This window comes from Scyliorhinus torazame, chromosome 22 (genome assembly GCF_047496885.1).
Source record: "Scyliorhinus torazame isolate Kashiwa2021f chromosome 22, sScyTor2.1, whole genome shotgun sequence".
In the NCBI taxonomy this organism is placed as follows: Eukaryota; Metazoa; Chordata; class Chondrichthyes; order Carcharhiniformes; family Scyliorhinidae; genus Scyliorhinus; species Scyliorhinus torazame.
Window position 1 is genome coordinate 111406513 of NC_092728.1, and position 144179 is coordinate 111550691.

Sequence of the window (144179 nt, forward strand, 5' to 3'; positions counted from 1 at the left end):
TGTGTGGGGACGAGTGTGTGTGTGGGGGGGAGTGTGTGTGTGGGGAGGAGTGTGTGTGTGGGGGGGAGTGTATGTGTGTTGGGGTTTGGGGAGTGTGTGTGTGGGGGGACGAGTGTGTGTGTGGGGGGGAGTGTGTGTGTGGGGAGGAGTGTGTGTGTGGGAGGGAGTGTGTGTGTGTGTGGGGGGAGTGTGTGTGTTTGGGGGGGGGTGTGTGTGTGTTGAGGGAATGTGTGGGGGGGAGTGTGTGTGTGTGTTGGGGGGGAGTGTGTTTGATTGTGTGTGGGGGGGAGTGTGTGTGTGGGGGGAGGAGTGTGTGTGTGGGGGGGAGTGTGTGTGTGAGGGGGAGTGTATGTGTGTTGGGGGTTGGGGAGTGTGTGTGTGGGGGGGGAGTGTGTGTGTGGGGGGGGAGTGTGTGTGTGGGGGGGGGCGTGTGTGTGTGTGGGGAGGAGTGTGTGTGTGGGAGGGAGTGTGTGTGTGTGTGGGGGGGAGTGTGTGTGTGTTTGGGGGGGGGAGTGTGTGTGTGTTGAGGGAATGTGTGGGGGGGAGTGTGTGTGTGGGGGGGAGGAGTGTGTGTGAGGGGGAGTGTGTGTGTTGGGGGGTGGGGAGTGTGTGTGCGTGGGGGGGAGTGTGTGTGTTGGGGGGAAGTGTGTGTGTTGAGGGAGTGTGTGTGTGGGGGGGGAGTGTGTCTGTGCTGGGGGGTAGTGTGTGTGTGTGTTGGGGGGAGTGTGTGTGTGTGGGGGTGGAGTGTGTGTGTGAGGGGGGGAGTGTGTGTGTTGGGGGGAGTGTGTGTGTGTGTGTGAGGGGGAGTGTGTGTGTGTGTGTTGGGGGGGAGTGTGTGTGTGTGGGGGGAGTGTGTGTTTGTGGGGGGGGAGTGTGTGTGTGTGTTGGGCGGGAGTGTGTATGTGTTGGGGGAGTGTGTGTGTGGGGGGGTGTTGGCGGGGGGAGTGTGTGTGTGTTGGGGGGAGTGTGTGTGTGTGGGGGGGGGAGTCTGTGTGTGTTGGGGGGGAGTGTCTGTGTGTTGGGGAGGGGAGTGTGTGTGTTGGGGGGGTGAACGTGTGTGTGTTGGGGGGTAGAACATAGAACAATACAGCGCAGTACAGGCCCTTCGGCCCACGATGTTGAACCAAAACAAAAGCCATCTAACCTACACTATGCCATTATCATCCATGTGCTTATCCAATAAACTTTTAAATGCCCTCAATGTTGGCGAGTTCACCACTGTAGCAGGTAGGGCATTCCACGGCCTCACTACTCTTTGCGTAAAGAACCTACCTCTGACCTCTGTCCTATATCTATTACCCCTCAGTTTAAAGCTATGTCCCCTCGTGCCAGCCATATCCATCCGCGGGAGAAGGCTCTCACTGTCCACCCTATCCAACCCCCTGATCATTTTGTATGCCTCTATTAAGTCTCCTCTTAACCTTCTTCTCTCCAACGAAAACAACCTCAAGTCCATCAGCCTTTCCTCATAAGATTTTCCCTCCATACCAGGCAACATCCTGGTAAATCTCCTCTGCACCCGCTCCAAAGCCTCCACGTCCTTCCTATAATGCGGTGACCAGAACTGTACGCAATACTCCAAATGCGGCCGTACCAGAGTTCTGTACAGCTGCAACATGACCTCCCGACTCCGGAACTCAATCCCTCTACCAATAAAGGCCAACACTCCATAGGCCTTCTTCACAACCCTATCAACCTGGGTGGCAACTTTCAGGGATCTATGTACATGGACACCTAGATCCCTCTGCTCATCCACACTTCCAAGTGTGTGTGTTGGGGGGGAGTGTGAGTGTGTGGGGGGGGGGGGGAGTGTGTGTGTGTGTGTGGGTGTGTGTGTGTGTGTGTGTGTTTGGGGGAGGAGCGTGTGTGTGTTTGGGGGGGAGTGTGTGTGTGTGGGGGTGTGTGTGTGTGTTGGGGGGGAGAGTGTGTGTTGGGGGAGTGTGTGTGTGTGTGTGGGGGGGAGTGTGTGTGTTGGGGGGGAGTGTGTGTGTGGGGGGGGGAGTGTGTGTGTGGGGTGAGTGTGTGTGTGGGGGGTAGTATGTGTGTGTTAGAGGGGGGGAGTGTGTGTGTTGGGGGGGTGGGGAGTGTGTGTGTGTGGGGGGGGAGTGTGTGTGTTGGGGGGGAGTGTGTGTGTTGGGGGAGTCTGTGTGTGTGTTGGGGGGAGTGTGTGTGTGTTGGGGGGGAGTGTGTGTGTGTGGGGGGGAGTGTGTGTGTGTGTTAGGGGGGGGTGTTCGTGTGTGTTGGGGGAGTGTGTGTGTATGTGGGGGGGAGTGTGTATGTGTTGGGGGGAGTGTGTGTGTTGGGGGGGAGTGTGTGTGTGTTGGGGGAGGGTGTGTGTTGGGGGGGAGTGTACGTGTGTGGGGGGGGAGTGTGTGTGTGTTGGGGGGGGACTGTGTGTTGGGGGGAGTGTGTGTGTTGGGGGAGTGTGTGTGTGGGGGGGGAGTGTGTGTGTGTGGGGGGGAGTGTGTGTGTGTGTGTCGGGGGGGAGTGTGTGTGAGTTGGGGGAGTGTGTGTGTTGGGGGGTGAGTGTGTGTGTGTAGGGGGAGCGTGTGTGTTGGGGGAATGTGTGTGTGTTGGGGGAGCGTGTGTGTGTGTGTCTGTTGGGGGGGGAGTGTGTGTGTGGGGGGGAGTGTGTGTGTGTGGGGGGAGTGTGTGTGTCGGGGCAAGTGTGTGTGTGTTGGGGGGGCGTGTGTGTGTGTCTGTTGGGGGGGGAGTGTGTGTGTGTGGGGGCGGGGATTGTGTGTGTTGGGGGGGAGTGTGTGTGTGTTGGGGGGGGAGTGTGTGTGGGGGGGAGTGTGTGTGGGGGGGGAGTGTGTGTGTGTGGGGGGAGTGTGTGTGTTGGGGGGGAGTGTGTGAGTGTTAGGGGGGAGTGTGTGTTGGGGCAAGTGCGTGTGTGTGTTGGGAGGGAGTGTGTGTGGGGGGGATTGTGTGTGTGTGGGGGGGAGTGTATGTGTGGGGGGGGAGTGTGTGTGTTGGGGGTGTGTGTGTGTTGGGGGGGACTGTGTGTGTGTTGGGGGGGAGTGTGTGTGTGTTGGGGGGGAGTGTGTGTGTGTTGGGGTGTGGAGTGTCTGTGTGTTGGGGGGGAGTGTGTGTGTGTGTTGGGGGGAGTGTGTGTGTGTGTTGGGGGGAGTGTGTGTGTGTGGGGGAAGCGTGTGTGTGTGTTGGGGGGGAGTGTGTGTGTGGGAGGGGAGTGTATGTGTGTGGGGGGGAGTGTGTGTGTTGGGGGAGTGTGTGTGGTGGGGGGGAGTGTATGTGTGTGGGGGGGGGGTTGCGGGGAGTGTGTGCGTGTGTTGGGGGGGAGTGTGTGTGTGTTGGGGGAGTGTGTGTGTGTTGGGGGGAGTGTGTGTGTGTTGGGGGGAGTGTGTGTGTGTTGGGGGGGAGTGTGTGTGTGTTGGGGGAGTGCGTGTGTGTGTGGGGGGAGTGTGTGTGTGGGGGGAGTGTGTGTGTTGGGGGGGGAGTGTGTGTGTGTTGGGGGGGGAGTGTGTGTGTTGGGGGGGGGAGTGTGTGTGTGTTGGGGGGGAGTGTGTGTGTTGGGGGGGGAGTGTGTGTGTGGGGGGGGAGTGTGAGTGTGTGGGGCGGGATTGTGTGTGTGTGTTGGGGGGAGTGTGTGTGTGTTGGGGGGGAGTGTGAGTGTGTGGGGCGGGATTGTGTGTGTGTGTTGGGGGGAGTGTGTGTGTGTTGGGGGGTGAGTGTGTGTGTGTTGGGGGAGCGTGTGTGTTGGGGGAGTGTGTGTGTGTTGGGGGAGCGTGTGTGTGTGTGTCTGTTGGGGGGGGAGTGTGTGTGTGGGGGGGAGTGTGTGTGTGTGGGGGGAGTGTGTGTGTCGGGGCAAGTGTGTGTGTGTTGGGGGGGGCGTGTGTGTGTGTCTGTTGGGGGGGGAGTGTGTGTGTGTGGGGGCGGGGATTGTGTGTGTTGGGGGGGAGTGTGTGTGTGTTGGGGGGGGAGTGTGTGTGGGGGGGAGTGTGTGTGGGGGGGGAGTGTGTGTGTGTGGGGGGAGTGTGTGTGTTGGGGGGGAGTGTGTGAGTGTTAGGGGGGAGTGTGTGTTGGGGCAAGTGCGTGTGTGTGTTGGGAGGGAGTGTGTGTGGGGGGGAGTGTGTGTGTGTGGGGGGGAGTGTATGTGTGGGGGGGGAGTGTGTGTGTTGGGGGTGTGTGTGTGTTGGGGGGGACTGTGTGTGTGTTGGGGGGGAGTGTGTGTGTGTTGGGGGGGAGTGTGTGTGTGTTGGGGTGTGGAGTGTCTGTGTGTTGGGGGGGAGTGTGTGTGTGTGTTGGGGGGAGTGTGTGTGTGTGGGGGAAGCGTGTGTGTGTGTTGGGGGGGGAGTGTGTGTGTGGGAGGGGAGTGTATGTGTGTGGGGGGGAGTGTGTGTGTTGGGGGAGTGTGTGTGGTGGGGGGAGTGTATGTGTGTGGGGGGGGTTGCGGGGAGTGTGTGTGCGTGTTGGGGGGGAGTGTGTGTGTGTTGGGGGAGTGTGTGTGTGTTGGGGGAGTGTATCTGTGTGGGGGGAGTGTGTGTGTTGGGGGGGAGTGTATGTGTGTTGGGGGGGAGTGTGTGTGTGTTGGGGGGAGTGTGTGTGTGTTGGGGGGAGTGTGTGTGTGTTGGGGGGGAGTGTGTGTGTGTTGGGGGAGTGCGTGTGTGTGTGGGGGGAGTGTGTGTGTGGGGGGAGTGTGTGTGTTGGGGGGGGAGTGTGTGTGTGTTGGGGGGGGAGTGTGTGTGTTGGGGGGGGAGTGTGTGTGTGTTGGGGGGGAGTGTGTGTGTGTGGGGGGAGTGTATGTGTTGGGGGGGGAGTGTGTGTGTGTTGGGGGGGAGTGTGTGTGTTGGGGGGGGAGTGTGTGTGTGTTGGGGGGGAGTGTGTGTGTTGGGGGGGAGTGTGTGTGTGGGGGGGGGAGTGTGAGTGTGTGGGGCGGGATTGTGTGTGTGTGTTGGGGGGAGTGTGTGTGTGTTGGGGGGGAGTGTGTGTGTGTTGGGGGGGAGTGTGTGTGTGTTGGGGGGAGTGTGTGTGTGTTGGGGGGAGTGTGTGTGTGTTGGGGGGAGTGTGTGTGTGTTGGGGGGGGGAGTGTGTGTGTGTTGGGGGGAGTGTGTGTGTGTTGGGGGGGAGTGTGTGTGTGTGGGGGGGGAGTGTGTGTGTGTGGGGCGGGATTGTGTGTGTGTGTTGGGGGGAGTGTGTGTGTGTTGGGGGGAGTGTGTGTGTGTTGGGGGGAGTGTGTGTGTGTGGGGGGGGGGAGTGTGTGTGTGTGGGGCGGGATTGTGTGTGTGTGTTGGGGGGAGTGTGTGTGTGTTGGGGGGAGTGTGTGTGTGTTGGGGGGGGAGTGTGTGTGTGGGGGCGGGATTGTGTGTGTGTGTTGGGGGGAGTGTGTGTGTGTTGGGGGGGGAGTGTGTGTGTGGGGGGGAGTGTGTGTGTGTTGGGGGGAGTGTGTGTGTGTGGGGGGGGAGTGTGTGTGTGTGGGGCGGGATTGTGTGTGTGTGTTGGGGGGAGTGTGTGTGTGTTGGGGGGGGGGAGTGTGTGTGTTGGGGGGGGAGTGTGTGTGTGTTGGGGGAGTGCGTGTGTGTTGGGGGGGAGTGTATGTGTGTGGGGGAGATGTGTGTGTTGGGGGGAGTGTGTGTGTGTTGGAGGGGAGTGTGTGTGTGGGGGGGGGGGGGAGTGTGTGTGTGGGGGGGGAGTGTGTGTGTTGGGGGGGGGAGTGTGTGTGTGGGGGGGGGAGTGTGTGTTGGGGGAGTGTGTGTGTGTTGGGGGGGAGTGTGTGTGTGTGGGGGGGGAGTGTGTGTGTTGGGGGGGGGAGTGTGAGTGTGTGGGGGGGGTTGCGGGGAGTGTGTGTGTGTTGGAGGGGAGTGTGTGTGTGTTGGAGGGGAGTGTGTGTGTGTTGGGGGGAGTGTGTGTGTGTGGGGGGAGTGTGTGTGTGTGGGGGGAGTGTGTGTGTGGGGGGGGGAGTGTGTGTGTGTTGGGGGGGAGTGTGTGTGTGTTGGGGGGGAGTGTGTGTGTGTTGGGGGGGGAGTGTGTGTGTTGGGGGGGGGAGTGTGAGTGTGTGGGGGGGGAGTGTGTGTGTTGGGGGAGTGTGTGTGTGTGGGGGGAGTGTGTGTGTGGGGGGAGTGTGTGTGTGGGGGGGGGGAGTGTGAGTGTGTGTTGGGGGGAGTGTGTGTTGGGGGGAGTGTGTGTGTGTTGGGGGGAGTGTGTGTGTGTTGGGGGGGAGTGTGTGTGTGTGGGGGGAGTGTGTGTGTGTGGGGGGGAGTGTGTGTGTGGGGGGGAGTGTGTGTGTTGGGGGGGGGAGTGTGTGTGTTGGGGGGGAGTGTGTGTGTGGGGGGGGAGTGTGTGTGTTGGGGGGGGAGTGTGAGTGTGTTGGGGGGGAGTGTGAGTGTGTGGGGGGGGAGTGTGTGTGGGGGGGGGAGTGTGTGTGTTGGGGGGGGAGTGTGTGTGTTGGGGGGGGAGTGTGTGTGTGTGGGGGGGGAGTGTGTGTGGGGGGGGAGTGTGTGTGTGTGGGGGGGGAGTGTGTGTGTTGGGGGGGGAGTGTGAGTGTGTGGGGGGGGTTGCGGGAGTGTGTGTGTGTTGGAGGGGAGTGTGTGTGTGTTGGAGGGGAGTGTGTGTGTGTTGGAGGGGAGTGTATGTGTGGGGGGGGGAGTGTGTGTGTGGGGGGGGGGGAGTGTGTGTGTTGGGGGGGGAGTGTGTGTGTGGGGGGGGAGTGTGAGTGTGTGGGGGGGAGTGTCTGTGTTGGGGGAGTGTGTGTGTGTGGGGGGAATGTGTGTGTGGGGGGAGTGTGTGTGTTGGGGGGGGTGTGTGAGTGTGTGTTGGAGGGAGTGTGTGTTGGGGGGAGTGTGTGTGTGTTGGGGGGAGTGTGTGTGTGTTGGGGGGAGTGTGTGTTGGGGGGAGTGTGTGTGTGTTGGGGGGAGTGTGTGTGTGTTGGGGGGAGTGTGTGTTGGGGGAGTGTGTGTGTGTTGGGGGGGAGTGTGTGTGTGTGGGGGGAGTGTGTGTGTGGGGGGAGTGTGTGTGTTGGGGGGGGAGTGTGTGTATTGGGGGGGGAGTGTGTGTGTGTGTTGGGGGGAGTGTGTGTGTGTTGGGGGGGGAGTGTGTGTGTGGGGGGGGAGTGTGTGTATATTGGGGGGAGTGTGTGTGTGTGGGGGGGGAGTGTGTGTGTGTGGGGCGGGATTGTGTGTGTGTGTTGGGGGGAGTGTGTGTGTGTTGGGGGGGGAGTGTGTGTGTTGGGGGGGGAGTGTGTGTGTTGGGGGGGGAGTGTGTGTGTTGGGGGGAGTGTGTGTGTGTTGGGGGGAGTGTGTGTGTGTTGGGGGGGGAGTGTGTGTGTGTTGGGGGAGTGCGTGTGTGTTGGGGGGAGTGTATGTGTGTGGGGGGAGTGTGTGTGTTGGGGGGGAGTGTGTGTGTGTTGGAGGGGAGTGTGTGTGTGGGGGGGGGAGTGTGTGTGTGGGGGTGGGGAGTGTGTGTGTTGGGGGGGGAGTGTGTGTGTGGGGGGGGGAGTGTGTGTGTTGGGGGAGTGTGTGTGTGTTGGGGGGGGAGTGTGTGTGTGGGTGGGAGTGTGTGTGTTGGGGGGGGAGTGTGAGTGTGTGGGGGGGGGTTGCGGGGAGTGTGTGTGTGTCGGAGGGGAGTGTGTGTGTGTTGGAGGGGAGTGTGTGTGTGTTGGGGGGGGAGTGTGTGTGGGGGGGAGTGTGTGTGGGGGGGGAGTGTGTGTGTGTGGGGGGAGTGTGTGTGTTGGGGGGGAGTGTGTGAGTGTTAGGGGGGAGTGTGTGTTGGGGCAAGTGCGTGTGTGTGTTGGGAGGGAGTGTGTGTGGGGGGGAGTGTGTGTGTGTGGGGGGGAGTGTATGTGTGGGGGGGGAGTGTGTGTGTTGGGGGTGTGTGTGTGTTGGGGGGGACTGTGTGTGTGTTGGGGGGGAGTGTGTGTGTGTTGGGGGGGAGTGTGTGTGTGTTGGGGTGTGGAGTGTCTGTGTGTTGGGGGGGAGTGTGTGTGTGTGTTGGGGGGAGTGTGTGTGTGTGGGGGAAGCGTGTGTGTGTGTTGGGGGGGGAGTGTGTGTGTGGGAGGGGAGTGTATGTGTGTGGGGGGGAGTGTGTGTGTTGGGGGAGTGTGTGTGGTGGGGGGAGTGTATGTGTGTGGGGGGGGTTGCGGGGAGTGTGTGTGCGTGTTGGGGGGGAGTGTGTGTGTGTTGGGGGAGTGTGTGTGTGTTGGGGGAGTGTATCTGTGTGGGGGGAGTGTGTGTGTTGGGGGGGAGTGTATGTGTGTTGGGGGGGAGTGTGTGTGTGTTGGGGGGAGTGTGTGTGTGTTGGGGGGAGTGTGTGTGTGTTGGGGGGGAGTGTGTGTGTGTTGGGGGAGTGCGTGTGTGTGTGGGGGGAGTGTGTGTGTGGGGGGAGTGTGTGTGTTGGGGGGGGAGTGTGTGTGTGTTGGGGGGGGAGTGTGTGTGTTGGGGGGGGAGTGTGTGTGTGTTGGGGGGGAGTGTGTGTGTGTGGGGGGAGTGTATGTGTTGGGGGGGGAGTGTGTGTGTGTTGGGGGGGAGTGTGTGTGTTGGGGGGGGAGTGTGTGTGTGTTGGGGGGGAGTGTGTGTGTTGGGGGGGAGTGTGTGTGTGGGGGGGGGAGTGTGAGTGTGTGGGGCGGGATTGTGTGTGTGTGTTGGGGGGAGTGTGTGTGTGTTGGGGGGGAGTGTGTGTGTGTTGGGGGGGAGTGTGTGTGTGTTGGGGGGAGTGTGTGTGTGTTGGGGGGAGTGTGTGTGTGTTGGGGGGAGTGTGTGTGTGTTGGGGGGGGGAGTGTGTGTGTGTTGGGGGGAGTGTGTGTGTGTTGGGGGGGAGTGTGTGTGTGTGGGGGGGGAGTGTGTGTGTGTGGGGCGGGATTGTGTGTGTGTGTTGGGGGGAGTGTGTGTGTGTTGGGGGGAGTGTGTGTGTGTTGGGGGGAGTGTGTGTGTGTGGGGGGGGGGAGTGTGTGTGTGTGGGGCGGGATTGTGTGTGTGTGTTGGGGGGAGTGTGTGTGTGTTGGGGGGAGTGTGTGTGTGTTGGGGGGGGAGTGTGTGTGTGGGGGCGGGATTGTGTGTGTGTGTTGGGGGGAGTGTGTGTGTGTTGGGGGGGGAGTGTGTGTGTGGGGGGGGAGTGTGTGTGTGTTGGGGGGAGTGTGTGTGTGTGGGGGGGGAGTGTGTGTGTGTGGGGCGGGATTGTGTGTGTGTGTTGGGGGGAGTGTGTGTGTGTTGGGGGGGGGGAGTGTGTGTGTTGGGGGGGGAGTGTGTGTGTGTTGGGGGAGTGCGTGTGTGTTGGGGGGGAGTGTATGTGTGTGGGGGGAGTGTGTGTGTTGGGGGGAGTGTGTGTGTGTTGGAGGGGAGTGTGTGTGTGGGGGGGGGGGGAGTGTGTGTGTGGGGGGGGAGTGTGTGTGTTGGGGGGGGAGTGTGTGTGTGGGGGGGGGAGTGTGTGTTGGGGGAGTGTGTGTGTGTTGGGGGGGAGTGTGTGTGTGTGGGGGGGGGAGTGTGTGTGTTGGGGGGGGGAGTGTGAGTGTGTGGGGGGGGTTGCGGGGAGTGTGTGTGTGTTGGAGGGGAGTGTGTGTGTGTTGGAGGGGAGTGTGTGTGTGTTGGGGGGAGTGTGTGTGTGTGGGGGGAGTGTGTGTGTGTGGGGGGAGTGTGTGTGTGGGGGGGGGAGTGTGTGTGTGTTGGGGGGGAGTGTGTGTGTGTTGGGGGGGAGTGTGTGTGTGTTGGGGGGGAGTGTGTGTGTTGGGGGGGGGAGTGTGAGTGTGTGGGGGGGAGTGTGTGTGTTGGGGGAGTGTGTGTGTGTGGGGGGAGTGTGTGTGTGGGGGGAGTGTGTGTGTGGGGGGGGGAGTGTGAGTGTGTGTTGGGGGGAGTGTGTGTTGGGGGGAGTGTGTGTGTGTTGGGGGGAGTGTGTGTGTGTTGGGGGGAGTGTGTGTGTGTGGGGGGAGTGTGTGTGTGTGGGGGGAGTGTGTGTGTGGGGGGAGTGTGTGTGTTGGGGGGGGGAGTGTGTGTGTTGGGGGGGAGTGTGTGTGTGGGGGGGGAGTGTGTGTGTTGGGGGGGGAGTGTGAGTGTGTTGGGGGGGAGTGTGAGTGTGTGGGGGGGGAGTGTGTGTGGGGGGGGGAGTGTGTGTGTTGGGGGGGGAGTGTGTGTGTTGGGGGGGGAGTGTGTGTGTGTGGGGGGGGAGTGTGTGTGGGGGGGGAGTGTGTGTGTGTGGGGGGGGAGTGTGTGTGTTGGGGGGGGAGTGTGAGTGTGTGGGGGGGGTTGCGGGAGTGTGTGTGTGTTGGAGGGGAGTGTGTGTGTGTTGGAGGGGAGTGTGTGTGTGTTGGAGGGGAGTGTATGTGTGGGGGGGGGAGTGTGTGTGTGGGGGGGGGGAGTGTGTGTGTTGGGGGGGGAGTGTGTGTGTGGGGGGGGGAGTGTGAGTGTGTGGGGGGGAGTGTCTGTGTTGGGGGAGTGTGTGTGTGTGGGGGGAATGTGTGTGTGGGGGGAGTGTGTGTGTTGGGGGGGGTGTGTGAGTGTGTGTTGGAGGGAGTGTGTGTTGGGGGGAGTGTGTGTGTGTTGGGGGGAGTGTGTGTGTGTTGGGGGGAGTGTGTGTTGGGGGGAGTGTGTGTGTGTTGGGGGGAGTGTGTGTGTGTTGGGGGGAGTGTGTGTTGGGGGAGTGTGTGTGTGTTGGGGGGGAGTGTGTGTGTGTGGGGGGAGTGTGTGTGTGGGGGGAGTGTGTGTGTTGGGGGGGGAGTGTGTGTATTGGGGGGGGAGTGTGTGTGTGTGTTGGGGGGAGTGTGTGTGTGTTGGGGGGGGAGTGTGTGTGTGGGGGGGAGTGTGTGTATATTGGGGGGAGTGTGTGTGTGTGGGGGGGGGAGTGTGTGTGTGTGGGGCGGGATTGTGTGTGTGTGTTGGGGGGAGTGTGTGTGTGTTGGGGGGGGAGTGTGTGTGTTGGGGGGGGAGTGTGTGTGTTGGGGGGGGAGTGTGTGTGTTGGGGGGAGTGTGTGTGTGTTGGGGGGAGTGTGTGTGTGTTGGGGGGGGAGTGTGTGTGTGTTGGGGGAGTGCGTGTGTGTTGGGGGGAGTGTATGTGTGTGGGGGGAGTGTGTGTGTTGGGGGGGAGTGTGTGTGTGTTGGAGGGGAGTGTGTGTGTGGGGGGGGGAGTGTGTGTGTGGGGGTGGGGAGTGTGTGTGTTGGGGGGGGAGTGTGTGTGTGGGGGGGGGAGTGTGTGTGTTGGGGGAGTGTGTGTGTGTTGGGGGGGGAGTGTGTGTGTGGGTGGGAGTGTGTGTGTTGGGGGGGGAGTGTGAGTGTGTGGGGGGGGGTTGCGGGGAGTGTGTGTGTGTCGGAGGGGAGTGTGTGTGTGTTGGAGGGGAGTGTGTGTGTGTTGGGGGGAGTGTGTGTGTGTGGGGGGAGTGTGTGTGTGTGGGGGGAGTGTGTGTGTGGGGGGGGAGTGTGTGTGTGTTGGGGGGGGAGTGTGTGTGTGTTGGGGGGGAGTGCGTGTGTGTTGGGGGGGGAGTGTGTGTGTTGGGGGGGGGAGTGTGAGTGTGTGGGGGGGAGTGTGTGTGTTGGGGGAGTGTGTGTGTGTGGGGGGAGTGTGTGTGTGGGGGGAGTGTGTGTGTGGGGGGGGGAGTGTGAGTGTGTGTTGGGGGGAGTGTGTGTTGGGGGGAGTGTGTGTGTGTTGGGGGGAGTGTGTGTGTGTTGGGGGGAGTGTGTGTGTGTGGGGGGAGTGTGTGTGTGTGGGGGGAGTGTGTGTGTGGGGGGAGTGTGTGTGTTGGGGGGGAGTGTGTGTGTGTTGGAGGGGAGTGTGTGTGTGGGGGGGGGGGGAGTGTGTGTGTGGGGGGGGAGTGTGTGTGTTGGGGGGGAGTGTGTGTGTGGGGGGGAGTGTGTGTGTTGGGGGAGTGTGTGTGTGTTGGGGGGGGAGTGTGTGTGTGTGGGGGGGGAGTGTGTGTGTTGGGGGGGAGTGTGAGTGTGTGGGGGGGGGTTGCGGGGAGTGTGTGTGTGTTGGAGGGGAGTGTGTGTGTGTTGGAGGGGAGTGTGTGTGTGTTGGGGGGAGTGTGTGTGTTGGGGGGGAGTGTGTGTGTGGGGGGGAGTGTGTGTGTTGGGGGGGGAGTGTGAGTGTGTTGGGGGGGGAGTGTGAGTGTGTGGGGGGGGAGTGTGTGTGGGGGGGGGAGTGTGTGTGTTGGGGGGGGAGTGTGTGTGTTGGGGGGGGAGTGTGTGTGTGTGGGGGGGGAGTGTGTGTGTGGGGGGGGAGTGTGTGTGTGTGGGGGGGAGTGTGTGTGTTGGGGGGGAGTGTGAGTGTGTGGGGGGGGGTTGCGGGAGTGTGTGTGTGTTGGAGGGGAGTGTGTGTGTGTTGGAGGGGAGTGTGTGTGTGTTGGAGGGGAGTGTGTGTGTGTTGGAGGGGAGTGTGTGTGTGGGGGGGGGGAGTGTGTGTGTGGGGAGGGGAGTGTGTGTGTTGGGGGGGGGAGTGTGTGTGTGGGGGGGGAGTGTGAGTGTGTGGGGGGGAGTGTCTGTGTTGGGGGAGTGTGTGTGTGTGGGGGGAGTGTGTGTGTGGGGGGAGTGTGTGTGTTGGGGGGGGAGTGTGAGTGTGTGTTGGAGGGAGTGTGTGTTGGGGGGAGTGTGTGTGTGTTGGGGGGAGTGTGTGTGTGTTGGGGGGAGTGTGTGTTGGGGGGAGTGTGTGTGTGTTGGGGGGAGTGTGTGTGTGTTGGGGGGAGTGTGTGTTGGGGGGAGTGTGTGTGTGTTGGGGGGGGAGTGTGTGTGTGTGGGGGGAGTGTGTGTGTGGGGGGAGTGTGTGTGTTGGGGGGGGAGTGTGTGTGTTGGGGGGGGAGTGTGTGTGTGGGGGGGAGTGTGTGTGTGGGGGGGAGTGTGTGTGTTGGGGGACCACACCCCCTGTCCAGACCACACACCCTGTCCAGACCACACCCCTGTCCAGACCACACCCCCTGCCCAGACCACACCACTGCCCAGACCACACCCCCTGTCCAGACTACACACCCTGCCCAGACCACACCCCTTGCCCACACCACACATCCTGCCCGGACCACGTATGCCGCCCGGATTATTCGTCATGTCCAGACAACCTCCCTCCACTTTATTTTGTTGCTGTGGCCCCCCCACCTGTCAAAGGGGCCATTGAGGTCCAGTGAGCACAGTTAGAAGCGGAGCCAGGCCAGGCTTAAATTCCAGCCCAATAGCCACCCCCCACTCCCCCCAACTGTGAGCCCCCACCCCCGCCCCTGTTATAACCTGCCTGCTTACCATTGGCGGGGGACTAATGACAATCCCACAATCCTGTGGGAGTATGAGCTTCCCCAATGAGGGGGGCGGAGAAACCACGAGTAAACTCCTAGTATAAATAAAGCTGGCCAGTTTAGGAACCAGCAGGAAGGAGTGTGCAGCAAGGGAAGTTGCTGCTGCTGTTATATATATATATATATATATATATGTTATTGTAAATAAATGTTATTACTTTGTATCCTTAAAACTCGTGCTGGATTCTTCGTGGCCCTCACCAAACTGGCGACGAGGGTTAAAGTGAATAGCCGTCTACACTGCTGAAGCCACCTCCCTGGATTTTTGTTGGATACAGGTTGGAAGTTGTTTTCTATTACACCATGCCTCTGTACGGACGTTTGGATGTTTTTGATGCTGCGCTGGAAAGCTGGAACCAGTACACGCAACGGATGCGTTACTATTTCCGGGCAAACAATATCACTGAAAACGAGCGCCAGGTGGTCATATTGCTCACCGCCTGCGGCCTGCATACGTTTGGGGTGATTAGGAGCCTTACGTACCCAGCTGCGCCGGACACCAAAACGTTTGATGAACTTGATGAACTATAGTGGGGCAACACTTTAACCCAGCCCCATCCACGATAGTCCAGCGTTACCGGTTTAATACCGCTGAGAGGACCCCTGGCGAATCCCTTGCCGATTTTCTATCCAGGCTACGCGGGATTGCGGAGTACTGTGACTATGGTGAGACCTTGTCACAAATGTTACGCGACCGTTTGGTTTGCGGTATTAACAATGCGGCCACCCAGAGAAAGTTGTCAGCTGAGCCAACATTGACTTTTCAACAGGCCATTCAAATAGTACTGTCCCGAGAGAGCGCAGAACGAGGAGTGCAGGAGCTACAGGGTAAGGTGACAGTACGGGTCAATGGCCACCCGCTTGAGATGGAGTTGGACACTGGCGCAGCGGTCTCCGTGATCGCCCAGAGGACATTCGACCGCATCAAGCAGGGTATACAGACCCTTACATTAACTGACTCACAGGCCAGGTTGGCCACCTACACGGGGGAACCACTGGACATTGCAGGAACTACAATGACCCCTGTTGTTTATGGACACCAGGAGGGGTGTTTCCCACTTATCGTGGTGCGCGGCCATGGGCCCAGCCTGTTGGGTCGGGACTGGTTGCGCCATTTGCGGTTGCAATGGCAGCACATCCTCCAAACAGTTTCTGAAGTGTTGACTGAGGTGCTAGGACGATACCCAGATGTATTCCAGCCCGGTTTGGGGAAAATAAAAGGGGCCGTAGCCCGTATCCAAGTCGAACCAGGAGCCACGCCACGCTACTTCCGGGTGCGCCCGGTGCCTTACGCCTTGCTCGAGAAGGTAGAAGGGGAGCTCACTCGTTTGGAGAGTTTGGGTATTATCAGGCCCGTCCGTTTTGCTGACTGGGCAGCACCAATTGTACCTGTAATGAAGCCAGATGCCACAGTTCGCTTGTGTGGCGACTATAAACTTACAGTGAATACGGCTTCCCGACTCGACCGATATCCAATGCCTCGCATAGAGGATCTCTACGCGAAGCTTGCAGGTGGACTCTTGTTCACGAAATTAGATATGAGTCACGCCTACCTGCAGTTGGAGCTGGACCCTGCCTCCCGACCATATGTACCGATTAATACACACCGGGGCCTGTATGAATATACACGGTTGCCCTTTGGAGTATCCTCTGCCTGCACAATTTTTCAACGGGTTATGGAGGGCATTTTGAGAGGTTTACCGCGTGTCGCTGTCTACCTAGATGACGTTTTGATTACAGGGACGTCGGAGCAGGAACATTTGGAAAATCTGGAGGCTGTCCTTAGGCGCTTTTCGGAGGCTGGAGTCCGCTTACGTCGCACAAAGTGCGTATTTCAGGCAAAGGAAGTAGTTTACCTAGGTTATCGGGTGGACCGCGAAGGTTTGCACCCCGTCGCAGAGAAGGTGCGCGCGATTCAACAGGCCCCCGCCCCGACTGACACTTTGCATCTTCGTTCTTTTCTCGGTCTCGTAAACTATTACGGGAAGTTCCTCCCCAATCTGGCAACTACGCTGGTCCCCTTGCACCTTCTGCTAAAGAAAAATCACACCTGGGTTTGGGGTCAGCCGCAAGAAACCGCTTTCCGATGGGTAAAGCAACAATTGTCGTCGTCTGGGTTACTAACCCACTATGATCCTGGAAAGTCTTTGCTCGTCACATGTGATGCATCCCCGTATGGTATTGGGGCTGTCCTGTCCCACAAGATGGAGAACGGGGCCGAGCGACCGATAGCTTTCGCCGCCCGCACATTGACTGCAGCGGAGAAAAAGTACGCGCAGATTGAGAAGGAGGGCCTGGCAGTGGTTTTTGAGATGAAACGTTTCCACCAGTACGTGTACGGCCGCCATTTCACTATCGTGACTGATCATAAGCCTCTGCTGGGACTTTTCAGAGAGGATAAGCCAATACCGCCCATTGCTTCTGCACGGATCCAGCGCTGGGCTTTGTTGCTTGCTGCATACGAGTATTCTCTGGAGCACAAACCAGGAACACAGATAGCGAATGCCGACACACTGAGCCGATTGCCTTTATCGACCGGCCCCATGTCGACCCCCACGACCGGTGAGGTGGTTGCAACCCTAAATTTTATGGACACCTTGCCTGTCACGGCATCACAGATCCGTGAGTGGACCCAGACGGAGCCAGTCCTGTCAAAGGTTCGGCACATAGTCCTGTATGGTGGGCAGCATAGACAGCTCCCAGGCGAGTTGCGGGCATTTTCCTCCAAGCTGTCAGAATTCAGCGTGGAAGACGGCATCCTCTTGTGGGGGACGCGTGTGATTGTCCCGGAAAAAGGACTGGAGCTGATTCTAACAGACTTGCACAATGGGCATCCCGGTGTGACCAAAATGAAAATGTTGGCCCGGAGTTATGTCTGGTGGCCAGGCCTCGACACCGACATTGAGAAGGTGGCCCAAAACTGCTCCATTTGCCAGGAGCATCAGAAGCTTCCGCCGGCCGCGCCCCTACATCACTGGGAATGGCCAGGGCGGCCTTGGGCACGCTTGCATGCAGATTTCGCAGGCCCTTTTCAAGGATCCATGTTCCTTTTATTAATCGACGCCCAGTCTAAATGGCTGGAGGTGCATAAGATGCAGGGGACAACATCCTGCGCAACAATTGAGAAGATGCGTTTATCGTTTAGTACGCATGGCCTCCCCGAGGTGCTGGTCACGGATAACGGCACTCCATTCACCAGTGAGGAGTTTGCGAGGTTCATGAAGATGAACGGCATACGCCATATCCGCACTGCCCCTTATGTGGTGATACACTACTGTACTTCCCTAGCATTGTACATAGTTATATAATAGTTGTGTGTAACGTGGCCCTGCAATCCTGTGTATTGTACTGTGTATTGTACTGTGTATTGTACTGTAGCTCTGTAGAGGTTCGGTCACCTGCATGTAACCTGGCCACGGAGAGCTCCGCCTTGGCCACTCCCCCGGGAGTTAGGATAAGACCCAGCTTCTGAGACCGGACCCATTTTGTCTGGGGTTGTCTGTGTCGGGTAAGCTTCCTATGTAGTGTATTAAAGCCTTGGTTAAAGTGTCACATGTCTTTGTGGTTCTTGACGCTTAGCGCATCAATTTAATACACTACAGTTATAATGGAGGCTGCTCTGAAACCCGACAAGCTCTCGCTCGACCCCCACGCTCCACGCGCGGATCACCTTTTCACCTGCTGGCTCCGGTGTTTCGAGGCCTACCTGGAAGCATCCTCCGCCTTCGCCAAAACGACCGACTCAACCTCCTGTGCTCACGGCTCAACTACGGGCTTTTCGACCTCATCACGGGAACAATGACCTACGCCGACGCCATCGTGAAGCTCAAAAGCCGGTATGCACGAACTGTTAATTCTATTTACGCCCGCCACCGCCTCGCCTCCCGGCACCAGCAGCCGGGTGAACCCCTATCCGTGTTCGTTCGGGGCCTCCGTGCCCTCGCGCTCACCTGCAACGCGCCAGCAGTCTCCGCTGAGCAGAACACTGAGGCCCTGGCACTCGATGCCTTTGTAGCCGGCATCGCTTCCACCCCAATTCGCCAACTCCTACTGGCACGAACTACCCTGACTCTGGACAGGGCAATCACTATGGCAGAGGCCCAACAGGCAGCCTACGACAATAATGTGTCCTACACGCCTGCACAAACTTTCTATGCGCCTGCCCACGTTCCCTACGTGGCTGCTACCTCCCAGCAACAATCCCTGCAAGTCACGGCCCACCCAGCCACGCCAGCAGTAAAAATAAGGCCTGGGCCCCAGTGTTACTTTTGTGGCCAGGCAAAACACCCCAGGAAACGCTGCCCTGCTAGAGATGCTACCTGTTCAGCCTGTGGCAAGAAAGGCCATTTTGCAAACGTCTGCCGCTCCACCGCTGCCTCGGGGTCCAACGCCGCGGTCTGCTACTCCTGGGTGCCGCCATCCTCTGTTCCCGGCTCGCTATTCGACACGTGCGACGCAGGGGCGCCGCCATCTTTGATTATCCCCGGCCCGGCTCCCTTCACTTCCGGTCCGCCGCATGTCACTTCCGGTCCTCCGCATGTCACTTCCGGTCCGCTGCCGATCGTCGCTTCCGGGTCTGCCCCGCCGCCGATCGTCACTTCCGGACCTGCGCACTCGACCGAAATGCTGCAAACAACTGAGATGCAGCCAGCAACAGCAACCTGGCCTCCAACAGCAGCCTACGACGCCTGGGCGCCGCCACCTTCTTCCGCAGGCCGCTCTCCGGATCCGGCACCCTTCTCCAACAGCTCCACCATCGCATCCATCGTCCTCGACCAGGACCGACCGCATCAGCTCGCCAGATCCACCATGGAGGTTCAGGTAAATTGTTTCACTGTTACCTGCCTCTTCGACAGCGGCAGCACGGAGAGCTTCCTCCACCCGCACACCGTGTGCCGCTGCTCCCTCAAGGTACTACCCACGCGCAGGCATATTTCCATGGCCTCCAACTCCCAGTCGGCCGAGGTTTCGGGCTACTGCGTCGTCTCCCTCTCAGTGAACGGCGCGGTGTTCCAGGATTTCAAATTCATGGTCCTCCCTCACCTCTGCGCCGCCGCGATCCTCGGCCTGGACTTCCAATGCCATCTGCGCAGCCTCACCTTGCATTTTAACGGCCCACTCCCCCCCTCACGGTCTCCAACCCCCAGTTCTTCCCTGATCCCCCCCCCCCCCCCGGGTCCCACCTGTAGTCTCTCCACGCTCAGGATTCCCCCCCCCCTTCACTGTTTGCTAATCTCACCCCTGACTGCAAGCCCGTGGCTAGTAAAAGTCGGCGTTACAGTTTCGGGGACCGCCAATTCATTCGAGCGGAGATTAAGCGCCTTCTCTCGGAAAAGATCATTGCTCCCAGCACCAGCCCCTGGCGAGCCCAAGTGGTGGTAGTCAAGTCTGGTGAGAAACACCGCATGGTCATTGACTACAGTCAGACCATCAACCGGTACACGCTGCTTGATGCGTATCCCCTCCCCCGCATATCTGACATGGTCAACCGGATTGCACAGTACCGGGTGTTCTCCACCATAGACTTGAAATCCGCCTACCACCAGCTCCCTATCCGCCCGGAGGACCGTATCTTCACGGCCTTCGAGGCAGACGGCCGCCTCTACCATTTCCTTAGGGTACCCTTTGGCGTCACCAATGGAGTCTCGGTCTTCCAACGGGAGATGGACCGAATGGTGGACCAGAACAGACTGCGGGCTACCTTCCCGTATCTGGACAACGTCACCATCTGCGGCCACAACCAGCAGGACCATGACGTCAACCTCACTAAATTCCTCCAAACTGCCAAACGCCTCAACCTCACGTACAACGAGGCAAAATGTGTTTTCGGCACCACCCGCCTCGCCATACTCGGCTTACGTGGTGGAGAACGGTGTCCTCGGCCCCGATCCCGACCGTCTGCGCCCCCTTCTCGAACTCCCCATTCCCACCTGCCCCAAAGAACTGAGGCGATGCCTCGGGTTCTTTGCCTACTATGCCCAGTGGGTGCCCGAGTACGCTGACAAGGCCCGCCCCTCCTCCGTTCCCCCTCATTCCCCCCTCCCGCCCGAGCCTGCCAGGCCTTCCACCTCCTAAAAACCGCTATCGCCAAAGCCGCCATGCATGCGGTAGACGAGTCTGCACCATTCCAAGTCGAGAGCGATGCCTCCGACTTTGCCCTGGGTGCCACCCTCAACCAGGCGGGCAGGCCCATCGCCTTCTTTTCCCGCACACTCCAAGGCCCCGAGATCCGCCACGCCTCTGTTGAGAAGGAGGCACAGGCCATAGTGGAAGCCGTCCTGCACTGGAGGCACTACCTGGCCGGAAAACCATTTACCCTCGTTACTGACCAACGATCAGTTGCGTTCATGTTCGACAACAAACAACGAGGTAAAATCAAAAATGATAAGATATTACGGTGGAGGATCGAACTCTCCACCTACAATTATACTATCTTATACCGGCCAGGTAAGCTCAATGATCCTCCTGATGCCCTGTCCCGTAGTACTTGTGCCAACGCACAGGATGACCGGCTGCGGGCACTACATAATGACCTCTGTCACCCGGGGCGTCAGGCGGCTCTACCACTACACCAAGGGCCACAACCTGCCCTTCTCAGTCGAGGAGGTCAAGGCCATGACTAGGGACTGCCAAGTCTGTGCGGCGTGCAAGCCGCAATTCTACAAGCCAGACAAGGCGCACCTAATCAAGGCTACCCGCCCCTTTGAACGTCTCAGCATCGACTTCAAAGGGCCCCTCCCCACCCACAACCGCAACCCGTACTTCCTCAATGTCATCGACGAGTACTCGCGGTTCCCCTTCGCCATTCCCTGCCCCGATACGACCTCCGCCACCGTCATCAAAGCGCTGCACGACCTCTTCATGCTGTTCGGTTACCCCAATTACGTTCACAGTGACCGGGGCTCCTGCTTCATGAGTGAGGAGCTGCGTCGGTACCTGCTCGCCAGGGGCGTTGTCTCGAGCAGGACGACCAGTTACAACCCCCGGGGGAATGGACAGGTGGAGAGGGAGAACAGTTTGGAAGGCCGTGCTGCTAGCCCTCAAGTCCAAAGGCCTACCAGTCTCCCGTTGGCAGGAGGCCGCACTGCACTCCATCCGGACCCTTTTGTTGTACTGCAACGAATGCTACCCCTCCAGGAGATCGGCATCCGTGACATCGCTTCCGTCCTGGCTCCTGTCCCCGGGAGACGTCCTGCTCCGCAAGCACATGCGGACCTCTAAGGCGGAGCCCCTGGTGGAGAGAGACCGTCTCCTCCACGCCAACCCACAGTACGCGTACATAGCGTACCCCGACGGGCGTGAGGAGACCGTCTCCATCAAGGACCTGGCCCCCTCTGGGGCCCCCTGCTGCCCCCGCCCCGCAACCTCCACCCCACTCCCTCTCTGCTCCCGTCGATCCCTCGGCCTGTTACTACTCTGTGCCAGCCACTGTCATCCCGCAGTTTCGGCTCGAGCCAGCCGAAGCGGTGGGGGAAGTCATGCCGCCTCGCGACCCAGCACCAGCGACCGCACGGATACCGCGGGACACTACCTCAGCGCCGCAGCTCCGACGTTCAAAGAGATCGACCAAACCCATCGTTCGTCTCGACCTCTGATGACACGGAACCTCCTGATGGACTCTGTTCGTTACTCCCTGTTTGTTCACTGTGTTTGCTACTCCATATTTTCACCCCGGACTTCCTTCTAAACAAGGGGTGAATGTGGTGATACACTACTGTACTTCCCTAGCATTGTACATAGTTATATAATAGCTGTGTGTAACGTGGCCCTGTAATCCTGTGTATTGTACTGTGTATTGTACTGTAGCTCTGTAGAGGTTCGGTCACCTGTATGTAACCTGACCTGGCCACGGAGAGCTCCGCCTTGGCCACTCCCCCAGGAGTTAAGTATAAGACCCAGCTTCTGAGACCGGACCCATTTTGTCTGGGGTCGTCTGTGTCGGGTAAGCTTCCTATGTAGTGTATTAAAGCCTTGGTTAAAGTCTCACATGTCTTTGTGGTTCTTGACGCTTAGTGCATCACCTTACCACCCGGCTTCAAATGGGTTGGCAGAGCACGCAGTGCACACATTCAAAAGAGGCCTAAAGAAGCAGTCTTCCGGATCAATGGGCACGAGACTGGCTCGCTTTTTGTTTACGTATAGGACCACCCCCCATGCGGTGACTGGGGTAGCTCCCGCAGAACTCCTAATGGGCCGGAGACTTCGCACCCGCCTTAGTATGGTCTTCCCGGACATTGGCGCAAAAGTACGCCGCACACAAGAACGGCAGGGACAGGGATTGTCTCGGCATCGGCCGATTCGGCAGTTTGCGCCCGGTGACCCAGTGTTCGTTCGGAATTTTGCTGGTGGTGCCCAATGGGTTCCTGGTGTAATCTTTCACCAAACGGGCCCCTATATCTTACCAGGTGCAAGCCCAGGGTCGTCTCCAGCGCAAACATGTAGACCACGTTCGGTCCAGAAGACCATCCCCTCAAAAGATTCCCCGCCCCCGGAGCTCATTTCAACAGCCGCAGAGACAAGGGAAGGTAGTCCTCACAATCTTCCACTGGTGCCTCACTCGAAGCCTGCGCAGGTCATTACGGGACCGAATGGAGATAGAGACGCTGACATGACGGAGGCAGCAGACTCTGACTCCGAGATGGAGACACAGGATGCATCAGGAGGGGAATCCTCGGGTCCACGGGCCGTGGATGTACAACCGCGCCGTTCATCACGGAAGCGCCGGTCTCCGTCTCGTTACACGCCGCCCGATCCAGCGCCGCGTGCAAATGGTGTCCGGCCTGCGGCAAAACGAGTCCGACGCCCTCCTTCGCCAGGGTCTTCGGTGGATTCCTTGGACTTTGGGGGGGGAGGGATGTTATAACCTGCCTACTGACGATTGGCTGGGGACTAATGATTATCCCACAATCCTGTGGGAGTATGAACTTCCCCAATGAGGGGGGCGGAAAAACCATTAGTAAACTCCTAGTATAAATAAAGCTGGCCAGTTTAGGAACCAGCAGGAAGGAGTGAGCAGCAAGGGAAGTTGCTGCTGCTGTTATATATATATGTTATTGTAAATAAATGTTATTACTTTGTATCCTTAAAACTCGTGCTGGATTCTTTGTGGCCCTCACAAAAGGCCCCCACTCCCACCAACTGTGAGCCCCCACCACCGCCCCCCCCACTCCCCCAGCTGTGAGCCCCCATCCCCACCCCCCCACTCCCCCCAACTGTGAGCCCCCACCCCCGCCCCCTCCCAGAAACGCAAGCCTGACTTGGAAAATATACCGGCGAGCCCTCACTGTCGCAAATGAACTCTAACTGACCATTTGTGAGTGAGGCTCGGGAACACGTTAATATTCTAAATTGAGGCAAAAATGAAAGTCAGGATGTGGGAATTGTGAAAAGGATAAATGAGGTTTTAATGAGGGTCTGTTTACAGGAGCCATCCCCCCCCAACCCCCCCACCCCCCCCGCCCCCACCCCCCACTGACCCCACCCCTCCCACACTGCCCCCCTCCCACCCCCACCCCCCAACACCCCCACCGCCCCCCGCACCCCCACCGCCTTCCACCCCACCCTGACCCCCACCCACCCCACCCCCGACCCCCACCCACCCCCACCGCCCTCCCCCCCCACCGCCCCCCCAGCCCCCACCGCCGCCCACTTCCCCCCACCCCCCCACCCCCCACCCGACCCCCACCCCTCCCCCACTGCCCCCACCCCTCCCCCACTGCCCCCACCCCTCCTCCACTGCCCCCACCCCTCCCTCACTGCCCCCACCCCTCCCCCTTTGCCCCCCCACCGACCCCCACCGCCCCCGGGAAAAGCTGGAATTGTGGAGGAGCCGAGAGTGATTCAAATTCAGAAATCCCTAAAAACTACTGGACAAAAAATAATTTCACCGAAAGATGTGACCTCAACCCCGACCCGCTGCTCATTTTAATAACAATCTCGACTCCTGATGTTTGCATTGATTTCAGAGTAGATGTACGAGGCAAGTTTTTTACGCAGAGGGTAGTGGGTGCCTGGAACTCGATACCGGAGGAGGTGGTGGAAGCAGGGACGATAGTGACGTTTAAGGGGCATCTTGACAAATACATGAATAGGATGGGAATAGAGGGATACGGACCCAGGAAGTGTAGAAGATTGTAGTTTAGTCGGGCAGCATGGTCGGCACGGGCTTGGAGGGCCGAAGGGCCTGTTCCTGTGCTGTACATTTCTTTGGTCTAATTCTTTGTTCTTTGTTCATTTCATCGCCTCAGCAACATTAGACTCTGCAGATCACTGGGTAACAGTCTCTTTCATCAGAACCCCCCGGACAGGGCCTATAGGAGCCGGACCCTCAACCCACAGGCATCACCTCGTCAGGGTCTCAGCTGTATTTGTGAGCCTCGTCCTCCCGTGTTAATCGCCCTCTCAGACTGTCAGACTCCAGCAATGGACGTGATTCCTCAGCTGACTCCAGCTTTTGATGGCAGCGCATCACAATCACCGTGAGCAGGTAGAGCAGGGACCCTGAAAACAGGAGACAACAACTGAAACCAGGACAGACAGCTGGAAGGCACAATAACAGCAACTTGCATTCATATAGCACCTTAAACATTTTTAAAACAACTCAAAATGTTTCACAGGAGCGATTATAGAACAACATTTAGTCCGGAGTCACCTAAGTAGATAGTTTCTAAAAAATTTAAATTTAGAGTACCCAATTCATTTAGCGTGGCCAATCCACCTACCCTGCACATCTTTGGGTTGTGGGGGTGAAACCCACGCAAACACGGGGAGAATGTGCAAACTCCACACAGACAGTGACCCAGGGCCGGGATCGAACCTGGGACCTCGGCGCCGTGAGGCAGCAGTGCTAACCCACTGCGCCACCGTGCTGCCCCACCTGAGTAGATATTAGGGACAAGGTGACCAGGACCTCAATCAGACAGGCTGGTTTGAAGGAGCATTTTAGAGGTGGAGAGGGTTAGGGAGCTTTGGGCACAGGTCTTGGGGCTCAAGGCATGGGACACAGGGCACTGGGTGTGGGGTGCGGGGCATGGGGCTCAGGGCTCAGGGCACAGGGCACAGGGCACGCAAGGGGAAGTGCTCCCAGCTGCAGTATCTGGAGCTCTGGTTTCGGAGCCCGAGTAGCTGCTGGAGGCTCTGTGGTGCCTTCGTGAGGCGGAGTGTGACGTGGATAGCACGCTGAGAGGTGGTCACATCACAGCTCAAAGGACAAGAATGGAAAGGAAATGGATGACCACCAGATAGTCCAGGAAGAACAGGCAGGAAGTGCAGGAGTCTCCTGGGGTCCCGCTCAGTGTTCCAGTTTGGAAGTTGATAAGGGTGCTGGTACCTCAGGGCAGTTCCGTCAGAGCCAAGCCTCTGGCACCACCAGTGGTTTGACTGTGCAGGGGGGAGGAAGAAGGGCAATAGTAATGGAGGATTCACTAGTCAGGCAGCAGACAGACGTTTCTGCGGCCAAAGACATGACCCTTGGATGGTGTGTTGCCTCCCTGGTGCCAGGGTCAGGGATGTCACTGAACGGCTGCAGGATACCCTGAAGGGGAAAGGTGAAAAGTCAGAGGTCGTGGTCCAGGTTGGTACCAATGACAGAGGTAGAAAGAGGGATGAGGTTTTGCATTAAGAATTCAGAGAACAAGGCAGTAGATTAAAAAGCGGGACCTCTCGGTTTGTAATCTGTGGATGCCACGTGCTAGCGAGTATAGAATTGGGGAATAGAGCAGATGAATGGGTGGCTTAGGAGTTGGTGCAGGAGGGAGGGTTTTAGATTGCTGGGCCATTGGGACTGTTTCTGGGGAAAGTGGGATGTGTACAAGAGAGACGGTCTACATCTGACCAGCAGGTTGGTTTGCGAGTGCTGTTGGGAGGAGAATAAACAAGTTTGACGGGAGGGACACCGAGTAATCGTAAAATGGAGACACATCATTTTAAAGAAAAGGAAGCCACTCAGAGTGAGTTCAGCTGTGTCAAATGTCAAGAGAGTAAGACAAGGGTGGATGGCCTTTACTTTAATGCTAGGAGTGCAATAGGTGAGACTGATGAGTTAAGGGTGTGGATTTGACGAATGTGATATAAAATAGTTACTTTAGAGATATTAGTTACTGTAATGTAGAGATAGGCCAGTCTCATTCTGGTGAGTTCACAGACAAAGGATTTCAGACCGCATGGAAAAGCAAGGAGGAGGAGTGTCCACCATAGGAGGAGAAAAGGATGCTGGGTAATAGGGGCCAGAGGAAGGGATTGGAAGTGAGCCAATCAGAATGTCTGACCAGGTCAGGAGGGGTATAGGATGACCTATGGGAATCGTGTATGTGAAACTTGATACCATTTGAATTGATTTGCAGAGATCCCTTTGTCTCCTTGTTCATTCGCTTTCCGGGGTGTAGGAGACTGGATGTGTCCTATGGTTCTGTGAAATGAATCATGCTTCCAAGCTAAATAAAATAACTAATGCTGTACCTGCAAATCCATCTCGACTTTTATTGAGGCCAGACAGACAGGTAAAGAAATTTGTATTTTGTCAGATTGACACATGGAATTGGGACATTGTTGCCGTCACAGAAACATGGTGAAGGGAGGGACAGGACTGGAACTCAACATTCTGAGGTATAGGGGGCTGGATTCTCCCATTCTGAGGCGAGGTGCGGAGGATCTGTGACGTATTGCGTGGAAAGAACCGGCGCTGCCCCCTCACCGATCCTGCGGCCAGCTCGCAGCCAACCGCGCCACGTACAACCCCCGGCCTCCACAAAACAAACAGGCAGAGACTGTCCGGGTCCATGGGTGCACATGGGCACGATGACGACCTGCAGCGGCCGCATCGTAACCAGCGGTCGCGGACCCGACCTGCCAGATAGTGTCCCCCTGGCCACTCCCCCACCAGTCCCCCCAGCCCTCGCGGACGCTGCACCTCGGTCAGCGGCACGACTCCCGCCCGACTGTAGCGGCGCTGGACACAGTCCGCGGCCGGCAGGCTTTTCCCCGCACGGCTGGGACCATGAGTGAATCGCGCGGTCGTGAACTCGGTCCACCGGGGGCGGAGCATCGGGGGAGGGCCTTCAGGTGACATCCGGAGTCCGCCCTGAGGGGGTGCGGCGTACTCCCCGATGATGCCGATTCAGAGGGGGCGGAGCATCCGAAACCTGCATCAAACAGGCTCCGCCCCCAATTTCCGCGTCAAAAAGAATTGTCCACACGATCGGCCATTCTGAAATCGGCCTCGGGGAATGGGGAATGCTGCCTATGCTCTCCCGACGGACCTGAATTGCACTCGTTTTCCCATCCCCAATTCCTTGTCATGTAAATTCATGCATGGTGTGGAATATGAGGCTTTCCTGGGGAATCCTGACATCAGGCTGCCATCTCCAGTGGGCAGCTCGCTAGCGGAGTCCCATGGCAGCAGCCCCCCCGCAACGCAAACCGCCACGGCCCCCCCGCAACGCAAACCGCCACGGCCCCCCCGCAATGCAAATCGCCACGACCCCCCTGCAACGCAAATCGCCACGAAACCCCCCGCAACGCAACAGCCACAAACCCCACTGCAACGCAAATCGCCACGAACCCCCCTGCAACGCAAACTGCCACAACCCCCCCCCCGCAACGCAAACAGCCACGACCCCCCGGCAACGCAAATCGCCACGAACCTCCGCGCAACGCAAATCGCCACGACCCCCCCGGACGCAAATCGCCACGAACACCCCTGCAACGCAAATCGCCAGGACCCCCCCGCAACGCAAATCGCCACGACCCCCCCTGGACGCAAATCGCCATGAACCACCCTGCAACGCAAACCTCCACGACCACCCCGCAGCGCAAATCGCCACGAACCCCCCTGCAACGCAAATCGCCACGACCCCCCCGCAACGTAAATCGCCACGACCCCGCGCAACGCAAATCGCCACGACTTCCCCGCAATGCAAACTGCCACGACCCCCCGCAACGCAAATCGCCACGACCACCCAGCAACGCAAACCACCACGACCACCCCGCAACGCAAATCGCCACGAACCCCCCTGAAACGCAAATCGCCACGAACCCCCCCGCAACGCAAATCGCCATGAACCCCCCCCCGCAACGCAAATCACCACGAACCCCCCCGCAACGCAAATCGCCACGAACCCCCCTGCAACGCAAATCGGCACGAACCCCCCCGCAACGCAAATCGCCACGACCCCCCGCAACGCAAACCACCACGGTCCCCCGCAACGCAAATCGCTATGAACCCCCCTGCAACGCAAACTGCCACGACCCCCCCGCAACGCAAATCGCCACGACCCCCCGCAACGCAAATCACCACGACCCCCACTGCAATTCAAATCACCACGACCCCCCGCAACACAAATCACCACGACCCCCACCGCAACGCAAATCGCCACTACCCCCCCGCAATGCAAATCGCCACGACCCACCCCCGCAACGCAAATCCCCACAACACACCCCGCAATGCAAATCGCCACTAACCCCCTGCAATGCAAATTGCCACTACCCCCCTGCAACGCAAATCGGCACTACCCCCCCGCAGCACAAATCGCCGCAACCCCTCCGCAACGCAAATCGCCACGAACCCCCCCCTGCAACGCAAACTGCCACGACCCCCCGCAACGCAAACCGCCACGACCACCCACAACGCAAATCGCCACGAACCCCCCGCAACGCAAATCGCCACGAACTCCCGCAGCGCAAACCGCCACGGCCCCCCGCAACGCAAATCGCCACGACCACCCCGCAACACAAACTGCCACGACCACCACACAACGCAAATCGCCACGACCCCCCCCGCAACGCAAACTGCCATGACCCCCCTGCAACGCAAAGCGCCACGAACCCCCCCGCAATGCAAATCGTCATGAACCCCCCCGCAACGCAAATTGCCACGACTCCCCCCTGCAACGCAAATCGCCACGACCCCCCCGCAACGCAAATCGCCACGACCCCCCACTGGACGCAAATCGCCACGAACCCCCGTGCAACGCAAACCTCCACGACCGCCCCGCAGCGCAAATCGCCACGAACCCCCCTGCAACGCAAATCACCACGACAGCCCCGCAACGCAAATCGCCACGACCGCCCCAGCAAAGCAGATCGCCACGACCCCCCGCAACGCAAATCGCCATGACCCCCCGCACGCAAATCACCACTAACCCCTGCAACGCAAATCGCCACGAACCCCCCTGCAACGCAAACCTCCACGACCACCCCGCAGCGTAAATCGCCACGAACCCCCCTGCAACGCAAATCGCCACGACAGCCCCGCAAAGCAGATCGCCACGACCCCCCGCAACGCAAACCTCCACGACCACCCCGCAGCGTAAATCGCCACGAACCCCCCTGCAATGCAAATCGCCACGACAGCCCCGCAAAGCAGATCGCCACGACCCCCCGCAACGCAAACCTCCACGACCACCCCGCAGCGTAAATCGCCACGAACCCCACTGCAACGCAAATCGCCACGACAGCCCCGCAAAGCAGATCGCCACGACCCCCCGCAACACAAATCGCCACGACCCCCCCGCAACGCAAATCACGACAGCCCCGCAACGCAAATCGCCACAACCCCCCGCAACGCAAATCGCCACGACTCCCCGCAAAGCAGATCGCCACGACCCCCCGCAACGCAAATCGCCATGACCCCCCCGCAACACAAATCGCCACGACCCACACCCCGCAACGCAGATCGCCACGAACCCCCCGCAACACAAATCGCCACGACCCCCCCGCAACGCAAATCACGACAGCCCCGCAACGCAAATCGCCACGACTCCCCGCAAAGCAGATCGCCACGACCCCCCGCAACGCAAATCGCCATGACCCCCCCGCAACACAAATCGCCACGACCCACACCCCGCAACGCAAAACGCCACCACCCCCCGCAACGCAAATCGCCACGACCTCCCGCAACTCAAATCGCCACGACCCCCCTCAACACAAATCGCCACGACCCACACCCCGCAACGCAAAACGCCACCACCCCCCGCAACGCAAATCGCCACAACCTCCCGCAACGCAAATCGCCACGACCCCCACCGCAATTCAAATCGCCACGACCCCCCGCAACGCAAATCGCCACTACCCCCCGCAACGCAAATCGGCACTACCCCCCCGCAGCACAAATCGCCACGACCCCTCCGCAACGCAAACTGCCACGACCCCCTGCAACGCAAACTGCCACGACCCCCTGCAACGCAAACCGCCACCACCCCCCCGCAACGCAAATCGCCACGAACCACCCGCAACGCAAATCGCAAATCGCCACGAACCCCCGCAACGCAAATCGTCACGACCACCCCGCAGCACAAACTGCCACGACCACCCCGCAACGCAAATCGCCACGACCACCCCGCAACGCAAACTGCCACGACCCCCCGCAACGCAAATCGCCACGACCACCCCGCAACGCAAACTGCCACGACCACCCCGCAACGCAAATCGCCACGACCACCCCGCAACGCAAACTGCCACGACCCCCCGCAACGCAAATCGCCACGACCCCCCGCAACGCAAATCGCCACGACCACCCCGCAACGCAAACTGCCACGACCCCCCGCAACGCAAATCGCCACGACCCCCCGCAACACAAATCGCCACGACCACCCCGCAACGCAAATCGCCACGACCACCCCGCAACGCAAATCACGACAGCCCCGCAACGCAAATCGCCACAACCCCCCGCAACGCAAATCGCCACGACCCCCCGCAACGCAAATCGCCACGACCCCCACCGCAATTCAAATCGCCACTACCCCCCCGCAACGCAAATCGCCACGACCCACCCCCGCAACGCAAATCCCCACAATCCACCCCGCAATGCAAATCGCCACTAACCCCCCGCAACGCAAATTGCCACTACCCCCCCACAGCACAAATCGCCACGACCCCCACCGCAATTCAAATCGCCACGACCCCCCGCAACGCAAATCGCCACGAACCACATGCAACGCAAATCGCCACTACCCCCCCGCAACGCAAATCTCCACTACCCCCCCGCAACGCAAATCGCCACTACCCCCCCGCAACGCAAATCGCCACTACCCCCCCGCAACGCTAATCGGCACTACCCCCCGCAACGCTAATCGCCACTACCCCCCCCCACAATGCAAATCGCCACTACCCCCCCACAACGCAAATCGCCACTACCCCCCCCGCAACGCAAATCGCCACCACCTCCCGCAACGCAAATCGGCACTACCCCCCCGCAACGCAAATCGCCACCACCCCCCCGCAACGCAAATCTCCACTACCCACCCCCCGCATCGCAAATCAGCAATGGCCCCCCTTCTCCTCCTTACCCCAATTGGCCAGGACCCCCCACCCCCCGGGAAACACGCGGCAGTCCTCCACTGCCAGATTGCCTGGGTGTCCCCCCTACCCCCAAGTACAGGGGTGACCCAACCCGCCCTCCCCTCATGGACCTCTATAATAGGGGTCCCGCCACAATGACCCTTGCAATATGGGGACTCCCACAGGGCCCCCCTGCCCAAACGAACCCCCTCGACAGAAAGCCCAACCACAGGCTCCTTCCCACACACACACGCTCAGACTCCCCCAGAAAGACCCCTCCCCCCAAGGAAAGAGATCCCTGGCTGGAAACTAGAGAGCAGTCCCGGGGCAGTGGGAATCATTACAACCGCAATACTTACCTTGCAGATCCACATTCCCATTCTCCAAGGTCAGCAGCAGCTCTACCTGCCTCTGGCTCCCACAATTCACTGTCTGCAATCCATTCGGGACTTGTGAGGAGTGGTCTGTGATTGACGGCTCGTAAAACCCATCTGCCCCTTTGATCATTCAGCTCCCTTCATGCTTCAGTGGCCTAAGTGATGAAACCCCAATGACCACATCAAGGAGAAGGAATTGCAGTGAAATTACAAGCTTACTTGATTGGAATGCACTTAGTGCAACTTACATCTCTTTGATGTGCGCAATGTTTACAAACATTGGGTATCAGGCACAGGGATAACTTCCAGGAATGGGCACATGGAGCTGCTCGGTAAGTATTCCGGTTACAATGATTCCCACTGTCCAGTCCGGACTGCTCTGTCACTTCCAGACAAGGACTCTTTTCTGGGGGGCATCTTTCTGGGGGGGGGGGGTTTGTATGCATTGGGGGGGGCTTTGTGGAGGGGCTTCTTTTAGGCAGGGAGGTCCCTCTGGGGACCCCCTATTACACGGGTCCGGGGGAGGGGATGGGCCAGGTTACCCGGGGGGGGGGGGCGCCCAGGCAATCAGAGGGCTGGGGACTGCTGTGCGGTGCAGGGGGGGGGAGTTGGGGGCTGCTGTGCATTGCGGGAGTGGAGGGGGGTTGGGGGCTGCTGTGCGGTGTGGGGGGAGGGAGGTTGGGGGCTGTTGTGCGTTGCGGGAGTGGAGGGGGGTTGGGGGCTGCTGTGCGGTGCAAGGGGAGGGGGTTGCTGTGCGGTGCGGGTGGGGGTTGGGGGCTGCTGTGCAGTGCGGGGGGGAGGGGGGTTGGGGGCTGCTGTGCGGTGCGGGGGCAGGGGGGTTGGGGGCTGCTGTGTGGTGCGGGGGGAGGGGGGTTGGGGGCTGCTGTGTGGTGGGGGGAGGGGGGTTGGGGGCTGCTGTGCGGTGGGGGGAGGGGGGTTGGGGGCTGCTGTGCGGTGCGGGGAGGGGGGTTGGGGGCTGCTGTGCGGTGGGGGAGGGGGGTTGGGGGCTGCTGTGCGGTGCGGGGGGAGGGGGGTTGGGGGCTGCTGTGTGGTGCGGGGGGAGGGGGGTTGGGGGCTGCTGTGTGGTGGGGGAGGGGGGTTGGGGGCTGCTGTGTGGTGGGGGGAGGGGGGTTGGGGGCTGCTGTGCGGTGCGGGGAGGGGGGTTGGGGGCTGCTGTGCGGTGGGGGAGGGGGGTTGGGGGCTGCTGTGCGGTGGGGGGAGGGGGGTTGGGGGCTGCTGTGCGGTGGGGGGAGGGGGGTTGGGGGCTGCTGTGCTGTGCGGGGGGAAGAGGGGTTGGGGGCTGCTGTGCGGTGGGGGAGGGGGGTTGGGGGCTGCTGTGCGGTGCAAGGGGAGGGGGTTGCTGTGCGGTGCGGGTGGGGGTTGGGGGCTGCTGTGCAGTGCGGGGGGAAGGGGGTTGGGGGCTGCTGTGCAGTGCGGGGGGAGGGAGGTTGGGGGCTGTTGTGCGTTGCGGGAGTGGAGGGGGGTTGGGGGCTGCTGTGCGGTGGGGGGAGGGGGGTTGGGGGCTGCTGTGCGGTGCGGGGGGGAGGGGGGTTGGGGGCTGCTGTGTGGTGCGGGAGTGGAGGGGGTTTGGGGCTGCTGTGCGGTGCAAGGGGAGGGGGTTGCTGTGCGGTGCGGGTGGGAGGGGGGTTGGGGGCTGCTGTGCGGTGCAAGGGGAGGGGGTTGCTGTGCAGTGCGGGGGGAGGGGGGTTGGGGGCTGCTGTGCGGTGCGGGTGGGGGTTGGGGGCTGCTGTGCAGTGCGGGGGGAGGGGGGTTGGGGGCTGCTGTGCGGTGCGGGTGGGGGTTGGGGGCTGCTGTGCGGCGGGGGGAGGGGGGTTGGGGGCTGCTGTGCGGTGCGGGGGGAGGGGGGTTGGGGGCTGCTGTGTGGTGCGGGGGGAGGGGGGTTGGGGGCTGCTGTGTGGTGGGGGAGGGGGGTTGGGGGCTGCTGTGCGGTGGGGGGAGGGGGGTTGGGGGCTGCTGTGCGGTGCGGGGAGGGGGGTTGGGGGCTGCTGTGCGGTGGGGGAGGGGGGTTGGGGGCTGCTGTGCGGTGGGGGGAGGGGGGTTGGGGGCTGCTGTGCGGTGGGGGGAGGGGGGTTGGGGGCTGCTGTGCGGTGGGGGGAGGGGGGTTGGGGGCTGCTGTGCGGTGGGGGGAGGGGGGTTGGGGGCTGCTGTGCTGTGCGGGGGGAAGAGGGGTTGGGGGCTGCTGTGCGGTGCAAGGGGAGGGGGGTTGGGGGCTGCTGTGCGGTGCGGGGGGAAGAGGGGTTGGGGGCTGCTGTGCAGTGCGGGGGGGAGGGGGGTTGGGGGCTGCTGTGCAGTGCGGGGGGAGGGGGGTTGGGGGCTGCTGTGCGGTGCGGGGGGAGGGGGGTTGGGGGCTGCTGTGTGGTGCGGGGGGAGGGGGGTTGGGGGCTGCTGTGTGGTGGGGGAGGGGGGTTGGGGGCTGCTGTGCGGTGGGGGAGGGGGGTTGGGGGCTGCTGTGCGGTGGGGGGAGGGGGGTTGGGGGCTGCTGTGCGGTGCGGGGGGAGGGGGGTTGGGGGCTGCTGTGTGGTGGGGGGAGGGGGGTTGGGGGCTGCTGTGCGGTGGGGGAGGGGGGTTGGGGGCTGCTGTGCGGTGGGGGAGGGGGGTTGGGGGCTGCTGTGCGGTGCGGGGGGAAGAGGGGTTGGGGGCTGCTGTGCGGTGGGGGAGGGGGGTTGGGGGCTGCTGTGCGGTGGGGGAGGGGGGTTGGGGGCTGCTGTGCGGTGCGGGGGGAGGGGGGTTGGGGGCTGCTGTGCGGTGGGGGGAGGGGGGTTGGGGGCTGCTGTGCGGTGCGGGGGGAGGGGGGTTGGGGGCTGCTGTGTGGTGCGGGGGGAGGGGGGTTGGGGGCTGCTGTGTGGTGGGGGAGGGGGGTTGGGGGCTGCTGTGCGGTGGGGGAGGGGGGTTGGGGGCTGCTGTGCGGTGGGGGGAGGGGGGTTGGGGGCTGCTGTGCGGTGCGGGGGAGGGGGGTTGGGGGCTGCTGTGTGGTGGGGGAGGGGGGTTGGGGGCTGCTGTGCGGTGGGGGAGGGGGGTTGGGGGCTGCTGTGCGGTGGGGGAGGGGGGTTGGGGGCTGCTGTGCGGTGCGGGGGGAAGAGGGGTTGGGGGCTGCTGTGCGGTGGGGAGGGGGGTTGGGGGCTGCTGTGCGGTGGGGGAGGGGGGTTGGGGGCTGCTGTGCGGTGCGGGGGGAGGGGGGTTGGGGGCTGCTGTGCGGTGGGGGGAGGGGGGTTGGGGGCTGCTGTGCGGTGCGGGGGGAGGGGGTTTGGGGGCTGCTGTGCGGTGGGGGAGGGGGGTTGGGGGCTGCTGTGCGGTGGGGGAGGGGGGTTGGGGGCTGCTGTGCGGTGGGGGGAGGGGGGTTGGGGGCTGCTGTGCGGTGGGGGGGAGGGGGGTTGGGGGCTGCTGTGCGGTGCGGGGGGAAGAGGGGTTGGGGGCTGCTGTGCGGGGGGGGAGGGGGGTTGGGGGCTGCTGTGCAGTGTGGGGGGAGGGGGGTTGGGGGCTACTGTGCAGTGTTGGGGGGGGGGTTTGGCTCTGGCGTGGTGGATTTTGCGGAGGGCCAAGCGGGTAATAGTTGTAGAGACCACAAGTGACCTCACCCACGTGATTCCCGGGCGCGCGCACTAGAGAATGGGAGGAGGGCGGAGGACAGGACGCTGGGTCCACTAAATAGATGCAAATAGGTCATCACAACCCATTGCCATTTATTCCCATCCTCCCGCTGTGTGTGGCGTGGTGGAACACGTCCACGCCGCTAACGAGGGGTCAGCAAGCGGTCAGCGAGGGGTCAGCGAGCGGTCAGCGAGGGGTCAGCAAGGGGTCAGCGAGAGGTCAGCGAGGGGTCAGCGATAGGTCAGCGAGGGGTCAGCAAGGGGTCAGGGCCTGCCGTTCAGGTTGGCACCCCCGTTGCCCAATTCTCTGTCCAATCGGGGAACGCATTCTGGGCGATTCAGGGATGGAGATTCCCACCCTGGGTCTGTCAGGGAAGCAGAGCTGGAATGATGGGCTGGATTCTCCGAATGAGAGACAGGTGCTGATGCTGGGACTGAATGACGGGTGTTCGACAGCCCAATAGCGGATTTGATAGAATTGTTTTGATGAAGTGACCGAGTGCGTAGATGAAGGAAGTGCAGTTGATGTAGTTTATATGGATTTTAGCAAAGCCTTTGACAAGGTGCCACATGGGAGACTGATTGAGACGGTTGAAGCACACAGAATTCAAGGAAGCTTGTCGAGATGGATCAGAAACTGGCTGAGTAACAGGACACAGAGGGTGGTGGGAGAGGCTGTTTGTTACACCGGAGGCCGGTGTCCAGCGGTGTACCACAGGGATCAGTGCTCGCTGTCTTAGTGATTGTTATATATATAAATGATATAGATGAGAATGTGGGGAGAATGATAAGTATGTTTGCAGATGATACCAAGATTGGTAGGGTAGTTAGTCAGATGGGCAGAGCAGTGGAAGCTGGTATTTAACCCTGATAAATGCGAGGTGATGCACTTTGGAAGAAGAAACAGGGCGAGGGAGGATGTAATGAACGGCAGGACACTAGGAAGCTGCGAGGAACAGATGGATCTTGGGGAACTTGTTCACAGATCCCTGAAGGCAGCAGAGCGGGTGATTATCACAGTTAAGAAGGGACATGGGACACTTGTCTTTCTCAGTGATGGCGGTTATGATGGAGCTGTACAGAACGTTGGTTAGATCACAGCTGGAGCACTGTGTACAGTTCTGGTCACCTCACTATCGGAAGGAGGTGATTGCACTGGAGGGGGTGCAGAGGAGATTCACCAGGATGTTGCCTGGGATGGAACATCTGAGCTATAAGGAGAGACTGGATAGGCTGGGAATGTTTACAGCAGAGAAGGCTGAGGGGGGGGGGTTCTTTAGAGCAGAGAAGGCTGAGGGGGGGGGTTCTTTAGAGCAGAGAAGGCTGAGGGGGGGGGGTTCTTTAGAGCAGAGAAGGCTGAGGGGGGGGGGGTTCTTTAGAGCAGAGAAGGCTGAGGGGGGGGGGGGTTCTTTAGAGCAGAGAAGGCTGAGGGGGGGGGGTTCTTTAGAGCAGAGAAGGCTGAGGGGGGGGGGGTTCTTTAGAGCAGAGAAGGCTGAGGGGGGGGGGGGTTCTTTAGAGCAGAGAAGGCTGAGGGGGGGGGGGTTCTTTAGAGCAGAGAAGGCTGAGGGGGGGGGGGGGTTCTTTAGAGCAGAGAAGGCTGAGGGGGGGGGGGTTCTTTAGAGCAGAGAAGGCTGAGGGGGGGGGGTTCTTTAGAGCAGAGAAGGCTGAGGGTGGGGGGGGGTTCTTTAGAGCAGAGAAGGCTGAGGGGGGGGGGGTTCTTTAGAGCAGAGAAGGCTGAGGGGGGGGGGGGTTCTTTAGAGCAGAGAAGGCTGAGGGGGGGGTTCTTTAGAGCAGAGAAGGCTGAGGGGGGGGTTCTTTAGAGCAGAGAAGGCTGAGGGGGGGGGTTCTTTAGAGCAGAGAAGGCTGAGGGGGGGGGCTTCTTTAGAGCAGAGAAGGCTGGGGGGGGGTTCTTTAGAGCAGAGAAGGCTGAGGGGGGGGGGGTTCTTTAGAGCAGAGAAGGCTGAGGGGGGGGGGTTCTTTAGAGCAGAGAAGGCTGAGGGGGGGGGGGGGTTCTTTAGAGCAGAGAAGGCTGGGGGGGGGGTTCTTTAGAGCAGAGAAGGCTGAGGGGGGGGGGTTCTTTAGAGCAGAGAAGGCTGAGGGGGGGGGGTTCTTTAGAGCAGAGAAGGCTGAGGGGGGGGGTTCTTTAGAGCAGAGAAGGCTGAGGGGGGGGGATTGAGGGGATTGGACAGGGGAAATAGGAAGCAGCTGTTCCCCTTGGTTGAGGGTCCATCACGAGGGGGATAGTTTGAGGGTGAGGGGCAGGAGGTTCCGAGGGGATTTGAGAATTGTATTTCTCTCAGAGGGTGGTGAGAGTCTGGAATGCACGGCCTGGGAAGGTGGTGGAGGCTGCAAACCTCACGCCCTTTAAAAAGCACTGGGATGAGCATTTGAAACACCCTCACATTCGAGGATATAAATGCTGGTGAGGGGATTAGCCCGAGGTTAGGGCTAGTAATTGTCAGTGCAGACTCGATGGGCCGAAGGGTCTTTTCTGCGCTGTATGGTTCTATGGCACAGCCGCCAATGCTGGAATGATTAAAATTGGAAATAATCAAGGAACTGGAATTGGGGAAGTTGCAGAGATAGGGAGGGTTGTAGGAGGCTGGAGGAGGTTACAGAGATAGGGAGGGTTGTAGGAGGCTGGAGGAGTTTACAGAGATAGGGAAGGTCATGGGACTGGAGGGGGTTACAGAGATAGGGAGGGTTGTAGGGGCTGGAGGAGGTTACAGAGATAGGGAGGGGTGTAGGGGCAGGAGGAGGAGGTTACAGAGATAGAGGGGGTGCAGGGGCAGGAGGAGGAGGTTACAGAGATAGGGAGGGGTGTAGGGGCTGGAGGAGGAGATTACAGATGTAGGGGGGGTGTAGGGGCAGGAGGAGGAGGTTACAGATATAGGGGGGGGTGTAGGGGCTGGAGGAGGAGGTTACAGAGATAGGGAGGGTGTAGGGGCTGGAAGAGGAGGTTACAGAGATAGGGGGGTGTAGGGGCTGGAGGAGGAGGTTACAGATGTAGGGTTAAAGTACAGGTTGTTTACTATAACCGTACATTTTGCCTGGAGAAAGTTTGTCAGTTCAGAGAGTTTAAAACTAAGGATTCAGCTGACATTTAAAAATCAAGTTTCCTTTTGATAAGGGTCTGCTTTGCCAGTTAAAGCCATCGCTCGATGCTCTGCGAGGCCGGTCTGGCGAAGGAGGAAAAGGACAGGGAGAGAGGAGGAGAGGGATATAATTGTCTTTTCCTCCAGCCAGAAACCCTTTCGTTGGAATGTACTAACAATGAAGCCTAATCTGGGGGCCGTTGCTGAGGTGTGAGGTAGGTAACGTACCAGCGATGTACATTCCAGGACATAGCACAAGAAGAGCAACTCGCAGACCCCACACCCTGGTTAGTGGAGTCACCAGCAATGGGGCTACCCCAGCCACATTGGAAATGATGAAGATGTAGATGGCCACAGCTGGAGTGCGAATTGAGGGGGTGACCAGCTCAATGATGATGGTTAAGGTGACCCCAATCCCCATCTCACCTGGGGGGACAAAGAGAGAGGAGGTCATTTGCAGGGTAAAAAACCATCTCACTGCTCATAAAATCACAGTCAGAGAACAGGTAATCAAACCACAGCTCGAATCTCACCACATGGATCACAGTCCACATCACCCTGTCCATGCTCCTCATAATCTTATCGCCCTCAATCAGGTCCCCTCTCAGCCTTCTAAACAACCCGAGTTTATCCAGTCTCTCTTCATAGCCAACATGCTCCATCCCAGACAACATCCTGGTGAATCTTCTCTGCACCCCCTCCAGTGCAATCACCTCCTTCCGATAGTGAGGTGACCAGAACTGTACACAGTACTCCAGCTGTGATCTAACCAATGTTCTGGACAGTTCCGTCATAACCTTCTTGCTCTTATATTCTCTGCCTCGACTGATAAACACAAGTGTCCCATTTGCCTTAACGACCCTATTAACCTGTCTTGACACCTTCAGGGATCTATGTACAGGCACCCCAAGATCCCTCTGTTCCTGGTGTCCTGCCGTTCATTGAGGACTCCCTTGTCATGTTAGTCCTTCCAAAGTGCATCACCTCACACTTTTCAGGGTTAAATTCCATCTGCCACTGATCTGCCCACCTGACCATCCCGTCTCTCTCCTCCTGTAACCGAAGACCCTCACAGTCCACCACTCGGCCAATCTCCATGTCAACTGCAAACTTACTTATCAGCCCCTCCTCACATTTTCTTCTATATTGTTTATATATGTCACAAACAATAAGGGACCCAGCACTGGACACCATCTTCCAATCACACACCTTCTACCACCACCCTTTGTCTCCTATCACTCAGCTCATTGTGGATCCAAATTGCCACGTACCCCTGTATCCAGGTGTTTTTTGCTCCTTCATCAGTATCCTGTGTGGGACCTTGTCAGAGGCTTGGCTGAAATCCACATAAGCGACAGCAACATGCTGCCCTGGCCAATTATTGGCCAGGCCAAGGAAAATCACATTGTGATTGATTCCCCCTCGGGGCCATTCGGGGTATGGAAACATTCCCGACCTCCATCTCCTATTCCCCAGAGGGAAAACCCTCTCCCCGTGTCTGAGACATCTACCCCATCGCCATGCTTCTACGGAAAGTTAATCTTAGTTGTAAACAGGTGGCATGAGTGAATAAAGAGGAAATACTCACCCAGTACATTGGCCGGGATTAACAGCAGGAAACAGCTGGGAGGATTCAGCAAAAGAGCTCCAGCCACAAAGGGGGCAGCCAACACCTGCAGACAGAGACTATTAACCAGACAGGGCAGACATCCACCCACCTTAACATCCCTGAACTCGGAGCTACAGCTTGAAACTCACCAAATAAACATTTGCTTCAAAAAGGTTTCTCTGTGTTGTTGTTGCACTCCCAACAATACAGATTCACACCGAGGAAGGGGTCAGTGGACAGGGGAACAGCGTCAATCAGGGACTTCTCTCCCACCCCAGCACATCCACTCATATCTTTTGTAACAAAAAGGCCAAGACAGCGGAGTCTTGCTCTGCAGACACGGGGGAGGGTCAGGAACAGTCACTCTGGTTCACGGCCTATCCCGTTGTAGCCATCTAAGATGGCCACCTGCAAAGGACTATGGGTATTATGGCCAACCCAGGACTCAGACAGATACAGAGCGTATGTGTATCTGAAACACAGGTAACCAGACCTGATCGAAACCCCCACTCGTTTACATTTTAATGGCCCATTTTCCCAGGACAATAGAACTCCAATCAAGCAACCGGTACAGCCACAGACTGATCGGCGACACTCCCCTTACTCAGAAAGCACAACTGCCAAGGTCAATGACCGCTAAGGACCCGCCCAGCCACCAAGGCACCCACCCCTTTATTGGCCGAAATCGAAGACAGTGATCAGAGCCCTGTCGAACTATTGGGTCCAAGGTTAAGGACCGCCCCAAAGAGCGCAAAATCCCAGAGGGATAAAAGAGAGCACACCCATGTGTTGTGTTTCTTTTGGATCCAGCCTGCGCCAGCCCAATTGCAGCAGGAACAGCCAGCCAAGTTCAGGACCAACGATCGCTACCTGACGGATGAGCCCAGCAGAGACAGAGCCACTTTCTTCGAACCAACCAAGTGAAATCCAGATAAAGGCCTTATCCTTTGCACAGTGCCGGTTGCCCTGAAGTTATGTGTCGGTTATTGTAGCTGATAGGTGTAGTTTAACTCGGAGTAGATATTGTATTTGTATGTCGAGATAACTGTTGTGTGTGTAAATAAACCATCTTTTGAACGAACTGGTTGTGTGGTCATTTGATCGATATAAGGGAAGACTTGTGGTTCACCAACATTATTATAGAGCAACACCGTGTGAGGAACTGTGTGTATCAGCCAGATCGAAGGGATATTGGGTCTGAAGATTAATCATACAATTTACTGTGCAGGAGGAGGCCATTCAGCCCATCGAGTCTGCACCAGCCCTTGGAAAGGGCACTCTACTTAAGACCACGCCTCCACTTTATCCCTGTAACCAAGTAACCCCACCTAATCTTCTGGACACTAAGGGCAATTTAGCATGGCCAATCCACCTAAGCACATCTTTGGACTGTGGGAGGAAACCGGAACACCCGGAGGAAACCCACGCACACACGGGGAGGATGTGCAGACTCCGCACAGACAGTGACCCAAGCCGGAATCAAACCGGGGACCCTGATGCTGTGAAGCCACAGTGCTAACCACTGTGCTACCGTGCTACCAAAAGGGTACAGCACTGAAACTGACTTTTCTCAACTGATGACCTGCAGTTAAAGAAGGTTCCTCTGCAGTCAGTTCAAACTGCAGGAAGATCTAGTCCAGCGCCACCTGCAGGAGGAAGGGGATGTTTAAAAACCTCATGAAAACCTCAGATGGAAGAATTCTAATATTACCTCAGTAGGTCTGAGGATTAGACAGGCAGAGGTCCTACAGATGCAAGTGACTGTCTGGAAGGAATTCTACCGCCTCCATGTTCTAATCCAAGACAACCATTAGGAAAGGCAAACAACGAGAGGTTCCAACCCTCCAATCCCTGGAAGACCATGGACCACAAAATCCACAACCTCAACAGAGGGGATCCTCAAATCTCTCATACCTCTCAATCCTTGTTACTTTTAACCTTTCCTACCCCTTAACCATGTGTCTGTTTTGTGTGCACCTCAATGGAGGGTGGGATGGGGTTTTGGGAATAGGTAAACGAGTAGACCATTGTTCCATGGGAATAGGTAAACGAGTAGACCATTGTCCTGGGGTAAATGTTCCGGTCAGCAGGAGTTGTCGCGGGAAGGATGAGAAATGTGATGGTCCATTTAAAGGTCCTTTGACCTTCGGTAGGCGTGCCTGTAAAATCCCCCAGCAGCGCGGTAGCACAAGTGGCTAGCACTGTGGCTTCACAACGCCAGGGTTCCAGGTTCGACTCCCTGCTGGGTCACTGTCTGTGTGGAGTCTGCACGTTCTCCCCGTGTCTGCGTGGGTTTCCTCCGGGTGCTCCGGTTTCCACCCAGTCCAAAAACGGGCAGGTTAGGTGGATTGGCCATGATAAATTGCCCTTAGTGACCAAAAAGGTTAGGAGGGGTTATTGGGTTATGGGGATAGGGTGGAAGTGAGGGCTGAAGTGGGTCGGTGCAGACTCGATGGGCCAAATGGCCTCCTTCTGCACTGAATGTTCTATATGTTCATCTTTTACACTTGATCTAAATGAATAGCTTGTCAATGTTTTACTTATAAATCTGGTGCCTGTAACTCAAGCACTCAGTCAAGGGTTAAAGATCTCAAGAAAATACACAGATTATTGATAAATTCACTGATGTTCGGACTCTGGGGTGTGTGCGTCTAGAACTGACCGCGCACTCGCCCAGGGGTCAGAACCATTTATGTATACTATAATAACAAGGAGCAGAGACGAAAGGCCTGAGTTAAGATTAGGTAATACTAGTTAATATAATTTGCTACTAAAAGGATAAATTTAATTTAAAGGCTAAGACATGTCTGCAGAGCTCCAGGCCGTGGTCTGCTCTTCTTGCTCCATGTGGGAGACCAGGAATGCTTCAATTTCCCAGGACCAGCACGTTGCAGGAAGTGTCTCCAGCTGCACCTCCTGGAATCATAGAATCCCTTACAGTGCCATTCGGCCCAACACGTTTCCACTGGTCTTCAGAAAGAGCATCCTACCTCAGCCCATTGAGGGCTATTCAGTTTTTATACAGGACAGACAGAAAGGAAAAGATGGTGGAGTTGCATTGTTGATTAAAGAAGGTATTGATACAATATTGAGGAAAGATATTCGTACGGATGATGTGAAACCGGTCTGGCCAAGTTAAGAAATATCAAGGGGCAAAAAGCACTCGTAGGGTTGGTATCCACACACACCGACTCTCACTGGGGTACGGGTCCCACACACACTGACTCTCACTGGGGTACGGGTCCCACACACACTGACTCTCACTGGGGTACGGGTTCCACACACACTGACTCTCACTGGGGTACGGGTCCCACACACACTTACTCTCACTGGGGTACGGGTCCCACACACACTGACTCTCACTGGGGTACGGGTTCCACACACACTGACTCTCACTGGGGTAAGGGTCCAACACACACTGACTCTCACTGGGGTACGGGTTCCACACTCACTGACTCTCACTGGGGTACGGGTCCCACACACACTGACTCTCACTGGGGTACGGGTCCCACACTCACTGACTCTCACTGGGGTACGGGTTCCACACTCACTGACTCTCACTGGGGTACGGGTCCCACACACACTGACTCTCACTGGGGTATGGGTCCCACACACACTGACTCTCACTGGGGTACGGGTCCCACACACACTGACTCTCACTGGGGTATGGGTCCCACACACACTGACTCTCACTGGGGTACGGGTCCCACACACACTGACTCTCACTGGGGTATGGGTCCCACACACACTGACTCTCACTGGGGTACGGGTCCCACACACACTGACTCTCACTGGGGTACGGGTCCCACACACACTGACTCTCACTGGGGTACGGGTCCCACACACACTGACTCACACTGGGGTACGGGTCCCACACACACTGACTCTCACTGGGGTACGGGTCCCACACTCACTGACTCTCACTGGGGTACGGGTCCCACACACACTGACTCTCACTGGGGTACGGGTCCCACACACACTGACTCTCACTGGGGTACGGGTCCCACACTCACTGACTCTCACTGGGGTATGGGCCCCACACTCACTGACTCTCACTGGGGTACGGGTCCCACACACACTGACTCTCACTGGGGTACGGGTCCCACACTCAATGACTCTCACTGGGGTACGGGTCCCACACACACTGACTCTCACTGGGGTACGGGTCCCACACTCACTGACTCTCACTGGGGTACGGGTCCCACACACACTGACTCTCACTGGGGTACGGGTCCCACACACACTGACTCTCACTGGGGTACGGGTCCCACACTCACTGACTCTCACTGGGGTACAGGTCCCACACACAGTGACTCTCACTGGGGTACGGGTCCCACACACACTGACTCTCACTGGGGTACGGGTCCCACACACTGACTCTCACTGGGGTACGGGTTCCACACACACTGACTCTCACTGGGGTACGGGTCCCACACACTGACTCTCACTGGTGTACGGGTCCCACACACACTGACTCTCACTGGGGTACGGGTCCCACACACACTGACTCTCACTGGGGTACGGGTCCCACACTCACTGACTCTCACTGGGGTACGGGTCCCACACACACTGACTCTCACTGGGGTACGGGTCCCACACACACTGACTCTCACTGGGGTACGGGTCCCACACACACTGATTCTCACTGGGGTACGGGTTCCACACACACTGACTCTCACTGGGGTACGGGTCCCACACACTGACTCTCACTGGTGTACGGGTCCCACACACACTGACTCTCACTGGGGTACGGGCCCCACACACACCGACTCTCACTCGGGTACGGGTCCCACACACACGGACTCTCACTGGGGTACAGGTCCCACACACACGGACTCTCACTGGGGTACAGGTCCCACACACACTGACTCTCACTGGGGTACGGGTCCCACACGCACTGACTCTCACTGGGGTACGGGTCCCACACACACTGACTCTCACTGGGATACGGGTCCCACACACACTGACTCTCACTGGGGTACGGGTCCCACACACACTGACTCTCACTGGGGTACGGGTCCCACACACACTGACTCTCACTGGGGTACGGGTCACACACACTGACTCTCACTGGGGTACGGGTCCCACACACACTGACTCTCACTGGGGTACGGGTTCCACACTCACTGACTCACTGGGGTACGGGTCCCACACACACTGACTCTCACTGGGGTACGGGTTCCACACACACTGACTCTCACTGGGGTCCGGGTTCCACACTCACTGACTCTCACTGGGGTACGGGTCCCACACACACTGACTCTCACTGGGGTACGGGTCCCACACACACTGACTCTCACTGGGGTACGGGGCCCACACACACTGACTCTCACTGGGGTACGGGTCCCACACTCACTGACTCTCACTGGGGTACGGGTCCCACACTCACTGACTCTCACTGGGGTACGGGTCCCACACACTGACTCTCACTGGGGTACGGGTCCCACACACACTGACTCTCACTGGGGTAAGGGTCCCACACACACTGACTCTCACTGGGGTACGGGTCCCACACACTGACTCTCACTGGGGTACGGGTCCCACACACACTGACTCTCACTGGAGTACGGGTTCCACACACACTGACTCTCACTGGGGTAAGGGTCCCACACACGCTGACTCTCACTGGGGTACGGGTCCCACACACACTGACTCTCACTGGGGTACGGGTCCCACACACACCGACTCTCACTGGGGTACGGGTCCCACACACACGGACTCTCACTGGGGTACAGGTCCCACACACACGGACTCTCACTGGGGTACAGGTCCCACACACACTGACTCTCACTGGGGTACGGGTCCCACACGCACTGACTCTCACTGGGGTACGGGTCCCACACACACTGACTCTCACTGGGGTACGGGTCCCACACTCACTGACTCTCACTGGGGTACAGGTCCCACACACATTGACTCTCACTGGGGTACGGGTCCCACACACACTGACACTCACTGGGGTACGGGTCACACACACTGACTCTCACTGGGGTACGGGTTCCACACTCACTGACTCACTGGGGTACGGGTCCCACACACACTGACTCTCACTGGGGTACGGGTTCCACACACACTGACTCTCACTGGGGTACGGGTTCCACACTCACTGACTCACTGGGGTACGGGTCCCACACACACTGACTCTCACTGGGGTACGGGTCCCACACACACTGACTCTCACTGGGGTATGGGTCCCACACACACTGACTCTCACTGGGGTACGGGTCCCACACTCCCTGACTCTCACTGGGGTACGGGTCCCACACACATTGACTCTCACTGGGGTACGGGTCCCACACACACTGACTCTCACTGGAGAACGGGTCACACACACTGACTCTCACTGGGGTACGGGTTCCACACTCACTGACTCACTGGGGTACGGGTCCCACACACACTGACTCTCACTGGGGTATGGGTCCCACACACACTGACTCTCACTGGGGTACGGGTCCCACACACACTGACTCTCACTGGGGTACGGGTTACACACACACTGACTCTCACTGGGGTACGGGTCCCACACACACTGACTCTCACTGGGGTACGGGTCCCACACACACTGACTCTCACTGGGGTACGGGTCCCACACACACTGACTCTCACTGGGGTACGGGTCCCACACACACTGACTCTCACTGGGGTACGGGTCCCACACACACTGACTCTGACTGGGGTACGGGTCCCACACACACTGACTCTCACTGGGGTACGGGTCCCACACACACTGACTCTCACTGGGGTACGGGTCCCACTCACACTGACTCTCACTGGGGTACGGGTCCCACACACACTGACTCTCACTGGGGTACGGGTCCCACACACACTGACTCTCACTGGGGTACGGGTCCCACACACACCGACTCTCACTGGGGTACGGGTCCCACACACACTGACTCTCACTGGGGTACGGGTCCCACACACACTGACACTCACTGGGGTAGGGGTCCCACACACACTGACTCTCACTGGGGTACGGGTCCCACACACACTGACTCTCACTGGGGTACGGGATCCACACACACTGACTCTCACTGGGGTACGGGTCCCACACACACTGACTCTCACTGCGGTACGGGTCCCACACACACTGACTCTCACTGGGGTACGGGTCCCACACACACTGACTCTCACTGGGGTACGGGTTCCACACTCACTGACTCTCACTGGGGTACGGGTCTCACACACACTGACTCTCACTGGGGTACGGGTCCCACACACACTGACTCTCACTGGGGTACGGGTCCCACACACACTGACTCTCACTGGGGTACGGGTCCCACACACACTGACTCTCACTGGGGTACGGGTCCCACACACACTGACTCTCACTGGGGTACGGGTCCCACACACACTGACTCTCACTGGGGTACGGGTCTCACACACGCTGACTCACACTGGGGTACGGGTCTCACACACACTGACTCTCACTGGGGTACGGGTTCCACACACACTGACTCTCACTGGGGTACGGGTCCCACACACACTGACTCTCACTGGGGTACGGGTCCCACACACACTGACTCTCACTGGGGTACGGGTTCCACACACACTGACTCTCACTGGGGTACGGGTCCCACACACACTGACTCTCACTGGGGTACGGGTCCCACACACACTGACTCTCACTGGAGTACGGGTCCCACACACACTGACTCTCACTGGGGTACGGGTCCCACACACACTGACTCTCACTGGGGTACGGGTCCCACACACACTGACTCTCACTGGGGTACGGGTCCCACACACTGACTCTCACTGGGGTACGGGTCCCACACACACTGCCTCTCACTGGGGTACGGGTCCCACACACACTGACTCTCACTGGGGTACGGGTTCCACACTCACTGACTCTCACTGGGGTACGGGTCCCACACACACTGACTCTCACTGGGGTACGGGTTCCACACTCACTGACTCTCACTGGGGTACGGGTCTCACACACACTGACTCTCTCTGGGTTACGGGTCCCACACACACTGACTCTCACTGGGGTACGGGTCTCACACTCACTGACTCTCACTGGGGTACGGGTTCCACACTCACTGACTCTAACTGGGGTACGGGTCTCACACACACTGACTCTCACTGGGGTACGGGTTCCACACACACTGACTCTCACTGGGGTACGGGTCTCACACACACTGACTCTCACTGGGGTACGGGTTCCACACACACTGACTCTCACTGGGGTACGGGTCCCACACACACTGACTCTCACTGGGGTACGGGTCCCACACACACTGACTCTCACTGGGGTACGGGTTCCACACACACTGACTCTCACTGGGGTACGGGTTCCACACACACTGACTCTCACTGGGGTACGGGTCCCACACACACTGACTCTCACTGGAGTACGGGTCCCACACACACTGACTCTCACTGGGGTACGGGTCCCACACACACTGACTCTCACTGGGGTACGGTTCCCACACACACTGACTCTCACTGGGGTACGGGTCCCACACACACTGACTCTCACTGGGGTACAGGTCCCACACACACTGACTCTCACTGGGGTACGGGTCCCACACACACTGACTCTCACTGGGGTACGGGTCCCACACACTGACTCTCACTGGGGTACGGGTCCCACACACACTGCCTCTCACTGGGGTACGGGTCCCACACACACTGACTCTCACTGGGGTACGGGTTCCACACTCACTGACTCTCACTGGGGTACGGGTCCCACACACACTGACTCTCACTGGGGTACGGGTTCCACACTCACTGACTCTCACTGGGGTACGGGTCTCACACACACTGACTCTCTCTGGGTTACGGGTCCCACACACACTGACTCTCACTGGGGTACGGGTCTCACACTCACTGACTCTCACTGGGGTACGGGTTCCACACTCACTGACTCTAACTGGGGTACGGGTCTCACACACACTGACTCTCACTGGGGTACGGGTCCCACACACACTGACTCTCACTGGGGTACTGGTCCCACACTCACTGACTCTCACTGGGGTCCGGGTGCCACACACACTGACTCTCACTGGGGTACGGGTCCCACACACACTGACTCTCACTGGGGTACGGGTTCCACACACACTGACTCTCACTGCGGTACGGGTCCCACACACACTGACTCTCACTGGGGTACGGGTCCCACACACACTGACTCTCACTGGGGTACGGGTTCCACACACACTGACTCTCACTGGGGTACGGGTCCCACACACACTGACTCTCACTGGGGTACGGGTCACACACACTGACTCTCACTGGGGTAAGGGTCTCACACACACTGACTCTCACTGGGGTACGGGTTCCACACTCACTGACTCTCACTGGGGTACGGGTTCCACACACACTGACTCTCACTGGGGTACGGGTCCCACACACACTGACTCTCACTGGGGTACGGGTCCCACACACACTGACTCTCACTGGGGTACGGGTTCCACACACACTGACTCTCACTGGGGTACGGGTCCCACACACACTGACTCTCACTGGGGTACGGGTTCCACACACACTGACTCTCACTGGGGTACGGGTCCCACACACTGACTCTCACTGGGGTACGGGTCCCACACACACTGACTCTCACTGGGGTACGGGTCCCACACACACTGACTCTCACTGGGGTACGGGTCCCACACACACTGACTCTCACTGGGGTACGGGTCCCACACACACTGACTCTCACTGGGGTACGGGTCCCACACACACTGACTCTCACTGGGGTACGGGTCCCACACACACTGACTCTCACTGGGGTACGGGTCCCACACACACTGACTCTCACTGGGGTACGGGTCTCACACACGCTGACTCACACTGGGGTACGGGTCTCACACACACTGACTCTCACTGGGGTACGGGTCCCACACACACTGACTCTCACTGGGGTACGGGTCCCACACACACCGACTCTCACTGGGGTACGGGCCCCACACACACTAACTCTCACTGGGGTACGGGTCCCACACACACTGACTCTCACTGGGGTACGGGTCCCACACACACTGACTCTCACTGGGGTACGGGTTCCACACACACTGACTCTCACTGGGGTACGGGTCCCACACACACTGACTCTCACTGGGGTACGGGTCCCACACACACTGACTCTCACTGGGGTACGGGTCCCACACACACTGACTCTCACTGGAGTACGGGTCCCACACACACTGACTCTCACTGGGGTACGGGTCCCACACACACTGACTCTCACTGGGGTACGGGTCCCACACACACTGACTCTCACTGGGGTACGGGTCCCACACACACTGACTCTCACTGGGGTACGGGTTCCACACACACTGACTCTCACTGGGGTACGGGTCCCACACACTGACTCTCACTGGTGTACGGGTCCCACACACACTGACTCTCACTGGGGTACGGGTCCCACACACACTGACTCTCACTGGGTACGGGTCCCACACTCACTGACTCTCACTGGGGTACGGGTCCCACACACACTGACTCTCACTGGGGTACGGGTCCCACACACACTGACTCTCACTGGGGTACGGGTCCCACACACACTGACTCTCACTGGGGTACGGGTTCCACACACACTGACTCTCACTGGGGTACGGGTCCCACACACTGACTCTCACTGGTGTACGGGTCCCACACACACTGACTCTCACTGGGGTACGGGTCCCACACACACTGACTCTCACTGGGGTACGGGTTCCACACACACTGACTCTCACTGGGGTACGGGTCCCACACACACTGACTCTCACTGGGGTACGGGTTCCACACACACTGACTCTCACTGGGGTACGGGTCCCACACACTGACTCTCACTGGGGTACGGGTCCCACACACACTGACTCTCACTGGGGTACGGGTCCCACACACACTGACTCTCACTGGGGTACGGGTCCCACACACACTGACTCTCACTGGGGTACGGGTCCCACACACACTGACTCTCACTGGGGTACGGGTCCCACACACACTGACTCTCACTGGGGTACGGGTCCCACACACACTGACTCTCACTGGGGTACGGGTCCCACACACACTGACTCTCACTGGGGTACGGGTCTCACACACGCTGACTCACACTGGGGTACGGGTCTCACACACACTGACTCTCACTGGGGTACGGGTCCCACACACACTGACTCTCACTGGGGTACGGGTCCCACACACACCGACTCTCACTGGGGTACGGGCCCCACACACACTAACTCTCACTGGGGTACGGGTCCCACACACACTGACTCTCACTGGGGTACGGGTCCCACACACACTGACTCTCACTGGGGTACGGGTTCCACACACACTGACTCTCACTGGGGTACGGGTCCCACACACACTGACTCTCACTGGGGTACGGGTCCCACACACACTGACTCTCACTGGGGTACGGGTTCCACACACACTGACTCTCACTGGGGTACGGGTCCCACACACACTGACTCTCACTGGGGTACGGGTCCCACACACACTGACTCTCACTGGGGTACGGGTCCCACACACACTGACTCTCACTGGAGTACGGGTCCCACACACACTGACTCTCACTGGGGTACGGGTCCCACACACACTGACTCTCACTGGGGTACGGGTCCCACACACACTGACTCTCACTGGGGTACGGGTCCCACACACACTGACTCTCACTGGGGTACGGGTCCCACACACACTGACTCTCACTGGGGTACGGGTCCCACACACACTGACTCTCACTGGGGTACGGGTCCCACACACTGACTCTCACTGGGGTACGGGTCCCACACACACTGCCTCTCACTGGGGAACGGGTCCCACACACACTGACTCTCACTGGGGTGCGGGTTCCACACTCACTGACTCTCACTGGGGTACGGGTCTCACACACACTGACTCTCTCTGGGTTACGGGTCCCACACACACTGACTCTCACTGAGGTACGGGTCTCACACTCACTGACTCTCACTGGGGTACGGGTTCCACACTCACTGACTCTCACTGGGGTACGGGTCTCACACACACTGACTCTCACTGGGGTACGGGTCCCACACACACTGACTCTCACTGGGGTACGGGTTCCACACTCACTGACTCTCACTGGGGTACGGGTCTCACACACACTGACTCTCTCTGGGTTACGGGTCCCACACACACTGACTCTCACTGGGGTACGGGTCTCACACTCACTGACTCTCACTGGGGTACGGGTTCCACACTCACTGACTCTCACTGGGGTACGGGTCTCACACACACTGACTCTCACTGGGGTACGGGTCCCACACACACTGACTCTCACTGGGGTACGGGTCCCACACTCACTGACTCTCACTGGGGTCCGGGTGCCACACACACTGACTCTCACTGGGGTACGGGTCCCACACACACTGACTCTCACTGGGGTACGGGTTCCACACACACTGACTCTCACTGCGGTACGGGTCCCACACACACTGACTCTCACTGGGGTACGGGTCCCACACACACTGACTCTCACTGGGGTACGGGTTCCACACACACTGACTCTCACTGGGGTACGGGTCCCACACACACTGACTCTCACTGGGGTACGGGTCACACACACTGACTCTCACTGGGGTAAGGGTTACACACACACTGACTCTCACTGGGGTACGGGTTCCACACTCACTGACTCTCACTGGGGTACGGGTTCCACACACACTGACTCTCACTGGGGTACGGGTCCCACACACACTGACTCTCACTGGGGTACGGGTCCCACACACACTGACTCTCACTGGGGTATGGGTCCCACACTCACTGACTCTCACTGGGGTACGGGTCCCACACACACTGACTCTCACTGGGGTACGGGTCCCACACACACTGACTCTCACTGGGGTACGGGTCCCACACACTGACTCTCACTGGGGTACGGGTTCCACACACACTGACTCTCACTGGGGTACGGGTCCCACACACTGACTCTCACTGGTGTACGGGTCCCACACACACTGACTCTCACTGGGGTACGGGTCCCACACACACTGACTCTCACTGGGGTACGGGTCCCACACTCACTGACTCTCACTGGGGTACGGGTCCCACACACACTGACTCTCACTGGGGTACGGGTCCCACACACACTGACTCTCACTGGGGTACGGGTCCCACACACACTGACTCTCACTGGGGTACGGGTTCCACACACACTGACTCTCACTGGGGTACGGGTCCCACACACTGACTCTCACTGGTGTACGGGTCCCACACACACTGACTCTCACTGGGGTACGGGTCCCACACACACTGACTCTCACTGGGGTACGGGTTCCACACACACTGACTCTCACTGGGGTACGGGTTCCACACACACTGACTCTCACTGGGGTACGGGTTCCACACACACTGACTCTCACTGGGGTACGGGTCCCACACACACTGACTCTCACTGGGGTACGGGTCCCACACACGCTGACTCTCACTGGGGTACGGGTCCCACACACACTGACTCTCACTGGGGTACGGGTCCCACACACACCGACTCTCACTGGGGTACGGGTCCCACACACACGGACTCTCACTGGGGTACAGGTCCCACACACACGGACTCTCACTGGGGTACAGGTCCCACACACACTGACTCTCACTGGGGTACGGGTCCCACACGCACTGACTCTCACTGGGGTATGGGTCCCACACACACTGACTCTCACTGGGGTACGGGTCCCACACACACTGACTCTCACTGGGATACGGGTCCCACACACATTGACTCTCACTGGGGTACAGGTTCCACACACACTGACTCTCACTGGGGTACGGGTCCCACACACACTGACTCTCACTGGGGTACGGGTCCCACACACACTGACTCTCACTGGGGTACGGGTCCCACACACACTGACTCTCACTGGGCTACGGATCCCACACACACTGACTCTCACTGGGGTACGGGTTCCACACACACTGACTCTCACTGGGGTACGGGTCCCACACACACTGACTCTCACTGGGGTACGGGTTCCACACACACTGACTCTCACTGGGGTCCGGGTTCCACACTCACTGACTCTCACTGGGGTACGGGTCCCACACACACTGACTCTCACCGGGGTACGGGTCCCACACACACTGACTCTCACTGGGGTACGGGGCCCACACACACTGACTCTCACTGGGGTACGGGTCCCACACTCACTGACTCTCACTGGGGTATGGGTCCCACACTCACTGACTCTCACTGGGGTACGGGTCCCACACACACTGACTCTCACTGGTGTACGGGTCCCACACACACTGACTTTCACTGGGGTACGGGTCCCACACACACTGACTCTCACTGGGGTACGGGTTCCACACACACTGACTCTCACTGGGGTACGGGTCCCACACACACTGACTCTCACTGGGGTACGGGTTCCACACACACTGACTCTCACTGGGGTACGGGTCCCACACACTGACTCTCACTGGGGTACGGGTCCCACACACACTGACTCTCACTGGGGTATGGGTTCCACACTCACTGACTCTCACTGGGGTACGGGTTCCACACACACTGACTCTCACTGGGGTACGGGTTCCACACACACTGACTCTCACTGGGGTACGGGTCCCACACACACTTACTCTCACTGGTGTACGGGTCCCACACACGCTGACTCTCACTGGGGTACGGGTCCCACACACACTGACTCTCACTGGGGTACGGGTCCAATACACACAGACTCTCACTGGGGTACGTGTCCCACACGCACTGACTCTCACTGGGGTACGGGTCCCACACACACTGACTCTCACTGGGGTACGGGTCCCACACTCACTGACTCTCACTGGGGTACGGGTCCCACACACATTGACTCTCACTGGGGTACGGGTCCCACACACACTGACTCTCACTGGCGTACGGGTCACACACACTGACTCTCACTGGGGTACGGGTCCCACACACACTGACTCTCACTGGGGTACGGGTTCCACACTCACTGACTCACTGGGGTACGGGTCCCACACACACTGACTCTCACTGGGGTACGTGTTCCACACACACTGACTCTCACTGGGGTACGGGTTCCACACTCACTGACTCACTGGGGTACGGGTCCCACACACACTGACTCTCACTGGGGTACGGGTCCCACACACACTGACTCTCACTGGGGTATGGGTCCCACACACACTGACTCTCACTGGGGTACGGGTCCCACACTCACTGACTCTCACTGGGGTACGGGTCCCACACACATTGACTCTCACTGGGGTACGGGTCCCACACACACTGACTCTCACTGGAGTACGGGTCACACACACTGACTCTCACTGGGGTACGGGTTCCACACTCACTGACTCACTGGGGTACGGGTCCCACACACACTGACTCTCACTGGGGTATGGGTCCCACACACACTGACTCTCACTGGGGTACGGGTCCCACACACACTGACTCTCACTGGGGTACGGGTTACACACACACTGACTCTCACTGGGGTACGGGTCCCACACACACTGACTCTCACTGGGGTACGGGTCCCACACACACTGACTCTCACTGGGGTACGGGTCCCACACACACTGACTCTCACTGGGGTACGGGTCCCACACACACTGACTCTCACTGGGGTACGGGTCCCACACACACTGACTCTCACTGGGGTACGGGTCCCACACACACTGACTCTCACTGGGGTACGGGTCCCACACACACTGACTCTCACTGGGGTACGGGTCCCACACACACTGACTCTCACTGGGGTACGGGTCCCACACACACTGACTCTCACTGGGGTACGGGTCCCACACACACTGACTCTCACTGGGGTACGGGTCCCACAAACACTGACTCTCACTGGGGTACGGGTCCCACACACACTGACTCTCACTGGGGTACGGGTCCCACACACACTGACACTCACTGGGGTACGGGTCCCACACACACTGACTCTCACTGGGGTACGGGTCCCACACACACTGACTCTCACTGGGGTACGGGATCCACACACACTGACTCTCACTGGGGTACGGGTCCCACACATACTGACTCTCACTGCGGTACGGGTCCCACACACACTGACTCTCACTGGGGTACGGGTCCCACACACACTGACTCTCACTGGGGTACGGGTCCCACACACACTGACTCTCACTGGGGTACGGGTCCCACACACACTGACTCTCACTGGGGTACGGGTCCCACACACACTGCCTCTCACTGGGGTACGGGTCCCACACACATTGACTCTCACTGGGGTACGGGTTCCACACTCACTGACTCTCACTGGGGTACGGGTCCCACACACACTGACTCTCACTGGGGTACGGGTTCCACACTCACTGACTCTCACTGGGGTACGGGTCTCACACACACTGACTCTCTCTGGGTTACGGGTCCCACACACACTGACTGTCACTGGGGTACGTGTCTCACACTCACTGACTCTCACTGGGGTACGGGTTCCACACTCACTGACTCTCACTGGGGTACGGGTCTCACACACACTGACTCTCACTGGGGTACGGGTCCCACACACACTGACTCTCACTGGGGTACGGGTCCCACACTCACTGACTCTCACTGGGGTACGGGTCCCACACACACTGACTCTCACTGGAGTACGGGTTCCACACACACTGACTCTCACTGGGGTACGGGTCCCACACACACTGACTCTCACTGGGGTACGGGTCACACACACTGACTCTCACTGGGGTAAGGGTTACACACACACTGACTCTCACTGGGGTACGGGTTCCACACACACTGACTCTCACTGCGGTACGGGTCCCACACACACTGACTCTCACTGGGGTACGGGTCCCACACACACTGACTCTCACTGGGGTACGGGTCCCACACTCACTGACTCTCACTGGGGTACGGGTCCCACACACACTGACTCTCACTGGAGTACGGGTTCCACACACACTGACTCTCACTGGGGTACGGGTCCCACACACACTGACTCTCACTGGGGTACGGGTCACACACACTGACTCTCACTGGGGTAAGGGTTACACACACACTGACTCTCACTGGGGTACGGGTTCCACACACACTGACTCTCACTGCGGTACGGGTCCCACACACACTGACTCTCACTGGGGTACGGGTCCCACACACACTGACTCTCACTGGGGTACGGGTTCCACACACACTGACTCTCACTGGGGTACGGGTCCCACACACACTGACTCTCACTGGGGTATGGGTCCCACACACACTGACTCTCACTGGGGTACGGGTTCCACACACACTGACTCTCACTGGGGTACGGGTCCCACACACACTGACTCTCACTGGGGTACGGGTCCCACACACACTGACTCTCACTGGGGTACGGGTTTACACACACACTGACTCTCACTGGGGTACGGATCCCACACACACTGACTCTCACTGGGGTACGGGTCCCACACACACTGACTCTCACTGGAGTACGGGTCCCACACACACTGACTCTCACTGGGGTACGGGTCCCACACACACTGACTCTCACTGGGGTACGGGTCCCACACACACTGACTCTCACTGGGGTACGGGTCCCACACACACTGACTCTCACTGGGGTACAGGTCCCACACACACTGACTCTCACTGGGGTACGGGTCCCACACACACTGACTCTCACTGGGGTACGGGTCCCACACACTGACTCTCACTGGGGTACGGGTCCCACACACACTGCCTCTCACTGGGGTACGGGTCCCACACACACTGACTCTCACTGGGGTACGGGTTCCACACTCACTGACTCTCACTGGGGTACGGGTCCCACACACACACTGACTCTCACTGGGGTACGGGTTCCACACTCACTGACTCTCACTGGGGTACGGGTCTCACACACACTGACTCTCTCTGGGTTACGGGTCCCACACACACTGACACTCACTGGGGTACGGGTCTCACACTCACTGACTCTCACTGGGGTACGGGTTCCACACTCACTGACTCTCACTGGGGTACGGGTCTCACACACACTGACTCTCACTGGGGTACGGGTCCCACACACACTGACTCTCACTGGGGTATGGGTCCCACACTCACTGACTCTCACTGGGGTCCGGGTGCCACACACACTGACTCTCACTGGGGTACGGGTCCCACACACACTGACTCTCACTGGGGTCCGGGTTCCACACACACTGACTCTCACTGCGGTACGGGTCCCACACACACTGACTCTCACTGGGGTACGGGTCCCACACACACTGACTCTCACTGGGGTACGGGTCACACACACTGACTCTCACTGGGGTAAGGGTTACACACACACTGACTCTCACTGGGGTACGGGTTCCACACTCACTGACTCTCACTGGGGTACGGGTTCCACACACACTGACTCTCACTGGGGTACGGGTCCCACACACACTGACTCTCGCTGGGGTACGGGTCCCACACACACTGACTCTCACTGGGGTACGGGTCCCACACACACTGACTCTCACTGGGGTACGGGTCCCACACACACTGACTCTCACTGGGATACGGGTCCCACACACACTGACTCTCACTGGGGTACGGATCCCACACACACTGACTCTCACTGGGGTACGGGTCCCACACACACTGACTCTCACTGGGGTACGGGTCCCACACACACTGACTCTCACTGGGGTACGGGTCCACACACACTGACTCTCACTGGGGTACGGGTCCCACACACACTGACTCTCACTGGGGTACGGGTCTCACACACGCTGACTCACACTGGGGTACGGGTCTCACACACACTGACTCTCACTGGGGTACGGGTCCCACACACACTGACTCTCACTGGGGTACGGGTCCCACACACACCGACTCTCACTGGGGTACGGGCCCCACACACACTAACTCTCACTGGGGTACGGGTCCCACACACACTGACTCTCACTGGGGTATGGGTCCCACACACACTGACTCTCACTGGGGTACGGGTTCCACACACACTGACTCTCACTGGGGTACGGGTCCCACACACACTGACTCTCACTGGGGTACGGGTCCCACACACACTGACTCTCACTGGGGTACGGGTTCCACACACACTGAATCTCACTGGGGTACGGGTCCCACACACACTGACTCTCACTGGGGTACGGGTCCCACACACACTGACTCTCACTGGGGTACGGGTCCCACACACACTGACTCTCACTGGGGTACAGGTCCCACACACACTGACTTTCACTGGGGTACGGGTCCCACACGCACTGACTCTCACTGGGGTACGGGTTCCACACTCACTGACTCTCACTGGGGTACGGGTCTCACACACACTGACTCTCACTGGGGTACGGGTCCCACACACACTGACTCTCACTGGGGTACGGGTCCCACACACACTGACTCTCACTGGGGTACGGGTTCCACACACACTGACTCTCACTGGGGTACGGGTCCCACACACACTGACTCTCACTGGGGTACGGGTCACACACACTGACTCTCACTGGGGTAAGGGTTACACACACACTGACTCTCACTGGGGTACGGGTCCCACACTCACTGACTCTCACTGGGGTACGGGTTCCACACACACTGACTCTCACTGGGGTACGGGTCCCACACACACTGACTCTCACTGGGGTACGGGTCTCACACACACTGACTCTCACTGGGGTACGGGTCCCACACACACTGACTCTCACTGGGGTACGGGTCCCACACACACTGACTCTCACTGGGGTACGGGTCCCACACTCACTGACTCTCACTGGGGTCCGGGTCCCACACACACTGACTCTCACTGGGATACGGGTCCCACACACACTGACTCTCACTGGGGTACGGATCCCACACACACTGACTCTCGCTGGGGTACGGGTCCCACACACACTGACTCTCAATGGGGTACGGGTCCCACACACACTGACTCTCACTGGGGTACGGGTCCACACACACTGACTCTCACTGGGGTACGGGTCCCACACACACTGACTCTCACTGGGGTACGGGTCCCACACACACTGACTCTCACTGGGGTACGGGTCCCACACACACTGACTCTCACTGGGGTATGGGTCCCACACACACTGACTCTCACTGGGGTACGGGTCCCACACACACCGACTCTCACTGGGGTACGGGCCCCACACACACTAACTCTCACTGGGGTACGGGTCCCACACACACTGACTCTCACTGGGGTATGGGTCCCACACACACTGACTCTCACTGGGGTACGGGTTCCACACACACTGACTCTCACTGGGGTACGGGTCCCACACACACTGACTCTCACTGGGGTACGGGTCCCACACACACTGACTCTCACTGGGGTATGGGTTCCACACACACTGACTCTCACTGGGGTACGGGTCCCACACACACTGACTCTCACTGGGGTACGGGTCCCACACACACTGACTCTCACTGGAGTACGGGTCCCACACACACTGACTCTCACTGGGGTACGGGTCCCACACACACTGACTCTCACTGGGGTACGGGTCCCACACACACTGACTCTCACTGGGGTACGGGTCCCACACACACTGACTCTCACTGGGGTACAGGTCCCACACACACTGACTCTCACTGGGGTACGGGTCCCACACACACTGACTCTCACTGGGGTACGGGTCCCACACACTGACTCTCACTGGGGTACAGGTCCCACACACACTGACTCACACTGGGGTACGGGTCCCACACACACTGACTCACACTGGGGTACGGGTCCCACACACACTGACATTTACTGGTGTACCCTAGGCAGGGTAGATTCAGAAAGAATGTTCCCGATGGTGGGGGAGTCCAGAACTAGGGGTCATAGTTTGAGGATAAGGGCTAAACCTTTTAGGACTGAGGTGAGGGGAAATTTCTTCACCCAGAGAGCGATGCATCTGTGGAATTCACTCCCACACAAAGTAGCTGAGGCCAAAACATTGTGAAATTTGAAGCAGGAATTAGATCCAGCTCTTGGGGAAAAGGATCGAGGGATATGGGGGGAAGGTGGGATCAGGGTATTGAACTTGATGATCAGCCATGATCATAATGAATGGCGGAGCAGGCTCGAAGGGCCGAATGGCCTCCTGCTTCTATTTTCTATGTTTCTATGTGAGGGGATTTGATGCAGGAGTCAAGATGTCTTGCTGCATTTCTATACATCCTTAATGAGATCTCACCTGGAACTGTTCTGGTCTCTTTCTCTGAGGATATACTTGCCATAGAGGGAGTGCGATGGAGGTTCACCAGAATAATCCCTGGGGTGGGGGATAGTTTATAAGGAGAGATTGAGGAGAATGGGTCCGTATTCCCTCGAGTTTCATAGAATGAGGAGTGACCTCATTAAAGCTTCCAAAACTCTTCCAATTTGGGACAGGATGGATGTGGATCAGATGTTTCCCCCGGCTGGGAATCTAAACCAGGGAACACCGACACGGAGTCAGACTGAGGGGGGGGCCATTTCAACTGAACTGAGGAGGAATTTCTCTTCTCCGAGGAAGCTGAATCTTTGAGGTTCTCCACCTCACTGGGCAAACACAATCATTGAGAATGTACAAAACACAAATCACTGATTTCCGGAGGCTGAGGAAATGGAGATCGCTCAAGAAAGTGGCATTGGGGGGGGGGTCATCAGCTATGATCTAATTGAATGATGGAGCAGGTTCGATGGGCTGAATGTCCTACTCCTGTTCCTGATAGCCTTTGTTCTGTGGTTGAGGGACAAATAATGACAGAGAAACTGAAGAACTAACCTGCTCTGTTTCCAATATTGTGAGTGGCAGCTGTCTGTCCATGTGAGGGAACAAATAGGGCCAAATCTGAATGGGGAAAATCTGATAGTGCAGCACTCCCTCAGTACTGACCCTCTGACAGTGCGGCATTCCCTCAGTACTGACCCTCAGTGCGGCACTCCCTCAATACTGACCCTCTGACAGTGCAGCACTCCCTCAGTACTGACCCTCTGACAGTGCAGCACTCCCTCAGTACTGGCCCTCTGACAGTGCAGCACTCCCTCAGTACTGACCCTCTGACAATGCAGCACTCCCTCAGTACTGACCCTCTGACAGTGCAGCACTCCCTCAGTACTGACCCTCTGACAGTGCGGCACTCCCTCAGTACTGACCCTCTGACAGTGCAGCACTCCCTCAGTACTGACCCTCTAACAGTGCGGCACTCCCTCAGTACTGACCCTCTGACAGTGCGGCACTCCCTCAGTACTGACCCTCTGACAATGCAGCACTCCCTCAGAACTGACCCTCTGACAATGCAGCACTCCCTCAGAACTGACCCTCTGACAGTGCAGCACTCCCTCAGTACTGACCCTCTAACAGTGCAGCACTCCCTCAGTACTGACCCTCTGACAGTGCGGCACTCCCTCAGTACTGACCCACTAACAGTGCAGCACTCGCTCAGTACTGACCCTCTGACAGTGCTGCACTCCCTCAGTACTGACCCTCTGACAGTGCAGCACTCCCTCAGCACTGACCCTCTGACAGTGCAGCACTCCCTCAGAACTGACCCTCTGACAGTGCAGCACTCCTTCAGTACTGACTCTCTGACAATGCAGCACTCCCTCAGGACTGACTCTCTGACAGTGCGGCACTCCCCCAGTACTGAGCCTCTGACAGTGCAGCACTCCCTCAGCACTGACCGTCTGACAGTGCAGCACTCCCTCAGTACTGACCCTCTGACAGTGCGGCACTCCCTCAGCACTGACCCTCTGACAGTGCAGCACTCCCTCAGAACTGACCCTCTGACAGTGCAGCACTCCCTCAGTACTGACCCTCTGACAGTGCAGCACTGCCTCAGTACTAACCCTCTGACAGTGCAGCACCCCCTCAGTACTGACCCTCTAACAGTGCAGCACTCCCTCAGTACTGACCCTCTGACAGTGCAGCACTCCCTCAGTACTGACCCTCTGACAGTGCAGCGCTCCCTCAGTACTGACCCTCTGACAGTGCAGCACTCCCTCAATACTGACCCTTTGACAGTGCAGCACTCCCTCAATACTGACCCTCAGTGCGGCACTCCCTCAATACTGACCCTCTGACAGTGCAGCACTCCCTCAGTACTGACCCTCTGACAGTGCAGCACTCCCTCAGTACTGGCCCTCTGACAGTGCAGCACTCCCTCAGTACTGACCCTCTGACAGTGCAGCACTGCCTCAGTACTGACCCTCTGACAGTGCAGCACTCCCTCAGTACTGACCGTCTGACAGTGCGGCGCTCCCTCAGTACTGACCCTCTGACAGTGCGGCACTCCCTCAGTACTGGCTCTCTGACAGTGCGGCACTCCCTCAGTGCTGACCCTCTGACAGTGCGGCACTCCCTCAGTACTGACCCTCTGACAGTGCTGCACTCCCTCAGTACTGACCCTCTGACAGTGCGGCCCTCCCTCAGTACTGACCCTCTGACAGTGCGGCACTCCCTCAGTGCTGACCCTCTGACAGTGCGGCACTCCCTCAGTACTGACCCTCTGACAGTGCAGAACTCCCTCAGTACTGACCCTCTGACAGTGCGGCACTCCCTCAGTACTGACTCTCTGACAGTGCGGCACTCCCTCAGTACTGACTCTCTGACAGTGCGGCACTCCCTCAGTACTGACCCTCTGACAGTGCGGCACTCCCTCAGTACTGACCCTTTGACAGTGCAGCACTCCCTCAGTACTGACCCTCTGATAGTGCAGTACTCCCTCAGTACTGACCCACTGACAGTGCAGCACTCCCTCAGTACTGACCCTCTGACAGTGCGGCACTCCCTCAGTACTGACACTCTGACAGTGCGGCACTCCCTCAGTACTGACCCTCTGACAGTGCGGCACTCCCTCAGTACTGACCCTCTGACAGTGCAGCACTCCCTCAGTACTGACCCTCTGACAGTGCGGCACTCCCTTAGTACTGACCCTCTGACAGTGCAGCACTCCCTCAGTACTGACACTCTGACAGTACGGCACTCCCTCAGTACTGACCCTCTGACAGTGCGGCACTCCCTCAGTACTGACCCTCTGACAGTGCGGCACTCCCTCAGTACTGACCCTCTGACAGTGCGGCACTCCCTCACGACTGACCCTCTGACAGTGCAGCACCCCCTCAGTACTGACCCTCTGACAGTGCGGCACTCCCTCAGTACTGACCCTCTGACAGTGCGGCACTCCCTCAGTACGGACCCAGTGACAGTGCGGCGCTCCCTCAGTACTGACCCTCTGACAGTGCGGCACTCCCTCAGTACTGACCGTCTGACAGTGCGGCGCTCCTTCAGTACTGACCCTCTGACAGTGCGGCACTCCCTCAGTACTGACCCTCTGACAGTGCAGCACTCCCTCAGTACTGACCGTCTGACAGTGCGGCGCTCCCTCAATACTGACCCTCAGTGCGGCACTCCCTCAATACTGACCCTCTGACAGTGCAGCACTCCCTCAGTACTGACCCTCTGACAGTGCAGCACTCCCTCAGTACTGGCCCTCTGACAGTGCAGCACTCCCTCAGTACTGACCCTCTGACAATGCAGCACTCCCTCAGTACTGACCCTCTGACAGTGCAGCACTCCCTCAGTACTGACCCTCTGACAGTGCGGCACTCCCTCAGTACTGACCCTCTGACAGTGCGGCACTCCCTCAGTACTGACCCTCTGACAGTGCGGCACTCCCTCAGTGCTGACCCTCTGACAGTGCGGCACTCCCTCAGTACTGACCCTCTGACAGTGCTGCACTCCCTCAGTACTGACCCTCTGACAGTGCGGCCCTCCCTCAGTACTGACCCTCTGACAGTGCGGCACTCCCTCAGTGCTGACCCTCTGACAGTGCGGCACTCCCTCAGTACTGACCCTCTGACAGTGCAGCACTCCCTCAGTACTGACCCTCTGACAGTGCGGCACTCCCTCAGTACTGACTCTCTGACAGTGCGGCACTCCCTCAGTACTGACTCTCTGACAGTGCGGCACTCCCTCAGTACTGACCCTCTGACAGTGCGGCACTCCCTCAGTACTGACCCTTTGACAGTGCAGCACTCCCTCAGTACTGACCCTCTGATAGTGCAGTACTCCCTCAGTACTGACCCTCTGACAGTGCAGCACTCCCTCAGTACTGACCCTCTGACAGTGCGGCACTCCCTCAGTACTGACACTCTGACAGTGCGGCACTCCCTCAGTACTGACCCTCTGACAGTGCGGCACTCCCTCAGTACTGACCCTCTGACAGTGCAGCACTCCCTCAGTACTGACCCTCTGACAGTGCGGCACTCCCTCAGTACTGACCCTCTGACAGTGTGGCACTCCCTCAGTACTGACACTCTGACAGTACGGCACTCCCTCAGTACTGACCCTCTGACAGTGCGGCACTCCCTCAGTACTGACCCTCTGACAGTGCGGCACTCCCTCAGTACTGACCCTCTGACAGTGCGGCACTCCCACACGACTGACCCTCTGACAGTGCAGCACCCCCTCAGTACTGACCCTCTGACAGTGCGGCACTCCCTCAGTACTGACCCTCTGACAGTGCGGCACTCCCTCAGTACGGACCCAGTGACAGTGCGGCGCTCCCTCAGTACTGACCCTCTGACAGTGCGGCACTCCCTCAGTACTGACCGTCTGACAGTGCGGCGCTTCCTCAGTACTGACCCTCTGACAGTGCAGCACTCCCTCAGTACTGACCCTCTGACAGTGCGGCACTCCCTCAGTACTGACCCTCTGACAGTGCGGCACACCCTCAGTACTGACCCTCCGACAGTGCAGCACTCCCTCAGTACTGACCCTCTGACAGTGCGGCACTCCCTCAGTACTGACCCTTTGACAGTGCGGCACTCCCTCAGTACTGACCCTTTGACAGTGCGGCACTCCCTCAGTACTGACCCTTTGACAGTGCAGCACCCCCTCAGTCTCAAACACAGGATTTGGTGACTGAGATGTGTGTTGAGATTTGTCTCCGCTGTGCCACACTGTCCGGGACATTTACTCACCTGAATAGTCAGATGCTTTTTCACAGGGTGGGAGGATCACGACACAGGTTAAAGGTGCGAGGGGCAAAGTTCAGAGGAGATGTGCGAGGGAACCTTTTCACACAGAGGGTAGTGTGTGCCTGGAACATGGGGAGGTGGTGGAAGCAGCGACGATAGTTTAAGGGGCATCTTGACAAATACATGAATAGGATGGGAATAGAGGGATACGGACCCAGGAAGTGTAGAAGATTGTAGTTTAGTCGGGCAGCATGGTCGGCACGGGCTTGGAGGGCCGAAGGGCCTGTTCCTGTGCTGTACATTTCTTTGTTCTTTGACTGCTGTGCAGGGTGTTGCTATGATTCCAGTAGTTCGAAGCTATAAGACTGGAGAGGTCACAGAGTAACCCACCTGACTGAAGACTAGCACCCAGGCCCGGGCGTACAGTCCACTCCTTTTAACCAATTGATCCGAAATGAACCCTCCAGATAGAGCGCCAAGGCAACCTCCGACCAGAGGTATCCATGACAACCAGCGACCCACGTCCGCATCGCTGTGGTACAGGTTGAAATACAGTTCGGTATTGTAGGCCCAAACGTACCCGCCTGAAATATGTAAAACAGTCTGTTAACTCACGGAGCGGCTGGTGTGAAAATCATCAGCCATGATTGAATGGTGGCGTGGACGCGATGGGCCGAATGGCCTTACTTCCGCTCCTATGTCTTATGGTCTTATGGTCCTGGAAACTCACTTTGACAATCTATCCAGCAATTATTATCCTGACAGTTTCACGCAGAGAATTTTACTCGGCCATCTCAGAGGTTTGGGTAAGTTAATCATCAGGGCATTAGAGGGGAGTCATGGCTTGGCCGAATGTGGGCTTCCCTCCCTGAGAAATTGGGGACAGTGTAGAGGGAGCTTTACTCTGTATCTAACCCCGTGCTGTACCTGTCCTGGGAGTGTTTGATGGGGACAGTGTAGAGGGAGCTTTACTCTGTATCTAACCCCGTGCTGTACCTGTCCTGGGAGTGTTTGATGGGAACAGTGTAGAGGGAGCTTTACTCTGTATCTAACCCCGTGCTGTACCTGTCCTGGGAATGTTTGATGGGGACAGTGTAGAGGGAGCTTTACTCTGTCTCTAACCCCGTGCTGTACCTGTCCTGGGAGTGATTGATGGGGACAGTGTCGAGGGACCTTTACTCTGTATCTAACCCCGTGCTGTACCTGTCCTGGGAGTGTTTGATGGGGACAGTGTAGAGGGAGCTTTACTCTGTATCTAACCCCATGCTGTACCTGTCCTGGGAGTGTTTGATGGGGACAGTGCAGAAGGAGCTTTACTCTGTATCTAACCCCGTGCTGTACCTGTCCTGGGAGTGTTTCATGGGGACGGTGTAGAGGGAGCCACATTTTGTATCTAACCCAGTGTTGTACCTGTCCTGGGAGTGTTTGATGGGGACAGTGTAGAGGGAGTTTTACTCTGTATCTAACCCCGTGCCGTACCTGTCCTGGGAGTGTTTGATGGGGACAGTGTAGAGGGAGCTTTACTCTGTATCTAACCCCGTGCTGTACCTGTGCTGGGAGTGTTTGATGGGGACAGTGTAGAAGGAGCTTTACTCTGTATCTAACCCCGTGCTGTACCTGTCCTGGGAGTGTTTGATGGGGACGGTGTAGAGGGAGCCGTATTTTGTATCTTACCCAGTGTTGTACCTGTCCTGGGAGTGTTTGATGGGGACAGTGTAGAGGGAGCTTTACTCTGAATCTAACCCCGTGCCGTACCTGTCCTGGGAGTGTTTGATGGGGACAGTGTAGAGGGAGCTTTACTCTGTATCTAACCCCGTGCTGTACCTGTCCTGGGAGTGTTTGATGGGGACAGTGTAGAAGGAGCTTTACTCTGTATCTAACCCCGTGCTGTACCTGTCCTGGGAGTGTTTGATGGGGACGGTGTAGAGGGAGCCGTATTTTGTATCTAACCCAGTGTTGTACCTGTCCTGGGAGTGTTTGATGGGGACAGTGTAGAGGGAGCTTTACTCTGTATCTAACCCCGTGCCGTACCTGTCCTGGGAGTGTTTGATGGGGACAGTGGAGAGGGAGCTTTACTCTGTATCTAACCCAGTGCTGTACCTGTCCTGGGAGTGTTTGATGGGAACAGTGCAGAGGGAGCTTTACTCTGTATCTCACCCCATGCTGTACCTGTCCTGGGAGTGTTTGATGGGGACAGTGTAGAAGGAGCTTTACTCTGTATCTAACCCCGTGCTGTACCTGTCCTGGGAGTGTTTGATGGGGACGGTGTAGAGGGAGCCGTATTTTGTATCTAACCCCGTGCCGTACCTGTCCTGGGAGTGTTTGATGGGGACAGTGTAGAGGGAGCTTTACTCTGAATCTAACCCCGTGCCGTACCTGTCCTGGGAGTGTTTGATGGGGACAGTGTAGAGGGAGCTTTACTCTGTATCTAACCCCGTGCTGTACCTGTCCTGGGAGTGTTTGATGGGAACAGTGTAGAGGGAGCTTTACTCTGTATCTAACCCCGTGCTGTACCTGTCCTGGGAATGTTTGATGGGGACAGTGTAGAGGGAGCTTTACTCTGTCTCTAACCCCGTCCTGTACCTGTCCTGGGAGTGATTGATGGGGACAGTGTCGAGGGACCTTTACTCTGTATCTAACCCCGTGCTGTACCTGTCCTGGGAGTGTTTGATGGGGACAGTGTAGAGGGAGCTTTACTCTGTATCTAACCCCATGGTGTACCTGTCCTGGGAGTGTTTGACGGGGACAGTGCAGAAGGAGCTTTACTCTGTATCTAACCCCGTGCTGTACCTGTCCTGGGAGTGTTTCATGGGGACGGTGTAGAGGGAGCCACATTTTGTATCTAACCCAGTGTTGTACCTGTCCTGGCAGTGTTTGATGGGGACAGTGTAGAGGGAGTTTTACTCTGTATCTAACCCCGTGCCGTACCTGTCCTGGGATTGTTTGATGGGGACAGTGTAGAGGGAGCTTTACTCTGTATCTAATCCCGTGCTGTACCTGTGCTGGGAGTGTTTGATGGGGACAGTGTAGAAGGAGCTTTACTCTGTATCTAACCCCGTGCTGTACCTGTCCTGGGAGTGTTTGATGGGGACGGTGTAGAGGGAGCCGTATTTTGTATCTTACCCAGTGTTGTACCTGTCCTGGGAGTGTTTGATGGGGACAGTGTAGAGGGAGCTTTACTCTGAATCTAACCCCGTGCCGTACCTGTCCTGGGAGTGTTTGATGGGGACAGTGTAGAAGGAGCTTTACTCTGTATCTAACCCCGTGCTGTACCTGTCCTGGGAGTGTTTGATGGGGACGGTGTAGAGGGAGCCGTATTTTGTATCTAACCCAGTGTTGTACCTGTCCTGGGAGTGTTTGATGGGGACAGTGTAGAGGGAGCTTTACTCTGAATCTAACCCCGTGCCGTACCTGTCCTGGGAGTGTTTGATGGGGACAGTGTAGAAGGAGCTTTACTCTGTATCTAACCCCGTGCTGTACCTGTCCTGGGAGTGTTTGATGGGGACGGTGTAGAGGGAGCCGTATTTTGTATCTTACCCAGTGTTGTACCTGTCCTGGGAGTGTTTGATGGGGACAGTGTAGAGGGAGCTTTACTCTGAATCTAACCCCGTGCCGTACCTGTCCTGGGAGTGTTTGATGGGGACAGTGTAGAGGGAGCTTTACTCTGTATCTAACCCCGTGCTGTACCTGTCCTGGGAGTGTTTGATGGGGACAGTGTAGAAGGAGCTTTACTCTGTATCTAACCCCGTGCTGTACCTGTCCTGGGAGTGTTTGATGGGGACGGTGTAGAGGGAGCCGTATTTTGTATCTAACCCAGTGTTGTACCTGTCCTGGGAGTGTTTGATGGGGACAGTGTAAAGGGAGCTTTACTCTGTATCTAACCCCGTGCCGTACCTGTCCTGGGAGTGTTTGATGGGGACAGTGGAGAGGGAGCTTTACTCTGTATCTAACCCAGTGCTGTACCTGTCCTGGGAGTGTTTGATGGGAACAGTGCAGAGGGAGCTTTACTCTGTATCTCACCCCATGCTGTACCTGCCCTGGGAGTGTTTGATGGGGACAGTGTAGAGGGAGCTTTACTCTGTATCTAACCCCATGCTGTACCTGTCCTGGGAGTGTTTGATGGGGACAGTGTAGAGGGAGCTTTACTCTGTATCTAACCCCGTGCTGTACCTGTCCTGGGAGTGTTTGATGGGGGACAGTGTAGAGGGAGCTTTACTCTGTATCTAACCCCGTGCTGTACCTGTCCTGGGAGTGTTTGATGGGGGACAGTGTAGAGGGAGCTTTACTCTGTATCTAACCCCGTGCTGTACCTGTCCTGGGAGTGTTTGATGGGGACAGTGTAGAGGGAGCTTTACTCTGTATCTAACCCCGTGCTGTACCTGTCCTGGGAGTGTTTGATGGGGACAATGTTGAGAGAGCTTTACTCTGTATCTAACCCCGTGCTGTACCAGTCCTGGGAGTGTTTGATGGGGATAGTGTGGAGGGAGCTTTACTCTGTATCTAACCCCGTGCTGTACCTGTCCTGGGAGTGTTTGATGGGGACAGTGTAGAATGAGTTTTACTCTGTATCTAACCCCGTGCTGTACCTGCCCTGGGAGTGTTTGATGGGGACAGTGTGGAGGGAGGTTTACTCTCTGTCTAACCCCGTGCTGTACCTGTCCTGGGAGTGTTTGATGGGGACAGTGTTGAGGGAGCTTTACTCTGTATCTAACCCCATGCTGTACCTGCCCTGGGAGTGTTTGATGGGGACAGTGTTGAGGGAGCTTTACTCTGTATCTAACCCCGTGCTGTACCTGTCCTGGGAGTGTTTGATGGGGACAGTGTAGAGGGAACTTTACTCTGTATCTAACCCCGTGCTGTACCTGTCCTGGGAGTGTTTGATGGGGACATTGTTGAGAGAGCACTGCAGCCTCACGGCTCTGAGGACCCGGGTTCGATCCCGGCTCTGGGTCACTGTCCGTGTGGAGTTTGCATATTCTCCCCATGTCTGCGTTGGTTTTACCCCCACAATCTAAAGATTTGCAGGGTAGGTGGATTGGCCACGCTAAATTGCCCCTTAATTGGAAAAAAATATAATTGGCTATTCTAAATTTAAAAAAGAAAGTTAGGCAAGGGAACAGACAACTTTACATCTGAAGTCTCACAATAAATTTCCCATCCATTCCCTGTGCGACTGTTCCTGAGGTGGATGTTTCAGGGAGTGAGGGATAAGGGGTCGAGTGGGAATGGATGCATACAAATGTTACACGGGTCTGTGGAGCATTTCAGATTTTGTCAAGTGTGCATGTTGCTGGCTGTGATGAGGCTGTCGAAATGTGGGCCGTGCTTTACCTGCGTTCCTGACAGATCCTGCAGCGCACAGCAGTAGGAGTGAGGGTCTGGTGAATGGTCGCAGACCCTGCCGCACTTTCTGTCCAATGCTTTGTCTGTGGCTCACTCCCGGTTTTGGCTCATGGTCATTTATCTTCACAGGTGGAGATTCGCGAACTGTCAGCAGTACAATGGCGCTGACAATGAACCCTGGGATAGCGCTGAGAATGAACGACCATCTCCATCCCTAAGAGAAACACGTTAGCAGAAAATCACCACTTTTCACCCAGCTAAATCTGGCTGGAATATTAAAGCTGCTGTCTCCTCTTTCTTATTCCAATTCGATATTTTACCTTCCTCTCAATAATGGCCTTGCACTTGAGCGTGTGATGACCCCCTCAGGCCAGTGGTGACCCCTCAGGCCAGTAATGACCCCTCAGGCCAGTGATGACCCATGAGGTCAGTGACGACTCCATCGGGGCAGTGATGACCCCTTTGGGGCTGTGATGACCCCTCAGGCCAGTGATGACCCCTGAGGCCAGTGAAGACCCCTGAGGCCAGTGATGACCCCTGAGGCCAGTGATGACCCCTCAGGCCATTGATGACCCATGAGGTCAGTGACGACTCCATCGGGGCAGTGATGACCCCTTTGGGGCTGTGATGACCCCTCAGGCCAGTGATGACCCCTGAGGCCAGTGAAGACCCCTGAGGCCAGTGATGACCCCTGAGGCCAGTGATGACCCCTCAGGCCATTGATGACCCATGAGGTCAGTGACGACTCCATCGGGGCAGTGATGACCCCTTTGGGGCTGTGATGAACCTGTTGGACCAGCTATGGCCGTTTTGGCCTCACCCAATACCTTTCTCAATCCAGGCTCTGGGTGACCTCATGTATCCCACTCCTGGACATGTCAAATCACTTTACAGTCACTGAAATGTTTTTTGAAGTGTTTTGTAATAAATATTGGCATCAGGAATACTCCCTGCTCTTTGAAATAATGCCAAGAGATCTTTTACATCCCCAAGAGGGTAGACAGAGCCTTGGTTTAATGTGCCAGCTGACTGTCCCAGTAACTGGCTTTAGGAATTGTTTCAATGACCATGCCAGCTGTGTTGTGTGAGGTCCCTTCCTGCTCATTCTCTTAATACCCAATTATTTTACTTTGTGGTTATCATTTTGATCCCTGGATATTTAATGGACATAAACCTTTAAGTCGAGCAGAGGAAGTGAGGAACTCAGAAGTTGCCAAATGGACACTGAGCTATTGGAGACTGAGCTTTTCAACAGCAGAACTCAGACTTTCTGGCACCTGAGAGATCAGAGGGATTTGGTTCGATTGTTGGCTGGTGGCCAGGGGATTGGCCAAAGGCTGTGTTCTGCTCAGCGATGGGCAGTGATTGGGTCCCTAACCTGAGAGAAATGATTTTCAGAGAATCCAGGGAGGATAGTTGGATCCTGGACAGTGAGAGAGAAGTTGTGAGCTGCTGACTGGCTGCTGTTCTCTGAACCTGCAGAGACGTTATTGAGACCTGGATGAATCTACAGTGAAAACCATCACAGACTGGAAGCAAAAACCTCCAACTGAAGGCCTAGACTGAAGAAAGGTGAACTACAGGACTCCTCTCTCTCCTCTGTGTGTGTCTGTCTTGTGTAAGTATAGAGGATGGAGGTGAATTAGGAATTAGATAATAATTAACCAGTTGTATTTGCTGCATATGTAATTATAGTTCTTGTTACTAATAAAAATTAATTGTGTTTAAATTTACAAGCCCGGTGACTGTGATTATTGGGCAGTCAGAGGCCAGGTACTTTGGGTATTTTCAATCGTGTTGCGACTCTGCATCCAGTGGGGCTGGATTGACCGTGCACTAGCCCAGGGGGTCCTAACAGTTGTCCAATTTGGGTAAAAGCAAATTACTGTGGATGTTGGAATCTGAAACAAAAACAGAAAATGCCGGACAATCTCAGCAGGTCTGACAGCGTCTGTGGAGAGGGGAGAGGGCGAACGTTTCCAGTCTGCGTGACTCTTTGTCAAAGCCGGAGAGAACTGGAAATAGGGTCAGATTTATACATTGTGTGTGTGTGGGGTGAGGGTGGGGGTGGGGGGGAGCGGGGGGGGGGGGGGGGGGGGGGGAGAGTAGTGGGATCGAGGGCCAGCGATGTGTGGAGAATCTTCTGTTTTTGTCTTGTTTTGGGATATTTATGTCTTAACCTTTCTGTGTTCTGAGGTTGACTCACAAAAGAGGCTCCATTGGAGGGAGAGGAACCCGAGGCAAGAGGCATCGGTTCCGGGGAGGCTGTGGTGCAGTTGCAATGATCAGAATGGGGAATTGGTGCAGACGCTTACCTGTCCCAGGATGTTGGCTCTGGTAACATAGTTACCGACAGCGTACGAGAGGCTGTAACCAGCATAGATGCCCCAGTTGTAGAAGCCCATTGCTGAACCTCGTAACTCCTTTGGGAAGTAATCCATGATCAGACTAACTGCGAAAGGTGTGCACCCAGCTTCGCTGTGAAACAGGACGTTACACATTGAAAACAAACACCAAAACGTACAATTTCAGAGAATGATACAGCACAGGGAGGTCATTCAGCCATCGTGTCTGTACTGGCTGTTTGGAAGAATGATTCGATTAACCCCACCCCACCTCCCGCTCTTTCGCACAGCCCTGCAGATTTTCCCCTTTAGCGATTTACATAATTCCCATTAAAAGTTCCTGCTGAATCTGCATCGCCTCCCAGAACACAGCTCACTGGAAAAACATTTCCCCATCTCCGCCTCAGGGTCTTTTGCTGATCCTTCTCAATCTGTCTCTCTTTTCTTACCCATTCTGCTGCCACTGGAAACACTTTCTCCTTATTTACTCTTTCCAAACCCCTCATCATACTGAACAAATCCCCCTTTTGAACCTCTCCTTAACCTTCTCAGTAAGCCAATCCCACCATCGTTCACTGAAATCCTTCACCTGGAGAACATGCTGGAAAATCTTCTCCGCACGGACAGCACGGTAGCCTTGTGGATAGCACAATTGCTTCACAGCTCCAGGGTGCCAGGTTCGATTCCGGCTTGGGTCACTGTCTGTGTGGAGTCTGCACGTTCTCCCCGTGTCTGCGTGGGTTTCCTCCGGGTGCTCCGGTTTCCTCCCACAGTCCAAAGATGTGCAGGTTAGGTGGGTTGGCCATGATAAATTGCCCTTAGTGTCCAAAATTGCCCTTGGTGTTGGGTGGGGTTACTGGGTTCTGTGGATTGAGTGGGGGTGTGGGCTTGGGTGGGGTGCTCTTTCCAAGAGCCGGTGCAGACTCGATGGGCCGAATGGCCTCCTTCTGCACTGTAAATTCTATGATAAAACCTTCTCCAAGACCCTTGTTTGGAACTGAATTAATGCTGTCTCCATACTGACCTCGCCCCCCTGACCCGGACGGTGACTGCGGCAGAGGCGAAAATGAGCTATTCTCTCTCGAAAATGGGAAATTTATTATTACAACATCGCCCCACCTGTGGCTATTTAGCCCAGTTCGATCCTGTATAATACCCTGATTCATAACCCAACAGACATGACCCTCCCTCAACTACCCCTCACCCTCCACTTAGTACCTCCTCTCCCTCCACTCAAAACCCCTCACCCTCCACTCAAAACCCCTCACCCTCCCTCAACTACCCCTCGCCCTCCACTTAGTACCTCCTCGCCCTCCACTTAGTACCTCCTCGCCCTCCACTCAAAACCCCTCACTCTCCACTCAACTACCCCCTCCCTCCACTCAAAACCCCTCACCCTCCACCCAACAGCAATCACCAAACCTCAGGTGAGGGGCAAGATTGAGAAGGTCCATCATCTACATTTCACTCCAAACAACATTTAGAAAGAAAGTGGCGGGGCTTGTGCTGCTGTGAAATGGTTCCGGGTGAACGTTGACGGGGACGCAGGAATTGCAGTGACCAGGTTAGAGATGGTAAACAGCTGGTGAAGGTTGGAAGGTGCAAACATCACCTGATCCCTTGGCCAAAGCGAAGAATCAACAAGTGCCAGTAACGTTTGACAAATCCCATCAGCAGCGTCATCAGACTCCAGAGGAAGAGGCTGGCGGACAGGAAATTTTTCCGGTTCACAGTATCAGCCACAAATCCAATAAAAATCCCTGAGGCAGAAACACAGAAACACATGAATGCGGTGTAGCAGGACCTGAGGGAAACAAAGGGACCGTTAGAGAACCCCGGAACCCAAAACCTGAAGCGTGAGCAGAGTCCACGCCCGATCCCTGTCCTCTCCTGGCTCTGCTCGCTCTGACGGGCAGCACAGTAGCACAGTGGGTAGCACTGTGGCTTCACAGCTCCAGGGTCCCAGGTTCGATTCCGGCTTGGGTCACTGTCTGTGCGGAGTCTGCACATCGTCCCCGTGTGTGCGTGGGTTTCCTCCGGGTGCTCCGGTTTCCTCCCACAGTCCAAAGATGTGCAGGTTAGGTGGATTGGCCATGATAAATTGCCCTTAGTGTCCAAAAGGTTAGGTGGGGTTACTGGGATAGGCTGTGTTAAATTTTAAATAATGACTTATCTAAAGTATATATATTACTCTTGAATCCACCAGGATGATAAAATGACCAATAGTCTTCTTGTTGAAAGATGAACTATTTAATGAGTAATAAAATAATAAACTGTGAGTCCTTTTACTCAATACTAAACTAACAATAAAGAATGAAAGTACAATACAGATAACTATATAACTATACACTATTATAACAAACTAGTTGTAACTTCTCTCACTCTAGCTATTCTATCGTGCTTGTTCACTGTTCTGAATCACATTGTCATCTGACTTAGAAAAGGCGGGAATCCAGTTCTTATAGTATCTGACTGTGAGCCATCTAGTGTTGAAATGACTGTACTACAAAACAAAGAACAAAGAACAAAGAAATGTACAGCACAGGAACAGGCCCTTCGGCCCTCCAAGCCCGTGCCGACCATACTGCCCGACTAAACTACAATCTTCTACACTTCCTGGGTCCGTATCCTTCTATTCCCATCCTATTCATATATTTGTCAAGATGCCCCTTAAATGTCCCTATCGTCCCTGCCTCCACTACCTCCTCCGGTAGTGAGTTCCAGGCACCCACTACCCTCTGCGTAAAAAACTTGCCTCGTACATCTACTCTAAACTTTGCCCCTCTCACCTTAAACCTATGCCCCCTAGTAATTGACCCCTCTACCCTGGGGAAAAGCCTCTGACTATCCACTCTGTCTATGCCCCTCATAATTTTGTATACCTCTATCAGGTCGCCCCTCAACCTCCTTCGTTCCAGTGAGAACAAACCGAGTTTATTCAATCGCTCCTCATAGCTTATGCCCTCCATACCAGGCAACATTCTGGTAAATCTCTTCTGCACCCTCTCTAAAGCCTCCACATCCTTCTGGTAGTGTGGCGACCAGAATTGAACACTATACTCCAAGTGTGGCCTAACTAAGGTCCTATACAGCTGCAACATGACTTGCCAATTCTTATACTCAATGCCCCGGCCAATGAAGGCAAGCATGCCGTATGCCTTCTTGACTACCTTCTCCACCTGTGTAGCCCCTTTCAGTGATCTGTGGACCTGTACTCCTAGATCTCTTTGACTTTCAATACTCTTGAGGGTTCTACCATTCACTGTATATTCCCTACCTGCATTAGCCCTTCCAAAATGCATTACCTCACATTTGTCCAGGTTAAACTCCATCTGCCATCTCTCCGCCCAAGTCTCCAGACAATCTAAATCCTGCTGTATCCTCAGACAGTCCTCATCGCTATCCGCAATTCCACCAACCTTTGTGTCGTCTGCAAACTTACTAATCAGACCAGTTACATTTTCCTCCAAATCATTTATATATACTACAAAGAGCAAAGGTCCCAGCACTGATCCCTGTGGAACACCACTGGTCACAGCCCTCCAATTAGAAAAGCATCCCTCCATTGCTACCCTCTGCCTTCTATGGCCTAGCCAGTTCTGTATCCACCTTGCCAGTTCACCCCTGATCCCGTGTGACTTCACCTTTTGTACTAGTCTACCATGAGGAACCTTGTCAAAGGCCTTACTGAAGTCCATATAGACAACATCTACTGCCCTACCTGCATCAATCATCTTAGTGACCTCCTCGAAAAACTCGATCAAGTTAGTGAGACACGACCTCCCCTTCACAAAACCGTGCTGCCTCTCACTAATACGTCCATTTGCTTCCAAATGGGAGTAGATCCTGTCTCGAAGAATTCTCTCCAGTAATTTCCCTACCACTGAAGTAAGGCTCACCGGCCTGTAGTTCCCGGGATTATCCCTGCCACCCTTCTTAAACAGAGGAACAACATTGGCTATTCTCCAGTCCTCCGGGACATCCCCTGAAGACAGCGAGGATCCAAAGATTTCTGTCAAGGCCTCAGCAATTTCCTCTCCAGCCTCCTTCAGTATTCTGGGGTAGATCCCATCCGGCCCTGGGGACTTATCTACCTTAATATTTTTTAAGACACCCAACACCTCGTCTTTTTGGATCACAATGTGACCCAGGCTATCTACACCCCCTTCTCCAGACTCAACATCTACCAATTCCTTCTCTTTGGTGAATACTGATGCAAAGTATTCATTTAGTACCTCGCCCATTTCCTCTGGCTCCACACATAGATTCCCTTGCCTATCCTTCAGTGGGCCAACCCTTTCCCTGGCTACCCTCTTGCTTTTTATGTAAGTGTAAAAAGCCTTGGGATTTTCCTTAACCCTATTTGCCAATGACTTTTCATGACCCCTTCTAGCCCTCCTGACTCCCTGCTTAAGTTCCTTCCTACTTTCCTTATATGCCACACAGGCTTCGTCTGTTCCCATCCTTTTAGCCCTGACAAATGCCTCCTTTTTCTTTTTGACGAGGCCTACAATATCATTCGTCATCCAAGGTTCCCGAAAATTGCCGTATTTGTCTTTCTTCCTCACAGGAACATGCCTGTCCTGTATTCCTATCAACTGACACTTGAAAGCCTCCCACATGTCAGATGTTGATTTGCCCTCAAACATCCGCCCCCAATCTATGCTCTTCAGTTCCCGCCTAATATTGTTATAATTAGCCTTCCCCCAATTTAGCACATTCATCCTCGGACCACTCTTATCCTTGTCCACCAGTACTTTAAAACTTACTGAATTGTGGTCACTGTTACCGAAATGCTCCCCTACTGAAACATCTACCACCTGGCCGGGCTCATTCCCCAATACCAGGTCCAGTACCGCCTCTTCCCTAGTTGGACTGTTTACATATTGTTTTAAGAAGCCCTCCTGGATGCTCCTTACAAACTCTGCCCCGTCTAAGCCCCTGGCACTAAGTGAGTCCCAGTCAATATTGGGGAAGTTGAAGTCTCCCATCACCACAACCCTGTTGTTTTTACTCTTTTCCAAAATCTGTCTACCTATCTGCTCCTCTATCTCCCGCTGGCTGTTGGGAGGCCTGTAGTATACCCCCAACATTGTGACTGCACCCTTCTTATTCCTGATCTCTACCCATATAGCCTCACTGCCCTCTGAGGTGTCCTCTCGCTGTATAGCTGTGATACTCTCCTGAACAAGTAGCGCAACTCCGCCTCCCCTTTTACATCCCCCTCTATCCCGCCTGAAACATCTAAACCCTGGAACGTTTAGCTGCCAATCCTGCCCTTCCCTCAACCAGGTCTCTGTAATGGCAACAACATCATAGTTCCAAGTACTAATCCAAGCTCTAAGTTCATCTGCCTTACCCGTAATGCTCCTTGCATTAAAACATATGCACTTCAGGCCACCAGACCCGCTGTGTTCAGCAACTTCTCCCCGTCTGCTCTGCCTCAGAGCCACACTGTCCATATTCCCTAGTTCTCCCTCAACGCTCTCACCTTCTGACCTATTGCTCCCGTGCCCACCCCCCTGCCATACTAGTTTAAACCCTCCCGTGTGACACTAGCAAATCTCGCGGCCAGGATATTTATGCCTCTCCGGTTTAGATGCAACCCGTCCATCTTATACAGGTCACACCTGCCCCGGAAGAGCTCCCAGTGGTCCAGATACCGAAACCCTCCCTCCTACACCAGCTGTTTAGCCACGTGTTTGTCTGCTCTATCTTCCTATTTCTAGCCTCACTGGCACGTGGCACAGGGAGTAATCCCGAGATTACAACCCTCGAGGTCCTGTCTTTTAACTTTCTGCCTAGCTCCCTGAACTCCTGCTGCAGGACCTCATGCCTCTTCCTGCCTATGTCGTTAGTACCAATATGTACAACGACCTCTACCTGTTTGCCCTCCCCCTTCAGGATTCCCTCTACCCGTTCGGAGACATCCTGGACCCTGGCACCAGGGAGGCAACATACCATCCTGGAGTCTCTTTCACGTCCACAGAAGCGCCTATCTGTTCCCCTGACTATAGAGTCCCCTATAACTATTACTCTTCTGCGCTTTGACCCTCCCTTCTGAACATCAGAGCCAGCCGTGGTGCCACTGCTCTGGCTGCTGCTGTTTTCCCCTGATAGGCTATCCCCCCCGACAGTATCCAAAGGGGTATACCTGTTCGAGAGGGGGACAACCACAGGGGATTCCTGCACTGACTGCCTGCCCTTTCTGGTGGTCACCCATTTCTCTGCCTGCACCTTGGGTGTGACCACACTTACATAACTGCGATCTATGACGCTTTCCGCCACCTGCATGCTCCTAAGTGCATCCAATTGCTGCTCCAACCGAACCATGCGGTCTGTGAGGAGCTGCAGTTGGGTGCACTTTCTGCAGATGAAGCCATCCAGGACGCTGGAAGCCTCCCGGACCTGCCACATCTCACAGTCAGAGCACAGCACCCCTCTAACTGACATTGCGTCAATTAATTAAAATTAAAATTTGTCTTTTTTTTTATAAATACTTTTTTTTTTTAAATTACAAAGTTACTGTCAACTATCTGTTTCCTAGCACTAGATTTCTAATAGAAATGCGATAGCTAACTATAATATCCTCCGATCTCTGGCTTAGATATCCTCTAAATTATAATTAAGTTATTATGTTTAATTAGTTCCCAAATAGTCAAAAAAATTTAGGTTAGAATCCCAACCAGCCACTCAGGTCACAGCTTTTCTGTCCCCCCCGACACACACAATTTGAAAAAAAGGTATAAAAGTAAAAATCACTTGCTTACCTTCTGAGATGTTCTCAGGTTCTCTCGCTGACAGAGACTGCTCCACCACCTCCAATCCTTGGCCTGCACAATGCTAATAATATATAATATAATATGGCACTTACCTTACACCAATGGGTCTTATTATTAGGTTAGAGGAGGAGGGTGGGTGGGAGACACTACACGTGTAGTGTCTCGGGTTTCCTCTCCACCAGAATTTATTGGGGGGGGGGGGGGACTTGCCAGAGGTCGAACTTCCGGTTCCCGCCGAAATCCAAAGGGCTGCTCCTGTAAAGGTAAGTGCTTTTAAACTCACTACTCACCTCCAAGAAGGCCCCTGCGCACCGCTGCCGCCGAAATCCAATGGGCTGCTCCTGTAAAGGTAAGAGCTTTTAAACTAACTACTCACCTCCCAGAAGGCCCCTGCGCACCGCTGCCGCCGAAATCCAAAGGGCTGCTCCTGTAAAGGTAAGTGCTTTTAAACTCACTACTCACCTCCAAGAAGGCCCCTGCGCACCGCTGCCGCCGAAATCCAATGGGCTGCTCCTGTAAAGGTAAGAGCTTTTAAACTAACTACTCACCTCCCAGAAGGCCCCTGCGCACCGCTGCCGCCGAAATCCAAAGGGCTGCTCCTGTAAAGGTAAGTGCTTTTAAACTCACTACTCACCTCCAAGAAGGCCCCTGCGCACCGCTGCCGCCGAAATCCAATGGGCTGCTCCTGTAAAGGTAAGAGCTTTTAAACTAACTACTCACCTCCCAGAAGGCCCCTGCGCACCGCTGCCGCCGAAATCCAAAGGGCTGCTCCTGTAAAGGTAAGTGCTTTTAAACTCACTACTCACCTCCAAGAAGGCCCCTGCGCACCGCTGCCGCCGAAATCCAATGGGCTGCTCCTGTAAAGGTAAGAGCTTTTAAACTAACTACTCACCTCCCAGAAGGCCCCTGCGCACCGCTGCCGCCGAAATCCAAAGGGCTGCTCCTGTAAAGGTAAGTGCTTTTAAACTCACTACTCACCTCCAAGAAGGCCCCTGCGCACCGCTGCCGCCGAAATCCAATGTACATTTACATACATTGATCATGTATATTGATATCTGAATATCACTGCAGGGTGGAGGTGTGGGTTTGGGTGGGTGCTCTTTCCAAGTGCAGACACGATGGGCCAAATGGTCTCCAACTGCACTGTAAATTCTAGGATTCTCTGCTAGGCCAGCACAAGGCCCAAAACTGACCTTAGTGTCTGGAGGGAAGGAAGGACAAATCAGCAAGAGTCCCTGCTCAGTGATAAGGGGCAGCACGGTAGCATAATGGTTAGCATAATTGCTTCACAGCTCCAGGGTCCCAGGTTCGATTCCCGGCTTGGGTCGCTGTCTGTGTGGAGTCTGCACGTTCTCCCCATGTGTGCGTGGGTTTCCTCCGGGTGCTCTGGTTTCCTCCCACAATCCAAAGTTGTGCAGGTTAGGTGGATTGGCCATGATAAATTGCCCTTAGTGTCCAAAATTGCCCTTAGTGTTGGGTGGGGTTACTGGGTTATGGGGTTAGGGTGGAGGTGTGGGCTTGGGTAGGGTGCTCTTTCCAAGAGCCGGTGCAGACTCGATGGGCCGAATGGCCTCCTTCTGCACTGTAAATTCTATTCTATGATAACTGACAGGAAGTTTGGGTGAGGGCTGGAGAGGCTGAGATTTCCTCCTCATTCACAGAAAATTCAGATTCGACAGGTTAGACAATGTAATTTTATGGAGACACTGACCTGTGAAGGTGTAAATGAGAATGAAGACAGGCCCAGCAATGACTTGATATTCCCATCCAGATCCATCATAGTTCCACTGACAAGATTGCGTCTTGTTCTTGTTTAGGAGAGCCACACAGCTGAGAATTAATGTGAGCTTAGATTATATAAAACAATTAAACTCTCAGAATTCACTGTGTCTCTGAAAACTTTGTGTTTCATTCACTTCACTGAAATTCTTTCTGTCCAGCATTCCCCCCGCATCCAAACAACATCCAAACCTCTCCGCCGATCAGTCACCATTCGCAGGTAACTCACCTCTCCTTCGCTTTTCTCGCTCCCTCCTTTCACACAAACATATGAATTAGGAGAAGACCATTCAGCCCCTCAATCCTGCTCAACCCCACATTCCTGCCGACCCCCGATAACCTTTCAACCCCTTGTTTAATGAAGAACATGTCCAGCACTGCCTGAAAAACAGTCAAAGATCACGGGTGGGATTCTCTAATCCCGCGGCAGAGTGTCGAACGCCGTCGTAAACACCGTCGCGTTTTACCACGGCGTGAACGAGCCAACCCCACAACTAATTCTGGCCCCTACAGGGGACCAGCACGGCACTGGAGTGGTTTATGCCCCTCCAGCTGCTGATCCCGGCGCGAACTGGGCACCGCGGGGGCACATCTGCAGTGGCATCCTTCAACACATCGGCCCCAACACAACGTGGCGCAGAGCTACAGGGGCCGGCGCGGGAGAAACGAGACCCCAGGCAGGGAGGCCGGCCTGCCGATTGGTGGGCCCCGATCGCGGGCCAGGCCACTTCGGAGGCCCTCCTCCCGGGGTCGGACCCCCCTCCCCCTCCTATAGGCCACCCCCTGACCCTTCCACGCCGAGTTCCCACCGGCTGAGAGCAGCTGTGGACGGCGGCGGAGGGGCTCGGTGTTTCCACGACGGTCGCTTGGCCCATCCCGGGTCGGGAATCGACGGGCCGGCCACGTAGAGCGGCCCCCGACCGGCGCCACCCCAACCACGCCAGCGCCAATGCCCCACTCTGCGGAGAATCGCGTGCCGGTGTCGGGGAGGCATGGCGCGATTCACGCTGGTCGCGGGGATTCTCCAGCCCCAGGCTAAGAGAACCCCACCCTCTGCTTCCCGCCTTTTGAGGAGAAAGTTCCAGAGAATCGCAACCCTCTGAGAGAAAACAATTCTCTTAATCTCGGTCTTAAACTGGTGACCCCTTATTTTTAAACAGTGACCCCGGGTTCGAGGTTCTCAGCGGTCCTCCGCCCCACTGCTCCGGAAAAGCAGCTCGCGCAGCGTGGCCGGTGAATGCCGGGACTCCCGCTCCCGGGATCTACCCAGCTCACAACACGTTGAATCTCGCGAGACGTTGCGATGTGAATCCAGCCCACAATGGGCGGGATCGCTTTTTAGGAAATCTGAATATTAGAGAGCGAGGCAGTAAGCCTCACTCTAATGTGCAGATTGCTGAGGTGTCCGAGACTTTGGGATTCCATCCCTTCACCTGCGCACCTTGGCCGAGTGCTGTTTGGTATTGCTCCCCACCTGTCCAACTACTTGGAGCGTTCCGCGGCAATGAGGCCAGGCCCATCCTTTGTAACACCGGGGACAGGTAGAACCTCAGTATGTAGTGACTCTTGGTGTTTGCACACCGGGGGTCCACGCACAGCTTGCTGCAGCTGGACACAAAGGTGGCCATCAGGGTGAGGGAGGTGTTGGGTACGTTTCTCCCTCCCTTCTCCAGAGGTTTGTACATGGTGTCCCTTCGGACACGGTCTATCTTGGATCTCCAGATAAATTTGAAGATGGCCTGGGTGACTGCTGCGACGTAGGGTCGGGTAATGGGCCAGACCTGCGCTACGTGCAGTAACACCGAGAGTGCCTCACACCTGATGACCAGGGTTTTGCCCGCAATGGAGAGGGAGCGTTGCTCCCACCAGCCCAGTTTCTGTCCTACCTTTGCTAAGCGCTCCTCCCAGGTTTTGGTGCACGCCTCGGCCGCTCCAAACCATATCCCCAGCACCTTCAGGTAATCTGACCTGACAGTGAAGGGGACAAAGGACCGGTCGGCCCAGTTCCCAAAGAACATGGCCTCGCTCTTGCCACGGTTTACCTTGGCTCCCGAGGCCAGTTCAAACTGGTCGCAGGTATTCAAGAGCCTGCGCACAGACGCAGGATCCGAGCAGAAGACGGCAACGTCGTCCATGTACAGGGAGGCCTTGACTTGAACGCCTCCACTGCCTGGGATCGTCACTCCCCTTATACCCGGATCCTTCCTGATGGACTCGGCAAAAGGTTCTAAGCAGCACACAAACAGGGCCGAGGAGAGAGGGCAGCCCTGCCTCACTCCGGATTTGATCTGGAACTTTTCTGATTCCCACCCATTGATTGAGATTGCGCTGTAGATGTTTGTGTAGAGCAGTTTGATCCAATTGCGAATTCCCTCCCCAAACCCTGTTTCCAGGGACACACACCGAGACAAACATCAACTGCTGCTGGAAGGTCATCAACTCGGTGAAAGACGCTCTTTGGTCTGCCCGAAACGTGCTGATCTTCCAGTGCAAAGAATTGTCCTCGACCGAGTGTTGCAGACTGGCACATTCCAAGGTCCAGGACTACGTGCTGAGGGACGCACTCAAGCTTGGGGCAGCTGCCGCCAAGGCGCAATGGGGAAGGTCCACTGTGTAAGGTCTTTCCAGCAAAGGTACACCGAGGGGCGGGGAACAGTGCAAACCCCCTCGGTCTGGGCCATTAACACTCCAATGTATAAAAGAAACATGACAATGTAAATATTTAAGAAGGAATTGTAACGTAAAGAGCGATATTTGTGTAATGTTATCAAAATTGAATGGAAGAAAGTCAAGGGAATGTGTAACTCTGATGGAAACGTACAGTCAAGACAATTCAAAATGTTCTGTAATGTTTATGATAGATTTTATGAATAAAGTATATTTTTGGGGAGAAAAAAAATTGCTCCCCACTCGTGGGGTCTCCAAGGGAATCGGAGACCTCTGCCTGCATGCCATTTTTAAAAATGGCGTCCCGATCTCTGACTGCAATGTGGATCTTCCCACTGTACAAAATGGGGCTACGTGTGGCCTCGGCCGCACGTGACCCATTCAGGCCCCTTATTCAACCCACACACTTAGCTTCACAAAACTCCCGCAGGTGGAAAAGGAAGGATTGGCCGCCGTATTCGCGGTGCGAACGCTCCACGTTTTTTGATGCACATTCACAATATACACGGACCACAAGCCCCTGCTGGGGTTGTTAAAGAATGATGTGGAGATGTCGGCACTGTGCTGGGGGGGGCTGGGCTGGGCTGGGGGTGGGGCTAGGTTGGGCTGGGCAGGGGCTGGGCTGGGCGTGGGGGGTCTGGGCTGGGGGAGGAGGGGTCTGGGCTGCCCTGGGTGGGTGCTAAGGGTGGCTGGGATGGGCTGGGTAAGGGGGGCTGGGTTGGGCGGGTGCTGGGGGGGCACGGCTCAGGGGGTGCTGGGCTGGGGGAGGTAGGCTGCACTGAGGGGGGGCGCTGGGATGGGCTGGGCAGGGGCTGGGCTGGGCGTGGGGGGTCTGGGCTGTGTGGGGGGGCTGGGCTGGGCAGGCTGAGTTGGACTGGGGGGGGCTGGTTTGGGCAAGGGGGGGGCTGAGGGGTGGCGCGGCTGGGCTGCCCTGTGGGGGTGCTGGGGGTGGCTGGTTTGGGCTGGGCTGGGGGGGGGGGGGGGCTGGTTTGGGCTGGGCTGGGGGTGGCTGCGCTGGGGGGCTGGTTCGGGCTGGGCTGGGGGGGACTGGGCTGGGGGGGGATGGTTTGGGCTGAGCTAGGCTGGGGGGGGGCTGGTTTGGGCAAGGGGGCTCTGGGGAGGGCGCGGCTGGACTGCCCTGTGGGGGTGCTGGGGGCGGCTGGTTTGGGCTGGGCTGGGGGGGGGGGGGGCGGCTGGTTTGGGCTGGGCTGGGGGGGGTGGCTGGGCTGGGCTGGGATGGGCTGGGGGGGGTGGCTGGGCTGGGCTGGGCTGGGGGGGGCTGGTTTGGGCTGGGCTGGGGGGGGTGGCTGGGCTGGGCTGGGCTGGGGGGGTGTGGGCTGGTTTGGACTGGGCTGGGGGTGGCTGGGCTGGGCTGGGGGGGGGCTGGTTTGGGCTGGGGGGGGCTGGTTTGGGCTGGGCTGGGGGCGGCTGGGCTGGGCTGGGGGGGGGGTCTGGTTTGGGCTGGGCTGGGGGTGGCTGGGCTGGGCTGGGGGGGCTGGTTTGGGCTGGGCTGGGGGCGGCTGGGCTGGGCTGGGCTGGGGGGGCTGGTTTGGGCTGGGGGGGGCTGGTTTGGGCTGGGCTGCGGGAGGGGGCTGATTTGGGCTGGGCTGGGGGGGGGGGCTAGGTTGGGCTGGGGAGGGGCTGGGCTGGGCGTGGGGGGTCTGGGCTGGGGAGGAGGGGTCTGGGCTGCCCTGGGTGGGTGCTAAGGGTGGCTGGGATGGGCTGGGTAAGGGGGGCTGGGTTGGGCGGGTGCTGGGGGGGCACGGCTCAGGGGGTGCTGGGCTGGGGGAGATAGGCTGCACTGAGGGGGGGCGCTGGGATGGGCTGGGCAGGGGCTGGGCTGGGCGTGGGGGGTCTGGGCTGTGTGGGGGGGCTGGGCTGGGCAGGCTGAGTTGGACTGGGGGGGGCTGGTTTGGGCAAGGGGGGGCTGAGGGGTGGCGCGGCTGGGCTGCCCTGTGGGGGTGCTGGGGGTGGCTGGTTTGGGCTGGGCTGGGGGGGGGGGCTGGTTTGGGCTGGGCTGGGGGGGGGGGCTGGTTTGGGCTGAGCTAGGCTGGGGGGGGCCTGGCGGGGCTGACTTGGGCTGGGGGGGGCTGGTTTGGGCAAGGGGGCTCTGGGGAGGGCGCGGCTGGACTGCCCTGTGGGGGTGCTGGGGGCGGCTGGTTTGGGCTGGGCTGGGGGGGGGGGTGGTGGGGTGGCTGGTTTGGGCTGGGCTGGGGGGGGTGGCTGGTTTGGGCTGGGCTGGGGGGGACTGGGCTGGGGGGGGCTGGGGGGGCTGGTTTGGGCTGGGCTGGGGGGGTGGCTGGGCTGGGCTGGGCTGGGGGGGGTGGGCTGGTTTGGACTGGGCTGGGGGTGGCTGGGCTGGGGGAGGGGTGGCTGGGCTGGGCTGGGCTGGGGGGGGGCTGGTTTGGGCTGGGGGGGGCTGGTTTGGGCTGGGCTGGGGGTGGCTGGGCTGGGGGAGGGGTGGCTGGGCTGGGCTGGGCTGGGCTGGGGGGGGGGCTGGTTTGGGCTGGGCTGGGGGCGGCTGGGCTGGGCTGGGGGGGGGCTGGTTTGGGCTGGGCTGGGGGCGGATGGGCTGGGCTGGGGGGGGGGGCTGGTTTGGGCTGGGCTGGGGAGGCTGGGCTGGGGGGGGGGTGGTTTGGGCTGGGGGGGGGCTGGTTTGGGCTGGGCTGGGGGGGGGGCTAGGTTGGGCTGGGGAGGGGCTGGGCTGGGCGTGGGGGGTCTGGGCTGGGGAGGAGGGGTCTGGGCTGCCCTGGGTGGGTGCTAAGGGTGGCTGGGATGGGCTGGGTAAGGGGGGCTGGGTTGGGCGGGTGCTGGGGGGGCACGGCTCAGGGGGTGCTGGGCTGGGGGAGCTAGGCTGCACTGAGGGGGGGGGCTGGGATGGGCTGGGGGCGGCTGGGCTGGGGGTGGTCACAATAAGAAGTCCCACAGCACCAGGTTAAAGGCCAACAGGTTTATTAGAAATCACTAGCTTTCGGAGCGCTGCTCTCTCTCGAGCACTTCACACGATGAAGGAGCTGTGCTCCAAACGGTTGTGATTCTCTTGGACTTTAATCTGGTTTACGAGACTTCTTACTTGTTTAAAGAAGACGTGATCCTGCCGATCGTGTCTGCCGGGCCCAGCGATGGGCGTTGCTGCTCTCCGCTTCCGACTATACCCCGACCATCGTCCGGGCACAGGGGTTCGCAGACGGACACGTTAAGCCCCTCTCCACAAAGCCGTGGAGGCGATCGCCACGTTCCTCTTCTTAGACACCCTGTCAGTGACTGCGGCCCGAATAAAGAATGGACCCAGACGGACCCGAAATTGCCGCATGTCCGGCCCATGGTCCAGTCCGAGCCCAGCACAGGGCGCTGCCAATTGACCTGGAGGCCGACATCTCAGAGCTGCCGGAGACCAGCATCGAGGGTGGCGTCCGATTTGTGGGACACGGGTAGCCATGTCCGAACAGGGTCCCGTGTCTTTATTGGTCGACCTGCACAATGGACATCCGGGGTTGGCCAAAATGAAAATGCTACCCACAGTTATATTTGGTGGCCCAGATTAGGCTCCGCGATCCACCCCGATGCACCCCTGGGAGTGGCCCGGGAAACTGTGGTTGTGGGTCCACATAGACTTTGCTGGTCTGTTCCAGGGGGTCATGTTCGTCATACTTGTGGACGGCCACTCGAAGTGACTGGGGGTACACTGGGCTGAGTGGCTGGGGGTACACTGGGCTGAGTGGCTGGGGGTACACTGGGCTGAGTGGCTGGGGGTACACTGGGCTGAGTGTACACTGGGCTGAGTGGCTGGGGGTACACTGGGCTGAGTGGCTGCGGGTACACTGGGCTGAGTGGCTGGGGGTACACTGGGCTGAGTGGCTGGGGGTACACTGGGCTGCCACAGTGACCACGCGAGCCACCATGGATATATATTGCAGGGCATCTTCAGCAAGCAGGTTACTTGAAACCCTGGGGACAGCGGAACCGCGTTCACCAGCCAGGAGTTGGCATCGCTCCTGGCTGCGAACTACATCCGGCAGGTACATACCACCCCGTACCACCCAGCCTCAACAGGTTGGCTGAACGGACGGCTCAAAGGATGCCCGCAGGATCCTGGGAGAGGTGGTTGATGCATTCCCTTGTTCAGGTTTCTGGGTTGCTGTCGAGTAAAGGAAGCAAAGTTCCGCTTCCCCACAGAACAACTTTATTTCTTTCATCTAACTTCACACACAAATCACCACCAACCAATAGTGCCGCCTGTAACCTCTATATATCAGTGACTTCTATTGGATAATTGACATCAAATTAGTATTTAATTGGAAGGTCTGTTAACCCAGTCCTAACATTCCTTTTATGGGGATAATGGCTAATTACTCTAAGTGGCAGGAGGTGACTAGTGGTGTACCACATGGATCTGTGTTGGGTCCTCAATTATTCACATTATTCATTAATGACTTGGATGATGACATTGAAAGTCACATATCCAAATTTGCTGAGGATACAAAGTTAGGCTGCATTGTCGGCAGCCTAGATGACAGCAAAAAATTCCAAGGAGATATTGACAGACGAGGTGAATGGACAACATTGCGGCAGATGGGATTCGATGTCAGCAAGTGTGAGGTTATCCATTTTGGACCAAAAAAGAATAGAGCAGAGCACTTTCTAAATGGAAAGAGGTTAGGTACAGTGGGTGTCCAAAGAGACTTGGGGGGTTCAGGTGTATAGATCCTTAAAATGCCAGGAACAAGTGCAGAAAATAATCAAAAAGGCTGAAGGAATGCTAGCCTTTCTATCTGGAGGATTGGAGTATAAAGACACCGAGGTTATGCTGCAGCTTTACAAACACCTGGTTAGGCCCCACTTGGAGTCACTGGGAGCAGTTCTGGACACCGCACCTTAGGAAGGATATTTTGGGCTTGGAGAGAGAGCAACATAGGTTTACAAAAATGGTACCTGGCCTCCAGGGGTTGAGTTACGAGGAGAGATTCAGAGATTCACAGAATCACACAGTACAGAAGAGGCCCTTCGGTCCATCGAGTCTGCACCAACACATGAAAAACACCTGACCTTGCCACCTAATCCCTTTTGCCAGCACCTGGCCCTTGGCCTCCCAGGCCGTGCGTTCCAGATCATCACCACCCCCTGTGTCAAAAGGTTTTTCTTCAAATCCTCCCTAAACCTCCCACCCCTCACCTTGAACTTGTGTCCCCTCTTCACTGACCCTTCAACTAAGGGAAACAGCGGCTCTCTATTCACCCTGTCCATGCCCTACATACTCTTGTTCCTGTCGTACCCCACAGGACTCTGGCTTCCAGTCACGAAAGCAGCCGTCTGTCATCACCCTCTGTCTCCTGCAGCTGAGCTGATTTTGAATCCACCTTATCAATGGGTGGCATGTAAGCACAGTGGTTAGCACTTTTGCTTCACAGCGCCAGGATCTGGATTTGATTCCCCGCTGGGTCACTGTCTGTGCGGAGTCTGCACGTTCTCCCCGTCTCTGCGTGGGTTTCCTCCGGGTGCTCCGATTTCCTCCCACAAGTCCAAAAAAACATGCTTGTTAGGTGAATTGGACATTCTGAATTCTCCCTCTGTGACCCGAACAGGCGCCGGAATGTGGCGACTAGGGGATTTTCACAGTAACTTCATTGCAGTGTTAATGTAAACCTACTTGTGACAATAATAAAGATTATTATTATCAAGTTCCCCTGTGTCCCAGGTGCATTTACCTTCTTTATAAGTGTCCCATGTGAAATCTTGTCAAAGACTTTGTTGAAATCCATGTAAACTGCATCAATTGTATTACCCTGATCACATGCTCAAAAAATTCAAATCTGTTAAATTCAAATTCAATGACCTCCCTCTGACAAAGCCATGCTGACTATTCCTGATCAAACCTTGCCTCTCCAAGTGGAGAGAGATTCTCTCCTTCAGAACTGTGGCAGTCAGTATTAGAAGTATTACGGTACCCTGTAATGCTGTAAGACCATTGGTGTAGGAGGTACTGTTTTCATTGGTTCAGCCTGCCTGCTGGTTCCGCCCAGTAAGGCGGAGTATAAGAGCCCGTGTCTCCCCAGCAGCTGCCTTCTGTACCTGCGCTGCTGGGGGAAACATCTAGTGTAATAAAGCCTTCAATTGACTCCAATCTCGCTTCTGGAGTTATTGATCGAGCATCAAGAACTTTCTCCAATAGTTTCCCTTCCACCGATGTGAGACTCACTGGTTTGTAGTTCCCTGGCTTATCTTTACAACCTTAAATAGTGGGACAACATTGGCTATTCTCCAGGCCTCTGGCATCTCCCCCATGGCCAGAGAGGAATTAAAAATTTGGTTCAGAGCACCTGCAATTTCCTCCCTCGCTTCCCACAGCCTCCTGGGACACAATTTATCTGGACCTGGAGATTGTCCACTTTTAAGCCCGCCAACACCTCCAATACCTTGGCACTGCCTATGACAACTTCCTCAAGAACCTCACAGTCTCTCTCCCGGAGTTCTACAGCTACCTCCTCATTCTCCTGGGTGAAGACAGATGTGAAATATTCGTTCAACAACCTGCCAATGTCCTCTGGCTCCACCCACAGATTTCCCTGTTGGTCTCGAATGGTCCCTACTCTTTTCCTGGTTATCCTCTTCCCATTGATATACTTAGAGAATATCTTGGGATTTTCCCTATTTTTACCAGCCAGAGCTTTCTCATATTCCCTCTTTGCTCTCCTAATTGCTTTCTTAAGCTCCATCCTGCACTTTCTGTACTCCACGAATGCCTCTGCAGACTTGCTCCCCTTATACTTGTTAAAAGCCTCTCTTTTCCTTCTCATTGTATCCTGAATGTGCCTGGTCATCCATGGTTCTCTGGGCTTGTTACTCCTTCCTATTACCCTCGAGGGAACATATTGGGCCTGTACGCTCCCCATTTCATTTTTGATTGCCCTCCCTCTGCTCTTCTGTAGATTTCTCCACAAGTAACTTTTTCCAGTCTACCTTGGCCAGATGCTGCCTTATTTGGTTAAAATCTACTCTCCCCCAATCCACAACCTTTTTTTGCAACTTGTCCATGAAAAATTTAAACTGCACCAAGTTGTGATCGCTGTCACTAAAATGCTCCCCCACCATCACATCAACCACCTGTCTGGCTTCATTCTCCAGAATTAGGTCCAGCACTGCACCATCCCTTGTTGGACCCTCTACATATTGAGCTGAAAAGTTCTCCTGTATACAGTTTAAGAACTCTGCTCCACCTAAGCCTTTGGCATGATGGCTATCCCAATTAATGTTGGGAAAGTTGAAATCACCTAATATAATTACCCTATTATTATTTTTACCCACTCCGTGAGTTGCGCATATCTTTGCTCCTCAATTTCCCGCTGACTATCTGGGGGTCATAATAAACACCTAGCAACATAGCTGTCCCTTTGTTATTCCTAAACTCTACCCACAAAGCTCTGATGCCCCCTTCAGGAGCCAGAGAGGAATTAGGAATTTGGGTCAGATCCCCGGCAATCTCCTCAAATTAGTCCTGTTTTTGTTGGATTTATCTGATCGAGGAAAAGACAGGGTAGATAAAGATAAACTATTTCCATGTTTGGAGATTCTAAAACTAGGGGCATAGTCTAAAAATTAGGGCCAGACTGTTCAGGAGAGACGTTGGGAAGAACTTCTTCACTCAAAGGCTGGTAGAAGTTTGGAACTCTCTCCCACACACAGCAGCTGAAGTTAGATCAGTTATTCATTTTAAATCTGAGATGGATAGATATTTGTTAAGCAAAGATATATATATATATTTTAATAAATTTAGAATACCCATTTTTTTTTCCAATTAAGGGGCAATTTAGTGTGGCCAATCCACCTACCCTGCACATCTTTGGGTTGCAGGGGTGAAAACCACGCAGAAGCGGGGTAGAATGTGCAAACTCCACACGGACAGTGACCAGGTTAAGCAAAAACATTCAAGGATATGGGCAAAGGCTGTTACAAGGAGTTGGGTCACACATCAGCCATGATCTTATTAAATGGCTGAGAGACTCGAGGGGCTGAACGGCTTGCTCCTGGTTCTATGTTCCAGAGTGCTTCGACCACATGAATGGCCCGATTCTTTAAGATGTAGGTACACTCACTGTGCTGTTAGGGAGGGAGCTCCAGGATTTTGACAGCGACAGTGAAGGAACAGCGGTATATTTCCAAGTCAGGGTGATGAGTGACTTGGAGGGGAATCTCCAGGTGGTGGGATCCCAGGTATCTGCTGCTCTTGTCCTTCTACATGGTAGTGGTCGTGGGTTTGGAAGGTGCTGCCTAAGGAACATTGGTGAGTTGCTGCAGTGCATCTTGTAGATGGTACACACGGCTGTCACTGCGCATTGGTGTTGGAGGGTTTGAATGTTTGTGGAAGGGGGAGCAACCAAGCTTTGTCCTGGATGGTGTTGAGCTTCTTGAGTGTTGTTGGAGCTGCGCTCATCCAGGCAAGTGGAGAGTATCCCATTACACTCCTTTTATAAAATAAATTTAGAGTTCCGAATTCTTTTTTTTCTAATTAAGGGGCATTTTAGCATGGCCAATTCACCTACCCTGCACACCTTTTTTGGGTTGTGGGGGTGAAACTCACGCAGGCATGGGGAGAATGTGCAAACTCCACATGGACAATGACCCGGGGCCGGGCTCGAACGCCATTCCTTGGTGCCGTGCGGCAACAGTGCTAATCACTGTGCCACCCCCTCCATTATACTCCTGACTTGTGCCTTGTAGATGGTGGACAGGCTTTGGGGAGTCAGGAGGTGAGTTACTTCCCGCAGGATTCCCAGCCTCTGACCTGCCCTGGTAGCCACAGCATTAATGTGGCTGGGTCCAGTTCAGTTTCTGATCAATGGTAACCCCCAGGATGTTGATTGTGGGGATTTAGCGATGGTAATGCCATTGAATATCACGGGTCGATAAATAGATGCTCTCTTGTAGAATATGGTCATTGCCTGGCATTTGTGTGTCGTGAATGTAACTTGCCACTTGTCAGCCCGAAGCTGGATATTGTCCGGGTCTTGCTGCATTTGGACAGGGACTGCTTCATTATCTGAGTCCCCGCGAATGGTGCTGAACATTGTGCAGTCACCCGCAAACATCCCCACTTCTGACCTTATGATGGAAGGGAGGTAATTGATGAAGAAGCTGAAGATGGTTGGGCCTATTAATGAGTTGCATTGATTCGCTGAAAATCGTGAATACAGAGACCCATGAGCGATGAATTAATTAAGATCACATTGTTGTGGAAGCCTTGATGTGGAGATGCCGGCGTTGGACTGGGGTGAGCACAGTAAGAAATCTTCCAACACCAGGTTAAAGTCCAACAGGTTTGTTTTGACTCACTAGCTTTCGGAGCGCTGCTCCTTCCTCAGGGGAATGAAGAAGGAGCAGTGCTCCGAAAGCTAGTGAATCGAAACAAACCTGTTGGACTTTAACCTGGTGTTGGAAGACTTCTTATTGTTGTGGAAGTTTAAGAAGAGACGCTCGTGGATTTTTTGCAGTGGAGGGAAGACTCGAAAGTGGTACAGATAACAAGGCAGGCAGAAGAGAGGAAACAAAACAAAGTTTCTATTAAAGGCAAAAAAATAATTTTGTGGAGGAAAATGGCTGATATAGTCCAGGTTATAGTACATAGAAGTTGCAGAACACCCAACTCCAAATATTAGCCGCCAATATTCAGCGCTGTTGCTATTTGGCAGGAAGAGGCTCCATCAGCACAAAGCACGTCGCACCATAAATGAGAAGTACCGTTCCTGCAAAACGACAGGCTAGTTTTAAACAGTTTATCACAGCAAACAGTGTTTAACCATTAAAGAAAAACAGCCAAGATCTGGGACACTGAAACCATTCAAGAAGTTTAAGAAGAAAAATAATTAAAAGTACCATTCTTGGGAAAGTCACAGCATCAAATGGAAACTATTGGAAATATTATGGTCAATGGAAAGACAACAAACTTTAAATTAGATACTGGAGCTGGAGCTTTAATTCTGTCAGACACAGAAAAATACTTCGAATCGAACACACCCCAAGCATCCACCAGAAGACTCCAGTCTTGGAGCTGTTCAGCTGAAGGTGTATTGCTAAACTTCAGCACAACAGAAGAACAGTGATAGAAACTTCACAATCAAGAATGCTCACTGTTAAGTCAAAGCTTGGACAGATCTAAAATTCATCAATAAAGGAGATTAGAAAACCTTGAGGAAACCAGACAGAATTCCTTGATCAACAGGTGACAGAACCTGACAAAAAATATACAAGGTAAGCAGCATTGGTGATGATCTTTCAGGAATCACTGGAGTCAGGGTGGGTCCCAGAGGACTGGAAAATGGCTAATGTTTAAGAAGGGAGGGAAGGGCGGCACGGTGGCACAGTGGTTAGCACAGCTGCCTCACAGCACCGAGAACCCGGGTTCAATCCTGGCCCCGGGTCACTGTCCGTGTGGAGTTTGCACATTCTCCCCATGTCTGTGTGGGTCTCACCCCCACAACCCAAAGATGTGCAGGGTAGGTGGATTGGCCACGCTAAATTGCCCCTTCATTGGAAAAGAAGAATTGGGTACTCTAGATTTTTTTTTAATGAATCAAACACGCTGCATCAAACAGCAGCTGCCACATACATGACCTTAGAACCAAAACCACTTGGGGTATTATCAGTCTCTACCTAAATTTTAAAAATCTCCATTCAAAAAATGTATCCACAACCCCTCTATCTTGCTGGGGAAACTGCATCTTCCTTATTCTGGCATGTTCGTTATCTTCCAGGTGCCCTGCTCTGAGTTGTGTGGTTGTGGCCTAGTTTCCTGACTCACCCTGACTTCCCTTCAGAGGCTCCCCAGCTCCGTCCTGCGACTTACCAACTTTCACTGAATCATTCTAGGCCTGCATGAAACTCACCCACATCTCCCCAAACTCCAGTCTGTCCAAAACCCGGACGCTGACACCTCCATCTCTGCCTCCCAACAATCCCAGGGTTTCTCGTTCGGATTACAGACATTTGATATCATGATTTCCAGATAGCAATCTCTCTTCCCATTCCCCTTCTCCCCATTCCCAGGCTTTATGTCCCATCCTGGAATGCCAGTTTGGTCTTTCACTGTGTACCCACCTGTCCTGGGAGCTGGCATTGCGACATGATGCTCCGCTCTGCTTTGCACTCTCCCTGGGGAGACAACTTCTTTCACCAAACTGAATGTCCTGGGCTAGGGGCTGGATTACAATTGCGAGGATGTAGCGGTCTAGTTGATTGAAGAGATAGGTGAGCAGCAGGCAGCAAAGCACATGAAGTGGGTAGGCACCAGCTTGGCAGATACCCAGACACCCCATAATCAACTCTCAAACTCCTCGGCAGAAAGCTTTCCTCAAAATGACAGCAGCTACAGATGGTGTTAACCAGTTAACGAAACACTGACGTTTGACTCAGTCTCACTTCCTTAACCGTACTCCAATCTACAAACTGAAACTTCAGAAATAAACAAGTCTCAGAGACGGGGATCTCATAGAAACTTACAAAATTCTAACAGGATTAGACAGGGTAGATTCAGAATGTTCCTGATGGTGGGGAACTGGGAGTCATAGTTTGAGGATAAGGGGTAAACCTTTTAGGACTGAGGTGAAGAGAAATTTCTTCACCAAGAGAGCGGTGAATCTGTGGAATTCACTCCCACAGAAAGTAGCTGAGGCCAAAACGTTGTGTAATTTCAAGGAGCAAGTTACATTGTAATCATGCTCAAAGAACAAAGAACAAAGAAATGTACAGCACAGGAACAGGCCCTTCGGCCCTCCTAGCCCGTGCCGACCATGCTGCCCGACTAAACTACAATCTTCTACACTTCCTGGGTCCGTATCCTTCTATTCCCATCCTATTCATATATTTGTCAAGATGCCCCTTAAATGTCCCTATCGTCCCTGCTTCCACTACCTCCTCCGGTAGCGAGTTCCAGGCACCCACTACCCTCTGCGTAAAAAACTTGCCTCGTACATCTACTCTAAACCTTGCCCCTCTCACCTTAAACCTATGCCCCCTAGTAATTGACCCCTCTACCCTGGGGAAAAGCCTCTGACTATCCACTCTGTCTATGCCCCTCATAATTTTGTAGACCTCTATCAGGTCTCCCCTCAACCTCCTTCGTTCCAGTGAGAACAAACCGAGTTTATTCAATCGCTCCTCATAGCTAATGCCCTCCATACCAGGCAACATTCTGGTAAATCTCTTCTGCACCCTCTCTAAAGCCTCCACATCCTTCTGGTAGTGTGGCGACCAGAATTGAACACTATACTCCAAGTGTGGCCTAACTAAGGTTCTATACAGCTGCAACATGACTTGCCAATTCTTATACTCAATGCCCCGGCCAATGAAGGCAAGCATGCCGTATGCCTTCTTGACTACCTTCTCCACCTGTGTTGCCCCTTTCAATGACTGGTGGACCTGTACTCCTAGATCTCTTTGACTTTCAATACTCTTGAGGGTTCTACCATTCACCGTATATTCCCTACCTGCATTAGACCTTCCAAAATGCATTACCTCACATTTGTCCGGATTAAACTCCATCTGCCATCTCTCTGCCCAAGTCTCCAAACAATCTAAATCCTGCTGTATCCTCTGACTGTCCTCATCGCTATCCGCAATTCCACCAACCTTTGTGTCGTCTGCAAACTTACTAATCAGACCAGTTACATTTTCCTCCAAATCATTTATATATACTACAAAGAGCAAAGGTCCCAGCACTGATCCCTGTGGAACACCACTGGTCACAGCCCTCCAATTAGAAAAGCTGCTCATTCCAAAGCTGCTGTGGGGCCTGAAACCCAGCTGTCCTGGCACTCCCTGAACTAAGTTAGGGGTTGGGAGTGGAACTGGTTCCAGCTCCTGATCAGTCTCATCCTGCCTCATGCGAGTATGTAATTTACGATCGAGCTCCTCTTTGACGCCCCATGGATCATCATGATGTAGGCTTGCAGACCACTAAAAGTGAAGTATTAGAGTGTTTCCCAGAGAGAGCGAAAACCTGGGACTTCATTACACAGGCCAGTTAACAGGTAAAAGATGCTGACAGTCAATTAGGAAATGCAACACAGAGGTGCTCAGTTTGTAGGTGATGGAGCGTGTTCCAGTAAGGGCTACAATATTTCACACAGATAGGGGTTGCCTTTTGAGGTCAGGTGTGAATGCAGTCTTCATTTGCTATCAGTCGATAGGGATATTGACCGGAGACCCTTAACCACTCGAGGACAAACCAGGGAACAAAATGGCCACTTGCTCCGCAAACAGCTCAAATTGTACCTGGGATCTTCGCCCACAGACTGAATTGCACCCTGAAATGCCCTCCTGCTGGGATCAGCATTCACCTCAGCTGAAATGTTAACTTCAAGATTAAATTATAATGGCTTCCCCAGGCAAACAAATAATGGAAAAGGTGGGAAATGACAATGGCACTCGTACCCCAGTGAGAGTCAGTATGTGTGGGACCCGTACCCCAGTGAGAGTCAGTGTGTGTATGACCCGTACCCCAGTGAGAGTCAGTGTGTGTGGGACCCGTACCCCAGTGAGAGTCAGTGTGTGTGGAACCCGTACCCCAGTGAGAGTCAGTGTGTGTGGGATCCGTACCCCAGAGTAAGTCAGTGTGTGTGGGATCCGTACCCCAGTGAGAGTCAGTGTGTGTGGAACCCGTACCCCAGTGAGAGTCAGTGTGTGTGGGATCCGTACCGCAATGAGTCAGTGTGTGTGGGATCCGTACCCCAGTGAGAGTCAGTGTGTGTGGGACCCGTACCCCAGTGAGAGTCAGTGTGTGTGGGACCCGTACCCCAGTGAGAGTCAGTGTGTGTGGGATCCGTACCCCAGAGTGAGTCAGTGTGTGTGGGACCCGTACCCCAGTGAGAGTCAGTGTGTGTGGGACCTGTACCCCAGTGAGAGTCAGTGTGTGTGGGACCCGTACCCCAGTGAGAGTCAGTGTGTGTGGGAACCGTACCCCAGAGTCAGTGTGGGTGGGACCCGAACCCCAGTGAGAGTCAGTGTGTGGAACCCGTACCCCAGTGAGAGTCAGTGTGTGTGGGACCCGTACCCCAGAGAGTCAGTGTGTGTGGGACCCGTACCCCAGTGAGAGTCAGTGTGAGTGGGACCCGTACCCCAGTGAGAGTCAGTGTGTGTGGGACCCGTACCCCAGTGAGAGTCAGTGTGTGTGGGACCCGTATCCCAGTAAAAGTCAGTGTGTGTGGGGCCCGTACCCCAGTGAGAGTCAGTGTGAGTGGGACCCGTACCCCAGTGAGTCAGTGTGTGTGGGACCAGTACCCCAGTGAGAGTCAGTGTGTGTGGGACCCGTACCCCAGTGAGAGTCAGTGTGTGTGGGACCCGTATCCCAGTGAGAGTCAGTGTGTGTGGGACCAGTACCCCAGTGACAGTCAGTGTGCGTGGGACCCGTACCCCATTGAGAGTCAGTGTGTGAGGGACCCGTACCCCAGAGTCAGTGTGTGTGGGACCCGTACCCCAGAGTCAGTGTGTGGGACCCGTACCCCAGTGAAAGTCAGTATGTGTGGAACCCGTACCCCAGTGAGAGTCAGTGTGTGTGGGACCCGTACCCCAGAGAGTCAGTGTGAGTGGGACCCGTACCCCAGTGAGAGTCAGTGTGTGTGGGACCCGTACCCCAGTGAGAGTCAGTGTGTGTGGGACCAGTACCCCAGTGAGAGTCAGTGTGTGTGGGACCCGTATCCCAGTGAGAGTCAGTGTGTGTGGGGCCCGTACCCCAGTGAGAGTCAGTGTGTGGGGGACCCGTACTCCAGTGAGAGTCCGTGTGTGGGACCCGTACCCCAGTGAGAGTCAGTGTGTGTGTGACCCTACCCCAGTGAGAGTCAGTGTGTGTGGGGCCCGTACCCCAGTGAGAGTCAGTGTGAGTGGGACCGGTACCCCAGTGAGAGTCAGTGTGTGTGGGACCAGTACCCCAGTGAGTCAGTGTGTGTGGGACCCGTATCCCAGTGAGAGTCAGTGTGTGTGGGGCCCGTACCCCAGTGAGAGTCAGTGTGTGTGGGACCCGTACCCCAGTGAGAGTCAGTGTGTGTGGGACCCATACCCCAGAGTCAGTGTGGGTGGGACCCGAACCCCAGTGAGAGTCAGTGTGTGTGGAACCCGTACCCCAGTGAGAGTCAGTGTGTGTGGGACCCGTACCCCAGAGAGTCAGTGTGAGTGGGACCCATACCCCAGAGTCAGTGTGTGTGGGACCCGTACCCCAGTGAGAGTCAGTGTGTGTGGGATCCGTACCGCAGTGAGAGTCAGTGTGTGTGGGACCAGTACCCCAGTGAGAGTCCGTGTGTGGGACCCGTACCCCAGTGAGAGTCAGTGTGTGTGTGACCCGTACCCCAGTGAGAGTCAGTGTGTGTGGGACCGGTACCCCAGTGAGAGTCAGTGTGTGTGGGACCAGTACCCCAGTGAGTCAGTGTGTGTGTGGGACCCGTATCCCAGTGAGAGTCAGTGTGTGTGGGGCCCGTACCCCAGTGAGAGTCAGTGTGTGTGGGACCCGTACCCCAGTGAGAGTCAGTGTGTGTGGAACCAGTACCCCAGTGAGAGTCAGTGTGTGTGGAACCCGTACCCCAGTGAGAGTCAGTGTGTGTGGAACCCATACCCCAGTGAGAGTCAGTGTGTGTGGAACCCATACCCCAGTGAGAGTCAGTGTGTGTGGAACCCGTACCCCAGAGAGTCAGTGTGTGTGGAACCGAAACCCCAGTGAGAGTCAGTGTGTGTGGAACCCATACCCCAGTGAGTGTGGATCCAGTACCCCAGTGAGAGTCAGTGTGTGTGGGACCCGTACCCCAGTGAGAGTCAGTGTGTGTGGGTCCCGTACCCCAGTGAGAGTCCGTATGTGTGGAATCCGTACCCCAGAGTCCGTGTGTATGGGACCCGTACCCCAGTGAGAGTCAGTGTGTGGAACCCGTACCCCATTGTGTCAGTGTGTGGGACCCGTACCCCAGTGAGAGTCAGTGTGTGTGGGACCCGTACCCCAGTGAGAGTCAGTGTGTGTGGGACCCGTACCCCAGTGAGAGTCAGTGTGTGTGGGACCCGTACCCCAGTGAGAGTCAGTGTGTGTGGGACCCATACACCAGTGAGTCAGTGTGTGTGGGACCCGTAACCCAGAGTCAGTGTGTGTGGAACCCTGACCCCAGTGTGAATCAGTATGTGTGGAACCCTTACCCCAGTGAGAGTCCGTATGTGTGGAACCCGTACCCCAGAGTCAGTGTGTATGGGACCCGTACCCCAGTGAGAGTCAGTGTGTGTGGAACCCGTACCCCATTGAGAATCAGTGTGTGTGGGACCCGTGCCCCAGTGAGAGTCAGTGTGTGTGGGACCCGTACCCCAGTGAGAGTCAGTGCGTGTGGGTCCCGTACCCCAGTGAGAGTCCGTATGTGTGGAACCCGTACCCCAGAGTCAGCGTGTATGGGACCCGTACCCCAGTGAGAGTCAGTGTGTGGAACCCGTACCCCATTGTGTTAGTGTGTGGGACCTGTACCCCAGTGAGTCAGTGTGTGTGGGACCCGTACCCCAGTGAGAGTCCGTGTGTGTGGAACCCGTACCCCAGAGTCAGTGTGTGTGGAACCCATACCCCAGTGAGAGTCAGTGTGTGTGGGACCCGTACCCCAGTGAGAGTCAGTGTGTGTGGGACTCGTATCCCAGTGAGAGTCAGTGTGTGTGGGACCCGTACCCCAGTGAGAGTCAGTGTGTGTGGGACCCGTACCACAGTGCGAGTCAGTGTGTGTGGAACCCATACCCCATTGAGAGTCAGTGTGTGTGGGACCCGTACCCCAGTGAGAGGCAGTGTGTGTGGGACCCGTACCCCAGTAAGAGTCAGTGTGTGTGGGACCCATACACCAGTGAGTCAGTGTGTGTGGGACCCGTAACCCAGAGTCAGTGTGTGTGGAACCCGTACCCCAGTGAGAGTCAGTGTGTGTGGGACCCGAATCCCAGTGAGAGTCAGTGTGTGTGGAACCCGTACCCCAGTGAGAGTCAGTGTGTGTGGGACCCGTACCCCAGTGAGAGTCAGTGTGTGTGGGACACGTACCCCAGTGACAGTGGGTGGAACCCTTGTTCATGGAATCCAATCCTTTTTTAATGACAGACATGTAGCCACAAGTCCTGGACCCCAGTGTGAGAGTTTGAAATCAGAACGTTGATGAGGTTAACCCTCCAATAACAGTCTGTGTAATTAACAGGAATCGTTCACAGTGGGATCTGTTCCAGGAGGACATTATTCAGCCCCCCTCCGAACAAGAAAAAGCAGCTTTTATTCCGTTGAAACCTCCTGTATTAACTGGGAAATCAAGGTGGAAATTACAGCGAAACCTCAGACCGCTGAAAGTCTCAGGAGACATCGTCACATTATTAGTCACAGGCAATGGGAAGTTATTTCTTCAGTGTCTTTTTAATTACACAGTACCATCAGCAACTCAGACGAATATTAAAAGATATTGGCTCCACAGTGGAAACCCTGTACAAAGCATTGTCCAGTAAAAGCTGTCACCACTGGAGATCACGGGGAAAGACACATTTCAGCACCAAATTCCGGTCAAGCCTTTAACCTCCCGATATCTTCCTGCAAACAAACTCCAGTTTAGGCACTGCAATAGATCTCCCCAGTGGCTAAATGAAGTGAACACAGCCTAAAAACCTGTGTTCCACAGCTGGTCCGTGATGTCAGTTCATTTCTAATGGTCCTTCCAGCCCCTTGAAAACTGGACTCCACTGTACAGAAATAGGAGGTTCTGCGCAGCAGCAGGCACCTTGGCCAATTTGATTTTCCCCATCCTGAGCTCAGGCCATTACTCACCCACACTCAGCGCGCAGGGCTGGGAGTAAACCGGGACCTTCTGTGTTACTGAGCCCCACACAAGAGCTGCTCCTAACCTGATCCATCACTGCATTAAGAAGTGATCAGCTCCCCATTGCAGTGCAGTCACACGAGGGTGGACTTGCTGACTCAAGTTGCTGTGGAGATTAGATCAGTTCTTCTCGCGGTTTAAAACGGGGGTTGCCCAGAACCATAGCTCTGTCTCCAGGTGGCAGCCCCCCCCCACGGAACCGTGGTGACAGGAGCCCAGGATTAATCATCTCCCGTATCAGTGCGAGACCGGGTGGCAACGAAGCTCTTCCCATTGACAGTTTAAAGCCTTGTGTCAAATGGCGTCATCCACTGACAGCAGGCTATCCACAAATACTACCGGCTATCCACCAATACTACCGAAATGCTGAGGAGGTAGGTACCCAACGCACATTCTGGGCACAAGTCCAATTTTATTTGGAAGCAACGTGCCTGTAGCACGGACTCCTGGTACGGGTGGGGTATAGGTCACACCCAGGCGAGCTGGAGTACTGTCAGTAATGCTAAAATAGTTAAATACTGCTGCGAGATGGGGACACAGGAGGGGTGTTCAGGCTGGATCTTCGTGCATGGCACCCTCGATCAGAGGCTGGTCTGGAGCTTGGGAAACCGCAGCCCGATGGTCGGACTATCAAAGGCCACAGGAGTCAGCGGCAGTGAGCAGTCAGCAGAGTCAGTCAGTTACCCAGTCCACAGCTGGAACAGCACTGGGGGGAGGGACAGGGACCGGGGGCAATATTTGGAGACAAGGAGACACAAAAAAAGGAATTTAAAAGACAAAGATGGTTACCTGGCTAATTCAAACTTGCAGCCATCAACATCAAGTTTACAAAAACATTTTTATCAACAACTAAAACTGCTTTTAAAAAATGAATTTTCACAGGAATTGAGATGGGGGAAAAAAAACCAGAAGTGATTTGGTCACTTAAAATACTTCAGTCAGGTGAGTGTGCACGAGCGAGAGTGTGCACGAGTGTGAGTGTGCACACCTGTGTATGTATTTTTTAAGCGTACAATAATTTGCAAAGTGTTATGAATCCACAGTAAAAACGGGATTTGTTCCGGTGCTCCCTGTCGGTCTGTAATCCCGTGTCACCGGTTCAGGCAGAGTCTGCAGTCCCAGACATTAGGAGTTCGAGAGGCCTGTCCCCATGTCAGGCAGGTTGGGACAGGGCATACTTCTCAGAGCGGAGACACTGCTCTAACAGTCACTCCTCCACAATTTGATCGTCTTGTCATTCTCCAGTGCTGCCGATGCGATGATGTTTTCTGTTGGGTGACAGGCTGTGGAGATCACAACATCTGCAACGGAACAGGCAGAGAGTGGATGAGGCAAACGCAGCACAGGGAGAGGAAACCCCTCCAACAAACGCCACAAACAATGCAGGGAATGTCGACAGACTCCGATGGGCAGAGTCAGGGTCAAATAACAAAGAACAAAGAAATGTACAGCACAGGAACAGGCCCTTCGGCCCTCCAAGCCCGTGCCGACCATGCTGCCCGACTAAACTACAATCTTCTACACTTCCTGGGTCCGTATCCCTCTATTCCCATCCTATTCATGTATTTGTCAAGATGCCCCTTAAATGTCACTATCGTCCCTGCTTCCACCACCTCCTCCGGTAACGAGTTCCAGGCACCCACAACCCTCTGTGTAAAAAAACTTGCCTCGTACATCTACTCTAAACCTTGCCCCTCTCACCTTAAACCTATGCCCCCTAGTAATTGACCCCTCTACCCCGGGGAAAAGCCTCTGACTATCCACTCTGTCTATGCCCCTCATAATTTTGTAGACCTCTATCAGGTCTCCCCTCAACCTCCTTCGTTCCAGTGAGAACAAACCGAGTTTATTCAATCGCTCCTCATAGCTAATGCCCTCCATACCAGGCAACATTCTGGTAAATCTCTTCTGCACCCTCTCTAAAGCCTCCACATCCTTCTGGTAGTGTGGCGACCAGAATTGAACACTATACTCCAAGTGTGGCCTAACTAAGGTTCTATACAGCTGCAACATGACTTGCCAATTCTTATACTCAATGCCCCGGCCAATGAAGGCAAGCATGCCGTATGCCTTCTTGACTACCTTCTCCACCTGTGTTGCCCCTTTCAATGACTGGTGGACCTGTACTCCTAGATCTCTTTGACTTTCAATACTCTTGAGGGTTCTACCATTCACCGTATATTCCCTACCTGCATTAGACCTTCCAAAATGCATTACCTCACATTTGTCCGGATTAAACTCCATCTGCCATCTCTCTGCCCAAGTCTCCAAACAATCTAAATCCTGCTGTATCCTCCGACAGTCCTCATCGCTATCCGCAATTCCACCAACATCTGTGTCATCTGCAAACTTACTAATCAGACCAGTTACATTTTCCTCCAAATCATTCATATATACTACAAACAGCAAAGGTCCCAGCACTGATCCCTGTGGAACACCACTGGTCACAGCCCTCCAATTAGAAAAGCATCCTTCCATTGCTACTCTCTGCCTTCTATGATCTAGCCAGTTCTGTATCCACATTCATCACTAAACTGACACAAAGCTGCTGGTTTGTGACATCAGTGGCTTTATCTGACAGAAATGATACTGTCCAGAACACAGGGCATACCCATACGATCAGTGCTAGATCATTCAGGGCTAATACAAGATACTTTTTCACATGAAGGGCTAATGGTTTCCACCTGTACCTAATACTCCCAGTATTGAGCTGTAAAAAGCTCCAACTAAAAGCATACAGATGTAATTGAAGGAAGTGATAGATCTCAGCTTGCATGGAATCCAGTTAACAGGAAAGACAATGTGCAAGAATCATATCATACAATTTACAGTGCAGAAGGCCATTCGGCCCAACCAGTCTGCACCGGTCCTTGGAAATGGCACTCTATAATTTAGCCCACACCTCCACGATAGTGACGTTTAAGGGGCATCTTGACAAATACATGAATAGGATGGGAATAGAGGGATACGGACCCAGGAAGTGTAGAAGATTTTAGTTTAGACGGGCAGCTTGGTCGGCACGGGCTTGGAGGGCCGAAGGGCCTGTTCCTGTGCTGTACATTTCTTTGTTCTTTGTCCACCCTATCCCCATAACCCAGTAACCCCACCTAACCTTTATTTTAGGACACTAAGGGCAATTTTTCATGGCCAATCCACCTAACCTGCACATCTTCGGAGTGTGGGAGGAAACCGGAGCACCCGGAGGAAACCCACGCACACACGGGGAGAACGTGCAGACTCCGCACAGACAGTGACCCAAGCCGGGAATCGAACCTGGGACCTGCAGCAACTGCACTAACCACTATGCTACTGTGCCGCATGTCAGAAACCTCTACAGCACCATTAATCCATGCATGGATATCCAAAACCCTTTCACATTCAAGGAGGTACTTTGGAATGCTGCTGAAGCGCACCTCAACGGCAAAGCTTTCAACCAAACTCGAGTCTTTTAACACTTGTTATTATTCACTTCCTCATTACATGGCAAAACTTTCTAAACCTCCACCACTAGATTCTCTTCCTCTTCTCCAAGACCTGATCTATTTCTGTTCCCTACACTTTGGCAGGATGTGAACAGTAAGATTCCTCAGGAATCTGGACTGCCAACTCAGATATTTAACATTTTTATCAATGACTTGAATGGAGTAATAGGGGGCTGTATAAACAAGTCTGCTGATCACACCATCATAGCGCAGAGAGCAGTAGAAACTTGTTAAAGTTCTGATGAAATTTAACTTTGTTTCTCGCTGGGACATCACAGCGGCACAGTGGTTAGCACTGCTGCCTCACGGCACTGAGTACCCGGGTTCGATCCTGGCCCTGGGTCACGGTCCGTGTCGAGTTTGCACATTCTCTCTTTGTCTGCGTGGGTCTCACCCCCACAACCCAAAGATGTGCAGGGTAGGTGGATTGGCCACGCTAAATTGCCCCTTAATTGGGAAAAAAAATAATTGGGTACTCTTAAAAAAAAAAAAAAAGTAGTTTCTCACCAGATTTCCAAAATTCACAGTATTTTGCTTTTGGGAAGTCGTAATGAGCGAGAGGGGAATTGCAACACCCAGGTGAGGTCACTGCCTGCCATTTGGAAAAACCCGTTTATTCCTGTCTGCTTTCTATCCGTCACAATAAACCAACCCAATCCCATGCTCTTTAATTCTACATGCTAATCTCTTATGTGGGACTTTGTTGAAAGCCTTCTGAAAGTCCAAATAAACCACATCCACTGGCTCCCCCTCATCAACTCTGTTGGTTACATCCTGGAAGATTGGTTACATCCTTGAAGAATTCCAGTAGATTTGTCCAGCACAATTTCCCCAATAAAGATAATAATAATAGTTGTAAATCCACGCTGACTCTGTCCGATCCTGCCACTGTTTTCCAAGTGTTTTGCTATTAAATGTTTGATAATGGACTCTAGCATTTTCCCCACTACCGACGTCAGGCTGACTGGTCTATAATTCCCTGTTTTCTCTCTACCTCCCTGTTTAAACAGTGATGTTTAAATTAGCTACATTAGCCACCCTCCAATCTGTAGGAACTGTTAGAGTTCACAGAATCTTGGAAGTTGACCATCAATGCATCCACTATTTCTTAAATACTCTGGGATGTAGATTTTCAGGCCCTGGGGATTTATCAGCCTTCAATCCCATCTATTTCCCCAACATCATTTCTCTAATAATACTGATTTCCTGCAGTTCCTTCCTCTCACTAAACCCTGCGCTCCCCAACATTTTTGGTATGTCATTTGTATCCTCCTTTGTGAAGACAGAACCAAAGTATGTATTTAGTGGTCAGCCATGTTTTTGTGTCCTATTGTACATTCCCCTGTTTCTGATTGTAAGGGACCAGCTGCTCGTCTGGCTGCATCCCAATCTAAAACAATTTCTTCAACTGCAACCTCAACACCTGACTGCTTCAGCCCCTGGCTCTTCCCATTAACTACACCATTTTTCTAAAACTAAACACATCTAGTATTGTGCATTCCCCAGGGAACCTTCATATTATAAGGATAGCACAGTGGTTAGCACTGTTGCTTCACAGCACTAGGGTCCCAGGTTTGATTCCCACTTGGGTCACTGTCTGTGCGGAGTCTGCACGTTCTCCCCGTGTCTGCGTGGGTTTCCTCCGGGCGCTCCGGTTTCCTCCCACAAGTCCCGAAAGACATGCTTGTTAGGTGAATTGGACATTCTGAATTCTTCCTCAGTGTACCCGAACAGGCGCCGGAATGTGGCGACTAGGGGCTTTTCACAGTAACTTCATTGCAGTGTTAATGTAAGCCTACTTGTGACACTAATAAAAATTATTAAATTAAATTTGGGGAGGGCAGACAAGCCAATGCAATACACAATAAATGGTAGGATTCAGAGAACTGCAACGGAACAAAGGGACATTGGTGTGCATATCCCCAGATCACTGTCCTACAGGCAGACAAGGTGGTTAAGGTGGCAGAGGGAACACGTTCCTTTATTTTTCTGTAATATAAATTTTGAGTACCCAATTATTTTTTCCAATTAAGGGGCAATTTAGCGTGGCCAATCCACCTACTCTGCACATTTTTGGGTTGTGGGGCGAAACCCAAGCAAACACGGGGAGAATGTGCAAACTCCACACGGACAGTGACCCAGGGCCAGGATCGAACCTGGGACCTCAGCGCCATGAGGCAGCTGTGCTAACCACTGCACCGCCGTGCTGCCTCACACTTTCCTTTATTGACCGAGGCCCAGAGTGGGAGAATGCGAAGGCTCTGAGAGAATTATATAAAATACCAGTTGGACCCTGCTCGAGTACAGTATAAAGTTTTAGTTAGTACAATATAGGAAGAATGTGATCAATCCAGAGAAGGTAGACAGGAGACTTCTGGGGATGGTGTAGGAATGAAGAATTGTAGCTGAGAGGTAGAATTGGATTAATGGGATTGTTTTCTTTGGAACAAAGGAAGCAGAGGGGAGATTTAATTGAGGTTTAGAAAATTATGAGGGGCCCAGATCGAGTGACGAGCAAGGAGGGGACATGAGAAGTATTTGGCAGGAAGGATCAAGGAAAACCCAAAAGCTTTCTATAGGTATGTCAGGAATAAGCGAATGACTAGGGAAAGAGTAGGACCAGTCAAGGACAGGGATGGGAAATTGTGTGTGGAGTCTGAAGAGATAGGCGAGATACTAAATGAATATTTTTCGTCAGTATTCACTCAGGAAAAAGATAATGTTGTGGAGGAGAATGCTGAGCCCCAGGCTAATAGAATAGATGGCATTGAGGTACGTAGGGAAGAGGTGTTGGCAATTCTGGACAGGCTGAAAATAGATAAGTCCCCGGGGCCTGATGGGATTTATCCTAGGATTCTATGGGAGGCCAGGGAAGAGATTGCTGGACCTTTGGCTTTGATTTTTATGTCATCATTGGCTACAGGAATAGTGCCAGAGGACTGGAGGACAGCAAATGTGGTCCCTTTGTTCAAAAAGGGGAGCAGAGACAACCCCGGCAACTATAGACCGGTGAGCCTCACGTCTGTAGTGGGTAAAGTCTTGGAGGGGATTATAAGGGACAAGATTTATAATCATCTAGATAGGAATAATATGATCAGGGATAGTCAGCATGGCTTTGTGAAGGGTAGGTCATGCCTCACAAACCTTATTGAGTTCTTTGAGAAGGTGACTGAACAGGTAGACGAGGGTAGAGCAGTTGATGTGGTGTAAATGGATTTCAGCAAAGCGTTTGATAAGGTTCCCCACGGTAGGCTATTGCAAAAAATACGGAGGCTGGGGATTGAGGGTGATTTAGAGATGTGGATCAGAAATTGGCTAGCTGAAAGAAGACAGAGGGTGGTGGTTGATGGGAAATGTTCAGAATGGAGTACAGTCACAAGTGGAGTACCACAAGGATCTGTTCTGGGGCCGTTGCTGTTTGTCATTTTTATCAATGACCTAGAGGAAGGCGCAGAAGGGTGGGTGAGTAAATTTGCAGACGATACTAAAGTCGGTGGTGTTGTCAATAGTGTGGAAGGATGTAGCAGGTTACAGAGGGATATAGATAAGCTGCAGAGCTGGGCTGAGAGGTGGCAAATGGAGTTTAATGTAGAGAAGTGTGAGGTGATTCACTTTGGAAGGAATAACAGGAATGCGGAATATTTGGCTAATGGTAAAGTTTTTGAAAGTGTGGCTGAGCAGAGGGATCTAGGTGTCCATGTACATAGATCCCTGAAAGTTGCCACCCAGGTTGATAGGGTTGTGAAGAAGGCCTATGGAGTGTTGGCCTTTATTGGTAGAGGGATTGAGTTCCGGAGTCGGGAGGTCATGTTGCAGCTGTACAGAACTCTGGTCCGGCCGCATTTGGAGTATTGCGTACAGTTCTGGTCACCGCATTATAGGAAGGACGTGGAGGCTTTGGAGCGGGTGCAGAGGAGATTTACCAGGATGTTGCCTGGTATGGAGGGAAAATCTTATGAGGAAAGGCTGACGGACTTGAGGTTGTTTTCGTTGGAGAGAAGAAGGTTAAGAGGAGACTTAATAGAGGCATACAAAATGATCAGGGGGTTGGATAGGGTGGACAGTGAGAGCCTTCTCCCGCGGATGGATATGGCTGGCACGAGGGGACATAACTTTAAACTGAGGGGTAATAGATATAGGACAGAGGTCAGAGGTAGGTTCTTTACGCAAAGAGTAGTGAGGCCGTGGAATGCCCTACCTGCTACAGTGGTGAACTCGCCAACATTGAGGGCATTTAAAAGTTTATTGGATAAACATATGGATGATAATGGCATAGTGTAGGTTAGATGGCTTTTGTTTCGGTGCAACATCGTGGGCCGAAGGGCCTGTACTGCGCTGTATTGGTCTATGTTCTAACTATTTTCATTATTAGATATTAATATGCAATGTGCAGATTTAAACTAATTGCTGGAAGGATTAGAGGAGAGTTGAGTACTTGTGTCACTCAGAGGCGATCTGGAATTTGTTGCCTCAATGTGGGTAGGGGGGGGGGGGGGGGAGAGGGAGAGAGAGAGAGAGAGAGATAAGAGGCCGAAACTATCACATTCAAAAAAACCACTCGAATATGCACTCGAGGTACTGTAACCTCAGGGCTACGGCCCATGAGCTGGAAGGTGGGGAGAGTGGGCAGCACAATTCAGCCAGCACGGACACAATGGACTGCAACTCTATGTTTCTATGTTGAAGTGTGAATGTGCCCAATTCTATGATTGCTGTTCACAGACACGGGAACCACTCCTTACCTGTATGTCCCTGTAATTTCTGCACAATCTCCTTTGTCTGGAGGTTCCAGATGTACACAAAGTTATCCTCAGATCCGGAGACAATCCACTTCAAAAAGGAAAATCACAATTATTCATCGAAAACCCCCACATCATTCACAGCACAGAAAACAGGCCACAAAGCCCAACAGGTCTATGCTTCAATTTCAGCTCAACCGATCAATATTTCCTTTTATTCCTTCCTCCCTGATACACTTTCCCAGATTCCCCTTGAATACATCTCTGTCTTTCCCCATGACCACACCCTGTGGGAGCGAGTTCCACATTCTCCCTCACTCCCTGTGGGAGCGAGTCCCACATTCTCCCCACTCCCTGTGGGAGCGAGTCCCACATTCTCCCCACTCCCTGTGGGAGCGAGTCCCACATTCTCCCCACTCCCTGTGGGAGCGAGTCCCACATTCTCCCCAGTCCCTGTGGGAGCGAGTCCCACATTCTCCCCACTCCCTGTGGGAGCGAGTCCCACATTCTCCCCACTCCCTGTGGGAGCGAGTCCCACATTCTCCCCACTCCATGTGGGAGCGAGTCCCACATTCTCCTCACTCCCTGTGGGAGCGAGTCCCACATTCTCCCCACTCCATGTGGGAGCGAGTCCCACATTCTCCTCACTCCCTGTGGGAGCGAATCCCACATTCTCCCCACTCCATGTGGGAGCGAGTCCCACATTCTCCTCACTCCCTGTGGGAGCGAGTCCCACATTCTCCCCACTCCCTGTGAGAGCGAGTCCCACATTCTCCCCACTCCCTGTGGGAGCGAGTCCCACATTCTCCCCACTCCCTGTGGGAGCGAGTCCCACATTCTCCCCACTCCCTGTGCGAGCGAGTCCCACATTCTCCCCACTCCCTGTGGGAGCGAGTCCCACATTCTCCTCACTCTTTTGGCGAAGGGGTTTCTCCTGAATTCCCGATTGGATATATTAGTAACTGAAAGTTATTGGGTGGTCTCCTAGTTCTGGTCTTCAACATGTACAGAAACATTTTCTCCATATATATCAGATCAAACATCTTCAGAATTTTGAAGAATTGTCCAAGTCATCCCTCATGCCTGCTCTCCTCTGGTCCCCAGCCTTTTCACTCTTTCCCGTGTTTGGTACTATGCTTGCAAATCCATATGCAGCATGGTGGTGCAGTGGTTAGCACTGCTGCCTCACGGCACCAAGGTCCCAGGTACAATCCCGGCTCTGGGTCACTGTCCGTGTGGAGTTTGCACATTCTCCCAGTGTCTGCCCACAACCCCACAATGTGCAGGGTAGGTGGATTGGCCACGCTAAATTGCCCCTTAATTGGAAAAAATGAATTGGGTACTCTAAATTTAAATTTAAAAAAAATCAAAACTTGCAAATTTAGTGTCTCCATATCTACAGTGGAACATGGAGACCAGATCTGTGCACTGTTAACTGTGGTTAAATCTACACAGATGGATTTGTAACCGACAGTATCTCACTCAGATCAGCAAGATTAATACCAGGAATATTGTCCTTACACCTCATAGAGCTCTTTGATCCCCCCACCCCCCCAAACAATGCAGTAAACCTCACTAGATAATAACAAGGCTGGCCCAAGCATAATGGTCTCCATAGTTCAATAACTCTGCAATGCTCATGTGAGCAGAATGAGGAGTTGGGAAGAGGGAAGCAGAGATCACAGACTCCAGCAGCAAGCCAACAGGAAAGGAGACAAACGGGGGACCTGTTTGCTCTCATACTGAAAATTGGGTACCTCCAGCCACAGAATGAAAGACAAACGATCAGACTTACCTTGCCACCAGTAACAGAGAAGTTGGCGAATATGCAGTACTTCTCATTCTTGTGCCCTGTGTAGGTCTTTAAACACTGGAACACAGACAGTGAGTGTTAGCAACTCCTCCCAGGCAGACAGTGGAGCACACGATCAGCAAACAACATCAGCTAAATCACTCAGGGTGACACACAGGCAGATTAACGACCATTCTATTGGGCCATGAAGATGCAGCTAAAACATCAAAATGAAATCTCAAAGTCAGAATCTGTCAATTCTGTGCATCTGTGATAGTGGGAGCGTGAGGAGGTGATAGTGGGTGCGGGAGGAGGTGATAGTGGGTGCGCGAGGAGGTGATAGTGGGTGCGTGAGGAGTTGATAGTGGGTGAGCGAGGAGTTGACAGTGGATGCGTGAGGAGGTGACAGTGGGTGCGGGAGGAGGTGACAGTGGGTGCGGGAGGAGGTGACAGTGGGCGCTCAAGGAGGTGATAGTGGGCGAGCGAGGATTTGACAGTGGGTGCGTGAGGAGGTGACAGTGGATGCGTGAGGAGGTGACAGTGGGTGCGTGAGGAGGTGATAGTGGGTGCGTGAGGAGGTGATAGTGGGTGCGTGAGGAGGTGATAGTGGGTGCGTGAGGAGGTGATAGTGGGTGCGTGAGGAGGTGATAGTGGGTGAGCGAGGAGGTGATAGTGGGTGCGTGAGGAGGTGATAGTGGGTGCGCGAGGAGTTGATAGTGGGTGCGCGAGGAGGTGACAGTGGGTGCGCTAGGAGGTGATAGTGGGTGAGCGAGGATGTGACAGTGGGTGAGCGAGGATGTGACAGTGGGTGCGTGAGGAGGTGATAGTGGGTGCGTGAGGAGGTGACAGTGGGTGAGCGAGGAGGTGACAGTGGGTGCGTGAGGAGGTGACAGTGGGTGAGCGAGGAGGTGATAGTGGGTGAGCGAGGAGGTGATAGTGGGTGCGCGAGGTGGTGATAGTGGGTGCGTGAGGAGGTGACAGTGGGTGAGCGAGGAGGTGATAGTGGGTGAGCGAGGAGGTGACAAGTGGGTGAGTGAGGTGGTGATAAGTGGGTGAGCGAGGAGGCGACAGTGGGTGCGGGAGGTGATAGTGGGTGAGCGAGGAGGTGATAGTGGGAGCGTGAGGAGGGGACAGTGGGTGCGTGAGGAGGTGATAGTGGGTGCGTGAGGAGGTGATAGTGGGTGCGTGAGGAGGTGATAGTGGGTGCGTGAGGAGGTGATAGTGGGTGCGTGAGGAGGTGATAGTGGGTGCGTGAGGAGGTGATAGTGGGTGCGTGAGGAGGTGATAGTGGGTGCGTGAGGTGATAGTGGGTGCGTGAGGTGATAGTGGGTGCGTGAGGAGGTGATAGTGGGTGAGCGAGGTGGTGATAGTGGGTGAGCGAGGAGGTGACAGTGGGTGCGTGAGGAGGTGATAGTGGGTGCGTGAGGAGGTGATAGTGGGTGAGCGATGAGGAGGTGATAGTGGGTGAGCGAGGAGGTGATAGTGGGTGAGCGACGTGATAGTGGGTGCGTGAGGAGGTGACAGTGGGTGCGTGAGGAGGTGATAGTGGGTGAGCGAGGAGGTGATAGAGGGTGAGCGAGGAGGTGATAGTGGGAGCGCGAGGTGACAGTGGGTGAGCGAGGTGACAGTGGGTGAGCGAGGTGATAGTGGGTGCGTGAGGAGGTGACAGTGGGTGCGTGAGGAGGTGATAGTGGGTGAGCGAGGAGGTGATAGTGGGTGAGCGAGGAGGTGACAGTGGGTGCGTGAGGCGGTGACAGTGGGTGAGCGAGGAGGTGATAGTGGGTGCGTGAGGAGGTGACAGTGGGTGCGTGAGGAGGTGACAGTGGGTGCGTGAGGAGGTGACAGTGGGTGCGTGAGGAGGTGACAGTGGGTGCGTGAGGAGGTGATAGTGGGTGAGCGAGGAGGTGATAGTGGGTGAGCGAGGAGGTGATAGTGGGTGAGCGAGGAGGTGATAGTGGGTGAGCGAGGAGGTGACAGTGGGTGAGCGAGGTGATAGTGGGTGAGCGAGGTGATAGTGGGTGAGCGAGGAGGTGAGTGGGTGAGCGAGGAGATAGTGGGTGAGCGAGGTGGTGATAGTGGGTGCGTGAGGAGGTGACAGTGGGTGCGTGAGGAGGTGATAGTGGGTGCGTGAGGAGGTGATAGTGGGTGAGCGAGGTGATAGTGGGTGAGCGAGGAGGTGATAGTGGGTGCGTGAGGAGGTGACAGTGGGTGCGTGAGGTGGTGATAGTGGGTGAGCGAGGAGGTGATAGTGGGTGAGCGAGGAGGTGACAGTGGGTGAGCGAGGAGCTGATAGTGGGTGAGCGAGGAGGTAACAGTGGGTGAGCGAGGAGGTGATAGTGGGTGAGCGAGGAGATGATAGTGGTTGAGCGAGGAGGTGATAGTGGGTGAGCGAGGAGGTGATAGTGGGTGCGTGAGGAGGTGACAGTGGGTGAGCGAGGAGGTGACAGTGGGTGAGCGAGGAGGTGATAGTGGGTGCGTGAGGAGGTGATAGTGGGTGCGTGAGGAGGTGACAGTGGGTGCGTGAGGAGGCGACAGTGGGTGCGTGAGGAGGTGATAGTGGGCGCGTGAGGAGGTGACAGTGGGTGCGTGAGGAGGTGACAGTGGGTGCGTGAGGAGGCGACAGTGGGTGCGTGAGGAGGTGCTGCATTCACTCATATACATGTGCAATTTTGGGGGCAGCAATGAAGACCTGACTGTTTGAATACCCAGGGAGAAGCAGGGACATGAAGGTTTACATTTTGCAAGTTGCAGTATTAAGAAGCTGGGAGGTGATCCCTTCCGAAATGAATCCTCGCAGAATCAGCAGCACAGGCGATGGCCACCTGGCCCATCTTCCTACTGCCAGCCCTCACCCCACACCCCCACAAATTTCTTTCCCAAGCATTTCGAAAGTAATTAAGTTTGTTTCCACTACCCTTTCTGGCAGCACCTTTTAGTGAGAGTCAGTGTGTGGGGGACCCGTACCCCAGTGAGTCAGTGTGTGTGGGACCCGTGCCCCAGTGAGAGTCAGTGTGTGTGGGACCCGTACCCCAGTGAGAGTCAGTGTGTGTGAGACCCGTACCCCAGTGAGAGTCAGTGTGTGTGGAACCCGTACCCCAGTGAGAGTCAGTGTGTGTGGGACCCGTATCCCAGTGAGTCAGTGTGTGTGGGACCCGTACCCCAGTGAGAGTCAGTGTGTGTGTGGGACCCGTACCCCAGTGAGAGTCAGTGTGTGTGGGACCCGTACCCCAGTGAGAGTCAGTGTGTGTGGGACCCGTACCCCAGTGAGAGTCAGTGTGTGTGAGACCCGTACCCCAGTGAGAGTCAGTGTGTGTGGAACCCGTACCCCAGTGAGTCAGTGTGTGTGGGACCCGTATCCCAGTGAGTCAGTGTGTGTGGGACCCGTACCCCAGTGAGAGTCAGTGTGTGTGGGACCCGTACCCCAGTGAGAGTCAGTGTGTGTGGAACCCGTACCCCAGTGAGAGTCAGTGTGTGTGGAACCCGTACCACAGTGAGAGTCAGTGTGTGTGGAACCCGTAACCCAGTGAGTCAGTGTGTGTGGAACCCGTACCCCAGTGAGAGTCAGTGTGTGTGGGACCCGTACCCCAGTGAGTCAGTGCTTTCAAATGCATAATGAAAAGGATTTTAAATTTAATCCATCCGTCTTGCCACACGTACCTTTCCTTTACTGTAGTCCCAAAGTTTCAGAGTGCTGGAAAATAGAGAATTATTTTTGTTGGTAAAAGAAATTGTACAACGTTTTGAAAACAATTTCCAAGGGGCAATTTAGCGTGGCCAATCCGCCGACCCTGCACATCTTCGGGCTGTGGGGGTGAAGCCCACGCAGACACGGGGAGAATGTGCAAACTCATCACGGACAGTGGCTCGGGGCCGGGATCGAACCTGGGACCTCACCGGTGTGAGGCAGTAGTGCTAACCACTGTGCTGCCCTGGAATTCAACAGTTACACAAATGGGGTCAGGGCACCAGTCACAAGTGACAGCTGTTCCTTCCAATGTCCAGAGCAGTTCACTTGCCCTTCCTGGCTCATTACCTCTTCCTCAGTGCAACATGCCGGATACCATTGAAAGGGACCATCTCCTGCACAGGCATGTTGCAGGTGAACCTCGAGAGATCACCCTGCACCACCTTGGGCACAGGGACTCCCAATCACAATTGGGCAGCAAGCCTCGGGCCCACTGCAATCCCTCAAACAAGCAACTGCGGCAATGGAAACATTTTATGAGGCTCAGTATTACCCAGCTGTGGTTATTAATCACAAGGGGAGGGCATCACAGTGCCAGGCGAGGGGAGGGAATCACAGTGGCGGGCGAGGGGGGGCATCACAGTGGCGGGCGAGGGGGGGCATCACAGTGCCGGGTGAGGGGGGCATCACAGTGCCGGGCGAGGGGGGCATCACAGTGCCGGGCGAGGGGGGCATCACAGTGCCGGGCGAGGGGGGCATCACAGTGCCGGGCGAGGGGGGGAGATATCACAGTGCCGGGCGAGGGGGGGCATCACAGTGGCGGGCATCACAGTGGCGGGCGAGGGGGGCATCACAGTGCCGGGCGAGGGGGGGCATCACAGTGCCGGGCGAGGGGGGCATCACAGTGCCGGGCGAGGGGGGGCATCACAGTGCCGGGCGAGGGGGGGGCATCACAGTGCCGGGCGAGCATCACAGAGCCGGGCGAGGGGGGGGGCATCACAGTGCCGGGCGAGGGGGGGGGCATCATAGTGCCGGGCGAGGGGGGGGCATCACAGAGCCGGGCGAGGGGGGGGGGCAATCACAGTGCCGGGCGAGGGGGGGGGCATCACAGTGCCGGGCGAGGGTGGGGGGCATCATAGTGCCGGGCGAGGGGGGGGCATCACAGAGCCGGGCGAGGGGGGGGGCAATCACAGAGCCGGGCGAGGGGGGGGGGAATCACAGTGCCGGGCGAGGGGGGGGCAATCACAGTGCCGGGCGAGGGGGGGCATCATAGTGCCGGGCGAGGGGGGGGCATCACAGTGCCGGGCGAGGGGGGGGGGGGACTGATGCGGGTGGGGGATGACACCATAAGTGCAGATGAGGGTGGCGCCAGTGGTGGGTGAGGGTGGGAGTGGCACCACAAGGGCGGGTGAGGCACTAATGGCAGTCAGCAGGGTTTGGTGGCACAATGTTGGGTGAGGTGGGCAGGTTCTGCCACCAGTCTGATCTCTTACTGCACAGAATGAGTTTTCCTTCGCCCTCAGTGAGGAGGTTGTGGATTGTGGGAGGGCGAGGAGGAGGTGGGAGAGGCGAAACTGCTGGCTCAGAGATTCCACGTTCAAGGAGTAGGTTCTTCAGTTTTATCAGGAAGGTCACCATTAGATCCCAACAGAATGGGCTGTGTTCAGTCAGGAGCAGTTCCTTACTTGTCAAGTGTTGCTGCCAGAATGTATTTCCCATTCGGGGAGAATTTCACAAAGGACACAGGAGGATTATCATCATCTGTGGAGAGAAACGCACTGTTAATGTGAAGTTGTGATGTGGAGATGCCGGCGTTGGACTGGGGTGAGCACAGTACGAAGTCTTACAACACCAGGTTAAAGTCCAACAGGTTTGTTTCGATGTCACTAGCTTTCGGAGCGCTGCTCCTTCCTCAGGTGAATGAAGAGGTATGTTCCAGAAACACATATATAGACAAATTCAAAGATGCCAAACAATGCTAGGAATGCGAGCATTAGCAGGTGATTAAATCTTTACAGATCCAGAGATGGGGTAACCCCAGGTTAAAGAGGTGTGAATTGTACCAAGCCAGGACAGTTGGTAGGATTTTGCAGGCCAGATGGTGGGGGATGAATGTAATGCGACATGAATCCCAGGTCCCGGTTGAGGCCGCACTCATGTGTGCGGAACTTGGCTATAAGTTTCTGCTCGGCGATTCTGCGTTGTCGCGGGTCCTGAAGGCCGCCTTGGAGAACGCTTACCCGGAGATCAGAGGCTGAATGCCCTTGACTGCTGAAGTGTTCCCCGACTGGAAGGGAACATTCCTGCCTGGTGATTGTTGCGCGATGTCCGTTCATTCGTTGTCGCAGCGTCTGCATGGTCTCGCCAATGTACCTCGCTACCACCACCTGCTAATGCTCGCATTCCTAGCATTGTTTGGCATCTTTGAATTTGTCTATATATGTGTTTCTGGAACAGACCTCTTCATTCACCTGAGGAAGGAGCAGCGCTCCGAAAGCTAGTGACATCGAAACAAACCTGTTGGACTTTAACCTGGTGTTGTAAGACTTCGTAATGTGAAGTTGAGATTACCCACTGACCCCAATGCCTGCAGAGCGAGCAGACGGAACCAGCAAAACCCCCAAACGGTCAGTTCAGCAATACACGTGCCGATCAATCATCCTGACCCAGATCCTCGGTTAATGGGCCCTGCAGACTGGAAAGATTCAACACATTCCTGCCAGCCAGACCTGGCTTCCTGCCCCTGATCACTCACCCTGACCCTGATCACTGCCCACTGACCCTGATCACTGCCCACTGACCCCGATCACTGCCCACTGACCCCGATCACTGCCCACTGACCCTGATCACTGCCCACTGACCCGGATCACTGCCCACTGACCCTGATCACTGCCCACTGACCCTGATCCCTGCCCACTGACCCCGATCCCTGCCCACTGACCCCGATCACTGCCCACTGACCCTGATCACTGCCCACTGACCCGGATCACTGCCCACTGACCCTGATCACTGCCCACTGACCCCGATCACTGCCCACTGACCCCGATCCCTGTCCACTGACCCTGATCACTGTCCACTCACCCGGATCCCTGTCCACTCACCCTGATCACTGCCCACTGACCCCGATCACTGCCCACTGACCCTGATCCCTGTCCACTGACCCTGATCACTGTCCACTCACCCTGATCCCTGCCCACTGACCCCGATCACTGCCCACTGACCCCGATCACTGCCCACTCACCCTGATCCCTGTCCACTGACCCTGATCACTGTCCACTCACCCTGATCCCTGTCCACTGACCCTGATCACTGCCCACTGACCCTGATCCCTGTCCACTGACCCTGATCCCTGCCCACTGACCCTGATCACTGCCCACTGACCCTGATCACTGCCCACTGACCCTGATCACTGCCCACTGACCCTGATCACTGCCCACTGACCCGGATCACTGCCCACTGACCCTGATCCCTGTCCACTGACCCTGATCACTGCCCACTCACCCTGATCACTACCCACTGACCCTGATCCCTGTCCACTGACACTGATCACTGTCCACTGACACTGATCACTGTCCACTGACCCTGATCCCTGTCCACTGATCCTGATCACTGCCCACTGTCCACTGATCCTGACCCCTGTCCACTCACCCGGATCACTGTCCACTGACCCTGATCACTGTCCACTCACCCTGATCACTGCTCACTCACCCTGATCACTGCCCACTGACCCTGATCCCTGCCCACTGACCCTGATCACTGCCCACTGACCCTGATCCCTGCCCACTGACCCGGATCACCGCCCACTGACCCTGATCACCGTCCACTGACCCTGATCACCGTCCACTGACCCTGATCACTGCCCACTGACCCCGATCACCGTCCACTGACCCTGATCCCTGTCCACTGACCCTGATCACTGTCCACTGACCCTGATCACTGCCCACTGACCCTGATCCCTGTCCACTGTCCCTGATCCCTGTCCACTGACCCTGATCACTGCCCACTGACCCTGATCCCTGTCCACTGACCCTGATCACTGACCCTGATCACTGTCCACTGACCCTGATCACTGCCCACTGACCCTGATCACCGTCCACTGTCCCTGATCCCTGTCCACTGTCCCTGATCCCTGTCCGCTGACCCTGATCCCTGTCCACTGTCCCTGATCACTGCCCACTGACCCTGATCACTGCCCACTGACCAAGATCACTGTCCACTCACCCTGATCACTGCCCACTGACCCTGGTCCCTGCCCACTGACCCTGACCACTGCCCACTGACCCTGATCACCGTCCACTGACCCCGATCACCGTCCACTGACCCTGATCACCGTCCACTGACCCTGATCACTGCCCACTGACCCCGATCACCGTCCACTGACCCCGATCACCGTCCACTGACCCTGATCACCGTCCACTGACCCTGATCCCTGCCCACTGACCCTGATCCCTGTCCACTGACCCTGATCCCTGGCCACTGACCCTGATCCCTGCCCACTGACCCTGATCACCGTCCACTGACCCTGATCACTCACCCTGACCCTGATCACTGTCCACTGACCCTGATCACTGCCCACTGACCCTGATCACTGACCCTGATCACCGTCCACTGACCCTGATCACCGTCCACTGACCCTGATCACCGTCCACTGACCCTGATCACTGCCCACTGACCCTGATCACTGCCCACTGACCCTGATCACCGTCCACTGACCCTGATCACCGTCCACTGACCCTGATCACTGTCCACTGACCCCGATCACCGTCCACTGACCCTGATCACCGTCCACTGACTCCGATCACCGTCCACTGACCCTGATCACTGTCCACTGCCCGTGATCACTGACCCTGATCACTGTCCACTGACCCTGATCCCTGTCCACTGACCCTGATCCCTGTCCACTGACCCTGATCCCTTTCCACTGACCCTGATCACTGACCCTGATCACTGACCCTGATCACTGACCCTGATCACTGACCCTGATCACTGTCCACTGACCCTGATCACCGTCCACTGACCCTGATCACTGTCCACTGCCCCTGATCCCTGTCCACTGCCCCTGATCCCTGTCCACTGACCCTGATCACCGTCCACTGACCCTGATCACTGCCCACTGACCCTGATCACTGTCCACTGCCCCTGATCACCGTCCACTGTCCCTGTCCAGTGATCTCCGGGTTACAGAGAGTGGGGAAATCAGCTGGGATACCCGCTCCTGATTCCTGGGTGAAAATATCTGAACAGGATCAGGCAAAGCTACGATGCCTGTTCCAGTTGAACAGCTTACCAACAATGCTATCTCAGTTATGACACTCCCGGGGAGTAGATGTCAGTCAGAGGAAGACAGCAGCTGTGAGGCTGCAACACCATCTTATATTTTGGTTTCTTGTTAGCCACACTGTAGCTGGATACGAGTGAACACAGTCAACATCTCAGTGGTCAGTGTGCAGGGCCAGACTTGCACTGCTACGTCCCTCCAACCCACAGCCTCCGGACAACTTACCGATCAATGTTTTCAGGCATTGGCCTGATGCGGTGTCCCAAATACGGCTGTAAGAACAGAAAAAGAAACGGTTGAAAAAGGATCTGTGTCCAGAACTGCTTTCAGATGTTGACCGTATTCTGTGGAACCTCAACATATCGAGCCTTTGCCCATTCAACAAGACGTCAACAAGGTTAAGGGGTTTCAGTTTTTTGGACCCAGTAGAGAAGACCAGAATAAGGGAGATTTATTAGAGGTGCTCAAAACGCTGAAGGATTTCAATCAAGTAAATGAGGAGTAAGTGTGTGTCCTGGTAGGACGGCTGGTAGTCAGATATCAGATTTAAGATAACTGACAGAAGCCTTGGGAGAGGTGAGGCCTTTTCTTGATTGCAGTGAGCTGTCAGCATCTAGAATGTGCTGCTTGAAACTCACTGGAGTTCAGGAGAATGAGAGACGACCCCTTACTGAGACATATCGGATTCTAAGGGGGTTTGACAGGGTCGATGCTGAGAGGATGTTTACTCTTGTGGGAGAGTCTAGGACCAGGGGGCGGAATCTCAGAGTAAGGGGGTCACCCAGTTAAAACAGAAGATGGAGGAGGAATTCCTTCTCTCAGAGGGGAGTGAATCTGTGGAATTCCTTACCGCAGAGAGCAGTAGAGGCTGGGTCGTTAACTATGTGCAAGGCTGAGAGAGACAGATTTTTAGTCAGTGAGGGAACCAAAGGTTATTCACAGTCCCTGCAGCGCAGGGCATTCGGCCCATCGAGTCTGCACTGACCCTCTGAAAGAGCACACTACCCAATCACCCGCCCTATATCCATAACCCCACCTAACCTACACATCTTTGGACTGTGGGAGGAAACCGGAGCACCCGGAGGAAACCCACGCACACACGGGGAGAAAGTGCAAACTCCACACAGAGTAACCCAAGGCCAGAATTGAACCCGGGTCCCTGGCGCTGAGGCAGCAGTGCTAGCCACTGTGCTGCCATTATGGGTATAAAACTCTGATGGGAGTTATGTACAGCCCCCCCCTCACCCCGCAGTAGTCAGGATGTGGGGCAGAAAATAAAACAGGAAATAGAAGGGGCATGCAAAAAAGGCAATATTACAATAATCATGGGGGACTTCAATACGCAGGTGGACTGGGAAAATCGGGTTGGTAGTGGATCCAAAGATATTGAATTTTTGAATGTTTAAGAGATGGTTTTTTGGAGTAGCTTGTGACAAAGCCCACCAGGGAACAGGCAATTCTGGATTTGGTGATGTGTAATGAGGCAGACTTTATTAGGGAACTTAAGGTGAAGGAACCCTTAGGGAGCAGTGACCACAATATGATAGAATTTACCCTGCAGTTTGAGAGGGAGAAGCTGCAATCAGATGTAACGGTATTACAATTAAATAAGGGTAACTGCATAGACATGAGGGCGGAGCTGGCCAGAGTTGATTGGAAAAGGAGCCTAGCAGGGAAGACAGTGGAGGGTTATTCGGGAGGCACAACAGAAATTCATCCCAAGGAGGAGGAAACATGCTAAGGGGAGGATAAGGCATCCATGGTTGACAAGGGAAGTCAGGGGCAACATAGAAGCAAAAGAAAAAGCATACAAAGTGGCGAGGCTTAGTGGGAAGCCAGAGGATTGGGAAGCTTTTAAAAGCGAGCAGAAGCGAACTAAAAAAGCAATTGGGGGAGAAGATGAAATATGATTGTAAACTAGCTAGTAATATAAAAGAAGTTGCAAGAGTTTTTTTCAATACATAAAAGGTAAAAGAGAGGCAAGAATATACATTGGACGGGGGCAATTAGTTAGTGCTGCTGCCTCACGGCACCGAGGTCCCAGGTTCGATCCCGGCTCTGGGACACTGTCCGTGTGGAGTTTGCACATTCCCCCCGTGTTTGTGTGGGTTTCGCCCCCACAACCCAAAAGATGTGCCGGGGAGGTGGATTGGCCACGCGAAATTGCCCTGTAATCCTAAATTTATTTTTAAAAAAGAATAGACATTGGACCACTGGAAAATGTGGCTGGAGAAGTAATAATAGGGAACAAAGAAATGACAGAGGAACTGAATAGTTACTTTACATCAGTCTTCACGGTGGAAGACACTGCCCGGTGGCACAACAGAACTTCGATAGAGGCAGGGGGCAGAGGTGAGTATAACGGCCGTCACGAAGGAGAAGCTGAAAGGTCTGAAGGTGGATAAATCACCAGGACAAGATAGACTATAGCCCGGGGTTCTGAAAAAGGCTAATGTAACACCTCTGTTTAAGGGAGGGAGAGGCTTCCGGTGGCGGCTATGAAGGAGTAAGTCGCACATTTGGTGGCTCCTGCTGTGGTCGGACTTTTGGACCTTTCCCCCCGATTTTTTACCGGACTTGATTTGAAAAATCGATGACAGTGGCAATTGTGTACTGGATTCCCACATCAGTGCGTGGAGAGAAGGACTAGAAGTGCTCGCAAAGGCAGAAACAGAAGGACAGAGAAGGCTTGGGCTGAAGCTGCAGCGGGAGACAGCATGGCGGAGGACCGGACCTCTGGCTTTGTCGACCCAGCGGTCAACGGAGCAGCTGATGCAAGTTATCCAGGAGGGCTTCGCCAAGCAGAAGCGGGTCTGCTTGGACCCAATTAAAGAGGCAATTGCGCAGCTGGAACTTAGATTGGGTGCCCAAGATCGGGCGATCCAGGAAGTAGAGAAGGCGCTGGCTGACCAGGAGGAACATCAAACAGCGGTGGAGTTGGATGTGGGGATGCTAAGAGACCAGCAAAAAAGGCTCCTGGAGAAGGTGGAGGACCCAGAGAACAGGTCCCGTCGTCAGAGCTTGAGGATCATTGGGCTCCCGGAGGGATTCGAAGGAGCTGACGCTGGGGCATACATAGCGGCCATGTTCGAGAAGCTGCTGGGGGATGGGGCGTTCCCCCGGCCCTTGGAGGTGGACAGGGCTCACAGAGCGCTTGCGGGGAAACCGCGAATGGGAGAACCCCCCCCCCCGATGGCAATGGTGGTGAGATTCCACAGATATTTGGATAAGGAGCGCGATTTACAGTGGGCCAAGCAGACACGGAGCTGTAAATGGGACAACAGTATCCTGTGGATCTATCAGGACCTGAGTGCAGAGGTGGCCAGGAGAAGAGCGGGATTCAATCAGATCAGGTCGACCCTTTTCAAGAAAAAGGTGAAGTTCAGGCTGTTGTAACCGGCCCGCCTCTGCGTCACACACGAGGAGCAACATTTCTATTTCGAGTCGCCCGAGGAAGCGCTGGACTTCGCGAAAAGGAAAGGACTGGTGTCGGACTAAGAACTTTGAACGTTGCTGCAACGTTTATGTTTAAAAAAAGTTTCTTGTTTTTCGTTTTGCGGACGTTATTTGTTATACCTGCTGTATGGATCTGGGGCCAGCTGCAGAGCTGAGTGAGGTAAAGTTTGCATTTGCGCTGTTGGGGGGTGGAGGTGTGTTTGTTCAGATGCTGGATCTTTTGCTTGACCTTTTCTTTGTTCAACTTGGGGTTTCTTTCTCTGCCGGGCAATTGCATTGGGATTATTTTTCATTTGAATATATATGTATGAGCGGGGTGGGAGGGTGGGAAGGGAACAATAGGTGAGAGATTGTCTGGCACCAGGGGCGAGGGCCACTAAGCTAGCTGGGCGGGTTAGCTTACGGAAGCGTAGTGGGGGATGAGCAGGTGTTAGGCTTATGAAAGGGGTTGATTTATTTTGTGCTGTTACTGGGGGGGGGGGGGGGGGGGGGAACCGAAAAATGTTCTGCTGACAAGGGAGGGGAGATGACACCCCAACTAGACTGATCACCTGGAATGTAAGAGGGCTCAATGGGCCGGTCAAGAGGGCACGCGTGTTCGCGCATTTGAGAGGACTGAAGGTGGACGTGGTGATGCTGCAGGAGGCGCACCTTAGAGTAACTGACCCGATTAGATTAAGGAAAGGTTGGGTCAGACAGGTTTTTCACTCGGGACTGGACTCGAAGACCAGAGGGGTCACGATCCTGATCAACAAGCGAGTGGTGTTTGAGGCGGGAAGAATAGTTTCGGATGGGGGAGGCGGTACATTATGGTCAGCGGGAATTTGGAGGGCGTGCAGGTGGTATTAGTAAATATATACGCGCCAAACTGGGACGATGTGGAGTTTATAAAGAGGATGCTGGGGAAGATACCGGACCTGGATTCGCATAAGTTGGTCATGGGAGGTGACTTCAACACAGTTATTGACCCTGGCTTGGACCGGTCAAGCTCAAAAACGGGCAGGGTGCCAGCAATGGCTAAGGAGCTAAAAGGGTTCATGGAGCAGATGGGGTGGTGGATCCATGGAGATTTGGGCAGCCGAGAGTGAAGGAGTTCTCCTTCTATTCACATGTGCATAAAGTGTACCCCCGGATTGATTTCTTCATTCTGAGCAGGGCCTTACTGACGGGGGTGGTGGACACGAGGTACTCGGCGATCACAATCTCAAAGAACAAAGAACACAGAACAAAGAAATGTACAGCACAGGAACAGGCCCTTCGGCCCTCCAAGCCCGCGCCGACCATACTGCCCGACTAAACTACAATCTTCTACACTTCCTGGGTCCGTATCCTTCTATTCCCATCCTATTCATATATTTGTCAAGATGCCCCTTAAATGTCCCTATCGTCCCTGCTTCCACTACCTCCTCCGGTAGCGAGTTCCAGGCACCCACTACCCTCTGCGTAAAAAACTTGCCTCGTACATCTACTCTAAACCTTGCCCCTCTCACCTTAAACCTATGCCCCCTAGTAATTGACCCCTCTACCCTGGGGAAAAGCCTCTGACTATCCACTCTGTCTATGCCCCTCATAATTTTGTAGACCTCTATCAGGTCGCCCCTCAACCTCCTTCGTTCCAGAGAGAACAAACCGAGTTTATTCAATCGCTCCTCATAGCTTATGCCCTCCATACCAGGCAACATTCTGGTAAATCTCTTCTGCACCCTCTCTAAAGCCTCCACATCCTTCTGGTAGTGTGGCGACCAGAATTGAACACTATACTCCAAGTGTGGCCTAACTAAGGTTCTATACAGCTGCAACATGACTTGCCAATTCTTATACTCAAACCATCTCAGACCATGCTCAGCACTGGGTTGACCGGCAGGTTAGTAAAGACACTAACCAGCACCCGCACTGGAGGTTGGATGTGGGACTTTTAGCGGACGAGGAAGTGCGAGTGGCTGAGGAAATGTATTCAGAATTACCTGGAGGCCAATGACACTGGGGAAATTTCAGCAGCGGTGGACTGGGAGGCATTGAAGTCGGTGGTTAGAGGGGAGCTGATCTCGAAACGGGCCCACAGGGAGAAGGTGGACAGGGCAGAGACGGACCGGCTGGTAAAGGAGATACTACAGGTCGACAGGAGATATGCAGAGACCCCAGAGGCAAAGCTTTTAAGGGAACGGCGGAGGCTACAGATGGAGTTTGGCTTGTTAACCACAGGAAGGGCGGTGCAGCAGCTGAGAAAGGCGAAGGGGGCGATTTTTGAGTATGGAGAGAAGGCCAGCAGAATGCTTGCACAGCAGCTTAGAAAGAGGGAGGCAGTCAGAGAGATAGGGAAAGTAAAGGATGGAGACGGGAACCTGGTGGGAGGTTCAGCGGGGATGAATAAGGCGTTTAAGGAGTTTTACAGTAGGCTGTATGGGTCGGAACCCCCACCGAGGCCGGAGGGGATGAGACACTTCCTAGGGGGGCTGAATTTCCTGAAGGTGGACAAGGAGCTGGTGGAAGGGCTGGGGGCCCCGATCGGGATTGAAGAGTTAGCGGAGGGTCTGAAGGCCATGCAGTCGGGTAAAGCCCCAGGGCCAGATGGGTACCCATCGGAGTTCTATAAAAAGTTCGCTGGGATATTGGGGCCGCTGTTGATGAGGAAATTCAATGAGGCAAGGGAGAGAGGGGTGCTTGCCCCGACGATGTCACAGGCCACGATCTTGCTGATTCTGAAGCGGGATAAGGATCCGGAGCTGTGTGGGTCCTACAGGCCGATATCCCTATTGAATGTGGACGTCAAACTGCTGGCTAACATTTTGTCCTCTAGGATTGAAGACTGTGTTCCGGACGTGATTGGGGAGGACCAGACGGGGTTCGTTAAGGGAAGGCAGTTGGTGGCCAATGTAGGAAGGCTCTTAAACGTGATCATGATGCCCCCAGAAGGTAGGGAGGTGGAGGTAGTGGACGCAATGGACGCAGAGAAGGCTTTTGATCGAGTAGAATGGGGATATCTGTGGGAGGTTCTGGGGCTTTGGGAGAGGCTTTATTGACTGGGCCAGGTTGCTCTATCAGGCTCCTGTGGCGAGCGTACGGACGAATAGGACATCGGACTATTTTAGTCTACATCAGGGGACATGACAGGGGTGCCCCCTCTACCCACTGCTGTTTGCTGTAGAGCCGCTGGCAATTGCTCCGAGAGCCTCAAGGGGCTGGTCTGGGGAGGGGGGCTGGAACACAGAGTCTCACTTTACACAGACGACATTCTCCTGTATGTATCGGACCCAGTGGAGGGGATGGAAGAAATCATGAGGATTCTGGGGAATTTGGCCGGTTTTCGGGGTACAAACTAAATATGGGGAAAAGTGAGATGTTTGCGATCCAGGCAAAGGAACAGGAGAGGCGACTGGGGGAACTGCCGTTCAGAGTGGCAGGGGGAAGTTTTAGGTATCTAGGCATCCAAGTGGCGCGGGAATGGGAACGGCTGCACAAGCTTAATCTGGCCCGTCTGGTGGACCAAATAAGGACGATTTTCGGAGGTGGGACGCGCTCCCGCTGTCACTGGCTGGGATGGTCCAGACAGTGAAGATGACGGTCCTCCCGAGATTCCTGTTCCAGTGTCTCCTCATTTTTATTCCGCGGACCTTTTGTAAACGGGTAACAAATTTATCACGGGCTTTGTATGGGCGGGCAAGACCCAACGAGTAAAAAAGTGGATGATTAAGCGGAGCCGGGGAGCGGGCAGGCTGGCGCTGCCAAACTTCAGAAACTATTATAGGGTGGCGAATATAGCCATGATCAGGAAGTGGGAGGTGGGGGAGGGGTCGGCATGGGAGCCTTTGGAGGCAGCTTCATGCAAGGGCACCAGTTTGGGGGCGTTGGTAACGGCGCCTCTGCTGTTTCCGTCGGCACGGTACTCCACCAGCCCCGTGGTGGTGGCAGCCCTGAGAGTCTGGGGGCAATGGAGGAGACATGTGGGAGCAGAGGGAGCATCGGTCTGGTCTCCAATCTGTAATAATCACCGGTTTGCCCGGGAAGGATGGACGGGGGGGTTCGGAGATGACAGAGAGCAGGGATTGAGGGGATGGGGGAATATGTTTATAGAACGGAGCTTTCCAAGCTTGAGGGAGCTGGAGGAGAAATTTGGATTGGCGAGGGGAAATGAATTCAGGTACCTGCAGGCGCGGGACTTCCTACGTAGGCAGGTCTCAACCTTCCCGCTCCTACCACCAAGGGAGATTCAGGACAGGGTAGTTTCCAGAGTGTGGGTGGGAGAAGGGAAGGTCTCTGACATCTATAAGGAGCTCATGGGGGTCAGAGGACACGCAGACTGAGGAGCTGAAGCGCAAGTGGGAGGAGGAGTTAGGAGGAGAGACAGAGGATGGTCTCTGGGGTGAGTAGAGTCAGCGCATCTACAACATGCGCCAGGCTCAGCCTGATACAGTTTAAGGTTGGCCTCACATTGCCGCGGGGGGGGGGGGGGGGGGGGCAGCGAACCGTGTCCACATGTTCTGGACATGTCCGAAGCTTAGGGGATTTTGGCAGGGGTTTGCAGATGTCATGTCCACGGTGTTAAAAACAAGGATGGCACCGAGTCCGGAGGTGGTGATTTTCGGGGTGTCGGAAGACCCGGGAATCCAGGAGGAGAAAGAGGCAGACGTTCCCTTTGGATTTCGGCGGCAGCGGTGCGCAAGGGGCCTTCTTGGAGGTGAGTAGCGACTTTAAAACCACTTACCTTTACAGGAGCAGCCCTTTGGATTTCGGCGACAGCGGTGCGCAGGGGCCTTCTGGGAGGTGAGTAGCGACTTTAAAAGCTCTTACCTTTACAGGAGCAGCCCTTTGGATTTCGGCGGCAGCGGTGCGCAGGGGCCTTCTTGGAGGTGAGTAGCGACTTTAAAAGCTCTTACCTTTACAGGAGCAGCCCTTTGGATTTCGGCGGCAGCGGTGCGCAGGGGCCTTCTGGGAGGTGAGTAGTGAGTTTAAAAGCTCTTACCTTTACAGGAGCAGCCCTTTGGATTTCGGCGGCAGCGGTGCGCAGGGGCCTTCTGGGAGGTGAGTAGCGACTTTAAAACCACTTACCTTTACAGGAGCAGCCCTTTGGATTTCGGCGGCAGCGGTGCGCAGGGGCCTTCTGGGAGGTGAGTAGTGAGTTTAAAAGCTCTTACCTTTACAGGAGCAGCCCTTTGGATTTCGGCGGCAGCGGTGCGCAGGGGCCTTCTTGGAGGTGAGTAGCGACTTTAAAACCACTTACCTTTACAGGAGCAGCCCTTTGGATTTCGGCGGCAGCGGTGCGCAGGGGCCTTCTGGGAGGTGAGTAGTGAATTTAAAAAGCCTTACCTGGTCCCGTGTCTGTTCTTCTTTTCTGTTTTATTTGTTTTTATATAAGGCGGGAACCGGAAGTTCGACCTCTGGCAAGTCCCCCCCCCCAACCAATAAATTCTGGTGGAGAGGAAACCCGAGACACTACACGTGTAGTGTCTCCCACCCGCCCTCCTCCTCTAACCTAATAATAAGACCCATTGGTGTAAGGTAAGTGCCATATTGTATTATATTATTAGCATTGTGCAGGTCAAGGATCGGAGGTGGAGGAGCAGTCTCTGTCAGCGAGAGAACCTGAGAACATCTCAGACACTCAGAAGGTAAGAAGGTAAGTAAGTGATTTTTACTTTTATACCTTTTTTCAAATTGTCTGTGTCGGGGGGAAACTGAAGTGACATCACAGAAAAGCTGTGACCTGAGTGGCTGGTTGGGATTCTAACCTAAATTTAAAAAAAAAAAAATTTGAGTATTTGGGAACTAATTAAACATAATAACTTAATTATAATTTAGAGGATATCTAAGCCAGAGATCGGAGAATATTATAGTTAGCTATCGCATTTCCAGTAGAAATCTAGTGCTAGGAAACAGATAGTTGACAGTAACTTTGCAATTTAAAAAAAAAGTATTTAAAAAAAAAAGACAAATTTTAATTTTAATTAATTGGCGCAATGTCAGTTAGAGGGGTGCTGTGCTCTGACTGTGAGATGTGGCAGGTCCGGGAGGCTTCCAGCGTCCCGGATGGCTTCATCTGCAGAAAGTGCACCCAACTGCAGCTCCTCACAGACCGCATGGTTCGGTTGGAGCAGCAATTGGATGCACTTAGGAGCATGCAGGTGGCGGAAAGCGTCATAGATCGCAGTTATGTAAATGTGGTCACACCCAAGGTGCAGGCAGAGAAATGGGTGACCACCAGAAAGGGCAGGCAGTCAGTGCAGGAATCCCCTGTGGTTGTCCCCCTCTCGAACAGATATACCCCTTTGGATACTGTCGGGGGGGATAGCCTATCAGGGGAAAACAGCAGCAGCCAGAGCAGTGGCACCACGGCTGGCTCTGATGTTCAGAAGGGAGGGTCAAAGCGCAGAAGAGTAATAGTAATAGGGGACTCTATAGTCAGGGGCACAGATAGGAGCTTCTGTGGACGTGAAAGAGACTCCAGGATGGTATGTTGCCTCCCTGGTGCCAGGGTCCAGGATGTCTCCGAACGGGTAGAGGGAATCCTGAAGGGGGAGGGCAAACAGGCAGAGGTCGTTGTACATATTGGTACTAACGACATAGGCAGGAAGGGGCATGAGGTCCTGCAGCAGGAGTTCAGGGAGCTAGGCAGAAAGTTAAAAGACAGGACCTCGAGGGTTGTAATCTCGGGATTACTCCCTGTGCCACGTGCCAGTGAGGCGAGAAATAGGAAGATAGAGCAGACAAACACGTGGCTAAACAGCTGGTGTAGGAGGGAGGGTTTCCGTTATCTGGACCACTGGGAGCTCTTCCGGGGCAGGTGTGACCTGTATAAGATGGACGGGTTGCATCTAAACCGGAGAGGCATAAATATCCTGGCCGCGAGGTTTGCTAGTGTCACACGGGAGGGTTTAAACTAGTATGGCAGGGGGGTGGGCACGGGAGCAATAGGTCAGAAGGTGAGAGCATTGAGGGAGAACTAGGGAATAGGGACAGTGTGGCTCTGAGGCAGAGCAGATGGGGAGAAGTTGCTGAACACAGCGGGTCTGGTGGCCTGAAGTGCATATGTTTTAATGCAAGGAGCATTACGGGTAAGGCAGATGAACTTAGAGCTTGGATTACTACTTGGAACTATGATGTTGTTGCCATTACAGAGACCTGGTTGAGGGAAGGGCAGGATTGGCAGCTAAACGTTCCAGGATTTAGATGTTTCAGGCGGGATAGAGGGGGATGTAAAAGGGGAGGCGGAGTTGCGCTACTTGTTCGGGAGAATATCACAGCTATACTGCGAGAGGACACCTCCGAGGGCAGTGAGGCTATATGGGTAGAAATCAGGAATAAGAAGGGTGCAGTCACAATGTTGGGGGTATACTACAGGCCTCCCAACAGCCAGCGGGAGATGGAGGAGCAGATAGGTAGACAGATTTTGGAAAAGAGTAAAAACAACAGGGTTGTGGTGATGGGAGACTTCAACTTCCCCAATATTGACTGGGACTCACTTAGTGCCAGGGGCTTAGACGGGGCGGAGTTTGTAAGGAGCATCCAGGAGGGCTTCTTAAAACAATATGTAAACAGTCCAACTAGGGAAGGGGCGGTACTGGACCTGGTATTGGGGAATGAGCCCGGCCAGGTGGTAGATGTTTCAGTAGGGGAGCATTTCGGTAACAGTGACCACAATTCAGTAAGTTTTAAAGTACTGGTGGACAAGGATAAGAGTGGTCCAAGGATGAATGTGCTAAATTGGGGGAAGGTTAATTATAACAATATTAGGCGGGAACTGAAGAACATAGATTGGGGGCGGATGTTTGAGGGCAAATCAACATCTGACATGTGGGAGGCTTTCAAGTGTCAGTTGAAAGGAATACAGGACAGGCATGTTCCTGTGAGGAAGAAAGATAAATACGGCAATTTTCGGGAACCTTGGATAACGAGAGATATTGTAGGCCTCGTCAAAAAGAAAAAGGAGGCATTCAATCAGGGCTAAAAGGCTGGGAACAGACGAAGCCTGTGTGGCATATAAGGAAAGTAGGAAGGAACTTAAGCAAGGAGTCAGGAGGGCTAGAAGGGGTCATGAAAAGTCATTGGCAAATAGGGTTAAGGAAAATCCCAAGGCTTTTTACACGTACATAAAAAGCAAGAGGGTAGCCAGGGAAAGGGTTGGCCCACTGAAGGATAGGCAAGGGAATCTATGTGTGGAGCCAGAGGAAATGGGCGAGGTACTAAATGAATACTTTGCATCAGTATTCGCCAAAGAGAAGGAATTGGTAGATGTTGAGTCTGGAGAAGGGGGTGTAGATAGCCTGGGTCACATTGTGATCCAAAAAGATGAGGTGTTGGGTGTCTTAAAAAATATTAAGGTAGATAAGTCCCCAGGGCCGGATGGGATCTACCCCAGAAAACTGAAGGAGGCTGGAGAGGAAATTGCTGAGGCCTTGACAGAAATCTTTGGATCCTCGCTGTCTTCAGGGGATGTCCCGGAGGACTGGAGAATAGCCAATGTTGTTCCTCTGTTTAAGAAGGGTAGCAAGGATAATCCCGGGAACTACAGGCCGGTGAGCCTTACTTCAGTGGTAGGGAAATTACTGGAGAGAATTCTTCGAGACAGGATCTACTCCCATTTGGAAGCAAATGGACGTATTAGTGAGAGGCAGCACGGTTTTGTGAAGGGAAGGTCGTGTCTCACTAACTTGATAGAGTTTTTCGAGGAGGTCACTAAGATGATTGATGCAGGTAGGGCAGTAGATGTTGTCTATATGGACTTCAGTAAGGCCTTTGACAAGGTCCCTCATGGTAGACTAGTACAAAAGGTGAAGTCACACGGGATCAGGGGTGAACTGGCAAGGTGGATACAGAACTGGCTAGGCCATAGAAGGCAGAGGGTAGCAATGGAGGGATGCTTTTCTCATTGGAGGGCTGTGACCAGTGGTGTTCCACAGGGATCAGTGCTGGGACCTTTGCTCTTTGTAATATATATAAATGATTTGGAGGAAAATGTAACTGGTCTGATTAGTAAGTTTGCAGACGACACAAAGGTTGGTGGAATTGCGGATAGCGATGAGGACTGTCTGAGGATACAGCAGGATTTAGATTGTCTGGAGACTTGGGCGGAGAGATGGCAGATGGAGTTTAATCCGGACAAATGTGAGGTAATGCATTTTGGAAGGGCTAATGCAGGTAGGGAATATACAGTGAATGGTAGAACCCTCAAGAGTATTGAAAGTCAAAGAGATCTAGGAGTACAGGTCCACAGGTCATTGAAAGGGGCAACACAGGTGGAGAAGGTAGTCAAGAAGGCATACGGCATGCTTGCCTTCATTGGCCGGGGCATTGAGTATAAGAATTGGCAAGTCATGTTGCAGCTGTATAGAACCTTAGTTAGGCCACACTTGGAGTATAGTGTTCAATTCTGGTCGCCACACTACCAGAAGGATGTGGAGGCTTTAGAGAGGGTGCAGAAGAGATTTACCAGAATGTTGCCTGGTATGGAGGGCATAAGCTATGAGGAGCGATTGAATAAACTCGGTTTGTTCTCACTGGAACGAAGGAGGTTGAGGGGCGACCTGATAGAGGTATACAAAATTATGAGGGGCATAGACAGAGTGGATAGTCAGAGGCTTTTCCCCAGGGTAGAGGGGTCAATTACTAGGGGGCATAGGTTTAAGGTGAGAGGGGCAAAGTTTAGAGTAGATGTACGAGGCAAGTTTTTTACGCAGAGGGTAGTGGGTGCCTGGAACTCACTACCGGAGGAAGTAGTGGAAGCAGGGACGATAGGGACATTTAAGGGGCATCTTGACAAATATATGAATAGGATGGGAATAGAAAGATACGGACCCAGGAAGTGTAGAAGATTGTAGTTTAGTCGGGCAGTATGGTCGGCACGGGCTTGGAGGGCCGAAGGGCCTGTTCCTGTGCTGTACATTTCTTTGTTCTGTGCTTTGCTTCCTTGGTAGCCCAGAGACGGATACTATTAGCTTGGAGGGACTCAAAGACCCGAAGTCGGAGACCTGGCTATCGGACATGGCTAGCTTTCTCTGTTTGGAGAAAATCAAGTTCGCCTTGAGAGGGCCAATGTTAGGGTTCGCCCGGAGGTGGCAACCGTTCGTCAACTTCTTTGCAGAAAATTAATCGTCAGGAGAGAGGGGGGGGGGAGGAGGAGAAGGGGAGAGGTTAGCATAGTTTAGAGTAGGGGGTTAATAAAGGTGGGACCTGTCATGGAGGAAGCAAGCTTTTTGCGCTATGTTTATAGACTTATGTATATTGTTTATTTTGTTGTAAAACCAAAAATACCTCAATAAAATGTTCATTGAAAATAAAGGGAGGGAGGCGGGCAGCTTGGTGGCGCAGTGGTTAGCACCGTCCGTCCGGAGTTTGCACATTCTCCCCGTGTCTGCGTGGGTTTCGCCCCCACAACCCAAAGATGTGCAGGGTAGGTGGATTGGCCGCGCTAAATTGTCCCTTAATTGGAAAAAATGAATTGGGTACTTTAAATTTTTTTAAAAATTCTTTGAGGAGGTAACAAGGAAGTTAGACAAAGGCGAATCAGTGGACATGATCTATTTGGATTTCCAGAAGGCCTTTGACAAGGTGTCGCATAGGAGGCTGCTAAATAAGATAAGAGCCATGGTGTTAGGGGCAAGATACTGGAATGGGTAGAGGATTGGTTGACTGGCAGAAGGTAGAGAGTGGGGATGGCAGCCGGTAACTAGCGGTATTCCACAGGATTCCGTGCTGGGGCCACGGTATACATTAATGCTATCCACGGTATACATTAATGCTATTCACAGTATACATTAATGATCTGGAAGAAGGAATGGAGCGCACTGCTGCTAGGTTTGCAGGTGATACAAAGATATATAGAGGGACCGATGGTACTGATGAAGTGGAGAGGCTGCAGAATGGTCTGGACAGACGAGGAGAGTAGGCAATGAAGTGGCAGACGAACTACAATGTGGAACAGTGTGAAGCTATGCACTTGGTAGGAAGGCTGGAGACATAAGCTATTTTCTAAATGGGGAAGAGTTTTGGAAATCAGAAGCACAAAGGGACTTAGGAGTCCTAGTACAGGATTCTCGCAAGGTTAACGTACAGGTTCAGTCGGCAGTTAGGAAGGCAAATGCAATGTTAGCATTCAAGTCGAGAGGGCTAGAATACAAGACCAGGGATGTACTTCTGAGGCTGTATAAGGGTCTGGTCAGAAACCATTTGGAGTATTGTGAGCAGTTTTGGGTCCCGTATCTAAGGAAGGACGTGCTGGCCTTGGAAAGGGTCCAGAGGAGGTTCGCAAGAATGGTCCCTGGAATGAAGAACTTGTCGTATGAGGAACGGTTGAGAACTCTGGGTCTGTACTCGTTGGTGTTTAGAAGGATTGGGGGGGGGGGGGGGGAGTTTCCACTTGTAGGAAAAACTAGAACCAGAGGACACCATCTCAGACTAAAGGGACGATCCTTTAAAACAGAGATGAGGAGGATTTCTTCAGCCAGAGGGTGGTGAATCTGTGGAACTCTTTGCCGCAGAAGGCTGTGGAGACCAAATCCAAACCCTAACTCCATTCATATTTGTGGTCTTATTCCTAATTATAAATGAGTGCACTTCAAAACTAACAATTTGGGACATCTGAAATCAGTGTCTTTCCTCATTGTAGCCCAGAAGTCACATCAATGCACGTTAACATGCAGCAAGATTCAAATTACTGATTGCAAACCAAGTAACACTTACCACAGCCCATCGTAACTACTGGAGACAATGAGGGATCCATCTCTGTTGAAATGCACCTGAGGATGAATTCAACACATGTCCAATCATAAGGAGACATGGCAGCAATTTCCCACAAGGTGGCAGCATTTCACACTGACACCAATTCACTCCAACACTGACAAATTGTCTACAACAAACCCATACACCAGAAGTGTTCCAAAGCACAAAATAACCACAACAGTTTTATAAATAGGGACACAGACTCCATGGGTGAAGCCGGTCCACCCATCGGTACAAACTGTCGGCAGTTTGAATGCCCCATTATTCCAGCCATGGCGACAGTGTAGATTGGCCAAGATAGTGCAACGGATGGGAGATGACAGGAATGAGTGTTGAGATATGGCGGCTGTTTCAACAGAGAGGCGGAGGCCGGGACTGAGATTGGAGGTTGGGGGTACGAGACGGGTTTGCGGGGTAAGTCCGCAGCCGGAGACAGAACCGAGAGACCGGGACGAGGCTGTAGGCTGGGATTCTGGCAAAGTGATTGGGTAGAAATCAGCGCCTGGTTTGAAGTGACTTCGGGCAGCACAGCGGCACAGTGGTTAGCACTGCTGCCTCACGGGGCAGCACGGCGGCACAGTGGTTAGCACTGCTGCCTCACGGGGCAGCACAGCGGCACAGTGGTTAGCACTGCTGCCTCACGGGGCAGCACGGTGGCACAGTGGTTAGCACTGCTGCCTCACGGGGCAGCACAGCGGCACAGTGGTTAGCACTGCTGCCTCACGGGGCAGCACGGTGGCACAGTGGTTAGCACTGCTGCCTCACGGGGCAGCACAGCGGCACAGTGGTTAGCACTGCTGCCTCACGGGGCAGCACGGTGGCACAGTGGTTAGCACTGCAGCCCCACGGGGCAGCACGGCGGCACAGTGGTTAGCACTGCTGCCTCACGGGGCAGCACAGCGGCACAGTGGTTAGCACTGCTGCCTCACGGGGCAGCACAGCGGCACAGTGGTTAGCACTGCTGCCTCACGGGGCAGCACAGCTGCACAGTGGTTAGCACTGCTGCCTCACGGGGCAGCACGGCGGCACAGTGGTTAGCACTGCTGCCTCACGGGGCAGCACAGCGGCACAGTGGTTAGCACTGCTGCCTCACGGGGCAGCACGGTGGCACAGTGGTTAGCACTGCTGCCTCACGGGGCAGCACAGCGGCACAGTGGTTAGCACTGCTGCCTCACGGGGCAGCACAGCGGCACAGTGGTTAGCACTGCTGCCTCACGGGGCAGCACGGTGGCACAGTGGTTAGCACTGCTGCCTCACGGGGCAGCACGGCGACGCAGTGGTTAGCACTGCTGCCTCACGGGGCAGCACGGCGTCGCAGTGGTTAGCACTGCTGCCTCATGGGGCAGCATGGCGACGCAGTGGTTAGCACTGCTGCCTCACGGGGCAGCACGGCGACGCAGTGGTTAGCACTGCTGCCTCACGGGGCAGCACGGCGGCACAGTGGTTAGCACTGCTGCCTCACGGGGCAGCACGGCGACGCAGTGGTTAGCACTGCTGCCTCACGGGGCAGCACGGCGTCGCAGTGGTTAGCACTGCTGCCTCATGGGGCAGCATGGCGACGCAGTGGTTAGCACTGCTGCCTCACGGGGCAGCACGGCGACGCAGTGGTTAGCACTGCTGCCTCACGGGGCAGCACGGCGGCACAGTGGTTAGCACTGCTGCCTCACGGGGCAGCACGGTGTCACAGTGGTTAGCACTGCAGCCCCACGGGGCAGCACGGCGGCACAGTGGTTAGCACTGCTGCCTCACGGGGCAGCACGGTGGCACAGTGGTTAGCACTGCTGCCTCACGGGGCAGCACGGCGACGCAGTGGTTAGCACTGCTGCCTCACGGGGCAGCACGGCGTCGCAGTGGTTAGCACTGCTGCCTCATGGGGCAGCATGGCGACGCAGTGGTTAGCACTGCTGCCTCACGGGGCAGCACGGCGACGCAGTGGTTAGCACTGCAGCCCCACGGGGCAGCACGGTGTCACAGTGGTTAGCACTGCTGCCTCACAGGGCAGCACAGCGGCACAGTGGTTAGCACTGCTGCCTCACGGGGCAGCACGGTGTTGCAGTGGCTAGCACTGCTGCCTCACGGGGCAGCACGGCGGCACAGTGGTTAGCACTGCTGCCTCACGGGGCAGCACGGTGTTGCAGTGGCTAGCACTGCTGCCTCATGGGGCAGCACGGCGACGCAGTGGTTAGCACTGCTGCCTCACGGGGCAGCACGGCGACGCAGTGGCTAGCACTGCTGCCTCACGGGGCAGCACGGCGACGCAGTGGTTAGCACTGCTGCCTCACGGGGCAGCACAGGGACGCAGTGGTTAGCACTGCTGCCTCACGGGGCAGCACGGCGACGCAGTGGTTAGCACTGCTGCCTCACGGGGCAGCACGGTGTCACAGTGGTTAGCACTGCTGCCTCACGGGGCAGCACGGCGACGCAGTGGTTAGCACTGCTGCCTCACGGGGCAGCACGGTGTCACAGTGGTTAGCACTGCTGCCTCACGGGGCAGCACGGTGTCACAGTGGTTAGCACTGCTGCCTCACGGGGCAGCACGGCGACGCAGTGGTTAGCACTGCTGCCTCACGGGGCAGCACGGTGACGCAGTGGTTAGCACTGCTGCCTCACGGGGCAGCACGGCGACGCAGTGGTTAGCACTGCTGCCTCATGGGGCAGCACGGCGACGCAGTGGTTAGCACTGCTGCCTCACGGGGCAGCACGACGACGCAGTGGCTAGCACTGCTGCCTCATGGGGCAGCACGGCGGCGCAGTGGTTAGCACTGCTGCCTCATGGGGCAGCACGGTGGCGCAGTGGTTAGCACTGCTGCCTCACGGCACTGAGGACCCGGGTTCGAATCCCGGCTCTGGGTCACTGTCCGTGTGGAGTTTGCACATTCTCCCCGTGCTTGCGTGGGTTTCACCCCCACAACCCAAAGATGCGTAGGGTAGGTGGATTGGCCGCGCTAAATTGCCCCTTAATTGGGGGAAAAAAAATTGGATACTCTAAATTTATAAATAAATAAACAAAATTTAAAAAGGTTTGAAGTAACTCAGCAGCAGTAAGTGAGCACTAGCCCAAACATTCCCCAATCAGTCTTGCCCAATAGGACAGGCAGGTTCCCCATACAAACACTTACAGCAGATACAGGGTCAGAATGTGCTGGCAGTGTCTTCAGGCATTTCCCAGTCTTCACATCCCAGATCCGGACACTCTCATCAAACTGTTAAAACAAAGCAGTTACGTCCAAAATTAATTAAGCGTTGTAAACTTTTCCCAGTAACTTCATTGCAGTGTTAATGTAAACTGCAAACTGGGATAAAGCATCTCATCAATAACTCCAGCACAGGAAGCATGATACGAATCGTAAAATGAAGTGACAGAGAACAATACATTGTTCCTTTTCCATGAGGATTTTTGAGACTAGGAGTCAATGAAGGTCACAGTCAGTGTGTGGGGGACCCGTACCCCAGTGAGAGTCAGTGTGTGTGGGACCCGTACCCCAGTGAGAGTCAGTGTGTGTGGAACCCCTACCGCAGTGAGAGTCAGTGTGTGTGGGACCCGTACCCCGGTGAGAGTCAGTGTGTGTGGGACCCGTACCCCAGTGAGAGTCAGTGTGTGTGGGACCCGTACCCCAGTGAGAGTCAGTGTGTGTGGGACCCATACCCCAGTGAGAGTCAGTGTGTGTGGGACCCGTACCCCAGTGAGAGTCAGTGTGTGTGGGACCCGTACCCCAGTGAGAGTCAGTGTGTGTGGGACCCGTACCCCAGTGAGAGTCAGTGTGTGGGACCTGTACCCCAGTGAGAGTCAGTGTGTGTGGGACCCGTACCCCAGTGAGAGTCAGTGTGTGTGGAACCCCTACCCCAGTGAGAGTCAGTGTGTGTGGGACCCGTACCCCAGTGAGAGTCAGTGTGTGGGACCTGTACCCCAGTGAGAGTCAGTGTGTGTGGAAGCCGTACCCCAGTGAGAGTCAGTGTGTGTGGAACACGTACCCCAGTGAGAGTCAGTGTGTGTGGAACCCCTACCCCAGTGAGAGTCAGTGTGTGTGGGACCCGTCCCCCAGTGAGAGTCAGTGTGTGGGACCTGTAACCCAGTGAGAGTCAGTGTGTGTGGGACCCGTACCCCAGTGAGAGTTAGTGTGTGTGGAACCCCTACCCCAGTGAGAGTCAGTGTGTGTGGGACCCGTGCCCCAGTGAGAATCGGTGTGTGTGGAACCGGTACCCCAGTGAGAGTCAGTGTGTGTGGGACCTGTACCCCAGTGAGAGTCAGTGTGTGTGGGACCCGTACCCCAGTGAGAGTCAGTGTGTGTGGAACCCCTACCCCAGTGAGAGTCAGTGTGTGTGGGACCCGTACCCCAGTGAGAGTCAGTGTGTGGGACCTGTACCCCAGTGAGAGTCAGTGTGTGTGGAAGCCGTACCCCAGTGAGAGTCAGTGTGTGTGGAACACGTACCCCAGTGAGAGTCAGTGAGTGGGATCCCTACCCCAGTGAGAGTCAGTGTGTGTGGGACCCGTGCCCCAGTGAGAATCGGTGTGTGTGGAACCCGTACCCCAGTGAGAGTCAGTGTGGGTGGGCCCCGTACCGCAGTGAGAGTCAGCGTGTGTGGAACCCGTACCGCAGTGAGAGTCAGTGTGTGTGGAACCCGTATCCCAGTGACAGTCAGTGTGTGTGGAACCCGTACCCCAGTGAGAGTCAGTGTGTGTGGGACCCGTACCCCAGTGAGAGTCAGTGTGTGTGGGACCCGTACCGCAGTGAGAGTCAGTGTGTGTGGGACCCGTACCGCAGTGAGAGTCAGTGTGTGTGGGACCCGTACCCCAGTGAGAGTCAGTGTGTGGGACCCGTACCCCAGTGAGAGTCAGTGTTTGTGGGACCCGTACCCCAGCGAGTCAGTGTGTGTGGGACCCGTACCCCAGTGAGAGTCAGTGTGTGTGGAACCCGTACCCCAGTGAGAGTCAGTGTGCGTGGAACCCGTACCCCAGTGAGAGTCAGTGTGTGTGGAACCCGTACCCCAGTGAGAGTCAGTGTGTGTGGGACCCGTACCACAGTGAGAGTCAGTGTGTGTGGGACCCGTACCCCAGTGAGAGTCAGTGTGTGTGGAACCCGTACCCCAGTGAGAGTCAGTGTGTGTGGGACCCGTACCCCAGTGAGAGTCAGTGTGTGTGGGACCCGTACCCCAGTGAGAGTCAGCGTGTGTGGAACCCGTACCCCAGTGAGAGTCAGCGTGTGTGGAACAATCTGGATCAACAACTGGAGGTTTGCTTTTCTACGTTCAAAATAAAAAACATTCTGGTGGCCATGAAAGCTACTCACCGATCCGGAAACAATCAGATTTGACTGAGGGTTGAAATTACAGCAGAAAACATAGTTGCTGTGACCTTTCAGAGTCTTCAAACATTTGCCCTGGAATTGGAAAGCAATCTGGGCTCAGTACATTGCAGCAAGAGGTGCAAATCCATCGATCGTGAACATTTCACAGCTGACAATACAACTTCTGATGTGTAGTCACTGCTAAAATGCAGAAACCCTGACAATCAATTTGTGCACAGTACAATCCCACAAACAACAATCCCACAGCATCTGCTTTTGGGATCTTGGTTCTGGGTAAAGATTGGCCAAGACATTGAGGAAAACTCTTTAGGTCCATTTCAAAATGCGGGCATGATCACTGAGCTGTAAGGACAGACAGACCATCATTTAATGTCTCTTTCATAAATCGACTCATCCACCAATGATGATTTGGGATAAATATGGACCAGGTCACAGCTCCTGTTTGAAATGATGCCCATGGAATCTTTATATTCTGCTGGGCCGGCAGTTACAGTTTCACAACACACTTGAAATAGTGAGACTCCCGACGGTGCGGCTCCTACACAGCGAGACCCCCGACGGTGCGGCTCCTACACAGCGAGACCCCGATGGTGCGGCTCCTACTCAGCGAGACTCCCGACGGTGCGGCTCCTACTCAGCGAGACCCCGACGGTGCGGCTCCTACTCAGCGAGACCCCGACGGTGCGGCTCCTACTCAGCGAGACCCCCGATGGTGCGGCTCCTACTCAGCGAGACTCCCGACGGTGCGGCTCCTACACAGCGAGACCCCGACGGTGCGGCTCCTACTCAGCGAGACCCCCGACGGTGCGGCTCCTACTCAGCGAGACCCCCGACGGTGCGGCTCCTACTCAGCGAGAACCCGGACGGTGCGGCTCCTACTCAGCGAGACCCCCGACGGTGCGGCTCCTACACAGCGAGACCCCCGACGGTGCTGCTCCTACTCAGCGAGACCCCGATGGTGCGGCTCCTACTCAGCGAGACCCCCGACGGTGCGGCTCCTACTCAGCGAGACCCCCGACGGTGCGGCTCCTACTCAGCGAGACCCCCGACGGTGCGGCTCCTACTCAGCGAGACCCCTGATGGTGCGGCTCCTACTCAGCGAGACCCCCGACGGTGCGGCTCCTACACAGCGAGACCCCCGACGGTGCGGCTCCTACTCAGCGAGACCCCGACGGTGCGGCTCCTACACAGCGAGACCCCCGACGGTGCGGCTCCTACACAGCGAGACCCCCGACGGTGCGGCTCCTACTCAGCGAGACCCCCGACGGTGCGGCTCCTACACAGCGAGACCCCCGACGGTGCGGCTCCTACTCAGCGAGACCCCGACGGTGCGGCTCCTACTCAGCGAGACCCCCGACGGTGCGGCTCCTACTCAGCGAGACCCCGACGGTGCGGCTCCTACTCAGCGAGACTCCCGACGGTGCGGCTCCGACTCAGCGAGACCCCCGACGGTGCGGCTCTTACTCAGCGAGACCCCCGACAGTGCTGCTGCTACTCAGCGAGACTCCCGACGGTGCGGCTCCTACTCAGCGAGACCCCCGACGGTGCGGCTCCTACTCAGCGAGACTCCGACGGTGCGGCTCCTACTCAGCGAGACCCCCGACGGTGCGGCTCCTACACAGCGAGACCCCGACGGTGCGGCTCCTACACAGCGAGACCCCGACGGTGCGGCTCCTACACAGCGAGACCCCGACGGTGCGGCTCCTACTCAGCAAGACCCCCGATGGTGCGGCTCCTACTCAGCGAGACCCCGATGGTGCGGCTCCTACTCAGCGAGACCCCCGACGGTGCGGCTCCTACTCAGCGAGACCCCCGACGGTGCGGCTCCTACACAGCGAGACCCCGACGGTGCGGCTCCGACTCAGCGAGACCCCCGACGGTGCGGCTCTTACTCAGCGAGACCCCCGACGGTGCGGCTCCTACTCAGCGAGACCCCGATGGTGCGGCTCCTACTCAGCGAGACCCCCGACGGTGCGGCTCCTACTCAGCGAGACCCCCGACGGTGCGGCTCCTACTCAGCGAGACCCCCGACGGTGCGGCTCCTACTCATCGAGACTCCCGACGGTGCGGCTCCTACTCAGTGAGACCCCCGACGGTGCGGCTCCTACTCAGCGAGACCCCCGACGGTGCTGCTCCTACTCAGCGAGACCCCCGACGGTGCGGCTCCTACTCAGCGAGACCCCCGACGGTGCGGCTCCTACTCATCGAGACTCCCGACGGTGCGGCTCCTACTCAGTGAGACCCCCGACGGTGCTGCTCCTACTCAGCGAGACCCCCGACGGTGCGGCTCCTACTCATCGAGACTCCCGACGGCGCGGCTCCTACTCAGTGAGACCCCCGACGGTGCGGCTCCTACTCAGTGAGACCCCCGACGGTGCGGCTCCTACTCAGCGAGACCCCGACGGTGCGGCTCCTACTCAGCGAGACCCCCGACGGTGCGGCTCCTACTCAGCGAGACCCCCGACGGTGCGGCTCCTACACAGCGAGACCCCCGACGGTGCTGCTGCTACTCAGCGAGACCCCCGACGGTGCGGCTCCTACTCAGCGAGACCCCGACGGTGCGGCTCCTACTCATCGAGACTCCCGATGGTGCGGCTCCTACTCAGCAAGACCCCGACGGTGCGGCTCCTACTCAGCGAGACCCCCGACGGTGCGGCTCCTACTCAGCGAGACCCCCGACGGTGCGGCTCCTACTCAGCGAGACCCCGACGGTGCGGCTCCTACACAGCGAGACCCCCGACGGTGCGGCTCCTACTCAGCGAGACCCCCGACGGTGCGGCTCCTACTCAGCAAGACCCCGACGGTGCGGCTCCTACTCAGCAAGACCCCGACGGTGCGGCTCCTACTCAGCGAGACCCCCGACGGTGCGGCTCCTACTCAGCAAGACCCCGACGGTGCGGCTCCTACTCAGCGAGACCCCCGACGGTGCGGCTCCTACTCAGCGAGACCCCCGACGGTGCGGCTCCTACTCAGCGAGACCCCCGACGGTGCGGCTCCTACTCATCGAGACTCCCGACGGTGC

General features: G+C 55.5%; 2 protein-coding genes across 2 annotated transcripts in view; both read right to left on the reverse strand.

Moving 5' to 3' along the window:
* Window positions 1-23016: 23016 nt before the first annotated feature.
* LOC140399365 (protein spinster-like) lies at window positions 23017-95179 on the reverse strand. Its single transcript, XM_072488941.1, has 9 exons — window positions 94956-95179; window positions 81133-81251; window positions 74252-74399; window positions 72610-72772; window positions 70283-70508; window positions 65342-65535; window positions 39153-39237; window positions 37793-37990; window positions 23017-23710 (listed from the first exon to the last, which is right to left on the reverse strand). The coding sequence occupies exons 1-9, from the start codon at window positions 95171-95173 to the stop codon at window positions 23568-23570; spliced, it is 1494 nt and encodes a 497-aa protein (XP_072345042.1). The 5' UTR covers window positions 95174-95179; the 3' UTR covers window positions 23017-23567.
* A 6052-nt stretch (window positions 95180-101231) lies between these two features.
* The window catches only part of wdr5 (WD repeat domain 5), a 73651-nt gene continuing 30703 nt past the window's right edge, over window positions 101232-144179 (reverse strand). Inside the window, exons 6-14 of the mRNA XM_072488942.1 lie at window positions 141140-141229; window positions 138971-139054; window positions 135813-135868; window positions 120909-120955; window positions 117091-117166; window positions 115378-115411; window positions 111724-111798; window positions 109932-110019; window positions 101232-103008 (exon numbers count right to left, since the gene is read on the reverse strand). Of these exons, the coding sequence (XP_072345043.1) occupies window positions 102908-103008; window positions 109932-110019; window positions 111724-111798; window positions 115378-115411; window positions 117091-117166; window positions 120909-120955; window positions 135813-135868; window positions 138971-139054; window positions 141140-141229 (651 nt within the window). The 3' untranslated portion in view covers window positions 101232-102907. The remainder of the gene's footprint in view (window positions 103009-109931; window positions 110020-111723; window positions 111799-115377; window positions 115412-117090; window positions 117167-120908; window positions 120956-135812; window positions 135869-138970; window positions 139055-141139; window positions 141230-144179) is intronic.

Coding starts and splice junctions, on each gene's coding strand:
- LOC140399365 (XM_072488941.1), bottom strand. CDS start 95,173: ATGGGGTGTCTGGGTATCTGCCAAGCTGGTGCCTACCCACTTCATGTG. Junction 81,252..94,955: donor AATGCCAGCTCCCAGGACAG/GTGGGTACACAG, acceptor ATTAATTCTCAG/CTGTGTGGCTCTCCTAAACA. Junction 23,711..37,792: donor TCCTGGAATGTACATCGCTG/GTACGTTACCTA, acceptor TCCTGTTTTCAG/GGTCCCTGCTCTACCTGCTC.